The sequence below is a fragment of the Ischnura elegans genome, chromosome 9, assembly GCF_921293095.1.
Source record: "Ischnura elegans chromosome 9, ioIscEleg1.1, whole genome shotgun sequence".
NCBI lineage: Eukaryota > Metazoa > Arthropoda > Insecta > Odonata > Coenagrionidae > Ischnura > Ischnura elegans.
The window spans coordinates 107,181,261-107,325,439 of NC_060254.1; the positions used below are offsets into that span (position 1 = coordinate 107,181,261).

Sequence of the window (144,179 nt, forward strand, 5' to 3'; positions counted from 1 at the left end):
GGTTCCCTCCTACATGCACGCCACAGCTTTTCGAACTATCGCATTGAACTCTAGTATTTAATAAATCATATGTCAGTTATATTCATACGCAATGAGATGAGAGAATAATGCCAAAATGAAGTTCATTTGCCTTCCCTTAGAATGGATTGCGATGCCTGGAGTAATTCCTAAATCCTGTTTTGCCCGGGGCTTGCTCTTGCACATCGAATCACATCCATGTTTAGAATAGGATAAATATTTTGTATCCATCTAATGAAATACTATGGAAAATAGTGAATCGTTTCAAATCCAGAAGTGAGATCCACACTCGGCGATGCGTTGCTTGCCCTTCAATGCATTCAATGCTTCCGATCGAGTATTTTACTGCGCACACGAGCGTAAGTAATTCGCAATATCCTTCACTTCACTTGCTGCAATCATACAGCCACCGATTCCCGTTTATGAGGGTGGGCCCCTCCCATACAGTCGAAAAAGAGCGGATCACCATCAGATAATCTAAAAATTGGTCTGGCTTCAAGGCAGACCGTAACATGAGGCGATGGCGCATGTCAGGGCATTTCAGGAATACATAATCTGCCAGGCGTTTTCGACCCATCGGCTTCGCCTCTCTCTCATCTACATCTACAATATCCATTTTAATCTACATACTACCCCAATGCAAGCCCCCACAATTGGCCTGAGTTCGGGGGTGTTAGGACACCCCATATCCTTTTACTTAGTTCCGCTTACCATGTATTTAAGTACTTTATTGTATCTATTCGTTCTGAAATTATCTCTCTTAAGTTATCGTTCCTTTCGGACTTGAAAATACAGTGGGGTCCTAATACGATGTTCTCCGTGTCGTAAACAAGGACACCCTTTCATTACCTCTGCATGTGTCGCGGCCATTCCCTCCGCATGACTCATTTACCTACGTAACATTCAGTCAATGGTAATCAATCTCTCCACACTCAAACTTCCCTCATTTCGGGGGGAAGGGGGAGCTAGGTCCCCTCTCCTACTCCATATGCACGCATCAGATATTTATGGTCGACCCAAACAAGTAGCACTTCACCCATATTTATATTGGTAAGAACCCATCAGTTTACGTCAACACCTGTGAATGTGAAGTACTAATCTTGCGTCCAAAAAGGATTTAAGGCCTACTCTTGCGCGAACAGACGTAAAATATGGGAAATCTACAGCGGTATCGTTCAGAAAAAAATATTAGATAGGATGTATTCAATCTTACCATAGTCGCATCGCGTATAGAAAAATAGCTGTACTCAATGTTATTCATGAAGTCAATGTAATGGTTTTCTCTAAAAAAAACTGCTTAAATAAAACTTGTAGAGTTACCTTTGATGTGGGGCCATTTCTCCTCACTCGATGAGAATGAAGCTATTTTCTAAGACCCGTGGACCGTCGAGTACGTTATTCCTCTTCTGCAGCTCTCACGATAGGAAGAAACACGTTATCACACCATTCGCACAATGTACTTCCATACTTAGACACCATCGCGTGCACTTACAACACTGCGCCACGCACTGACGCACCGATTTTAAAAGTAAAATTAATACCAACTGCTTACAGAGCAATGCACTTCTTCACGGTGAACAACGAACAATTGGCGCGCATTGCCTGCAGTAATCGCTACCCTCGTGTTAAAGAATATTGGACGTAGGTAATAAAGCTTCAATTGCCGGAAAAGGCACACCACCCCCAAGCACCAATATTCAACACTTTCCTCACCCAGTCACGGAGCAACTGAGATCACTCCAGTTCCTTAGGGCTGATTCAAAAAATTTATCCACTTCCGAATTGTGTTACGCCGATGGGCTAAAAAAACACGACCTCTTCCGGTTAGGGAAGGACGTGAGTTAACAATATCGCCATCTTTAACAGGACAAAATCTCTTTGTCTTATTTCGAGACTCTTTTTACGTCGACCCACCTACGTTTCAGCATATAACGCCATTTTCAAGGTACATGGTTCTTGGATGGCAGCCTATTTCTGTGTTTCAATGGGATAGTGGTGAGATGGAGGTAGTGTTACGGGGAAGGAGGTTTCTGGATTGGGTAAGGGTGGAGGGTTTTTGTAGATACAATAGGAATGAGGGAAGTGATTCACGATGGCATAAACTCGCGATGGGCGGAGGGTAATGGGTAATGGGTAATGTGAACGATGGAATGGGAATAGGGCATTTTTTTCTTTCCCTGAGGGTGGATGGATTTGAGCATGTCTCACTTGGTCTGAAGGTTCGCTCCAACTATCCATTTCTTTGCCACGGCGGTGGTTTTACTCCATCCGCGGAAGTTGTATTAGACCATTCAATTTTGCCTCTTCCCAAGTTGAGGAAATTGCGAAGGTATCCCTGTTTTACTTCGTAATTTTATTCCATTCTCACTGGTCACTCATCTACCAAACCGAGCAGCTCAATTCCACAGCTCAGAACGTACCGAGGCATAGTGGAGCAGATATATTTCATAGGGTAAGCAGAAGGTTTACGGTTTTTATTAGTACAGCCGATTCACATAGGTGAAAGATGTCCAGCGTTTCCTGATCTACTTCATGGTCATTACAGTATCATTCAGCCCACTAGCTACACGCAACATTTTTATGCATCAATTACATAAATTTTTATAGAACAGAAATAGTTATCTCCCTTTATCCGAGTTTGCTACATGAAAACTCAAAAGAAATGAAAGTAACCAAATATATCGCCAAAATATATAGCTAACACTAGCTGACCCGGAAAACGTTTTTTTTGCCGCATAATTTATTTATTGTGAATAAAAAAATAACGAATTAATTTTAATTGTGTGGGGATGTGGTAGGGTAGTGAGGGGCAAGAGTCCGCATGGGGAAATATTCCTTTTCCGAAGTATTTCTCTTAAAGCCGGGATAATGCCACTTGCAGTCAATCACCTTCATTTACGTGACCTAATGTAGCATAGGGGTGCATTCACTGGAAGACAGCGAACGACAGAACGTAAGTTTTTCTTATTTTTCATTTTTACGCGACTTTTATTTTAATTGTAGGTTCGCGTATTTCTTATCCGTGCTTTACACGTTTATTTAACTAATACGTTTGTCTAGCATTCCTTTATATGCATTATTTGCCTCGAAACTTCATGCAGTTAGCAGGATCGCTGGTCACCATATGGTTGTGATATGGCGTATTAGGTGTAGCAAGTGCCGTTGGGGCAAGTGTCCGCATGAGAACTCTTGCCCCTCGGGCGCCTACTCCTGCCCCATTTTATTCCAATACTTTATGTATAACCTAATAGCTTCTGTAATAATTATCACATGTACTTTGTTGATAAATTCAGTGAGAGAAAATGCGGAACTCAAGGATAAAAACCGATCGGAAAAATTAGGAAATCAAATTTATGATGTAGCTACCTTGAGGAGGAAAAATGAAAAATCTGCACTTTCTATTGCAGTTGGTATGGATATTGATTTATTTATTTATTTATTTCATACACCACCGAAAACAGCACTGTTCGGCCTTTACATCGGGGCTGATAACATTTAACAATCACAAACATCCATGCCCTGGATAAGGGTAACTTACCCAGGCGGGACTCGAACCCGCGACCTTCGGTTTGGCAGGCGAGGACTTTACCCCGCCGCCACCGATGAATTGTCTCCGCGTAAATATTGCTTAATTTCGGAATTTTAGATCCGTTTCATCCATAGATATGCTTAGTACAGACACAAGTCTCTCCTGAGAGCATTAGACCACTTCCAAAATCATTGCATCAGCATAAGGGGCGTACAAACTCAAAGCAAAACTCTGAAATCCTTACGAGTTCCCCCACATCCAGAAACTATGCATGAATATAACTAAAAAAGGGTAAAGGGTTGCTATTCTTAGCGGCAGTTGGTGGACGGCAAACTGGCCATTAACTTCACCGGAAAAGTTTATTACCACTCTGGAGTTAGTGGAAAATTTTTATTCCAATTGGCAAAATATTTTTCCAATAACATATACAATATGCAATAGAATACAATAAATACGCCTCACAATTAGGCTTGAGGAAACAGAGACCTCGTACGAAAAAGAAAAGCTAAGTTGCATTATTTATTTGGAGGAAAAAAGGGATTGATCATTCTTGGAAATCTTTCGGTATACTTTTAACAGTACTTCGTGATTACATAATAATTAGTGTCATGCATAGCAATTCTTATAAATTTTACTTTCTCGTGACTATATTCTCTCTCTATTATATCAATTAAGATAAAAAAGTGAATGTGGCCATATCCACACGCTCGCGATATCGCTGCTCTCTCCGCCGCCGCCGCACAGTGGGCGGAAATCGGAAAAAGCCGGACAAAACTACAAAATGGCTTTTTTTTGAGTTATAAACTTGAAACTTCGCGGGTATACTCATAAATGATTAAAATTTATGAATATGTACTTCATTTGACATAGATCCCTTTTTTTACTGAGATACAGAGGCTCAAACTTGAGCAAATTTCCATAAAAACGCCCGTCTTCAATTTTCTCTGAAAACCTTCCAAAGTAAGTAGATGGTGAAGTTATACGTGGTTTTTTGCGGAATAAAAAACCACATAATCAGTTGGCATGGTGTTTTTGATTTAATTTTCCGTAATCTTAAAGAATATCATCGATAAATTGTTACCGTGCACTTACAAACTGGCGGATACTGTTTTTCGACAAAGTTTTACATTTAGGTAGAGTTTCAAATGTGTTTTCGGCAAAGTCACGCAAAGTGACTTATATGAGAGTATTCTTTAAAGACTTATTGAGGTGTTTATGCAGTTAAGTTTGAAATAAATTTGCGATGCCGGAAATTACATTGATTTTTCGATCGCGAGGCAGGGTTCGTCTCCGCGCGTCGGGAGTTGGATTAGCCGCGACGCGGTAAGGTTATTGAAACTGTATGGGTTTTAATGCTCAACATTCACCGTTTTTATGTTTTGCTTCAAGACACCGATTCTCAAATGGTCTATGGTGAAGACAGTGGAGGATTTTCAGCCGAGGTGAGTGCACGTTTCATTGAGTTCATTTCGTTTTCTTTGGATACCATCGACGACCATGCTTCTATTAAAAGCGTTCAAACCTCGAAAAAGTGAGTCGTTTTCCCGGGACTCATACAAAAAGACCTACCAGAAAGATGCCAGCTGAGACTCTGATGCCTTCTTTACTCTCAGATCCCTGACCCCTAGGATTCTACTGCGACTATGGTCGTTTTATGACACCGCGGAGCACCCACTATCTCACTACGGTCGTTTTATGACACACTATCTCTTCATTTTAAAATGCTATGAACCTATAATTATGTAAAAAATGCTTTAGTAATCTAGGGATACAGGTCATATAGATTGACGAAAACTAACTATGCAGGGGAACCTTAAATCAGAATAATTTATTTTTTATAAAACAGAATAATTTAACTTAACACATTCAGCGCGGACTTAACTTAACACACTCTGCCGGTCGGACCTTTCTCCGCCTCCGTACGTAACTAATATCCACTTCCAAGTCTTCCAATCATGTGCATAGCCTTTATCAAGCTTTCCTCTTTTGACCCGTGGACGCCGTTTGTAAATAGCAGTATTTGAATGGAAGTTATGGCGCGAAAATCTCTCTCTTTTTTCTTTTTATTTTTACGGCCGATTTTGACGACTTTAATGAAAATTGGGCCCGAATTGAATGTATTAACTATGCAGAAAAATTGAAATAAGCTAAATGAAAGAACTTTGAATGAATGTGATGATGGCCTTTCAACAGTCGCAGAGCACGCATTTTCAGAATCAGGTCACGTAATTAATTTTACTGGGTTTAAGATCATTGCCAGGGAAAATAAGCATTTTTAGACACAGAGATCTTTAATACAGAGGTCGTTTAACGATACATCCACTGCACAAACGCTCAACAACAGAGTCCCACCGAATCAAATCCGCTCATCTAGTACTACTAGGGCTGCAGGATGAGCGGATTTGATTTGGTTGGCGATTGTTGAGCGTTTACGTGCAGTGGCGGTATTTTTATGATTAGACGGCTACTTCATCGATCGAATTTGAATTCCCAATGCGCGCGTCCAATGCACACCGAACAAGGAAATGGTCTGCATATCATTGTGGACCTGACGAAATGCAGGCGAAACTGTTTTGCCACCACAAATGTGTCAACGCGTCAAAAACCCGAAGAGAATAAATACGGTCATAAAATAACCGCGGTTAGTAAGCCTCCGCACGTAGGCTGGAGTATGTTCCAGAGTTTTCCACTCTGAATTAGTGCAGATCGTGCCAAACGACTTTTAGCCGTAAGCACAAACCTTACTGAACGTGAGTTTTCCGGAGAAGGGTGAACTGTGACCCAGGAGCCTGTTCCTTCCGTCCAGGACGATTTCGCCGACAGAACGGAGAAAATCGGGAGAAATGAGAGCGAGGAAAGGATGCTTCGGGTTCAATGAGCTCTTAGCAAAAGTCGCGAAAGGCTGTCGTGCACCCATCACGGAATATATCTACCAAGTATACCGGCCGTACATCCCTGAGAGAGTTCATGGAAAGAATAGGGTAGTTTCCTTCATTAAAGAAAACGAAAGGCATTGATTGCGATTCGTTACCCACCATTAGTGTATTCACAATATACAAATTATTTGGTTTCAGAATTCCCAGTTCAGACGAATGTTTATGGTCAGTTTTAGCCTCATTTGAAAAAGGCCAGATTGGCGCCCATGCGAAGCCACTCCGCGTGACGTCACAGGGACCTAGTTTCTATACGAGCACATAGAAGTTTTACATCGTCTGAGATTAGCAATGCATGCATGAGGCACAGAGCTCAGGGAAACATGTCTTAATAATCACCTATTAAAACTGCCTAAGGTCGGAAAGTTTCCCCCATTTGATAGGGTATCAATAATCCTTATTTAAGCCTAGCGCTACCTGCTAGCTGGGTACTTTGCTACCTGCTAGCAGCCTGCATCGTAGCGGCGCTCATAGCCTCGTCGCCTAGCGCCAACTTGGCCTCACACGGAGGCAGCCGGAACCGGAATGACGTCACACGGTATTTTCTCAGCATTTATAGTTAGCCGTCGCGTTTTCGCACGCTTGAAATTTTTCACTTTTCGTTTGATCGCGAAAAATAGATATCGTCATTTAAAAATCTAAAAGCGTGAAATACGTACCCAGGAGTAATAATCTTTCGATTTTAGAAATAAAAAAATAACAGGAAACAACCCCATTGATGGTCGAAGAATATCCCAAATACATAAAATCGTGAATAAAACTCAATCTAATCTGAATTATATTTATAACAGTAATAATTTTCCAAACTAAGTAATCAATTAAAAGACGCATTCAAGAACATTACTGTGGACGGTGAAGGCGGTCAATAAATAAATTTTCGCCAGGTTACGTTCGAAAACTCCGACGAAATGGGTGGAATTTTCTTTCACCCATTGACCTGTAGAGACGTCAGGCACAGCTTTCTTGAGCAATTAAGAAAATACACCTTTAAAATTTGGCAAACTCACTCCGTAAACTTTGAAGAGTATGTACAGATAAATGAAAGGTGTCCTATTACCTTCCGACACACATCTATTGAGGTGGCTTGCAGAGTACTTTATAGACTTAGAAACCAAAGAAATAGTATTCTTAAGGAGAAAATCACTATGCGAGTGCTCATTGTGTTCTATAGGACGTCCCTTCGACTGAGTTTTTCACCTTAAATATGCGTTCAAAAGAGTGATCGTGGGCTGTACTCATTGTCAATATGATTATGCTAAATCAATTGAGGAATATTTTGACTAGATAAACTCCCAAGTGACATAGTCCCTGAGTCAATAACTAATACAGCTGTTTCAGGAGATTCCGGTTAATTCGGTCAACGGAAAAAAAGGGGCAGCGGAATATTTGGTACTTGTCTTACACTTTCTGGAATAGATGCAAATTTTAAACACTAGAATTAGGTTTTGCAGAATTTCCTTACTATTGGACTTATCCTTAGCCTAAAGTTTCTCTTACCGCACCTTATGTACAGTTCTAAAGAATGCTTTTCTCGACAAAAAATCACCTCTGAGGATAGCAGACCAACCAGAAGGATACGAGTTTTAAAAATATGAATAAATTTATTAAAAAATGTTAATGCCAGATTTCAATGTTTCTAACATAAAGAATAGACTGGCTAAGCATCTTAAAGTCAAATTAGACTTGCTTGTTACGTTTCGACGCACGCATATTTGCGGAATGCTTCGGATAAACGAGGATGCAGCCAATTCATTGGAGTAGAGTGTACCCATACCAACCAAGTGAGTTACACTCTATGATGGGAAAATTAAAATAGAAATGTTCGAGTATCTCTTAGGATACGAGAGATATATAAGCATGTCAACCTGCACTAAGTAGGGATGGACGGATCCAGGATTTTTATCGGATCTGGATTCGGATTGAATCCTTGATTTTCGGAGCCGGATCTTTCGGATCGGATATTTTCGGATCCATATGCATTTTCAAATTCCTGTCGCTGAGATTCCCCCGATGATTGTTCAATCTCTTGGGAAGATTCACACTATGTGCCAGTCATATTTCGCTATTTTTATTTTCCACGGCTGAAATTCTCCTACGTAACCTCTGCGAGGGCTCTCAAATAAAGCGGTTCACGGGCAGGACAAGAATCGCATGCGACGGCGCATTCGAAGAAAGAATCGGAATCTTTCCACCCTTATTGCATTGCGTTGCATTCACTGAAGCTATTATTCAAAATTTCGGATCCAGATCCGATGTCTTCCGCGACTTTGGATCCGATGTATCCGATGAAGGGCAATATCCGCAGATATTTGGATCCGAGGTATCCGATCCGACCATCCCTAGTACTAAGCAAAGAAATTATTTGGTAAAACGTATCTCACTTCCGTCTACGGGACGGGGATTTTCTTAAGAGCGTGGTGGGAAAAGCAGTCATCACTTCCTCCTTGAATTGAGAGAGGAGTTGTTATTGGATGTTGTGAAGAATGGCCTCACACCGCTTGCTGTATCACACCATGATAGAAGGGATCACGGTAGGGTGACGGCAAGGCAGTGAGATTTCAGACAACATTCTTTTTTCGCACTATCAGAGATAGAAACAGTTTTCCAATTCAAGGCATTAATCGCGGCACTTGGTAGGACAACTGCTTGGATATTTTTCTTTTTCCAATTTTATTTTTTTCTGTTTCTACATCTTAATGATTTTTTTCCGTATTACAATTTATGAAAATTGTTTAACTTTTACTTATAGAGGAACAATCTTTGTTTGATTCTAGCTTAGCATAGATAGGCATCATTCAATCGCCAACTATTTTCAAGTTTTAGCCTACCTACCATGAACGTGTATTTGTAGTCTTGCTAACGAGTATCTACGAGGATTTGCTTACAGTGCCAGCAAGGCAGAAATATCACTCTCTACGCAGCAAAGTAATGAAGCGGTAAAATCAATTGACTTCCATCTACGGTGATACACGGCCTACATTAAACAATAAATGGAGGCTTGCAATCATCGGGTGGATTTTCCAATGAACTTCCGTCATGGTCCACGCGGGAAAACGAAGCGAGTCGTGAGCTATGCTCATAATTTGGCGAGATAATAACGACACGCGTCTCTACTGGATATTGGACGGAATGGGATCGGCGTTGATGCGTGAAAGTGCAACGAACGAAAGTGGGAAAGCGGCGAAAAGGCCTTTGCGGAGCGGAATCCGGCACGAGACAGTCATGAAAGGTCACTTCGATTGTCGGGTCCAGAGAGGTGCACCATGGGAATCGTGGATTGTGGCCGGAGAGACTTCTCGTTGAGCACGTGCTATCCTAGATGCACAACTAATCGTTTAAAATATACCGCATTGTGGAAAATATAATAATACTTCGAAATAATTTCGTGGGCTGAATGAAAAGGGGATCGGTGACTATAATGTTGGGTCCCCATTGGGGACTCCCCAACAATAAGTCCCCGTTAGGTAAGATTTTACACTTTCCCGGCGAACAATATGTATAAACTCGCTTTGCTCGCCCAGGCTCCCCGAAAAAGGCCTGCGACCTGTTATGCTCACTGTGGGAGGTCCTACACTTTTTGTTTGCCACTTGTTACTTAAGGATCGTTTACTTTTAAAAGTTGGTTAGCTTAGGTATAAGCAATATTTCCACTTTCACGTTAAGCGAGCGCATGGTACGTAGGCTACAATATGAAAATAATTATTTATAGAAAAGACACGTTTTTCTGAGGGGCTAAAAAAGTAAAATAAATTTCTACTAGTCTGACAGTCTCTAAATTATTCAATTCAAATACAAAAAACGTTGAGACCATGTTCCACTGTAACACCCAATTCATACGTAATTTTTGCAAGACAAATAATTGAATAAGAAATGCCTTTAATTGCATTTATCCTCTTTCTTTTTAATGCCTTTATCTTCTTTTCCAATTTAGATTCTCTTGCTTGCATAAACAAAGGTGTTGCTATGATTATTTGTCTCTATGATCGCCACACCGCCATTGGATTTTGTCGCATCTCGTTTCGTTCACCCCAAACATTTTTATGAGTGAATGAATGAGTGAGTGGTCGTGAAGGGGCTTTATAGTATATAGACTCTTCTCGGGATACCGCGCGGGTAAAAAATTAAAAAATCTTACCCGCGCGGTATCCCGAGAAGATTTTATGCAAAAGGCCCCGGTTCAAATCCTGGCAGTGGTTGAGATTAATCAGAGATTGCGTGATGCCTCATTTGGAGCTCTGCGGAAGTCACTTGGGCTAAAACCCATCGCATCGGTTGGAATTATCACTAGATGCCATGGCATTGAGAGAGCAGGGAATAATGGCCAAGCATTCCTTCGCTTCGGCGCAAACAACCTGATGCGTCAGTCGCCACCTCCAAAGCCCACTTGCAGGCAATGAAAATGAACACTACTCATCCTCTACCCCACCTGGCGAAGAAGTCAACTGAATGATTCTTCAGCTCTCTGTTCCCATTGCCATAACGATAATGCAAATAGCATAAGGCCTGCAACAACAAAAAATCTAAGTTTTACAATTTATTACATTAACATGTAAATAAAAGTTGTAAATCGATTTCAGCAATTGCAGAATAATGTGTATTTTGTTTCTAACGAAAAAATAGTTCAAAAAAGGGCACAAGCAAAACACACAATAAACTTATGAGTCACTAAGCTTGGAGCTTCAGTTGATGACATATTTTCTCCCGTTTCACTATTCATAGGTAACGACATCCGGATATTTCATCAGTAACTTCCTCTGCGGATCAAACTGAAACACAGTCTTTCATCAAATTTTCTAAACTCTATGCTTAAAGCACTACGTTTAAACCCTATCCATTAGCGATGGCGATACGAAGAGAAACTATGAACTTTTGTGACGTCCTTGTTTTGGGGAAACTTCTTGAATGGTATAATTTGTCATTTTTGAGGTCCTCTAGTTAAAAATAACTTCATATACGTACCTATACACTTCCGAAAAAATTTCCTAGCCTAAGTAACAACTAATAGAACCTTTTATTAGTGGAAAGACGTAATTCATGTGCCATGACCAAATATTACTTTACCTATTTAACATCAGCAGGGATTTATCACCGCCATTTACCATTGATACATGCTTACCATTAGGGTGTCCCAAGACACAATGGAAATTTTTTTTTCGCGAAATCAAATACGCATACCCTCTGTTTTTTTCTGTTTGGCTAAAAAACTCACATAATAAATATTATTGCGATTGAATTATGATAACACGTGCCGACTTGATCCCAAACATGAGAAACGAAAATTTGTCCTGGGTTAGTATGGAAGGGTTCCAGAAATTAGTGCTTATTTATTAAATAAAACAACAATATGCCCAAATCGTGTTTACTGCAAAATTACTCTTTAAATTTTCTTTTTAAAGTTTGCTTTTTGCAGTCAGGATAAATCTTCCGGTGTTCTTGTACGCAACGTAACAAAAATTGCTTTTGTTCCTCCTCCACAGTGATTACACCGTGAAAGTCTTGGATCAACTTGACCGCTCTTTCAGCTGCATCGTTGACTGCCCTCAGCGTTGAAACCTTTTTTCTGGCTTCTTGTAACGAAGCATTACTTGACCACGTAGCAGGACATTCGTGGAGAAAACTGTCATCAATTTTGAGGCGATCGAACAATGACTTGCTTCTGCCTGAAATGAAGTCGTAAATGTTTTTCTCTGAAATATAACAAGAGAAAGTCAGTTCACAAAATTGTGATCTAAACAGAAAACTAAAGAAACAACTTCTATATTAACTTATTTAACTTACCATACAATGGACCGCAAAGTTCTTCCTTAGATGGGATGTAACGTTTGCCATGAGTTGATAAATTATCTTTGGTTAAATTTTCAACCATTTTGCCTTTAGTTTCTTGATCCACATCATCGTCAAACAGTGACAAGACAGAAATTTTATCAGTCAAGTACCATAAATGCTGGATTATCTTCTGTAAAGCTGCTTTTGAGATGCTTTTATCAATTTTTTCGTAAGCCTTCATTGACTTCAAAAAGCACAAATCTTGGTAAGGTGCTTTTACTGCCAAAATACATTGGAGCCATGGCTTGACATAGGATGTTACTATGAACAGGCCAACGTCTAACAGCGCTGTCTTATCTTTGATCGTAATTTTGAATTGATCACTTAGTAATGATATTTTTAGGGAATAAATTGCTCTCGCCATCCATCGAGCTTGGTGCATGGCACCTGGAGGTCGAATTTTAAATTTTCTCTGTGTATCTCCGCCTAAAAATATCACAGAAAGCTCTATCAACTCTCGATAGTAATCTCTGACTATTTCTTTGGTCAGTTCAGTTCGGTAAAACTCAAGGAGATTGTCAATTTCGGAAACAGTCAGGTGCAATGCGAGCTTTTCTTTATAGCACTGTGCTTTATCTGGATCGGCACCATTCCAGTTATCTCGGAACTTTTTGAAGAGCGGAATGTCGGGATTTGCTGTCACTTGACCGATTTTTACTTCGAACACGCTTTTTAGCACCAATAGGGTTGTTCAAGCCTATCAGAACGGTCTAAAAAAACGAATGTATATCACTTCTGATGTAATTTCATTTTGATTGGGATGAATGACAGATGCGTTGAAAAAGTAATGATGGAATTATTAGCAATCAAAATTCGAAAAATTTCAACGCCGCCAAAAACGGTCGGCCATCTTGAAATAGAGGTGATGACGAAACAAGCCTGTACGGCTGGCCTGTACCCTCGATCGCTCGATGCCAAGGTGAGCACTCTGCATGCCCACTGGACATTTGTCAAGGTTATTCCTTATTTTGAAATGGCCTATGTGGTGCATGAAACTTCCGGATGGATCAAGACGACATGAAATCAATTCTTCAAGTTAGGCAGGCAACGTATGTTGCGTTGACAGGAATTGAAAGTTTTGTATAGCTGCATTTGCCAGGAAACTACGTGCAGTGAACTTTCATTGTTCCTCTAGTGCAAGTGAACACAATTTGTGCCCTTGATGTACCCCTAAGTGAATGATTGCATATAGACGATGAAGTAAAGAGTGAAGTGAGTTGTGAATGTAACACCTTCGACGAAATTATTTATTTCTTCCATGCTAGTTCAATCAACCCTATACATTTCGATCTAAGGTATCTAACTATTCCCAAGGGGATATGTTTCATATTTGAGCTAGTTGTACTTTAGGGATACATCGAACGCATATTAATTTTCAATCGTTTGTTCGCTTCTAAGTTCCGTTTGATTTTATGACCTATTCATTTTGAGCAGTCACCAGTGTTTACATTTCACGAATTTCGTTGCGCTGTTGTTTGTTTTTGTTTTGGTCATATTTTGGTTACGGTAAGAGCACGGGTAAGAGTAATAGCGAAATTCGAAGTTTTTTGATGTTACAATAACCGGTTTAGCAATTTGTTTCAGCCTATTCATTTCATTGTCCTCGCAATGTCAATGTGAAATAACGTAAACTGATTCTAAGTCGTTAGTGATGAGTGGGAAGTGAGGTGTGGAGAATCCTTTCGAACTTCAAGGAATGCAAATTCTTTTAGTGTGTGCAGAGTGATTGGAAAACCGATTATCATGTTTTATTAGTGTTTTATATTTATTGTGAGTCAAGTTTTTCATTGAATCAGTTGATTCGGAATATACTGATTATAAGTATCAAAAAGACAGCTCGTGAAATGTGTACGTTGTAGTGCTATTTATGATATGATGAGCAATAACTATGTACAAGTAAGGGTAATTTAGCTTATTATTACTCTTATTAAAGGATAAATTTGGATTTTCTTTAAACACTGATCTGGCGGCAGACGCTGGAAATCTTTAAAAAAAAGTGGAATAACCCTGCTGAGCTACTCAAACAACACTGCAGTAGGGCATCTACAGGCTTGTGACGTCACACATCAATTCAAGATGGAAGGAGGGCTTTTTGGCGTAACGTAAAATTTGTCACTGTGTAAAGCCTTCTCTAAACATGTACAATGAAGAAAATAGCATAATATTATTGTCATTGCTCCTTCTGAAGCACGATCTTTCGATTTCTTAAATAAAAAAAATATGGTGAACAACCCTATTCATACACGTGATGGCGGCAACCAAAAATAAGCATATCTCTATTAAGTTTTTGTTCAAGAAGCACACAGGCACCATTGATATGACCCGTATTTGAAGCCGTAGTATCACAACAAAGAATTTGCACTTTATCTTCAAGATTCCAGCCTACAATCGCGTTCCAAACAGCCTGCGCCTGTCCGCTTCCCGAAGAGCTTTCCAACCTTGGCACATTAATAAGTTGTTCTTTATTTGCATATGAAATAACTATTGGAAGACGTTCTTCTTTTGATTTTCGAGCATCTAAATCAGGCAACAGTTTGCCATCCCAGTAAACAGTCACAACATCTGGTACCTCGTTTTGAGAACGAACTTTTATGGCTTCCGCACGCTCTTTCCGTTTTTCCGTACGAATTCTTTGAATCGAGGACTTACTTATAGGAAACTCATCAGTATTATATCCAAGTGCCTCAATGGTAGCTTCAAGAATAAACACTGAATCTCTCATGCTTAACTGACACCTATCTAGCGCTGCTACTAATTTTGGAGTAATGAAAATTTTCCGCTTGGTTGTTTTACTGGTTCCGGGTTGTGTGTTCTGGATCAGAGTTGGAAAATCTTCTTTTAAATGCATGTCATTTTCATTAGAATCAGAAGATGAGTCGCTTTGTAACGGTTCTTAAGATGATGTTGAAGGAGTTGAGGTGGAAAAATATGTAGCACGTCGCTTTTCTTCTTCAATAGTTCTGAGGCGCGCCCTTTCCTCTTTATAAGCCAGTTTTTTGTCCACTCCAGCTAAGTGACCAGGCCGGCCTCGCTCTCTCTGTCGCTGTAAGAAGATTCTATCTTCATCTATTTTTATTAATTGAAGCGCATCGGCGTGTGCAATGTCAAACAAATTATCTAAGTTGTTGACAAACTCTTGTCGGCGCTGCTTAAATACGCTTTGGATTTTTTGTGCATTTTTTTGTAACTCCCTCCAAAATTGATATAGGTTCACTAGTTTCTTCACACAATTAGGGAAAGATTTGGTAGGTATACGCGCCTTTTCCCCAAAAGATAATACATTCGCGAATAGAGAGATTTGCACTTTCATTGACAGTTAAAGTCACTTCACGGATATTATAAAATAAAACTGCCAGAACTTGTTCAGTAGAGGGTAGTTTTGAACCTTTTATTTGATGCTTTACGCACCCTATTAAAAATATACCCTTTTTAGAATTACGTAATTCCACTGACATGTTCATTGTTCACTGATTGAAAACAATACTTTTACTTACAAAATATTGTGATCACAAACACATCGACGCGTTAACACGCTTTCACAGCGCACAAGCAAAACCTGCTTCACTAAACAATCACTACGGACAACCAACGTGACTCTAGCGAGTTCCAGCTCGCACTGATAGCGTATCACATGTTCACCTGCCTCCCCTCCAAGTCCCGCGTCACCAGTATTGCCCGATCTAACACTAAGCTATCAGTCTAATTACTTTATTTACACACCTTGTACAATGTACAATTGTACAATGTGGTGCATTTTTCGCTAAATTCGCATTAACCGGTGGGCGCGCCGCCGCACTCCGTGCGACACACTTTGTATTTCATGGTTATCAAAAAAACTGTAGGGTGCGCTACCTGTGAGTCTAGCCATTTGTACTTCGTCTAATTTGTGCACATTGTGGCAGTAATTGTGTGCTTACCATCTCATTGTCAGTTCCATTCGGGCGTTCAAACTTGAGGTGTTTGGTTTTGGTGCGTTTCTTGCGGTGGGACCCTTCGTTGGGCGCGCCGCCCGTGCGGCATACTTTGTATTTCTTGGTTATAAAAAAAAACCAGCCATCATACCAGTCACCAGACCAAGTTCAAACATCATATATTAGTTTCCCATTACTTAAAAAAATTTATATTCTGGTAAAACTGCTGCATCAGTCACCATAGGGTTATCATATGGAAGGTTTTCCGCGGCGCCTTCCTTCGCAAATACAGACATGTTTCAACACAAGTCGGCACGGGTTTCCGAGGTCCTACGTATATAAAATTTTATTTACAATTGTTTTGACGTCGTATAAATAAATTAAGAGGGTATGCGTTCCAAAAAAACGACTTCGATTTTTTTGGGACACCCTACTTACCATCCTTCGAAACCACCATTTCCCACAGTCAATGGTCTCCATTCATTACCAACGACGAAAGTCAGTGCCTCAACTTTTTTTCAAGCGTGAAGTTTCAACTTTGATGAAATTCAACTTTTTTTTAAAGTTTTCTTTGGAATTTAAGAGGTTTCGCCGCCAGAATAACGCAATTTTCGATTCGCGCAACTTTCGCAAAATAATTGTAAGCTTTGCTGAATAAGACTCGTCATGAATCGAAAGAGACGTGGCTGATGTAAGCCTTCTGTTCACATCTTTTATTACACTCGGCCACCGCACCCAAGGACTTGGAAAACAAACAATCTTCCGTACCACTTTCGTGTTCGGATGAGCCGCGGTCATTCATTCTTATGCGTCGCAGGGAAGAAGCGATCCAAAAAAACCATATTCCGGAAAAGGAGGCCATGGACAGGCGCCGCCTCTCCTCCTCTCTCAACGGGGCGAGCAATGAATGCCTGACAAACAAACAGGAGAGCTGTTCCACTGGGTGAAATCGCTTGCTCGGCGCTATCGGATCGTCGGTTAAGGTGGCGCATCACTCCCGCTCGACTCGTCTCTTTCGGTCTCGTTCAACTCGTTCAGAACTGAAAGCTATGGAGACTGAAGTTGCTAGATCACACATGGTGGACCATTTTTAGCATTTTTCTGAGTCTCAACTGTTTGCGGCAGTACGTGTACGTTATTTTTGTACCTTGCTCTTAATTCGTACCTCGTCCTTAATTGGGGCAGGGGCGAAGCTAGGAATTAAGGCTGGGGGGTTTAGGCGCAACTAATACTGGGTTGTCTGGAGGTGTGGAATACCTGCCAGGGTAAGCGGGAGGTGCGAGGAGGAACTCCTTTAGAAAAATTTCAAGATAAATGGTTCAAAATGGTGAGTTTTACGGCTTTCGGAGGGATATTTTATTGATATTTACACTATTCAGTAAGTAAGTAATATTGATCCAATTTAGTAAAATGGATTGAACTTAAAAAATTTCTGAGCTCTGGGGGTGGTTTATCCCCCAAAATCCCCCCCTCGCTGCGCCACTGAATTGGAATACCAAAAAAATGTTGAAAACCGTATCCTCGATGACCAGAATGTTGAAGTATGTTACATTGGAATAAAACTGAGTGATAAGCAGCCAATACGAGCGATGCGCTCCCTTCCAGGAGCAGAAGAATGGTTGAAGTAATTTTAAGGCTTAGAAGATAACTTAAAAGAGAATCTTGCGGCGATGAATCGGTGCAATTAATAGCTACGAATAGTAGCCATTCACGTATAATAAAATTTAGACAGCGACAGCTAAAATTCAGGGTGTTCGGTAGCAGTGGCGCAGCGAGGGGGGAGGTTTTGGGGGTCAACCCCCCCCCCCCCCGAAGCTCAGGGAAATTTTTAAGTTTAATCCATTTTACTTAATTGGATTGATATTACTACTGGAATAGTGTAGAGATTAATAAAATATCCCTAAGAAAGCTGTGAAACTCACAATTTTGACCCATTTATCTTTAAAATTCCGCAATGTATCAATCTCGCACCTACCGCTTATCCTGGTGGGTATTCCATACCCCCACACACCCCGGTATTAGTTGCACCTAAACCCCCCCCCCCCCCCAGCCTCAATTCCTAATTGCGCCCCTGTTCGGTAGTATGTAAAGTACGTGGCATAATATCATAGTTTTCGTTATATCTTGCGTCACGTTAAAACCAAGTTGCATAACAAACGGCATTTGCGCTGGGAATCTACCGTCAGTCTGCAAGAGCATTAAAACATTTACCCTGAATTAAAAACTTTTCAAAGAGCCACCAAGAATGTCCACATTATCATTCCCATTTCTTGATTATTCCATTTCGACAAATTGCTTTACGATATTTTCCGCGTCAGCAGATGCCTTTGTACCTCAAAAATGATATTGCAGAATGACATCATGGCTGCACGTCTATCAGTGACGAAGGCTTTTGTTTTGCTACTTCCACAGTTAAATCTCCGATCGAGTGTTGGAAGACTACAAAGAGAGAACGAGAGCGTTCGAAAGATATTTTTTGCTGTGCCCGCCACGCTCTGTCGGTTGGGAAACTGAAAGCAATCACACCGTGAAGGAAGTTTTATTGCCTTTTCTTATCGATCCCCGTGTGTAATGGACGCATTTGCGCATCGCGGAAGCGATTCTCATTGTCTTCCATAACTTTTCTCTCAGGAGCAAGAAGTATTCTGCAATGCACAGATCAACCAGTAAACGCCAGCCATTTGCAACTCAGTGGCACGCTTTTCGGTCGCAAGTATTCTGCAAAACTGCTCTTTAAAAAGATTTTTTAATGAAAGATTGATCACTATTAGTCTGCCGATGTTATCGGTCTTGAGATGGTAAAATTCCTAAGAACATCATATTTTGGATATACCGATGCATTTCATACATATGCATTTCAGGATGCGTTACTTCCAGTCTATGATTGCTTAAACTCTCATTAGCAGACACGTATAAGGCATTTGAGGCTGTAATTCCCAAGGATAAATTGAGACCAGTCGCAATAAACATTTATAGGTGCTAGGGCTATTGCTTTACGGACACGGTGTATGGCATGGAGGAACTTAATTACAGCACTAAATCACCGATAATTTATTGCACCGATATCGCACGATATGTGTTACAATCTATTACACCACAGCGACTTTGTTACGATCCATGCATAGTAGTACGTGAAACAAAGCATCATTAATTTTCTATTTCGACCATGTGTAGAAAAACACAAATTTCCGTGCTAACTTTTACAAGATATTCCTTGCATTATATCATGGTAAAATCGCATTCTGCCAAATGTTTTGGTAATGTTGGTAAAGTTGTTGTGAGTTGGTAAAAACATGGTAAAAACGCATCCTGAAACGATGCTTATTGAATATGGAATTATTTAGCTTTAATTTTTTTGCGAAGCATTTATTTCTAAAAATGTTATTGCACTAGCTAGGTTTCGTACAATTTTTATTATGCTAATGACTTTTTTCCAACAGCGTCCTTTCACCTAAAGTAAAGTAGAGCTGCTTTAAATTCAAGAAAAATAGTCAATTCAAAATAGTAACATAATTTTTTTGTTCTCGCGGTTTAATTAAAGATTCGTGGACAGAAAATACTTGTACCTGGATGTGACGATAATCTTTGGGTTCTTTTTCCTATTATTGATAACAAATGCATTTAATAATTATAATGAAGGCAAGAGATGACACAATAGTGACAAAAACATAATTCATTAAAATAAAGCGATTAAAATTAATGCAAACGCTGAAGTTCGTGTGAATTTAACATAAATCCTAATAAAGTATATATTTCGGTTTTTCTTTATATTCGCAAATAATATGGAAGGTATTTCCGTAAATTGGCATTTCTCTGACGAAGGAGTCGTTATGCCGTTAAAGTCACGTTCTCAAAAAGAAAAGCTTTCGGATTCCCAAACGGACTAATCATTCACTTTGCCTTAAAAATCGAGGTGTAATGAATGTGAGGAGTTAACTTACCCTTGGAGGATGTCATCCACGCCTCTGCAAAATGGGTAGAACGTCCGTCCGATCATCCCTCCCCCGGGGTTTTGCAAGGCGACACCAAACCTAAAAAATCAAGTAGTAGTGGTTCATCCAGTATATCTGACAATAAGAAAAATTATGTAAATAATGGAAACAACAATCAAAACTTTTATTATCCTGTCACCATTCCAGCCACAAAGCTGAATTTAAATATATATTAGGGTGGTGCGAAAAAACTCAAGTTACAAATTCAGTATCGCTATAGCGCGGAAAAGTTGCGATACGTTAGTACAAGAAAAACAAAAAAAGAATAATTAAAATCTAACGTCATCTTCCGATCCCGCAAAGCACCTGAAAAAATGACTAAAATGAAAAATATTGTTTTTTTTGTGGCAAAAAATAAAATTAACTGTATATTTTTTAACGCTTTGGCAAAAATTTATTACAAACGGCATAAGTTATTATTAATATTTAGATGGCTTTTTAATTGGATGGATTTTTAATGATCTTGCACGATTGGATATAATTGTTTAAAGCCATCTATATATTAATATTAATAATAACCTATGCCGTTTGTAATAAATTTTTGCCAAAGCGTTAAAAAATATACAGTTAATTTTATTTTTTGCCACAAAAAAAACAATATTTTTCATTTTAGTAATTTTTTCAGGTGCTTTGAGGGATCGGAAGATGACGTTAGATTTTAATTATTCTTTTTTTGTTTTTCTTGTACTAACGTATCGCAACTTTTCCACACTATAGCGACACTGAATTTTAAACTTGACTTTTTCGCACCACCCTAATATATATATTGACATTAAAACAGTTACATGCATTAAATAAATTTATTGAAAAAATGTATTAAGAGTTAATCCTATAAAGGAATATCATATTAATTATCACCATTAATAATGAATGATATTATGCTTGAACAAACAGGATCCAAATCAACGAGTAATTACACATGATCGGCACTTGTTAAAGTTATTCGGCAAGGTACTATAAAATCCTAAGTTATCGCCAAATTAAAATGTGAGATATTTTTAGTAAATAAATAAATTAAATTATAATTCAAAGAGAAACAAAGCAAATAGTAGCTAAAAGTCAAATGGAATGTTGCTATGCCCTTATGTCATTTCGGTAATTCGTTGCACATAGTGTTTAGAACTGACTATATTCCTACAGCTCTGCAGCTGATGTCTACATTCTACAACGCTGCAGAAACACACCAGAAATAAAGTAAATGAAGTAGTAGTCAGTCGAAGCGATGGAGTCCCGAAGTGACAGCATGAACAACATCGCGAAACACTTCATAGCTGTATTATGGGCCACTCTATTCGACAATGAATCCTCGGTATTTTTCGTCCAAGTCTATCGTCACGATATTTTTGACCATTTCAGAATGTGCATGCATTAACAATGATTCTAGTTTTAGGATTATTCCATTTCACTCGAATAGAATAAGATTTTAAGCCCTCTGGGGGCACAAGCTGATTTCTCATGAAGGGGAGTCATTGCACCGCTCAACCGGTCCTTTCCTGTCATATAATGTCTCTTGATGAAATATTTGTTTGAAACTTATGTTATTTTGGTAAAATTTTCATGGTACGTACGTGAATTACACCTTATTGAAATTTACTTGTATCACAAACATTTAAATTTTTTGGAAAATTTTTCAACTCGATAGCTATGATCTTGAAATTTACGAAGCATATGGAGAGGATGGCCCTTTGCAACATGTGCCTGTACCTCAGAGTTTTGAGAAAGTATTAAACTCGTTTCCAAACATATGCCGCTCGAACAGGAGTGATACGCGCCATCAAATCATCCTTTCCATTCGCTGAGTTGTTTGAAACTAAAAAGTCCCTTCAACAGGGCACAATCATGATGGATTTCAATTTACGTTTGTGATAACAGCTCATACTCAGTTTGAATACAACCTGAGAATTTCAAAAACCAAAACAAAGACTATGGCATTTTTAAGAAGCTACCCATTACGAATAAAATTGTTTATTGAGGATCAAGTCCTGGAGCAAGTGTCGCACTTCCTGTACTTAGGATATGACGAGGAAAAAGATGTTATAAATAAGGTCAACACTTTCCAGAGAATATGTGGCACAATTAGAAGAACTCTAAAAAAAATAAAACAAGAAAAGAAACACAAATAAAATTTTAAAAAGTGATGGTAGTCCCTACTGAACTCTACGAATCAGAAAATTGGGTACCAAAAAAGAATGAATTAAGGCAGATAGAATTATCGGAAATGAAATTTTTAAGATCAGTAAAAGGCTGCATAAGATTGGATAAAATAAGAAACACTCAAATAAGAGATGAACTGGATGTCCAGGCAGTCACTGACAAACTACAAGACTACAAACATAGATGGAAGGACCATTTACTTCGAATGCCAAATGAAAGAATTCCAAAACAAGTAATGGAATTATCAACCATTTGGCATGAGAAGTATAGGAAGACCAAGGAAAATATGGTAATGTGGAGCCGGAACAGGCTTAGTAGCCTAATCCTGGAAGGAAGAAGAAGAAGACTCAGTTTGAATACAGAATGAAATCAAATATTTTAATTCGGCATGACTGACATCCACTATATTTTTTACCCCGAAAAGTAAGGGCATAGCATACGGAACCTCTTCTGAAACAATTCTACAAGCAGGGCACTAGATAGGATATTCTGCTAGCACTATAAATAAGTGCTGTTGCAAAATCTAACCCCAAACAATCCATTCATCCTTAACGCAACATACCAACACGCTAAAACCTGAATGGAAGTCAAACCGCGGAGTCAAAACTACCCAATACTGGAAAACTCATAAGTTTTATTCCATATTATCAAAGCTTAAAAAACAAGCAATAATGGAGTGTGATAAAGAGAGCGAGAGAGAGAGAGAGATAGAGAGAACGATATCTTTCGCGAGATTCCACTATAGATTTGTTTAAGAAAAAATTTCCTCCGAGATAGTACACTGCGGGTATATTTCCGCTAAACCATTCACCAATTTTTTCCATACGTTAGTCTTTTATGATGACGCCAACCCATAACTTATATTGGCCGGTGGTAACCTATAAGTGTTTTTTGTACAAAAAATTCCAAAATCTTTTTACGTTGTGTCAATAGTTGGGAAACACTTCTCGAGATGTATTTATTTCTCACTCACACGAGTCGATGGTAGAAACATGGAGCGCAACGAAGCCGCAAAAACGCTGCCTTTCGAAAGACTGACTTCCTTTCATTTAGGAACCTTATTCTAGGTCTTTTCACTGATGTTACAATGGCAACAAAAACCATTAGATAACAGCAATATCGATGTGATGTTGCATGTGATTTGCCAAATTATAGATCGACAAAAATGGTGGGGATATAACAAGCACGATATAATTATAAATGTACCTTCCAAAGGTTTCCGATAAATAGAACACGCGACTCCAAAAATATAAAGTGCAAAACAACAAGTCCAATAATGGCTCTGGATCAATTGCTAAATTTAAATGGCGGTCAACAAAATTCATCAGAGTCATGAGCTAGCAATGCCACCGACATACTCCCACCTTCGTTCATCTTTTTCCTCTATCGATTGAAAAACATCATAAATAATAGTCAATCTCGGACAATTTAATAAAGGAAAAGGTAGAGATTTTCATATACTGCCACATTTATCGATGCATTTAATCTCTTCAAGTATATATCTCCTTATTTCACTTTGTCGTAGTGCATGGAAGGCTTCATTAAAACATATATGGCAGCCAAAACCTTTTATGAGTAATAATTTTAGATGGATGAGATGAGTTTGGCAAAGTGCTCAGGAAAAAAATTGTTCACTGGAGACAAAATATGGAAACTCCGCTAGAAAAAAGTTTAAGGGGAAAAATTAATAATAAAGTTTTGCCAGCTACGTAAGTTGACGTAGATTTAATAACTGAAGTATCTCAGATATTAATTGTGTATATTTGGTGAAATTATGCCATACAGTTGCAGTTGAAGTATCTTATGAAACTATTTACTTTTTTACTTCGTAATTATGGAACTGGTATCTATTGCTAATGTGACTCAGTCTCCTCGTCTGAAGAGTTCCAGGTATGCCAATGGATTTATTTAATACTTTCAGTAAGTATTCACAATCTAACAAAAAAAACAGTCAAATGTTTTCATGGATTGAGAAGCTATTTTACTGTCTTAAAATTCTGAAAAACGATTGTTAAATCTATAAAAGTAATACGCAAGGAATGGTGGCATAACACGACCAGTGGTGTGCTGTGGGATTAATCCATCTTGCCAAGGTTAGGGTCTCCTCCACTCAAAGAAAGAGTTTAATCGATAGTTTTCTCAGCCATTGTTTCATCTTCTCCGCGATTTGTCACGGTGTATTTTATATTTGATTGTATTTTTAATGTAAAACTTTGAATTAAATACATCATTAAATACTAGGCAAAGTTACCTTATGAATTCATAAAAGGTATACAGCACCACATTATATCCATCAGTTTCTATAACACACACCATATTAACATATTGTTTAAAAATACCCTAAATTTAGTTAGGTCTTATTGATTTAAATTAATTGCTAAGCCTTTCGAACAGCCAATTGAATTCAGTGTGATATGTGACGCGGTGAGGAGAACCTGTCTGGCGAGCAAGTCGAAACATCGAAATCGTAAATGGAGCCGATAAGTAACCCGGTGCACAGGGCGAGAAGAATTCCTAAATATTTTTCACCGACAAAAACTTAAATGGTATGAAGTCAATAGTAATTTACTAGAATAGCAATAACAGCATTGATTGTATGCATAAAGGGGTCGTATAGTCATAGGATAAGCGGGCGCGAGACAAGAAGACAGATGACAATCAATACGCCAGGAAAACTGTTGCCAGGAGTACGACTGCTCGAGAGGTAGTGAGGCTTCCTCATGAGGAGACGAAAAGTATTGCTGCGGACCTTGACAATTTCCCATTTCATAACTTAACTTTGATGCACAGAAAAGTTAGGATGAGTTCGCACAGTAATTACAAAAGATTGTCTATTTTTTCGCTGAAACAGTAAAAAATATATTAAAAAATAACTCATTACCTATCCCATTTTTTCGTCATATTTTCATAAAATATATTCAACATTCCAAAAAAGAGATATCACGTAAGTGCTGAAATATAAGTCATTTCTTATCGGATGCTAAAATGATGCAAAGTTCAACAGATTCAGGCTTTATGCGGTGGAAGATCGACATGTTTAAATAAAAGATGGGAACACTTTTCCACAATACTTTAATGCCTACGACGCGTCTCGGCTCACAGAGCCATCTGGTACAGTCGTGCACCAACTAGTGAGCGCTCTGTCAGTCAATACGCGTCGTAAGCATTAAAATAACTGTGGAAAAGTGCAATTATCTTATATTTAAGTATACATTTATCTTTATTTCTGAAATAAATTTCTCGCCGTAAAAAAATACAACCGGTAAGTTCGAGATTTTTCAATTGTGCGTGCGCATATTCTGAGCCTAATATTTACGATATGAATGGAGTGGTGCAGACTGTTTCCATGCAAAAATGGAGAGCTAATCGCGGCTGTTGCGCCAAGAGGAGTTATCCGACGAGGCCCGCGTTTGGGTGAAGGCGCATTCCGCGTCGGATGAGCAGAGGGTGAAAGTGATGAGGCTGTGTGACGCGAGAGAGGGAGAAAGCGGCAGCCAATGAAGGCAACCCACCACTCGACAGCATTCGCAGAGACAGTGGGCCGAGGGAGGAACAACGCCAACAGAAGGAAGCATCCATTGCATGACATTGGGACCAGGGGCGCAGCTAGGAATGAAGGCTGGGGGGGGGGTTTCAGGTGCACTTTTGGGTGTGGGGGTATTGCATACCCGCAAGGGTAAGTGGGCGCTGCGGGGAGAGGCTTAGCAGGAACTTAAGTCAGATTTAAAGTACATGAACTTAGGATATCGAAGAACTTCAAAAATTGAGCTATGATGTCATAGTTTAATTATTCTGCGTTAAATGAATATATGCTTGAAGGAAGGCGAAGGATTCGTCATTCGGGTGGAATTTGTGAATCTAATATCAGAAGATAGCATTGTGTTACTTCTAAATTCTTCTTTACATTTATCATCAATTTGAATCAGTAACATCAAAAAGGCGATTAAAAAAAATTGTTATGAACGTAATGACATATACATAATTATTAAGATAGCAGATACACGTTTTAAAGCATTGAAAGGCAAGTCATGACCATTGATGTGATTTACAGTAAACTCAAATGTCAATATTCGGCTCAATGGATTCATCGCTTAGATACAGCTCACACTAAATAAAATATCGTTTACTTCCAATGCTTATTGAATGCTACTTTAATTGAATATTAAATGAAAATTAGGTTACAGTAAATTTCATGCTGGTTACGTTAACGAGCATAATCGTAGGCACTCCATGTGACAAATTATATTGACATACGAGTCAATAATAGTTCACATATTGGTTCACGAAGCAATGGCAAAACAGCAAGTCGAAATCTCTCATTGAATATCTGAAGTTAATTACTTAATAATTTCACACTGAGGAACAATAAATATTCCCTAATTGAATTAAACTTTGAAGATGCTTCAATATAAATACTCCAGATTTTCAAGGATTGGCAATGGAATATTTTGTATTACAACCATCTACAGCTCTAAATCTATAACTTTCTCAATATTTTAGCAAATTGAATTTGATGCTGTTCAAATCCAGTTAAGTTTCCCAAAATAGAAGATAATATTGTTCATCCAAATATAAAAGTCATTTGTGACAAATAAAATATCTAATTCATTAGAACTATCCAATCGTTGCTTGAAACGCATAACATTTGTGAATCTTTAGCGATATGATGACAGGAGTAATTTTTAAATTACAGAACAACCTTTGGTCAAAATACTTAAGCTCAATGAAAGTGGTATTGCATTGGTCACCAGAATTAAAAAACAAAAAAGCAATTAAACTGACATTACCTTAATAATGCCTCATTTCTTTATTAAGTTGCAGCACAATAATTAACACCATCTATATATGTATACTAATAAGAAATCATTTGTTTCGATTGAAAAAGAATACCGAATTTAACCTTGTAAACGAAAAAAATCCAACAACAGACATATTCTTAAATATGCAGGTAATCTGGAAAAAAAATACGAAAGAGTATATGCAATTCTATGACATTTTTTAATTCAATAGAGAGTGAAAAATATTTTCATTTTTCTCTTTTTATTGAAACGATACCACACAGGCTAAGGGTAAAGTGTGCCCCTTTTAGAAACTGAAAAAACCAATCCAGCGACAGACATTTTATGACGTAGGCCTTCTATCGAGCTTCGATTTTTTTCGAGAGGCTAGAATTATTTATTAGTAACTACTAGATTTAATATCGGGATACCAACATCTTGGTGACTTACTATGAAAGGAATTATTGGCTTCGTTAGTATACGCGCGAGGGAATAGGAGAAAGAGAAGTCGGCTATAGTGTCAAATCTCAAATTATAAACATTTTGTCCGTAAATACGAGTATTTTTTTATTCCAAAACGCAAACTGCTCTCCAAACAGGCCGCGTAGGCACTAAGTATATACGTTACTAATCTTTTAAAACAAAAAAACGAATAAATAGGTACATTACTGAATAAAGGACTGCGTAATTGATGCATGGGTACAGACTAATGTGAATTATTTTATGTGAACATAAATAAACGGGTTGGTAATGAAATTTAAACTTCACACAGACTGTTGTTATATCCACTATGCAAAAAGTCACTTCTGTTTGAAAATAAAATAGACGTTCCTTCCTATTTATCTATGCTAGAGCACTCTCAGAGTAATAAGTTTATACCATGTGCGTTGAGTGAAAGTATAAGTGCAAGAAAAATTCACTAACTCTTGGTTTACTTTGTGGTGTTCCATTATAAGTTTGAAATTCATCAAGTAACTAGGTAACGTAAGATAAACAAATCATAATTAGCGCCTGAAGATGATGATTATTCATTGAAACCCGGGTCACGCTCTGATAAAAAATAAGTGGTATAAGTAATTGTGTATATCCAGGAAAAAATGATAATACAAGTTTCTTTTTGAGTATCAACTTCTCACAGGGTCCCAGCAGAGGTATATTGGTTCAAATGCTACGAGACTGCATCTCTTTTATAAATATCAGTTGGAGCATAATCCGACTACCTGGACTACCATACGAGGCTTGCGCAGTGATTTAATAAAGACAAATTTTTGAGGTTGCTCACAACTCTTAGGGTCTCCTCCGAGGGTATATACAAATGATTCAATGCGATGGAAGAATTTCCTTCGTAAGCATCATTTGGAGCGTGCTTTGGGCTCTATTTTCGTCCACGATTGCATTTGCACTGTGGGGATTTCTACGGCCGAGAGGTTCCCTTTGGAGGGGATGTGCCCGAGGGAGAGAAAGGGGGAGGGATTGGGGGGGAGAGAGGGGAGAGCTCACCCTTCCATAGCAGAGAGCGAAGGCTCTCTCAGTGTAAACGTGGGCCTGGGAGACGACACAGCCCAAGAGAGAGAGAGAGTGAGAGAGAGAGAGTTGTTGCTGCTGATTGACGACTGGAGAGTTGAACGCGTGAAAACTTCCGAGACTCCGGATCTGCGCGGGCCGATTGCCTCAAACAGTGGGACTGTGCGCGCGCGCAAGGAAGAGGTGAGTGGTGGTCACAGCACTCTTGGGTTCCATGTAAATGCATCCGAAAATTCACCCCCTCCTGTCGCTCCAGTGAATACGTGTTGAAGATGGACAAATTTCCCGGAAACAAATACGCGTACCTCCTTGGTCATCGTCCCGCTGAAATTACTAGGCATTTAGTTATCAAGCAATCACTTAGTACGGAATAAATTAAACAGCTACATACTAGGGGAAAAGATCTGACAATGAGTACAATTTAAATTGAATTTACGACTCTCATACCCTGGCAATTTTGTGTGCAACTTGCCTTCTGTAAGTGACTTCCGATGCATAGAGAGTGAAGGAAGAAATGTTTCTTGATTAACTACTTCAAGAAGCTGACGGAACCGTACAGCTAACAGCAATCAGTAACTATTCACCTCCAAAACGTTTTATGCGTGTTCGTTTCTTGCAAAAGTAGCATGAATAAAAATTTACTAGACTTTATCCCGATTCACGGAAATGTAACTTGATCTGCACAAACTTTTGGGAATTTTTTATAAGATATGTATGTGGTACGTTGGGGCTCGCAGAAAGTATTGTCATAAATAACTGCGTTAAAATCAAAATGGAAGCTTTTGAAGTTTCCCACTGTTCCTTATGTTATGTAAAAGAAATGAAGAATATGTTTAAGGGCACAACAGCTTTATCACTATCCACTTAGTGAACCTAATTAAACCATAATTAAGAGAAGAATGTAATTCGTATAGCAATCTGTGGTCGAGCGCAGTTACTGGGAGGATACTAAGGAGGATATTTTAGGGGTTCCACCCACACGATGGCATTCCCTCGAACTTTTAACATTTGAGAGTTAATTTACATTGCTTAATAAATAGCTAAATTTTAATTTTATTATTACTAGATAAATAGCTAGACTCCTAGAAGCGATGAATGGCTTGGAAATAACGTTTTCCTCATTCTTCGGTTGAGAAATATCTCTCGCGTGAGTTTTAAAATTGGCAAGTCCTTTCCTGCCTTGAATTCTGCGAGAGATAGCGAGGAGGAAAGTGAGAGGTATAAGGGGAAACGGCACTGCAGTGGGGCGCGCCGCAAAGAACGAGGAAAAACAGTCCGCTCAGGTACATCTCCCGCAGCATGGTCATGAAAAACTACACGCTCAAGGAGGAATTTTAGCTTCGGAATAAGTATAAATCGCACTTCTTAAACGACCGTAATAGGAGGAGTCAGTTTGGGCAATGAGATGGCTAGTTTGATAAAAATAAACTCACACTATCAGTAAGGTAAAATTTCATGAGAAATAGACTCACCAAAAGTTGAGCTAATACTGGCGCAAATTATTTAACTTCAGCTCTAAAGTCCTGAATATGACATTTTTTCCATATCCAATTAATAGGAACAAAGAAAAATTTCGATTGAACTGAAAACACGTTGGCTAGCACTATATTTAAACGTTTCCCTTTAGAGTTAAGTATACGGTGACCAAAGATGAAAAAGTACGCTTCCTAAAACTATATAAATTTTAATTTACACTAATATTTTAGCTCGGCATCCAAGGTACATTCGGAAAACAATTTTACTGAGGGAGGTGGTCATGCTACTCGACAAAATTTTATTACCACTGCCACCACAATCATCTTGAACGTGAAAATCCATAATTTTTGAATTTTATACCTTTATTGAGAGGCTGACAACGTAAAATTCCAGTCATAATCGAAAGAAAATGTTAAAAAATAACATAAGGTCGATAGTCGTTTAAATTTTTGGAAATTCATCGTAACTGTATAATCGTGATAAATATCGTTATTCTACAATTCCAAATTCGTATATTATTTTCCTCGATCGGAGTCAACGTGCTTCACACGAGTGAACATTTCAAGAGCATTGAAACCGATCAAGAGGAAAATAATGAAAGATTGCTGGAAATCATTGTTACTTTCCGCCAATACGTTATTATGAACTGTGCAAAAATCTCTCGATATATTCATCAATGGAGCTTGATGATGAAATGATGTTTATCCATTAATTCCCCGATGTTCGTAAGCGCACAGTCATCACTACAGATCCTGCTCGTCCTTACCTTCACGCATAAGTAAAAAAAGATGTAAGGCAGAGAAGGTTGTGAATTTGGGCTAGAAGAACCAAGTGGACGCGGGTAGAATTTTGCTAATAAGAAAATAATAGGGGCGACATTTAACATAACGATATGAGTGATGCTAAGGCGCTCTTTTGTCTAAATGATTAAAAATACGTTGTTACCATCTGCTCCTAAAAACTTGAATCATGAAATTATTTTCGCGTTATTTTTCAGGATTAATTTAAGCTATACTTTTTAGTTATGAATTGAAAAATTAATTCTTGAGTAAGTCACAATACATTTCAAACTTAGATGGCCATGTAATTCACAAATGGGTTTGCTGTTTCCGGATCTAAATCAATTCAGTTCACACTCTTCGATCACTGTTGGCACTGATAACGCAGGAAGTTACTGATTTTTATGGAGGATTTTACGCCTTTGCTTGCGAATGAGAACGTGACAGTTCCAAAAATCTAAAATTGTAAGGATCATTATCATTTAACCAATCACGGTCACGCATCAGGCCCAGAACGTAAATTAACCAATATTTTACCACACGATAATTTTACCCGAATTCCGTTTTCTTTCATTCTGAAATAAAGCGCATAATAGTCATCCACGTAGTTCAACCAAGATGATTTCTTTTTAAATCCTATAAAGCATCTTAAACCGAGCCTTGTTAGAGCAGTTCCATTCCCTGGACCAAAAAAAGATTCACTCCGGAGATGTGACAAACAAATTAAGCACCTTAATAATTTCTTACATTGGATGTTTCTAGGGGCTTAATCAGGTTTTTTGCTTTGCTATTCTCTTTAGCTAAAACCCGTGACTTCAAAATCCGTGTTTATCTTTAAAGTATTGCCCTCAGGTTAGCAGGAAAACGATGTAAACTTAACTAAGGGGGTAAATATTTCTAGAGAGGCAACTAAAAGAGGAGAAAGACAAGCCTAATTAATGCTCAGGGCGTTCTCAACAAGTAAAAATATTAAATATTTATTTGGACGAGAATGAAGACCAGTGGGTTAGTGACCTTTCTTTCAGCGGAGAGGGGAGGCCCAGCCCATACGATAAGCTTCTCCAAAAGAGTTTCCCAAATCGCGCGCCTTCCCAACTCTTCAACCTTTTATTCCACGTCGAGGCAAGAACCAAAACTTCCTCTTCACCATCAATAGGGTGGTTTCATATTATTTTTTTATTGCCTAAATCGAAAGATTATTACTCCTGGAGTACGCATTTCACGCTCTTAGATTATTGAATGACGATATATATTTCTTGCGATTAAACCAAAAGTGAAAATTTTAAGCGCGCGAAAAAGCGACAGCTAAGTAGGAATGATGGGAAAAGTCCGTGTGACGTATTTCTGGTACCCGCTGACGCCCTATGAGGTGACCTTGAGGCGATGCTTGAGCGCTGATACGACGCAGGTTGCTAGCAGGTAGCAGACTACCCTGCTAGCAGGTAGCGCTTGGCTTAAATATGGATTATTACTACCTTATCAAACGGAGGAAACTTTCCGACCTTAGCCAGTTTTAATAAGTGATTATTAAGAGATGTTTCCCTGAGCTCTGTGACTCATGCATGCATTGGTAATCTCGGACGATGTAGAACTCCTATCTACTCGTGTAGAAACTAGGTCCTTGTGACGTCACGTGGAGTGGAATCGCATGGGCGCCAATTTGGCCTTTTTCAAATGAGGTTAAAATTGACCATTGCCATTCGTCTAAACTGGGATTTCTAAAACCAAATAATTTGTATATTATGAATACACTAATGGTGGGTAACGAATAGCAATTAATAAATTTCGTTTTCTTTGATGAAGGAAACTACCCTATTGCTTAAATAAAAAGCTGTTGCATCTATGCATTTCTCTGAATGCTTCCACTCACATTGCCGCCCGAGAATATAAATAGACCCAACCCCTCTTTGGCGTCTACCGCTCAACTTAGTCATTTTCTCATGAATATTGACACGTGATATTGTTTTCTTGGATTTGAACTCAATTTTGCACACAGAAAGACATATTCAAATGCATCATCACGGTTTTAATGACTTAAACAAAAGCTATTGGTCCTCCTATCCTTTGAGAAATTTTACAATTAGAAATAAGAGGTGATAATATTAGTGAGGAATAGCAGTCTTTTTAAATTAATTTCTTTGCAACAAAACACTCTTTTCTATTTAAAAATAAACTCGAGCATTTCAAAATTAAAGAAATAACTTTATCCAGCAAATATTTTTAAGAACCTAATGCATACAGTGTTAAGATATAAAAAGCAGGACAGCTGAAGAACATTTCACTGTGACATGAGTGCAGTATTAATAATGCATTTAAAATCCTCTAAAATCGACGCCATGGTTGATTCGAACACACAACTGTTATTATTACAGTCTTTATATCAACTCACCAACCTGTCTGTTTGTTTGTCTGTTTGTCTGGTACAAATCTTGTAACTCAAATTTGACTCACTTCCTGTGAAGCAAAAACGCTGAAATTTTGCACACTTCTTCATTTCCAATGACAATACATGAAAATATAACTTTTTCTCTCCAACCCCCCTTTAACCACCCCCCAATCAACCTATAGCCCCCCAAAACATGTTTATTTTTAACATAGGGGGGTGGCATTTTTAACATAGGGGTAGGCATTTAAAAGCATAGGGGTGGCATTTTGAAACATAGGGGGCTTACCATTCACTGAAAATTTAATAAATATAGTGACTTTTTTAATACGTCACTTTTGGTTTTTCGGGGTCACTGAGTTTTTTTGCTTTGTGTCATATATAAACGTTGCTCATCCCCTGTAATCTAAATATAAAGGCTGGTTTAAAAAAAAAAATTTTTATAAGATCTTATTTATTATTTGTGCAATAACTCACTCACCGGCCTGGGTCATGTTGAGCTAGGTTTCTTAAAGTCAGCATGAACGGGACAGAGCGTAGCTGCGCTAAATCGAAACTAGTTTTGTTAAAGTCTTTGTGCTACCGCAAATGGAGACTCATGACAAAGGCGGCAGCCCTTAACGACGAGACTACGGAATAAACCTGCAACCACACCACCAACATCGCAATTTAACGTTCGCATATCCTACGACTCGATAGAAAATATGTGTCAGCTCTGTACTGCCGATAAAGCATCTTAAAGCATGTCACGAGATGGAACGTGAAGGAGTGAATTTATGTGCAATAAAGCCAATAAGTCATGCACCAAACGGTTTCATCACTAACTCCTATGGTGAGTCGGATAAAACATGGCACGCTCCGAGCTACTAAAACATTTAAAGAAGTCAAGTACACCCAAATAACCACATTTGGATATCAATATCATGAATGTTACGTTTGAGAAATGGTAAGAGTTATGGCGATCACTTTAATGCATCATAAATCTTCCGTTAGCCGACAACAGAAGGAATACGAGCGGATTTCGTCCTTGAGAGGCTGTGCTAGGCTAGGAGAAGATGCGCGCCAACAGCCCTTGGGCTGTTTTGCAGCTGAGATTCCCCGATAGCAAAGATTCGAAAAACAGCGCAGAGAAGTGAAAAGGCTATCCAACAATACACCGTTACTGCTTCGCAAGCATCTTAAGAAACACGGATATAAAGGTAATTAACCGACTATCCTCCTGCTTTGAGCAAATTAAATTTCCCTCATCATTGAAGTATTGAATAAATTGTCGTTTTTATGTGGCATTGGTTAAAAGCATTTAAGCATGCACGCCCAAGTCCATTCCCGAAGCAACAGGATACGATTTATGCTGACTACTAGACTTCACTTCGGCCAGAATCCTTTCTCAGCTCTAAAAAGAAAATAAAAAAATAATAAAAGATACAGTGTCCGACGTGTTTTACTAATCTGAATAAAAAAGAATGCCTCTAACTGATATCACAAACGAATTTGAAAATTTAGAATTTGAGTTATTAAGTAATCTTTCACAACTGGGCTCTGTGTACTCCTAAAAATTCTACTTGGAGATAAATAAAGAAATATTGCTATGCATGATCGTGATATGTATGGCATGATTACTCAAGAATTATTTAAAAGTTGAAGAAATTGATCATTTCGGTCGTAAATGTGTAATAATTGGCAATCATTGGATTATTTAGGATTATATTCATCATCATCATCACCACTGTTCGACAATTTTAATCTGGTTTGACGCAGATTTCCACTGAATTCTCCTTAAGAGATCATATTCACCAATTTATTTCCTCTTGGCCCTCTCAGATAATTGTGGTTCGCATACCCACCGGAGGAAGGCGTTGGTGTTTTTAATTCCTTAACTCCCTAAATGTCTACGTGACCAAGAACTAAAAGTTTGAAAACTATGATTATCCTTTGAAATGCAATAATTTTGATACTCTAGAGTTGTCGCAATGATTGCAACCACGAGTGTATCTGGTTATTTAGTGAACATTGCAGATGCTTACAGATGGAATTTTACTCAACAGAGATTTGATAGTAATTAGGTGCAAGGACATTGAGGTACAACCATTGCCACTCCCCCTTCTAATTTCCTCTCAATGAATGAAATCTGATGGAAATAAATATTCTAAAGTAGATATAGTCATCGTTTTAATAAATTTAGTCTTAAAAAAAGTTCAGTGCCAACTTTTTCTTGAATGAACTATGTCAATTGTGTTGATACTAAGAATGCATTTTAAACAAAATGAAAAAATATTTCTGATAACTTCCGATTCGAAATCTTCGAGGACATCGCTGAAAATAACGCGAATGGAATCAAAAAAGTCGGCAACGGAGCCACGTCTAAAGACAGGAAATGCATCGCCGCGGAGACTCCGACGGCCTAACTTGTGCGTGGACGAGAGTTTGTCTTCTGGGTATTACTCCCGTTAAGGCCGTTTTACACGGAGCACGGAATTGCGCAGGTTAGAGCTGCATTTATTTCTAAAATGGCGTGGAATTGCGCGAATGCATTGCATTGCACGCATTCTCGAATGTGATCTAGCAATTCACCGCTTTACACGACGTAATTTTGATTGCGCCTTCACACGTACGTCAGATTGCGCAGTTCCGTGTACCGTGTAAAACGGCCATTAGGGCTTCTGCCCCTTCAGTTGACTTTAGTTTCGCTAGCCTGGCCGAATCCGACGTCGTCGGCTCTTGGTGCCGTGAAGGCGAAGAATGCAGCTTGTCTTGTGTGCCAACCCAAAGTAGAACTGAGGGTATGACGCACATTTTAAAAAATCTAGAAGTTCCCGTGAAAATACCCCATTAAGACGATCAAAGGCTCTGCTCCGCGGTGTCATAAAACGACCGTTTTCGCAATAGTATCATGGGGGTCAGGAATCGGAGAGTAAAGAAGTTATAAGAGTCTTAGCTGGTGTCTTTTTGGTAGGTATTTTTGTATGAGTCCCAGGAAAACGACTCGTTTTTTCGAGGTTTGAATGCTTTTAATAGAAGCATGGTCTTCGATCGTATCCAAAGAAAACGAAATGAACTTCAATGAAACGTGCACTTACCTAGGCTGAAAATCCTCCACTGTCTTCACCATAGGCTATTTGAGAATAGGTGTCTTGAAGCAAAACATAAAAACGGTGAAGGCTGAGCGTTAAAACCCATACAGTTTCAATAACCTTACCGCGTCGCGACTAATCCAACTCCCGATGCGTGGAGACGAACCCTGCCGCGCGATCGAAAAATCAATGTAATTTCCGGCGTCGCAAACTTATTTCAAATATAACTGCATAAACACCTCATTAAATCTTCAAAGAATGTTCTCATATAAGTTACTCCGCGTGACTTTGCCGAAAACCCATTTGAAACTCTACCTAAATGTAAAACTTTGTCGAAAAACAATATCCGCCATTTTGTTACTGCGCGGTAAGAATTTATGGACGGTATTCTTTAAGATTACGGAAAATTAAAGAAAAAAACACCATGCCAACAGATTATGTGGTTTTTTTATTCCGCAAGAATCCACCCATAACTTCACCATCCACTTACTTCGGAAGATTTTCAGAGAAAATTGAAGACGGGCGTTTTTATGGAAATTCGCTCACGTTAGAGCCTCCGCATCTGTTACGGGTGGGACCTATCTCATATGAAGTACATATCCATAAATTTCAATCATTTTTCAGCATACCTGCGAAGTTTCAAGTTTATAACTCCAAAAAAGGCATTTTGTAGTTTTGTCCGGCTTTTTCCGATTTCCGCCCACTGTGCATCAGGTCCTTCTCCATCCTATTCTGAGAGACCTCTCGTCTTCTGATCTTAGGCACAGCGCTTCGCTTCCCGGCGTCCCATCCGTCCATTTGGTTTGCAGCAACCCACCAAGGCTTTCCTGGTGTACCTTCAAAATGGTCTATTTTTATAGCATGTACGGTTCCACTACCCATGTAGACTTTTTCAAACCTGCTTGTCAAATTATATCTCTCCAAAAGATGACCTGGTCACGCAGTATAACCTTTTTAATCACTTGCAACGCTATCTGGCCTACCCATCATCATTATCTCCTCAATGCAATGTTAACCTTCATTACTTTTAAATATACGTACGTCCTTCTAGTGTATTGTTTACAGTACGCTAGAGATATTTTCATTCGGACGTAACTTTCACCTTTACCGGACACGTTTGCTGGAAATAACAGAAAAATGGTAGAGTTCTATCCAAAACTTTGAATTATTCAAATAGTAATGTCACTGAGACTAATATGGCAGTGCGAATGCCGAATCTGAAATACTGAGTTAAAGTTTCATTTTCTCGCTCAATGAGACACGCAATTGCCAGAATACCGATTATAATAACAACTATTTGATTTGTTAGGTTTAACAGAGCTAAATCACTTGGGGTTAATGAATTATTTATAACCTATTAAACGGAGTTTGTAAAATATCGCGCTTTGTACCATAATAACGTAGAGATTTCGCTGGGGGGAAAAAAACATTAATAGTTCCTGTAAGTAGCAAAGAGATGAGGGTTCGCTGCAATTCCCCTGTACACACTCATCCAGGGCATCGGACACCAGAATTTTCCTGAAACAATGGTTGCCGCGGCAAATCACAAGCAGTAAAGGAAACGAGCATCCTCTTCCTGAGGAGGAATAGTGTCAATTGTTACGTCATCCCTCCCCAGCCGAATGACCCGTTCGACAAAGCCTTCGAAAATGAAATAGGCAAAATAACAGTCGGATGGAACAAGATTGCGAAGTAAACCGCGTGCATTCACAATTGCAAGGATTGCACAAGAGTTTCACACTGAAGCATGGGTCAAAACTCTTATCTATGCAGTGAACTAGTTGAGACACTCACGGAATCAAAGCTCCAAAACTTTTGCCTGTCATGGCAGTCACTAAACTTTTCATGAAATATGAAATTACCACCTCTACGAGACATCAAGGTAAATTATTACAACAGCCTTTATTTTAATGAATGATATACGCAAGCAAACTTTCACCGCTCATTTTTTCAAGGAAAACAAACCATCCATTAAACTGCAACCACACGAGGTTCTTTTGCGTCCGATCAATCCACGAGCTTCTTCCAAGTGCTTGCGACGTTTTCTCTATCTGCGCTCGTTGCCAAGATCTCAGTGCCCCTAGCTCATGACTTTTTCCTTTTGAAAATTTAAGAATCTAAAATGAAATCAAGTAGTGGTACAGATGTTAATGGTGAGTTAAGGAGCGACATCACGGTATTAACACCGCGCTGTTTCATTTAGTAAATAACAGCTATTTAAGAGTCGATTGTTTAATGAACCTATAATATTGCGATTCGTTACCCACCATTAGTCATAATATACAAATTATTTGGTTTTATAAATCCCAGTTTAGACGAATGGGAATGGTCAATTTTAACCCCATTTGAAAAGGGCCAGATTGGCGCCCATGCGATGCCACTCCACGTAACGTCTCAGGGACCTAGTTTCTATACGAGTAGATAGGAGTTTTACATCGTTTGAGATTACCATGAGGCACAGGCTCATGAGGTATCATGAGGCGCAAAGCTGAGCTGAGAGTATCATGAGAACCAGACTGACGTCAGACGGGCTTTTCCCAGCATTCATACTTAGCCGTCGCGATTTCACATGCTTGAAATTTTTCACTTTTCATTTAATCGCGAAAGATAGATATCGTCATTTAAAAATCTAAAAGCGCGAAATACTTACGTACTCCAGGAGTAATAATCTTTCGATTTAGACAATAAAAAAATCATAGGAAACCACCCTATTTTTGCATGCATTGAACCTTTCCTCGATAATTACAAAACTCTGCGATTCGTACTCCTTGGATTAATTTTATGGGTAATTTTGGACCTCATATGGTCCATTACTATCTAACCATACCTACTTACACCTTTCCATTTCCAGTTATTATATGTTGACTTTTTCCTTTTTTAACCATTTTGCTGATTTAAAATTGATGGGTGAAACTGCAATGCCTAATACATGAGTATGCTACCTACGGTTTCGAAATAACATGTATTCAAATTTGCGCAACAAATATTTACTTCGAGTTAATATAGTAACTGATGTTCCATATTTTTATTACATTCATCTTTAAGAGATACGTTGACGACGATAGCATCGTACTTTTCAGACAGCCGGTAATATCATCTCCATTGTTGACAGAAAGAAAGAAATCCCGTATTTTGAGCTAAGTTAAAGGTAATCACATGAATGCTACTGACTGTGAACCATATAATTGTTAAACACCATTGACAGTTAGAGTCTTGGAAGGGAGACGTCGAAATATTGGTAGATTCATCTTGAATGTAGTGAAATAAATAGAGTGGCAATCTTCAGTCGATTTAAATAGAATTGCAGACCGTTCCTTGCCTTCATGAAGTATTGTTAATGTGACGAAAAACATCGCAGGGCACAAACGCCTAATTTGCTCCTGGTTATTCTCCCAAATAGTGTTGGCACTGCAATATACGTTTTCTTGATAAGATAGGAATGAAAGGTTTTCTGTTCTATCACGATATCAATTCCCTGCGAGGCCGGTCCCTATTTTTTTTGCTAAATATTTGCGCTACAGCTAGAACCTAAATAAAAGTGTTGTTAACCGATTTAAAAATAATATTTCGAACCAAAAGCAAATACATAAGCTTTGCTGTTAAAGAGTTAACAGACAACACAAAGGGAGTTGAGGGTTTCACAAATCTTTAACTTGCAACGAACCATGTGCCTCTTCCCTGCAAATATGAATATTATCCTTTCCCGTGAAAATATTGTTGGAACTATAGCGTAGAGAATGGATGCGTGGATGAGTTTCACGGTTTATTTCGTGGTCTACGGGGGTGGGAAGTGTGTGAGACTGATGGGAAGTATACAATTCCGAATAGTTTTCATTACTAGCGGTTTGTACCCACTGGTTTGAAATGCGGTCGGAATAAGTGTATTTCAGAATTCTCATCTCGTCGACTGCTTATGAGGGGAGATATCGTCGAAGGAATGAAATATTTCAAATACTCATAATCCCATCACTTTCTAACCGCTTGGAATCAACAGCTTGTAATCATAGCTCAGCAGAATATTTCCAATCAGGGGTCTCGTTCAGCCGATACTACCATCGAGTGATTGATCACACTCCGAGTCCTGTACGATGCAAAAACTCACAACATTTTTACATAGCTTTAATTACCATAGAGCATTCAGCAGAAATTTTACACCGGTTTGTGCTGGGTAAACGAGAAAATTGTCAAGCAAAACCCCGGGGGTGAATTTTTCCTGCCATTATTTTTAGACAATCTATTGATGCTGCATGCAGCTCGCGACGCGTCGTAGAGATTCGAGGATTTGGTCAAAAACAAAATATCACCCATACATTGACTAAACATCATTTTAATGAGGATGGCTACTATATGGATTACTAACTCCGAACACTGGACTATTCTTGAACTATTAATGTCAAAAGTCAATCCCCGAGAATGAGCTAAAACATGATTATGTCCATTTTGGGAAGGATCACTATTATTTTTGACGGCGCTAGCACCTTTAGGCACCAGAAATAAAATTCCTTTAAATACGAGATTCGAAATGGGATCTCGGTTCTGTTAAGCAATCGCTGGACTACTTTAGGTTACTGTAAACACTTTTTAAGAAATTCGCAAGCGGTTTTTTCACTTTTACCGTATACTGGGACAGAGAGCCTTCCCGACATAGTCGACCCGTTCCAAACGATTCCGTAGGCAGTGTATGTATGTATACGAAGAGCGTCATTCCATTCCCATCCATTGCATTCCCAATTAAAAGGCGACCGTTTGGATTCGATCGATATCAAGCGCTAGCCAAAGATGGCCACAGGTGCAGCGTAAAGTCCATTCCTGACCAAAGTCATTCGGCTCACCTTAGCATATTGCACATTTTCTGGAATACGAATGACCCAATCTTCGACTTACAGTCACATCCAAAGCGCCAAAATGACATTTTTGCGATCACGTGCATAGTTAGAGATACGTGAAAATCGCACTTTCAATAACAGTTTATCGCATTTCGTAGCGTCTATTTTTTATTTTCATAATGTGGTAGATTACGATAAATGTAGTAAAACACAGTTATATGACAAAATACAGAATATTTTAAATAATTGTGTTGTAGAACAATAATAAATTAAGGAATAAGACAGAAAGTGGCGGAGGTGTAGCTTGCCCGCGCCCACTTGTAGTTCGCGGCCACGCAGAGTCCCAGCCAACTAGTAGCTGGCCAGTCGCTCCCATGCTTTAAGCGGTGAGTGTCGGCGGAGCATTTAAACTGCTCTCGGCGTAAAACGTACGAATTTTGCCGTCGAAAAGGCAAATTTGCGTAAAAATATCATAAAATTCCAGTCATCGCGTCTCTCTCGCATTTATTTGCTCACCTCGCATCTATATCGCATTTATCGCATTTGCGATTTTCACGCATCTCAACTAATTGTAGATTTACCGCACTAAGGAAGAATGCATTGCGGTGCTGAGGTAAGCAAGTCGGAGTTGAGTACGTCAACTATTGTCAGGACAAGCATTCACACAGCTAATTCGGCAAACTATCGTTGGGACGATCGCTCGAGCAATCGTAATGTGAACGAGGCATTAGCGCTTCGAGGGGAGTCGAACGTATTCATGAACTGCAATCTGCAACAGCCAATTGGACTGAGGATGGAGTGCACATGAATAGACGGCCGCTTAGGATTGCTTCGAAATCATTTGATGATCACCGTTAACATCTGCCAACAGCAGAGGACCGCTTTCATTTATAATTTTTCAAGAGTATAGAATAAATTAAGCCATAGTCAAGTTTTACCCGTACCTAAACTTTGACATTATAAGTTATACATTTTAAATATTATCTCACATGAATGTTTTATATTCAAGGAACAGGAAAATGTTGAAAATGCGTCTTTTGCTTCGCTTGAAAATTTCAAGATGATATCGTAAGTTTTATGTGAGTAAACCGTCAAAAAAATCCGGTTGAGAGGAAGGTATGCGTTGTTCCCTTTAAGTTAAATCACTCCAAAGTATGTTACATACACAAATTAATTACCCATTAGGATTGACGATCGAATTAGCTTCACAGGTAAAAATTTGCGTGTATTGAATGTTTGCTATCATCCTACTGCAGAACTATGAAAGCAAACTGCCGCAACGAGAGGTATAGAACTTTTACTGATCCGTTTCTTAGACGCGTAGATTTCTTTTCCGGAGTTTGCGTCCATCAATTCCATTTTAGGCCAAGATATTTTTCATTCGAGGTGAATTCTTTGATTAGTCACGGTTAGAATTGTCGAAACACGGTATCAAACCGCATAAAAAATGAATATAACACTGCACATTTGAAAGATTCACATTATTTTTCCTGTGGATTCAAAATTGACCAAATCCCTTCACACCAGTTTTAGCAGGTGATATCCGCGTTAATACAGTAGATTCCGTTTGATGGATCCACCAGTAACTTGGGGCAGTCGCTTAATTGGGGCAGGTCTTGAAGAACAGAACCCAAAAGAGGAAAATCCCAGAGTATTCTCCGCTTACTTGGGACAGAAGCCGTTCATGGGTCGGCCATGGATTGGACCATGAGTCGGCGACATACACTCTGTACTAGCGACGAAATTAATTTTTTGTTCATTTCAGAATACTATTTTTTATATTTTCCTCATTTGATTTACACTTATTTTTCACAAATGTTTCTATTCTTGCCCTTTTTTGAAAGCTCTTGTTGTTTTAATATCCGCAATATGATAGGACTTTTCTTTAATAGGACTTAAAGACATTTGGCGTCGCCCGAGGCTGTGAAAAATATTTTTAACTAAATTGCTATAATTCTTAAAAATTATAATAATTTAATTAAACTCGCTGATATATTAATCAAAGTAACAGTTTAATAAACCTACGTTGCATCATAAACATTCTTTAGTCTTCTTTCTACCATTTCAAAGTTTTTTTATGCCCATATACGAGAGAGTCCGCCTAATTGGGACAGCCGCTTAATTGGGGCAAAGTGAACAAGTCCCGATATGTCCCAATAGGGTAGTTTCCTTCATGAAAGAAAACGAAAGGCTTTGATTGCGATTCGTTACCCACCAATAGTGTATTCATAATATACAAATTATTTGGTTTTAGAAATCCCAGTTTAGACGAATGTTAATGATCAATTTTAACCGCATTTGAAAAAGACCAAATTGGCACCCATGCGATGCCACTTCACGTGACGTCACAGGGACCTAGTTTCTATACGTATAGATAGGAGTTATACATCGCCTGAGATTACTAATGCATGCATGAGGCACAGAGCTCAGGGAAACAGGTCTTAATAATCACTTATTAAAACTGGCTAAGATCGGAAAGTTTCCTTCGTTTGATAAGGTATTAATAATCCTTATTTATGCCAAGCGCTACCTCCTAGCAGGGTACTCTGGTACCTGCTAGCAGCCAGCATCACATTGGCGCACAATATCCTCGCCCCAAGGTCACCTCACATCGGTGAAGCGGGAACCAGAATGACGTCGCACGGGGCTTTCCCAGCATTCATACTTAGCCGTCGCGTTTTCGCGCGCTTGAAAATTTTCACTTTTCGTTTAATCGAAAAAAATAGAAATCGTCATTTAAAAACCTATAAGTGTGAAATGCGTACTCCAGGAGTAATCTTTCGACTTCGGCATTAAAAAAATAATAGCAAACCACCCTATTAACCGGAAACTACTGTATTAATAATAACATCGCCATCGACAGATGGGAACTAGAATCTCGCCCAACGGATAGTATATTTTCTCCATCTGCACTGCATGCTTTCCTACAATCAGCCCATGACGAGCATATGCGTCCTCTGCCTGTGGATAGTTTTGGGATCACCGGCCGGACTCAATTCCCGCAACCACTTCCAAGACATTGACCCATTAAGAAGAAAATATTTTTTTAGAGGACGGACAACTCGCTCAGAGAGGGAAGGTGAGGCGAGGTGATCTGCTAGACGAGTGTGGTGAGTGAGCGGTCGCCCTTTGCCTTGTGAAGCGGTGAAAGTTGCTTCCTACTTGGAAGGCTCTCGCCTCCAGCATAGACGCGCGCGCGCGACCACGTTTCACTCGAGGGCTGAAGCGGCCTCTTGTGCCCTTCGCGGTCTGGGTCTGCTATACCACCACGCTGGTATGCTACGACAGGAGCTCAAAAAAGAAATCTCGCTTCTCTCCATCAACGCACAAGCGTCAACACGCTATTGCATCGTTAACATTACGATTGTCCGAGCGATCGTCCCAACGATAGTTGGCCGAACTAGCCGTGTGAATGCATGTCCTGACAATAGTTGACGTAGTTCCGAACGGTGCCACTTTACGATGGTTAGGCGCTGGGAGACCGGAAAAGGAAGCGACAAGCGAATGACGGAAAGCTCGTGAAGCTCTATTTTTTTCATGGATTTGTCCAAGGAAGGAAGAATATGGACGGAAGAAAAATTATTTGGTAAATACACGTTGAACAATGTAATATCTTGTCCCTGCATACCTCAACAGCTTTGCTAACCGTCAATTCCCCGTTCACTTTAGATGTCAGCACTAGAGGGCAGCGCAGGTTTTAACAATCGCAGTGTGAATGCACGATAGTTCCGACAACCGCTGGAATAATCGTATTGTGAATGAGGCATATGTGACGACAGAGGAGGAAAATTATGGAGGCGAAAGAGAAATATTTTCATCCCCTCTTAAGTTTCGAATAATACAATGAAATTTTGGCTTGATTCCTCGTCAGTGATTATTAGAAAATAGTACGCAGAAGCTATTTTCTTTGCCTGCCTAAATAAATCAATGCTGCTGCTTGCGATACATCCATAATCATCAACGTGGTTTTGCATCGCATGTTCACTTATTTATGAGGCTGATTCAAAATATAATCGCGTATACTTAGTAATGGAGAAACAAAATCATTGCCGACAAAATGCAAAAGTTCAAGACACTAAATAAATGTGAAAAGGATAATCGTACGTCTACGGAGCAGGAATCACGAAGAAAATTCTTCCACAATCGCATTAAAAATGTTTTCATCAAGTAATTTGCCAAAAGATCTCAGAATAAAAATGTTTGCTATCGATGGAGAAAGATACAAAGGGCTGACACTACACGTGGGATGAATGAAAAGTCCATTGCTAACATAGTATGGAAAAGCATGTAAACTAATGCATCCTATTTTTTAACGATAATCACTTTAAAGTGAAAGATGGCGCTTTAAAAACTCAGCAAATCAAACTCAAGGGGAATAAAGGAGTATCAGACAAATGTTCTTATCTATTAGCGTTCGAAAATCAACAATACGGTGAAAAAATATGCTTTAAAATCAATGCGCCTTTGTATGCTGTGAAAATAAACAAATAAATGTATAAATAAATACTCTGGCTTTATTTCAATTACAACATAACATGCGTTAACATAAACGCTTTTGATCCCAACAAAAAAGAGACTATATATACAGTATATGCATACGGAGGATAGGGTCAGTTATCTCCAGGACAAAATTCACATTGAAAGTGAAAATCTATCAATGAAATCGTCTCGTGACTGTTTCCCAGTAACAATGCAAACACATCTCACAAAATTTAAACGTGAATTTTGAAATACAGCCGCATCAAGGAAGGATCTAAACTAAATATCAGCGAAAGAGTGAAAGTCCAATGGTAAGACGGACACGGCCGGTCGACCGTCTCACCGGCAACGTAACGGCATTGCACGTGCCAAGCATGTTGAAATCGAATATCTAGACCATGAAAGCGATTTTGGCAGAGTCCGGACAGATTCAGCCTTCCGGACGAAGAATGAAAATATTTACTAAAATACATTTTAATATAATTCCGACTTGCTTACCTCAGCACCGCAATGCATTCTTCCTTAGTGCGGTAAATCTACAATTAGATGAGATGCGTGAAAATCGCAAATGCGATAAATGCGATATAGATGCGAGGTGCGCAAATAAATGCGAGATAGACGCGATGACTGGACTTTTATGATATTTTTACGCAGATCTGCCTTTTCGACGGCAAAATTCGTACGCTTTGCCCCGAGAGCAGTTTAAATGCTCCGCCGACACTCACCGCTTAAAGCATGTGAGCGACTGGCCAGCTACTAGTTGGCTGGGACTCTACGTGGCCGCGAACTACAAGTGGGCGCGGGCAAGCTACACCTCCGCCACTTTCTGTCTTATTCCTTAATTTATCATTGTTCAACAGCATATTTATTGAAAATATTCTGTATTTTGTTATATAACTGTGTTTCACTACATTTTATCGTCATCTACCTCATTATGAAAATAAAAAAATAGACGCTATACAAAATGCGATAAACTGTTATTGAAAGTGCGATAAAATAAAAATGAAAGTGCTATTTTCACGTGTCTCTAACAATTAGTATACAATCTGCGTCCTGCACATTCTTTCCCTTCCCAAGCTACGCATATTGCTCTTCTTCCTTTTCACTTTCTCCATCCGTACTCCTCTCTCTCCGAGTCTTCCTCGAGGTACTTTTCCTGAAATTCATCCCTCCATCATATTTCTTAATTGGACATCATCAATAATGATATAATTTGGAGGACTCCCTACCCATTACATTTTTCAGACGACAGATTTATTATTTTTCATATTAATATTACCCTGTTCTTAATTTAATTTTACCCTCAAATTCAATCTCAAATTTAATAAGTTTTTGAAATTACTTTTGTTGCAGTTCATTTTGATGTCAAAAAATGTGTGTACCTGTGTTTGATTGTTAAGTAACAAAATATGTATCAAAACCGTGTTCTAATGGGGGTGAAATGGTCGCCGCAAAGAGAGGAGTTTTCTGAGCTCTGCTCACCTATCCAACTCAAAAAGCACTTTCGTTTCGTTACATTGCATTTCCTTACATTCACTAATATGGGTTTAGCAACCCCTTCCTGCACCCTTACAACATAATGACATTTTCCATCCGTTCCATAGCGGAAATGGATAAAAGGGGATTTTGGTTGTAACTATCACTCTCGGCTGAGAATTCATTTTTATCTAGTAAAGGCATTTAGACCTTTATATTCAAATCATTGCCTTAGAATCTGGATTTTCAAGTACGATATTCTACCCCTTTTTTATATTTTAACAATTAATCGTTGGTGTATTGACGACGGACTGGATACAAATGAGCTAAAAGAGTAGGGAAACTTATTCAATAAAATTGCCAGTTAAATTATTTAAAAGTGACAGAGTAGGGAAGTTGATTTTAGAATAATACCAAGTGATTCAGACAGAACAAACGACTCTCAGTCAAAACGCTTCTCCTGAATTTTTACAGACAGTTCGAATGTCTTGCCAACAATTTTGACGAATTCAACCATGAATTAGAAAGCTTACTGCTGCATTAAGATTGAAACATCTGGGGGTGTTTTTCACGAGTAATTTACGCGCTTCCTATTATGCACGCATTTATGCGTACTTAGCAGGTTGCGAAAGAAATTAAACGAGGGGCAGTTCCTATGGAATGCATTAACTTATTTACATTTGTACATTTGCTGTCGTCTTTTCTCTCTTCACTTCGTTCACGTTGTAGCACGCCTCAGGTCGTACATCAGAGTTCCGAGTAAAGGGCCTCAGGCCAAAGAGCCTTTGAACTATTCGGCTGTCCAAGGACATACACGATCGTCTTTAAATTTGCAGATCTAATCTACATCTCCTGATTTTCCGAATCTACACCACACGCATTATAAATCATCGGAAAATCAATCAATGCGAAAGAGGATGGCAAGATTGTGAAAAGATGGAGAGGTTATTTTTTGAACGTAAAATATTTATGCGATTCCTGCATATCTTTACAATCATTAGCTATGTAAAACATTAGTATACTATAGGTATATTTTAATTCAGGGATTTAAGTCATTTACTTGGTATTGATAAGGCAATAATACGTCCAGATGGATGGTTTTAATATTCTTAATGAGTAGAAAGTACTGTTTTTAGCAGAAGTAAGAATTGCCTTCATCATTCTGGCAATAAATCACAGCTTAAGAGAATTGTGTGAATTTCATTTGTATCACTATCTCGCATTCCAAGAAGGCACGAATGTTTGCTAAAAGCAAAGAAACCTCAAATCTGTGCCCCTGGTTTTAGCTAAAACCAACAGAGTATTTTTTCATCCTATTCATGCTAGAGTTAAACGGAGACTGGACCATAAATATGCAAACAGCAGACCTTGGGAGAAACTTGGTTTTTCACTACAGGTGCCGGGATGGGAATAATCAAGAGATGAAGTTTGACCCGAATTTCCCTAAATTCACCATGAAAAGCCTTCTTCGCTCGTTAAACATAACGATTTCCGGCTGCGACCAGGAGAGTGTTTAGGATTCATCACTTAACAGCACGGTCAACGGTCAAGTGTGCCACAAAGAGGATTGATGTTTACAATTTTTTTATTAATCAGAAAGTTATGCATGAAGCAGTTACTCTGAGAATCGCGGTGTGAAAGAGCTACGAGTGAGATTTTTATCTCAAGCCATCCACTAGGGAACTTTAATCTTGCTCCTTTGCACAGAGTAGAACATATTGCTTGATGAGCATATAGGAGATAATAAACAAATGACAATTAAAAATAGCTTTCTTGACCCAAAGTTCACCCTTTAGTCGATTTGGTCGTACAAAAAAGAAAAACATTAATTTCCCTTTTGCCACAAAGGTCACTGCCCTCTCGGACGCAAACAAATTCAGAGCTCAAGGAATTTTTTAATGAATTAAGAGTTATAAATGAATATTATCAAGATAAACGGCAATGAAGAAAATGAAATTATTACATTCTTAAATCTTATGACGCTTCTAATGTTTCATTCATATGGATTATAGATTGAAAATATACTCAAGCCCTAAGGATGCATGCAATATTGAATTACGCTTTGGCGGCCAAAGGGCTATTTTTTATTGATTATGCAGTGCATAAAAAAGAAATTAACATAGCAAAGGAGAAATGAGATAGTATAAAAGAAATCGAAAGTAATAGTTTACTACAGACCTAATATAAACAAATGGGTTCAATCTTAGGTTGAGTTATAGTTTTTTCAGTAAAGGCCATCTTTTTTGCATTAATCAAGTCAACATGTATACTTGTTCAATTATCTAATTTAAACCTCTGAACGTGACACTTTCAAGTAAAAATTATTGATATCAATTTTTGTTCCTTTGGGGCTAATTACATACTTTTCAGACTAGGTGGCAGGCATGGTTAGATACGGGGGAGAATGAATAAAAAGCAAGCGAATGGGTTTTGCATATCAATTGCAGCTATGTAAGTCATTGGCAACGTATGGGTCTAACTAGGGACAGGATAACTTTAAAGCTAGTACACACAGCGGCATACACATATGGTACCAGATATTTCTTTCAATCATTCCGGCAAGATATGTCTCTGCCCGTACCATGAGGCACATGCGATCAGAAAATATACACTAAACTACGAGAAATAGAGCATCTTCTATTATTTTGTCCAAAGGGCGCAAATCGGCCAACATATTACTGTATGGATAATCACTCCCACTCTATACCTCAACCCGAAAGTCATTTAAGGTAGATTTAAGTTTAATTTGGTAAACCCCTGCTAATATTCTTCAGTAATCAAAATACATATTAAATACATATTTAAAAAACTACGCCTATGAAAATGCTGAGATAAAATTTTTGATTACGAATAAAAGAAAATAATGACACTGCTACAGACTGATTTATACATCTTGAATATTTAAAGGTGATACTTTTACCTAAAAAAATTAATGAGGGAGATGAAGTTGCCTGTGAGATTTAATGAGCACTAGTTCCACAAATATGAGCCTATTCTATTCCTCTGTTTTCGCTGCGAATGTGGGCCTTGGAATTAAATTTAAGGAACAAGGACTCAAATTGTGAAAAAAAATAAAATACAAAAGATTCAAGTTATTCATGATTACAAGTAAACAGAGAGTGATACACAGCTTTTACACGGTTTGGGTGGGGATGCAATGCAGTGACCAAAAGTAAATGTTTAACAGAGTGACATCATCATCTTTTAACTGCACCTTCTTTCCAGGTCTGATGAATACGATACAATGAGAGAGACATTTTGCCAACCGGATTTGGCATTGGAATTCGTTTTCCACACTAGAATGAAGAGCTTTAACGCTAGAATGCCCGACCAACCCCTACACCCTATTATGCCCCAAGTGGGTCTATTTGGCCCAATATGATCGGGTTTGCACATTTTACTCAAAATATTTAATTCCGTCCCAGTTTATTCATTAATATTGTATATAAAGCATTTGGGAGGGTAGTAGAAAATTTAATTAGACGAAAAATATTTAAAATGTAGTTGTTCAGCAATTTCTATGGTGTTATGGGAAACTAGCTTCCACAGATTTGTGAATACCTATCGCTTTTCCTCTGATGGGTTCGGGAGGTGCAATGAATTTCAATGGTGTCAGGTTAAAAAAAATTACAATAAAGTTTTGACAAAAAATCAGTATATGGCTGATATATATATATGACTGATATATATATATGGCTGATATATATATATGGCTGATATATATATATTTTCTGATATATATATATGTATATATATATATATCAGAAAAAGTAGAATGGCTTCAAATAGATTTTATTGTCTAGGTCAAAATGAGCCATCCGGGCAATGCAGATATAAGTGATGAGAAAAAATAGAAAAATAATAATATCAGGCCTGAATTTTGAACAGAGGAGAACCAAACTAAATAATTAAAAGTAATGAAATATGACTCTAAAATTTAATTTTCTTTCAAAATGATCAACATAAATATTCTCTCTTGGGTCAAATTGACCCATCCGGGCATTCTAGTATTAAGTAATGCCAGGTCCGACTCGAGCAACGTTGACGGAAAGCATGGGTAGACCCGTGAGAAAGCACTCGGATGTTCGGGCGCATTGACTTTCTTTGCTGGAGGCTTCGGAGGCGTAGGCGGTAGCGCCGGAATGAGCAGTGCCTCCGAACGGGGAATCCCGATGGCGTCATTCGGAGGACGCGAGCTACCCCCGGCGAAACCAAGTCTACCGTTCCTTAAGGCCGTTTTACACGGGGCACGTACTTGCACAATCTGACGTGTGTACGAAGGCGCAGTCACAATTGCGTCGTGTAAATCGGTGCATTGCTAGAACACATGCGAGAATGCGTGGACGTGAGATGGCAAAATAGCCCCTGTTCTAATTTCGTTCAGGCATTCGCGCAATTCCACACCATTTTGGAAATTAATGCAGCTCTAAACTGTGCAATTCCGTGCACCATGTAAAACGGCCTTAAAAGATAGACGCCAAGTAGAAGATTTTATTCGGTGGTTTTAAAAATTTCACTGATCCGTCACGGTTAAATTTCGCGCCATCCGAAGGCGGGCAAAGGAGCGCAATGCAATCATTTCGGCGCCAAAGGCCTTCACCTGGCATTGAATCACGGACCCTTCGATCAGCAGCCAAGCGATATACACGTCTACAATTTGCGTACTATTGTGCAAGACATAGTGCGAGTTGAGTTGGAGATCCACGTCCGTTATTCCATAATTCATGTCTGTGCGGGAAATCCCCGTCCGGACGAATGAATTCCTTGATTGGGTCGTCTAGTGCAGAAATGGGTCGAAAGGCTATGATGAGTTCCGGATTTCCCGCTACAGAAGAGGGGTAACAAATGGCCTTAGTGGACGCCTAAGAAGGTCATAAAAAGGGTCAGATAGCTTACGGCCGTCTACGTCTGGAATGGTAGACCATTCTGCGAAAAGAATCAGCCGGAGATTTTTCGATTCGATTCTAATTCACGCACTCAAATCTCTCACAACGCGCAAATAATAATTTTGTATTCTCGTATGGATTGGCGGATTGTATCAAACATCACCTAACACCACCCTGTTGAGCTGGCTTACTGAGTATACGCAGATTTAGGACCGTATTGCGTCAGAATCACCGCTACTGCTACTGGATAATTTCCTCAAGAGAGCATTCCGATACAACTACGAGACAGAATATCCATAGATCTCACTCAACGGGATAAGGCGTAAATAACAATAAATGCTATTTCCTTTATTTCAGTTTCCAAGTACTGAGGGTATTAATGCGGAAGCGACATTGTTGGAGTGCCGAAGGTTTAGAAGAGATAGACTGACTTAGAATTCGTGAGATCTTAATCTTTCTCCGCCTCGGAGAAAACAGGAAAAACTTAAACAACGGTAAGAAAATATTTTACGTTTTCTAATGGAAAATGTCAGGATGGAGATCAAGATCACGAAGGCGGAAATACTCTGAGTAACTTTTTTCCGGAGCAACCCAAGATATTGGAGTAAGTGCGATCATCCATAAGGATATAAAAACAATTGAATCCGTGAATGCCAAAACAACACAAGTTCAATAAGAATAATTTTTATCGGACCGCTTTTTCTGACGCCTTGAATGCTACCAAATCCCTAACCCAACCTTTCCTCGGGAATATGTACGTTACACTACGTTATATACTTAAAAAAAAAGGAAGCAACATCTACAGTAACTTCAAGGAATTACAAAATAACTTGCCAAGTGGAGATGTGGCGTTTTGGGAAATCGTGGCTAAAAGCCTTGCTCTTTATTTTCAACATTAACACATTGAAAAGTAACGGAAGAATACTTTAAATAACTGCGCTATCCAAGTTTAAGTATAAACAGTATAATTATATGTTCTCTGAAATGAGTTAACCATAAACAACGACTTGCATTTAGCCCCAAAGGGTAGGGTCACCACTGCGCACTCAAAAAAAATACATTTTCCGCATATATCATTTGAAAGATGCTTTTTCCAATATTGACGACATCTTAGTTAACTGCGGATACAGGAAGTGTTTCAGCGCTTAAAACTCCCATCAGCAGAAGATGAGTCTATATTTTAAATAAAAAATAGGCAATACTTCGTTATGCATTCTGGACACCTTGAATGCACGCATCGAGGCATTCCAAAGAAATGGTCGCTAACTTATTTACGTATCTTAGGATTTTTTTATGCATCGTTCATAACTCTGAGAAAAATACGAATTAATTTTATTTATTCATTTTCAGAGCTTTAGTGCAACTGCGAAGAGACCAAAGAATATTTATTAAAGATAATAAATATTATTTCGGCCGTAGCAATCTGCTTGTACCTACTAGGGCGCTCACGGGGAAGGCCTGTCATGAGTCAACGGCGATTTTCATCCTCATACTGTATTTTAGCAAAATTATATTCTTAAGTTTTTGTCCACATATTTTCCATTTTTATGGGGATGAGTAAATTCGCTTGAAGCTTGAGCGATAACTACTCATGGCAAACAGGTCGGCTTCTACAGTGAGTGCAATAAGTATTCGGACAGTAATTTTTTCCATCCACTATCACTATTTGGACTCCGTTGCTCTCTTTCTTCGGATTCAACATGAATGTTGTACAATCATTTACCGCTCCGGTAATGATTTACAGAAAGAGGGAGAATTTGATGCTACTTGGATATAAAGTGAGTCCAATAGACTATTGCAAAAATTTCGCTCGCAAAAAGTATTCGGACACAAGGAGCACGTCGATTTACTCGCGTTTATCGGCGCCCTCTGGTGTTACCGGCGCCGTGTTATTGCTGTCCAGTAGGGGTCATCATACAACTTTTTTCGAAAGTCAAAGTTCGACATATTACAAAATGTAGCCCAACGTACCAAATGAACAAAGAAAAAATTTTATTCATGTACGTTGACATCCTACGGTTGCACCAGGGCCATTTATGTTGAGCGTAGGCAACCCGCAACGCGTGCCCTCTTTTTACGCTATTTCGGCGATAAATGTCGTGATTTTAATGCTTTTTCAGCCAATTCTGCACCAGTCATATATGAAATAGTCGAGGTAAGCAACATAGTTCGAATAATCACGTTTTTTATACAATCACCGGTATTAAAATGCAAAGAAACGTAAAAAACCTTGAAATTTTCTTAATTAATTGTGTATATTTTAAGTTGGTGTACTCGTATGGGCATAATCACACTAATATGACCCTACCGTTTATATAGAGCAACATTTTTCCCCTCTCCCATTCTAGAGTACGGATTTCCTCATCTCCCTATGGCCCGCCTATGAACTGATATAAATACACTGCTCTGGGATGTGAAAAGCCCTGATGCCTTCATCTGGCGAATAGGTCTTTCTTGCCTGCAATATCCGTTGGAAGGCTACTCTTCGCACTTCGGCCCTTTCATTATTCACCATTGAGGATGTTTTCTGGATGAGCGAAGAACGCTTTTCTCTGGATGAATTCCTCAAGAACTGTACTTTTTACGGAATTGTCTTATTCTCTTAAGCATTTCCCAGATATGTTCTGCTTCCGTAATCGACCAATTTTTCTTTATTGTGAACCATATAGGAATATAGAGTTTCATCATAGTCTCGGTTATTGAATTCAAATCCACTTTTGGTCGTCTTGTTTCTATGTAAACGCGGATCACCATGTCGGCCGTCATTCCCCATTCATTTTGTGTAATTAAAAAGTAAGTGTACATTCAAGGTTGGAGTAATAAATTCATTCATTCATTCATATAGTAGAGCTTTGATAACACATGCCTCATCTTTCTCAAGTATTTAGTGATCTGAGAAAAAGTGTGGAGAAGGTTTCATGTTGAAGGTAAAATCAAATCTTGATCAGGGCCTTATTTAAACGTACATAATTTTGAAGAAGATAGCGAGTCACCAAAAAATAATAGAGCTGAGGTGATGCGTCCCCTTTAAAGAGGTTTTTCGAAATAAAGTTATTGCTTTTCAAGGGGACCGTTACTTTGGGAGCCTACTACAGCACCTCACTCTATCCCAACCTAAATCTATTTCTCCAGTTACTTGTTCGTTTCGTGATGTACAGTGGGTGCAAAAAAGTATTCGGACAGCTCTTGTTTCTAGCTAAAATTCCCATTTTCTCTGGGTTGCACGTATGTTTCTGGCGTGAAACGATTCTAACCGTGTAATATAGACACTCTTTATTCATGTATACATTGCAGTAACAGCAAAAAATAATAATCATTCGAAAATTTAAACATAACAGATAAATAACTTAAAATATGGGGCACAAAAAGTATTCGGACACCTGAATTTTATATGCTAAATTCAACATGAAACCTTCTCCACCGTGTAATATAGACACTCTTTATTCATGTATACATTCCAGTAACAGCAAAAAATAATAATTATTCGAAAATTTAAACATAACAGATAAATAACTTAAAATATGGGGCACAAAAAGTATTCGGACACCTGAATTTTATATGTTAAATTCAACATGAAACCTTCTCCACACTTTTTCTCAGATCACTAAATACTTGAGAAAGATGAGGCATGTGTTATCAAAGCTCTACTATATGAATAAATGAATGAATTTATTACTCCAACCACGAATGTACACTTACTTTTTAACAACACAAAATGAATGGAGCTTTAGGTAGCTTCAATGGTTAAAATGAAAAACCAGCATGGAAGCTACCATCTTAAAACTTAAATTCAAGGCAGGCCAGAAAACGAAAAGAAAGTAGGTGTATATAATGTTTTGAAATATTATCATTATGAAACATATATGTGACAATAACTTACAATAAACAAGAAAAAATTATAATATATGGACAGAACAAAATAAATTTCTTTTTCCTCCTTTCACAAAAATATAAAAATATGCCTATCATATGAAATTTTCAAGGCGATAGCCTAAGTTTTAAAAAGGTAATTTTTCGGAAAATGATAAAGGTGTAAAAGACGGAATATTGTGATGGAGAGACGTGTGAATGCAGTGGCCACACACACTCCCGTGCGCACCTGTTCATTCACATCGGCCACGACGCTCACCCGTTAAAGGTCGCACACGGAAGACATGAGAATCCGATGAGAGAGTGATGAACTTTCCTTTTCGATTCAAAGCGAGAGTGAAGTTCACTCCAGCCCCCCTCCCTCCCTCCCTCCCTCCTCCTCATCACAACAACAACCACTCCGGTTTTGCCTTTCGCTCCACATATCCACACTCTCCCTCCACGCACAACTTTCTCCCGGCTTTCTTTCACGACCAGTCCGAGTTTTCAAGGTTCGCCTCTTCGCCAGTTTTCCATGTACCGCAATCTGCCTCAGTAGGTGGCGCGTGTTGGTAAATGTAACGACACCAGCCATTTTATTAATTCTATGCGTGCGAAAGGTGTAGTGGGTTGGTGATTTGACTTGGGCCCAACAAGCCCTGTGATACTTGGGGGTAAAGCGTATTCTAATACCTCTGCGACCGTCTTTATCATCTGATTATCTTTATTACTTTATCGCTTCGGTCGGACATAGAAATACAGTTCGTTTCCAAAATGATGCTCTCTGTAACTCTCTTACAAATATCTTTACTAAATTGCTGAAAGTATCTAAGCCCATCAAATAGTGTTCGAGTGTCTAGCGTTTCTTAGCCAAAGCCGTGCAATAGCTGTGCAACGCATAGCAGACATGCTTTTAGTAAATTTCATATTTGGATCGAAAATTGTAAACATCCGCCCGCCGATGCTTACGATTCCTTACAACCGCGAATGCCTGCCAATACGAAATTGACTTCAGTCCGACAATCGTCAACTGCGAAATGCGCAAAACAAATTGTCTAGGGCAGTACTTGAATTTAAGCCACCCTCATCGTGAAAGTGCAGAAAAAGGGGATGCTCCACACATCCCACCCCCATGATTGCCACAAAATCCATAAATCCTGGGATCAGTTTGAGTCAGATCTTTACTCCACTAAATCACAAGTAACTGAATAACTACCTCTAGTTTATGGTTATGCAAGTTAGGTAAAGAAAAATGCTTCCGGTTTCTTAACTCCTTGAAACCAAGTAACTCCCAACAATCAATTTTACTTTTTTTGCTCGCACGAACAACCCAAAGCATTCTAATCATTCCTAGACATGGGGCAGAATTAAAAGCATAACGAATTATTGAAAATAATCTGAAAACCTATCTATTCCCTAAATATTAATGTCTGAACCCAATTGGAATTTATCTTATAATTTTTCTGAATAACACAATTTGCAACTCTTTGTAGTTTTTCGAGACTAAATCTGCCCGTTTTAGAATCTTATTTGATATAAGTTACTTAAATTGCGTGCAGACAAAAATACCCGTTCAAAAATCTTAACTTGATTAAAATTGACGTCATAGTGATGCAATAATATCAAAAAGAGTATCCTTTGAGGTTCATAACGGAATAAACATCCTTTCGATTTTTTCGCGCAGCCATTACGCATTCTCGCATGCTTTGTAGACGGAGTAAACGATTTATTTTTTAAGAATTTAAGGCAATGTATTAGATGGAGTACAATCGACGGAAAAAATCATGATTGGGTAACTTTAAAGTATATCCATCGTTCATAAACACCATTTATAAACACTGTGCGCCCTGTACATTCAACTTGGAACTCATTGCTGAATAACAGGGTCCAACACTTGCGTTGGTCACTTTCATCTTCGCATCCCTCCCGATCGATAACACACACCTTTAGAAGAGAAAAGTCGTTGACCTACATCAAACACGCAGAGGAATAAAAGTTAAAAGCCAACGGATGGCACGGGTCACTGTCAGCACCCGACGGTCAAGACCCGCACAAAATCTCTCCCAATCCAGAAGGAACTGGTTTGGAGCATAAAAGTCGAGACGAGCAGCCGCGGACACCTATATTCGGATCCTCAGCTCCGATTTCACCATTCGTTCCCACTCGAATGCTGCATTTTTTTTCAACCAGCACCGCCTTGCCATCTGCTATTCTTAACTTGATACACAGTTCATGGAAGGAGATCCTTCATTGAATGACATCGCATTCAGTTCGGAGAGTTTGTCCTTACGACCAACCAGATTCGCCTAAAAACTTCCCCTCTCGTGTGGAAAAATTCCAATGGGCTTAGACATTAATATTTAGGGGAAGAGATAGGTTATCGGGCTCATTTCCGGGCTTGATTGAAAAGATATTTATTCAGGATATTTATTCTACTTCGTATGTATTTCGAACGATATTTCGCTAGTCTTGGAGTTAGCTCCTTCATGGCTACTGAACTGTCGACACAGAGACTTTCCTTCCTCATACTAATGCAGAACAGTTTGGTGCTATTAAGTAGGAAAATGTTGCGATTTGTTGAAATACTGTCCAAAGTAACGGATAAACATTAAACAAATACAGAAAAAACCTATTGGACGAAATTCTCAGAGACTCCACGGAAGCCTGAATAGAAAAAAGAAAGTAAAATGATGTCAGGAATTAGCTTTTGGAAATACTAGGCCACACACCTCTTTGTGTCGCTATTTATGGCATAATTATTTCTAATATCAAAATACAGACGCTAAAAAGGACTTCCGGAGGATAAATCACAAAATGAGATATGGATTCGAAATTTTTCATAAATACAATTAATGGTATCTTACGCGGTAACCTTTTTTATTTCTGTAACACTGCTTTCAGACGAGCATCAAATATTAACGCTTACATGAGGTTCATTCCTTGCATTATAAACAAAAACTATTATGTCCCGCATCACAAACAGTTTTCTACGGAAAAGTATATAATTGTGATCAGTTGCGATACACTAGATATTATGCAGCAAAGAGACTCAAATTAAGATCGAATATTCAATGAGGAAAAATTACACAATGTTAAACCAGACCTTAAGACGGATAATCCAAAACTCTAATGAAATACCAGTGTTGTAAACAACAGTGAACCTTGCAAAGTTTATATTTCTTTATTTCCAATACACAAAAAAGTTTTAAGCAATTAAACAGGATGTATAGTGTAACGTAATACTAATTCTCGTAGAAGGTTGTCAATAAAATAATTTACAAATTGGAACATCGTCTCTTCAAGAGGTTTTACAAAATTCACATGAAGCGCACATGCACAGAGTCTAGGAGAAACCAGCTCATCGAACCCCTTTGGTGAGAACAAACACGCATCGACCTGAAGACGACGGTTGGAATACCGGAGAAACTGTCGTCACAAAGAAAATCCACGCGGTGAAACCCAGAAACACGGAGACAAAATCTCCTTAATGCCTTATTTTCTGTCAAAATGCCTTTTATTAAGAGTGGAACATTTCCTGTATTTTCTATTTTTTGCTCTCATGGGTTTTACCTAGAGCATAATAAACGTATTCCATTCTATTATAAAAAATATTATGTGATCAAATATAAATGGAAATTTAGTGCAAGTGCATTTAATTGGAAGGAAGAGTAATAATTCGCAGGAGAATGTCTTCCTTCCCCACGAGAGTGGTCGACGGAAGGACCGCTCTCTCTCTCTTCTCTCTTTTAGGAGCGCAGCCGATATTATTGGCGCGGGATGCGGGGGAGGGGGAGGAGGGGAAGGTATGAGGAAGGAACGCGCGGAGAGAGAGAAGGAACGAACGTGGGAGTGTAAGGGCGAGACCCTGCCCCACATCGGCACAGACGCCGCGGGCGGGCGACCCCGATCCGATCGCCGCTTTTCTCCTTCGTCATCGAAACATGCGTGCGATTGGGTGCGAGATCTCCTCTCCTCGCCTTTCCCCGCCACCCGGAGCTTATCTCAGAGGAAGTAAATGAATGCAAGGGAGCTGAAGACGGCCAAGTTATACTGGGCCACTTACTTTACAGTCTCAATCGGATTTTTCACATCACCCTATACTGGGAGGAGTCGAACCGAAAAGCTAAAAAAATCAGTTCAATTGTTTAGCATGTAGGATCTAGCGATTTGATCGTTGGATCATTCTTTCTCATAGAATGATCCTCCAAAATCGTTAGAACATCAATGGCTTTACCTGGTTTCGCTATTTAGTAGGGCCCTATTCGCTTCTATAGCGTTGAGGTGTTTTTCCCCCTCCCATCCCTTCCCAACCTATCCTTACCCAGAGGCGTCGACGGGCTCCTATCGCGGCGACGCACAGTGGGCTGAAATCGCAAAAAGCTGGACAAAAGTCCAAAATGACGTTTTTTGAGATAGAGACTTCAAACTTGGCTTAAATACGTATAAATGATTACCAACTATAGATTTATGTGCCATTTTACATCAATACGATCCGTTACTGAGATACAGTGGCCCAAACATGACCAACTTTTTAAAAACACGCGCGGTCTCGTTTTTCTTCAGAAACCTTTGAATTTAAGCAGGTGGTGTTGCATTGGCATGATTTTTATGGAATAAAAAACGCAATATTCCTATGAATTGACGTTTTGCCTATACTTTCCATGAATTTTGAAGATTTTGGTTCTCATGTGACTGGTTTTACAACGCAAAATGGCGGACCCGTTTTTCACGTGAAATTTGACATAAAGTAGACATTATCTTTCGTTTACGAAATATATAACTCAGGAAATTCACATTACGGTGTAAAGTAGAGATTTCTAAAGAATACTAAGCAGAAATCTTGGAAAAAAGTCTGCGACGAAGGTAATGAGAGCGATTTTTCGATCGCGAGTCAAGGCTGAGCTACACGCCGCGGGACCCTGAGGCTCGGTAACCGAGGTCGATGTTTCAAGTTTTTTGAAACTTTATTCTTGAAAATCGTCATTTTAAGCACAGAACCTAGTCATTAATGGCCTAAAACACTATATTGATGACATTAGCAAGGATTTTGGATCGACCGAATTGACCATTTAACGCGTTACTCGAGTGGAAATGCTTGGGATTGGATATTTGTCGGAACCATTCCACGTATAAGAAACATGCTTCGGGTATTGAATTTGGGTTAAAAGATTGAGTTGGCATGCTAAAGAGAGAGAAAAACAAAATGTTTTCCCGAAATGCAACTACCGTTACCCTTTTCCATTTCCAACCTCGCCGTGGTGGGTCGCGCGTTTTATGACGACGCAGGTATTTAACAGATTCTTCCTCAAGGGTTTTTCCCTTTTCTCTAAAAAAATATGTTTCAACTTGCAGTATCAGTGCGAAGGAGTGCCGTGTTAGTTCTCCTAATGTCGTGTCGTTCAGTAGTGTGATAGTCAAGTTCGTTTTGCCTATTGATATGTTTCGGGATTTGCTGAGTATCTATCTTTTCACGGAGTTTGACGGCGCAGTGATTTTCCAGCCTGAATTTTGTAAGGTGAGTTTTTTATTCCTTCCATTTCAAAGATGAGTTTGTTTTAGTACATTTTCAATGAATCTTTTAATTACTTATGAATTCTTACTATGTTTGCCTCTCAGTAACCATGACAATTATGATGCGTGTTCTCTAACATATATTTCTAATTTTCAATTCACCTCGCAGGGTTTCGAGTGCTTTTTGACGTACTAATGGATTCTAACTATGTTACTCGTTTTGAGTTTCATAAAGAATTATTAGAAACGAAGGGAATGACATCAGGATAAAAAATACACTTGTTGGATTTTTTGTAGCGGAGATGAAATGTTGAGAGCTACGAGTCTGCTCTTGAAGGTGTCCGTGAATTACTTAAGTTGAGATTCTGGTCTTATTACGAAAAAATGTGGAGACAATATTGCTGGAACAGTAAAAGATTTTATTGCTACATATTCGGATCAACAGCTATGGAGATGAATGATTTGAAGGCAATATAGAACCGACTTGTAGGTGTGACAAAATATTCTTTTGGATTATCAACCTCACATTGCACCATCCGATTTTTGTAATGTGTGCTACACATATAGTACAGGATAATTAAAAAAATTGTTGGTAAGAAAGAATACAACAAAGCTGGAATCCAGTTCAATGATGAAAATGCCTTCTAATTACGGCCAACATTCTTTACATGCCCGAAGATATCTGAAAACACTCCTTATAGAGAGAAAAGTTAGATTTCAGAATGCTTTTAGAGGAAGGATGAGGGTTTATTGTTGATATTCCACTGTCTGTATCAGAGAACACGAATGACGGCAACACCGCAAGGCGTTTCTTCGATTCCCCAGCATTGGCCGCTTATTTGAAGGGATATTGAGTAAATGTAGACTGCAATAGGATATGTACACCATGCACTGTAAAGCAAATGTAACATTCACGCATGTTTGCATATGAAATGGTTAAATACTTCATCTAAATTATATGTTTTCATAGGAAAGTGTAATGTACCATCAGAAGAAAATTAATTCTTCATAATTACAGGTATCAATGTTGACCTAATCAAACATTTTTCCATCATTCTGAGGGCAATATCAAGTGGCATAACTCTAAATTATACAGCTTTCTCGGACTACTGCCAGAGAACTGCGGAGTTATTCACTAAGATGTATCCCTGGTATTATATATACTTACGAGTAAGTACCTATGGTATAACATAACAACCACGGTACATAAGGTGCTTCCGCATAGAAGTAATTTTACAAAAGAGTTGACTCTTCCTACGGGACAATTATCTGAAGAGGCATTAGAAGCCCAGAATAAGGACATGCGTAAATTCTGCCCGAGATTCAACAGAAAGCACTCCAGAGAGGCCACGAATGAAGACCTTTTCAAACGACTGTTATTAACGTCTGATTCACTTCTTTACACCATCCGTTGAAACGTATTTTTGTAGAGAAAATGGAAAAACCCTTGAGGAAGAATCTGTTAAATACCTGCGTCGTCATAAAACGCGCGACCCACCACGGCGAGGTTGGAAATGGAAAAGGGTAACGGTAGTTGCATTTCGGGAAAACATTTTGTTTTTCTCTCTCTTTAGCATGCCAACTCAATCTTTTAACCCAAATTCAATACCCGAAGCATGTTTCTTATGCGTGGAATGGTTCCGACAAATATCCAATCCCAAGCATTTCCACTCGAGTAACGCGTTAAATGGTCAATTCGGTCGATCCAAAATCCTTGCTAATGTCATCAATATAGTGTTTTAGAAGACAAAAATCCGGATGCTCTTCCACTAGAAATCCTCCAAGCCATTAAAAACAGAAACAAAGCCAGGAAACTGTGGCAAGCAATCAGAACAAAGGAAAACCACGACCACTTCAAGATACAGCGAAACAAAGTCAATCGCCTCTTGAAAAACCACCGCCAAAACCGTTGGGATAAAAAAGTCGCCTCCCTTTCCACGGAGGACAACTCAATCTGGAAGATGGCCAGAGCCTTAAAAAACCCCCTCAACCAGACTCCACCTCTTAAATCCGGAGACACAACTGCCTCAACAGACTACGAAAAAGCAAATCTCTTCTCGGACATGCTCGAGGCGCGATTCACAAACACCCTAGAATCCGAGCTTGAAGAAGAAGCAGAAGCACATTGGATGAGCCTAAGCTACTGTCCAAACGACCAGCCAGCTCTCACCTGCGACCACGAGATCATCGAAGTAGTCAAAGGACTCAAAAGGAAATCTGCGCCTGGCCCTGATGCTATATCGAATAAGCTACTAAAAAACCTTCCAGCCTCTGCCTTTTCCTTTCTTGCCACATTCTACAACTTCCTTTTTCACATCTCCTATTTCCCAACAGCATGGAAGCGCGCTAAAGTTATCATGCTGCCTAAACCTCAAAAACCTGCAACGAATCCTTCCTCCTACAGACCCATTTCTCTCCTCTGCACTCTTTCCAAACTGTTTGAAACTCTAATCCACAACCGCCTCAAACACCACCTATCCCTAGAACATAGCATCAGGCCAGAGCAAACAGGCTTCCAACCAAAAACATCCACAACACACCAGATCCTGCGACTAACTGAGAAAATTGCAAATGGTTTCAACGCCCGACTCATCACTCAGGCAGTCTTTCTTGATCTAGAAGCTGCGTTCGACCGGGTTTGGACCTTGGGCCTCATCTTAAAAATCTCATCCTTCCCCATCCCAATGTACCTGCAAAAAATTATCAAATCCTTCACCACAGACAGAACCTTCTACGTTAAATTCAAAACAGCCTCTTCTATTACCCTTCCTATTACCTCCGGCGTCCCGCAAGGCGCCATCCTATCCCCCACCCTATTCAACATGTATGTTAATGACCTTCCCTTAATTCCCGGCAACGAGGCTTTTCTTTACGCAGACGACACCACCTTCATAGCTCAAGGTTCAAACCCGCGAACAACATCTGACTTGCTTCAAAGACAAATAGACGAATACGAAGACTGGGCAGACTCGTGGAAGCTGACGGCTAATCCTACCAAATGTATTCACATGACCTTTAGCAGGCGCCCAAAAGCGGGCACTGGAAATCCCATATATTACGGGACCAAAGAAATCAGACGGCAAGAAACATCTAAATTCCTAGGTGTAACCCTCGACAGAAAGCTGATCTGGAACCACCACATCAACAACACCATCGGAAAAACCAAAGCCGCTGCAGCAGCGCTTGGGCCACTGCTCCAGAAAAGGTCGAAATTATCGCTAAAAACTAAATGCCTTCTGTACAAAACCATGCTAAAACCACTCCTATCTTATGCTTCCCCAGTCTGGCTAATGGCTTCAAAAACCCACCTATCAAGACTACAAAAAACAGAAAATGTACTACTACGGAAGATCGTGGGTGCCCCATGGTACATACGAAACAAAGATCTGAGGAAAGACCTCAAAATAACTCCGCTATTAACTGAATTGAAAGCAAACCTTCCCATATTCAAAAGGTCTCTCATACGCACAGGAAACGAAAAAATAATTGATCTCTGGGAATATACCCCAGATCTTCACTTTAGTCATCGCACGCCTCTCTCTGCCCTAATCCCTGACCACATCCCCTCCCCATGAACAAAAATAAGTAGAAACACTGAAATATCAATGAAAATATAAACAGTAGACGTGAACCCTGAAGAAACCCACTGGAGACAGCCAAAAGGCTGGGGCTAGTGACTCATAAATAAACAGAAATTCCGGCGAGGCGAGGCGAATATAGTGTTTTAGGTCATTAATGACTAGGTTCTGTGCTTAAAATGACGATTTTCAAGAATAAAGTTTCAAAAAACTTGAAACATCGACCTCGGTTACCGAGCCTCAGGGTCCCGCGGCGTGTAGCTCAGTCTTGACTCGCGATCGAAAAATCGCTCTCATTACCTTCGTCGCAGACTTTTTTCCAAGATTTCTGCTTAGTATTCTTTAGAAATCTCTACTTTACACCGTAATGTGAATTTCCTGAGTTATATATTTCGTAAACGAAAGATAATGTCTACTTTATGTCAAATTTCACGTGAAAAACGGGTCCGCCATTTTGCGTTGTAAAACCAGTCACATGAGAACCAAAATCTTCAAAATTCATGGAAAGTATAGGCAAAACGTCAATTCATAGGAATATTGCGTTTTTTATTCCATAAAAATCATGCCAATGCAACACCACCTGCTTAAATTCAAAGGTTTCTGAAGAAAAACGAGACCGCGCGTGTTTTTAAAAAGTTGGTCATGTTTGGGCCACTGTATCTCAGTAACGGATCGTATTGATGTAAAATGGCACATAAATCTATAGTTGGTAATCATTTATACGTATTTAAGCCAAGTTTGAAGTCTCTATCTCAAAAAACGTCATTTTGGACTTTTGTCCAGCTTTTTTCGATTTCAGCCCACTGTGCGACGTCTCTTTCCTTTTTCCTTCCTCTCCAGCCCCCCCCGGGTGATCGGGCGTATAAGCCACTGGCTTGGTTCCCGGCCCCGGTGCGTTGTAACAACGAAGGCCTCTCCTGAGCCCTCATCCGCTGTTTAACATGTAGGGGTTGCTCAGGCACGCCCATTAAATTTCTTATGTTAAAAAAACACCATTCCTGAGTGTAAAACGAAGCATTATAGATATACTCAAAAGGTATTAAAATATTTCTTAAGGTTCTTCAATATTCCAAGTCACTCCTTTTATATAGATGCGCATTCCTCAGTGGGTACCAATGGAAATGATGAAATAGGAAAGGCGATGGATGCGTTCAGAAATCCCCACAAAAATAAACGGCTTCATTTAAGGCTACGACGAAGTGAACTAGGCAGTTACATCACTACAAACACGACCCAAATTGTTATGTCTTTTTTGTCTTAATGGTAAACGGTTGGTTAACGAGCCCCTTGCGGGAAACATAATAAAGATACACTCTTGTATGTTCCACAGAAGTTTTCATAACCGACCCAGGTTTCGACAATACGCTATGTTCTGAAAATGACATAGTGTTCTGCCGAAACCTGGGTCCATTATTAAAAATTCTGTGGAACATACAAAAGTGTATCTTTATTATGTTTCCTGTCACCAAGTTCCACCAAGTATCGCCATTCAGCCTTAAGTTGAGCCCCTTGCGCCAGACTCCTGTCGAGGTGGCTTACCTCCTGTATCATGTAGAAGTCGATGTAGACGAGATGTGCAGTGGAGACGGTAGCGCTCCTTGGAAATGGAAATTTTCGGCGGATCTGCAAAGTGGAAAAGCACGACCGGGCAAGTGGCGTAACAGCGAGAGGTACAGCGAACTAACAATAAGGGAAAGTGAAGACGGTGTTGCGCGAACGCCATTTCACCCGAAAACAAGCGAGCGTGCACGAATGGCGGCGAGTGCCACGAGACGACTATTGTGGTCATCATCGGAAGAAAAGAAGTCATCGATTCAGTGGACAATAGGAGTGAAGGTTCTTACAACAGGTGAGGAGGGAGAATGGATGAATTCGGTACGGAATGCGGATATGCAGCGCTGCTCAATTCGCTCGAGCCAACCCAAAGAAATCCACTCTCCACCTTCCAATTTCACCCGCTCATTCCTCGCTCAATCCATTTCCCTTTTCACGAAATGACGCGCTTCTCCTTCAAGCTTGTGGCCTGTTTTTTTATCGAATCCCTCAAAAACCTACTTTTTCTGGGTGGAAGTGAAGGTGTGTGCAGTTTGATGCATCGATGACATAATAATTCCCTATCCTGAAATCAAAACATTACTATTTTCAGTTAAGCAATATTAATGAACCGCCAAGATCGAAGATGCTTACAGATTCCATTATCATAATCAGGAATGAATTGTGTTATTTCTTTCCCGAAATCTTTCAACTGCCTATTCAATGCACAGGAGCGCATTTCATGCCCCCTTTCGAAGGAAGTTATGTATAGAGCAGAACCCAAGGTGGAGAATTTACATTGCAACATAACCATATTCATTAGTCTCATTCATGACTTTTCTCTATAGAGGACGCATTACTTCGATCAAAGATTTTATCTAATTTTTAGAATATCTTTTTGCTCCGGTAGAGATCCAATTCTAACATCAGTTGGGAGAAATTGCAGCTAGTTTCAGAAAACTTCAAAACCATAATTTTTAGATGCATTAAATGGGTAATGAGTTTTGCGATTCCGTTGAGAAAAATACAATCCAGAATCCCTGTGATAGAGATCGCAAATGGCTGCACTAACTCCGCAGCTTTCTCTTCAATATCTCACATATCCAACATCCTGGTATACGAAAAGCATTACAATAAACAAAATTACGATATCTTAACGCGGAGGGAGCCTGTTTGAGCAGAGCATGGGAATAATAGAAGCAATTTACCTTTATCACTGATCTTAGGACGATTATCATTTCATACCTGCATCCATCTTGAACTTTCTTTTCCAAACAATCGAGTTTCTTTTCCAAGTTATAAATAATTGCACTCGGTAGTAAAAGTGAGTCCTAATTGATCGGCACAGAGTTGCAAATGCCCTTATTCCAACGCACTTTCACTTGCTCATCTCCACACTGATACATAAAAAGGTTATTATATCAATGCCCTCACGTAAGGTTTTTCTGAGGTTATCGATAGTGTGTCGACAGAAAAATTCTGATAGTTCTTGAGCAAGATCAAATTTGTCGGAGCGAATGACCACAAACACACTGGCAATACGTGAGCAAAGGAGGTTGAAGGTAGCGAGCAGCCTTGCTCTCAATCACAGATTCGCTATTCCAACTATAATTCAATCCGCATTCGGAAATGTTTTTCTCTGCTTGCAACGCGTATTTTTTAGGGTCATAAATATGCACAAAGCAATCATTAATACTCGAACAAATCAAATACTAATGTCATCTCTGAATACTTGCTAGCAAGCAATTAGAGGGTTGGAACAAAGAAAACGATGGCAGCCAATCTCTCTAGCATAGAAAACAATCAATTGGGTCGAGGTGAATGAGAATCCATCGTGATCGAAAAGGCATTCCCCGAGAAAAGACAAAGCATCCATTGAGAATGCATCGAGGATTTTGGGGCAGAGTAATAGTGTCGCGTGTTCACTGGCGCTACGACATATATGTGGGTCAGTGTGGGCGGATCGAGCAGTCACGAAGAATAGCAATAATTAATGCATATCAAAGCATTGCGCATTCCGAAATATTTCGTCCGATCAATGAAGTCAAGTTGTATCGTCATAACTTTTGTCAATGTGAAAATTATCGGTTTATTAAAAATGTTGATGACCGGAGAGAAAATTTGAATGCTACATTTTGAGGCTCTGATTAAAAAAATCCGTCATAAGGTAAATATTAAAGAAAAGTAGTGGATAATAACTAGCGGATACAAACTGGAAGCATTTTTAACCCTAGTAACTACTAAATATCATGTCATAACAGCAATGGGAAAATGGAGACGATATTGTGATGAGAATTCCAATAACGGCTAAATAATAAAAACAATCCCGTAAAAACAATAAGAATAGTTGAGAGATAAGTAAATTTATGTATTCTGGCTGATAATCATCCTAAAGATTAAATAAAAGCTTTATATTCAAAGGTAGCCATTATAAAATTTCCCCAGCAGAGTTTTCATCTGACGGATTATTGAGAGTCTCTGCAGTAGTGATGGGTCGATCATGAACGATTCGATCAAAAAGATTGAATCACTAGGTGAATCAAATGACTCATGATTCATTTCGTTAAACAAGTCGATCATCAATCACTCCAACTTCCGGTTTCATATCAATCATCCCGGTTTCCGGTTTGTTTCAAGATTTTGAACGATCGATACTTGATCTATTTTCGTCAGGGCAGAAATAGTTATGTCATGTAGAACTGAATACTTGTGTAACCTTTTTCTTAAATGTTTTCCAGCAGTTATCAGTATTAATAACACCAATACACGTAAAAGGAAAATATTAAGATGACTCCTGTAGGATAACGTTAAGAAGTAGAAGTTAAAGCTGGTTACATTTTATTGTGCCGTTCATAAAATTATCCTGCAGATCAGATTCATGCATAGTGTGTGGTGTATTTTGTGTTGTATTTTGAGATATGTAGTTAGAAATTATTTTATTAGTGTTAAGAAACTGGCAGTTTTGCCTTCCCAAATATTTTCATGACACTACTTCCTTCAGTTTTGCAATCTAATTTACTCATCTAGGAATTCACAATCAAAATAGTATATGAAATGATAATATGGATAGCAATCAGCGTTACCAATGCTCTTCGCAGATGAGGCAGTATTTATTCGATTATTCAAAGTGATTTATTACATCCATTGATTGAGTCTTTTCGATCATGATTCCTTTTGAGTCTTTTCGATCATGATTCCTTTTGAGTCTTTTCAATCATGACTCCTTTGAGTCTTTTCGATCTTGATTCCTTTGAGTCTTTTCGATCTTGATTCATTTGAGTCTTTTCGATCTTGATTCCTTTGAGTCTTTTCGATCTTGATTCATTTGAGTCTTTTCGATCATAATGATTGAATCAATTGATTGAAACCCTCTTGTGTCCCGAGTCAAAATGATTGAATCACTAAAATGATCGACTTTGCCCATCACTACTCTGCAGTCCTTCGAATGCAGACTGTTGGCCGTGTGGGCAGAGGGTGCTGGCTTCCATATGAAGTAGGTTGTCCACCACTCTCTCAATCAGGTCTCCATTCTCAACTCATTCTTCTGCTTTAACAGACTGACCTCTCTGCCAGAAAATAAAACTTAGATAATATCATTCTACGCCCTCAAGCCAAAATCCCCAATAAAACATCAATATGCCGTAAGTAGTCTGTATGCATCTCGGATGGCAAGGAAAGGTGTCCGTGGCATCATTTGTCAATTTGTGACACCCTATTCCGTAAGCGTGAAATTTTTTCGAGACAGGAGAATGGAGTAATGTTGACGTCATTAGCTAGACACATTCTAATTCGAAGAATAAGAGAGGTCACGCAAATGAAAATTTCACCTTTTTGCCATTCATCATCACTGGTCGACAATCCTAGGATTGGTTTGACGCAGCTCTCCACTCAGTTCTCATATCAGCTAATATTTTCACACCTACGTATTTCTTCTCTTTCACATCCTTCTTTACTTGTTCCATATATTTTGTTCGAGGTCTTCCTTTTCCGTTCTTGCCTTCCACTTTTCCCTCGACGATTGTCTTCATCAGGCCATCATGTCTCAATATGTGGCCTATGAGGTTGTTCCGTCTTCTTGTCAAGGTTTTCATGAGGCTTCTCTTCTCTCCTACTCTTCTTAGGACTTCCTCGTTACTAACTCGGTCGATCCATTTGATTTTCATCATTCTTCTGTAACACCACATTTCGAAGGCCTCTATCCTTGCTTTCTCCGCTGCGGTCATTGTCCATGCCTCACTTCCGTATAGAAGCATACTCCAAATGTAGGTGCTTATGGATTGTTTCTTTACTTCAGTATCAGATATCAGATATTTATCAGATATTTAAGTTTCCCGCTGTAAGCAGGTCTCTCTTTTGGTGGAATGCTCTCTTCGTCTGGGAATTCTGCTGATAATTTCTTTCTTACTTCTACCGTCACTAGTTAGTAGTTATCTTGCTTCCCAAATAACCGAATTGACAACTCCTTAAACCCCCGACCTCACATAGCAGAAAGGCATTTGCAATGTACTAGGGGATATGGTAGGCATGGCGACCAAAAGACACAGATCGCAAGGGAAGAGATGGGAGATGGGCAACAATGAGGCGATTTTCAAACTACGGGACCAAAAAATTTATTCATACTGACGCGCACGTCCATTCCTACGTGATTTATATCAGGAACCACCGACAAAAATAAAGCCTAACCCAGACAGACGCCTTCGTCAAGTGGAGCGAATCGTGGGCTCGACCTGAATCGAAGGCTATGCGAGGGAGACATTGAGGCAGGCCTTCAAGGTCGATTGTGCTAATGACGAAGAGAGCGTCTCAGCAGCTAGCTGGTCCTCCGTCGGATCCGCAAACTTCCGCACCTTCATTTTCCATCCACGCGAACCCGTCAACAACACAACCACTGAGGGGGAAGTATACACATTTTCAAAAGTGTGGTGGCATCCCAAAAAAAGTGGGCTTTACGCATTCAACACTTGTGTCATCTTCTAGAAATATTTGTGCAAGTTTCGATGTATCTCGAATATAAAATTGTTGGAATGGAAAGTTGAGGTAAAGTATATAAAGAAAATCTTGAGCAATTCACATTTCCTGTAAATTTCAAGATGAAGATGAAAGAAATTTCAAACGAGAAACAGGTCATCAATCATCAATATTACAGTCGTCCTCAGTATGTTTTCACAAAGAACGCGAGGTCGCAACTCCTTAATTTAGTTTGCGAGCTAAGGTAACAAGAAAATCTTTTGCGATTCATCCGCTGCTACCATAAAAGCTTGCAAAACCAGTATAATTTTGAAATAATGGTTCAATTAAACATTCGTTTATTGAAAAATTATATTTTTCCACTCATATTTATTTGTAAGCAACTTTAAAAATGGTGAAAAATTTAGAGCATTTCACTTTTATGATTTGCGACTTGATTTTGGACTTGAGGAGATCGCGTTCGGAGACGAATGTTTTCATCAGTGAATAACCATGCGGTCCGACTTTTTTTATAATCTACAATATTAGCTTACCATAGCTAATCACTCTTTCTTCTTACAGCCTCCAAAATGCCTAGAAATCATACAAAAGTAAACATTGTGATTCCAAGCACCTCAAAGGTGAAGATGCGTCCCAGAGGACTAATCATCGAAATTAACAAAAATACGAATAGCCGAAATTTATTCCAATTAATTTTAATAACCAAAAGTATGCGAAATTTCATTTTTTAAATGAATTTTAGATTCACCTGGACCTCGATATTCTATTCCCTCTGAAAATACAAATATTTTTAACATGTGCGGGACGATGAAATATGAGACGCACAAAATGGCAATTTCTTTCTTCAGTGCTTCTTCACTCCATTTAGTATCACTTATAATTAGTGCCAACAACACCACTTTGCTATTGAGCATATTCCTTCCATAATATTACTGCGAGAATGCAATTGAGCATCGGAAAGTTTAATGTTCTACGAAGGGGAAAATTAATATTTTCTGAGATAGGTATTTAACATAAAAGTAACTGCTTTATTGCGCATTTATCGAGCCCATTTTCATCCCCGATGCATGACGAATATTGAGGATGATGCAAAGACTACTGTCAAAGAGTCGAAGCAGCGGTCACTCACACACGCAATCGCAGTGAAGCAATTCATCACCAAGGACACCACTCTCCCGCGCATTAGCACCAAAAAATACATTCCGCAAAGACAATGGAATGCACACGAGCGAGCCTTTAGGCTTCGAAAACAAATGACGTGAGAGCCAGCCCACTTTCACCCACAAGCCAACACGTCGCGTCACATCACCTTGCCGCGACAGCCCGAATAAATAATCGTGAATACATGAAAGCCCTAGAACGAACACTAGTGAGTTATAATTTCAAGGATGCCCGAACCGTTTCAACGATTATACTGCACAAATTTCCCCATTTACTCTTGCCGAGGCAGACATCAATTAAACATGTCGCTCCATACTCCTCATGTTATGTAGCTGTCTATATGCGGTTTTTAACGTTGATAAAAATTATACGTTGGAAAGATATTCATCCAAATTTTAGTGACGTCATTAGAAACAATTTTACCAATGCCAAAACAAGATTGATTTTTAATAGAAATTTGACGGTAAATTTTAGCTTGAAAACTGACGTCGCACATGTCGATAATATGCACGTAAGAAAAATATTTTTAACACCAGCTTTCAAGTAGGGTAGTAAATTAAAATATATTGATTTTTCACTGTCCACAATTGAAATTTTATGACTGCACGTGTTACTATGGACTAGACCAGATGATGAAGCGAAATATTAATCATGTGTGGAGTAGACAATAAGCATTAACGGAAAAATTGTAAAGATTTTTATAATATTCAATTTGGCATACTTTTCAATATATCTTGATAAATACATTTGAATACACTTTCGAGACATGATAATTTCATCCACTCTGACCGTGCGAGAAAGGGAGTATCAAAAGCGTGAAATAAACCAAGTTATCTGGCAAGTAAGGATCATACTAAGAAGAAAGAGCCTCCTAGAGGTTCAATGGAGGAAATATTGAAACCCTTTCCGATTAATAATTACTCGGATTTAAATGAAGGAGCTGAAAATTTGAATTTAGGGGGCCATTTTGTATTTTGCATTTTGGACTTAATGCATTTTTGTGCTGTACGTACCCACCCGACATTATGGTCGACTTGTAATAATTTGTTTCATAATAAGAATAAAACTTGCACAAAGAAGGAAGCATACAGTTTTTGAACAGGCGATGATACCACGTGCTCTCCTTTTTTGAAATCGAAAGTATTTTCAGGCACGAGCTTTCAGTCCTTGGGATACCCTGCAGGTTAACCAATGGCCAGGCCCACCCGTTGGGTTCTGATCTGTAGGGGAGATCATCGTTTGGATTAAGAACCCGACGAATACTTCACAGCCACGCCTCCGCCTTTCCATTGAGAAAAAACTAAACGGTGTTCGAAGGACTCGCAGCAATCAATCAATATGGGTCAGAAGCGTATCCAGCACTCATCTCGCCATCGCTAAACGCTGCCAATCTTTCTCCCTCGAAGGTTTGAGAATTGGTTTTCTGGTTCTCAATTTGTTTCTGCCATCAAGGAAAATCTTATTTTCTGCACGAAAAAAGGTTGACTCTTCCAGACAGTTTTCTATCAATATGGATTATTTTACCGAAAATGGACTTCCATTTAGTATAATAATTAAATAATAGTCTCAATTCGAATGGTGGAAAATATCAGCCAGCACGATGCAAACGATTTTTCGATATATATTTTCCTTCTGTGAAAAGTATTCATCGACTTCCGCTTGGATCCATGCAACTACTTAAGGAATTTCAAAATCTAGTACCATACTAGCATAGATTGAAGTCACCAAAGCTATTTTTAACTTTAAAGAGAGGAAGAGCAAAACCCCAATGGTCAAAGAAACATTCCTATGAGCATATTTATTTTACTATGGAAAAGAAACTGCGTTCGAACGAAATACATTTCAAATAAGAATACTGCAAAATCTATGCCAAATAATAAAACAAATTACACATTCTACAGGAAACCTTTGCAGAATACCAACGTAAAATATAGAATTTTTTACGTAATTATCCAGAGGCAGTAATTAAAAATGCTCATTTTTTAATTATATGAGAGATTATACTTATTGCTTCAAATAAAAGTGAGAGAGAAATACTATACGATATCACGGAAATGAAATATTCATAATTGTCCAATCAAATATTTAGTGATTGAGGTGTTAGTTACAACACTTATAACTTGAGAACGGCTGCACCGATTTTAATGATATTACGTTCTTTGGATTCGTATCAGCCCCGGATAACATATAGGATTTAAAAAAAGGATAATTTCACAAAAAATTCATCTCTTTCTTAGTGATATGATTTTAGGAGTTAGTAACGCAACAACAATGGATAAGTCGGTCAAAACTACAAATCAAATTATTTGTTTTGTTTTTACCAATTTAATAACTGAACTTCGTAGCAATATAACATTTTAATTACTAAATATATTCAAAATATTGAAATTATATTTTTTAAATTTAGTTCTTTCTAATTGTAAGCCTAGCTAGAGTTAACTCTTCACTGCCGTGTTTGCAAACAAATCTCCAAGCAATTGTTGACAAACGGTAACGTCCGTGTTCCTGTCGAGTAATCAAGCAGTTTTATTTCACTTCGTCGGAATGTATGCAAATTTGTTTCATCGGAAGGTGAGCCGCTCTCGATTTATAAACGGTGTAACTAAACTAAGTTCATTGATTGTTAGGCGGTACGAAGTTCGCCGGGTCAGCTAGAAAACTATAAAAATAAACCAAAGCTCACAGGATGCAACACGATTAAATTACATTGAGAAGGTAAAACAAAATCAGAATTATATTGTTCACGTGCCCTCACAACCCCCTCCAGAAGAAAAATGATACGGAGTTGCATCTTCACCTTAGTGATCAAACATCAAAGTTGTAGATGTAGATCAATTAAAAATTCGCTACGAGTTTTCTAAAGAGGACGTCCACAAATGAGTTACAAAGGACCGATTAATTATTTAGTATATAAATGAGGAGAACAACGTTAGTTTATAAAGGCTAGCAGAAAGGAGAACAAAATAGAATCGATGCATAAATAATATAAAAAGGAGAATCATGGGCAACAAATTCATAGGAATCTGCCTTTTTTGCTATGAAACGAAGAAAACCGTACTATTACATCAAAAATTTCCGGAAGGCATTAAATAAATGGGACGGAATGCACGCCACTTTAGGAGAAAGCACTGAACAACAATGGTAACATGTCAATGCAGGTTAGAAAATGCAATGACAATAGCATTTATGATCTCATATTTCACGTAATTGTTTAACCAGTTCTTTAAAACAGTAGTGAATGCATAGCCGTAAGTATGTGCATGTGAAATGAATTACAACCCAGGATCAACTTCTTCCTTTTCAAATTAAAAAAATTGGAAAGAAAAATGTTTCAAATATAATAATAATTAGAAGAAGCATTTCAAAGAGCACAATCCTCGCATATCCACAAGCGTATTCTAATTCTTGTTTATCCACGCTCTCTTCTAATTCACAAAACTTCAATTTGAAATTAAGGAATATTTCCATTAAGATCCAAAAAATCACTGAAATGTCTCCATAGTAACGAACGATTGAGTGCTCCTAGCATATTGCATATAATAACGCAAGTGAAATAATAATGCAAGATATGAAGTAAATTCTGCAGATATATACGCTCCAAGTCATGATGTTTTAATAAGACCGCTACAAGTCACCTATACAAAGTTAAAAAAAACAACGGTAGGCTATGAAAAACCATAATGCCTCCTTCACACATTAATGTCCCACTAAAGATATTTACGTTCAATTAAATCCCAACCAAGCTATAGATCTCGTGAGCGCGCAAAACCACCGAAAGGTCGACAGCGAAACGTCCTATTTTTATTGTTTCGCAACGCTTTATATGAAGAATTAGACCCTCCACTCTGAGCTTGAGAGGGCCTAGACAAATGTGGACCCATTCGAGCAAGTGGAAAGGGAGATAGATCAACCTTGGAGTAATTGGAATTTCGGCGCGTTCCCTGACCATAATCACGTCCGCGCTCCGAAAAAATCTCCGACAGCTGAGAAAAATAGCATGGGTTCACGATGAATATCATAGGCGCGATTTCACCATCACTTGAGGATATTGTCCTGAGGTGCTAAGAACTTATGTCATTCGCAACACCAGTCTTCTATCTGGCCGCACTCAAATTCACACAATAGCGCGGAGTACCTGAAGAAAAAACGTAGGATGAATGGATTACATTTGAAGGACAGGATTGGGCCGGGAGCCAAAGCAAACTGATATCTTGAGAATGCGAACTACAGACATAATTGTGACCAAAAGTGAACGTTTTCAGATTCGTTAGCTGAATATTTTGCCAGGCAAGAGAACTTGGACTTGGAAACGAGTTGGTGCTAACTTTATCTTTTCCCATAGTTAGGGTTTAAATTCCCATTTAGAAAAATGTTTTCTTTACCAAATGATACTTCTAAGAGCTGATATCTAATTCATAATATTTTATCCCAAAATTCAGCATAAATGATCTGAAAAGCAATGCATAACTCACGAGTTACATTTACTCAACTTTTTTCTACAGGAAACAAGTTAAGGAAAAAATTAAAAGAATCCATTACATATTTTCCAAAACATTAAATGATGCCAATGATTTACATTGCAAAAGCATTGTATCCATTGGTTACCACAAGGTCCTGAAGATGAATCCCAGCTATCACATAAAACTACTCTTCCAAAAAAATTCCATCTGTATATTGATTGCATTACGTTCCAAATATTAATGTCCCAACAAGAGTCTCTAATAATTTGGACTCTGAGAAGAAAAGTATGCCGGCATTTATATACCTACATACATTGTTTATATTTACGAATCTCATCAATTGGATAAATATTCTCAGATAGTAAAACATCTATATTTCTCAAGTGATATACAATATACGGTATTTTCGAATGGCACGATTATCATAACTTTAATGGCCCATAGACCCTAATACGTAGGTTTAAAGCTACTATTTCAGTAGCACATAAGGGCTATTAGAAGGACCGATGTCATTCATTGAACACAGATTGCGAGAAGGAGCGGAAAAAAATTTTCTAAAGGCAATTTGAGGTCTAATTATTTCCCTCTTGCAATAAATGCAGTCACATATAACTTAAAAGAGAATTGCTTTTCCCTGAATCCCATGCAATCATAAATAAGCCCAATATTGATTATTTCATGATCCTATGAAAAAAGAACCATTCATATGATTCAGTGATTTGACCGGCGTGGATCACTAATACCTGGTTAATTATCTCTCGAATATTCCAACCATAATGAGATGATTGGAAAGCCCTTGTCCCAGTGGCCAGCGGGAGCCACCGCCTTCCATAGCACCACCCAAGAAAAAATGAGTCCTTGAGTGTTAGAAGACTGCTCTCCAACTACGCATCTCTCTCTGGAAACTAAGCCGAGGACAGAAAAGGCTCTGAATACAAAATGTGCCTCCTCGGGAATGATAAAAAAATGTGTGAAAAAATTTACCTCTAAGATGTCTGTCAATAATTTCAATACATCTCCATTCTCTATAACCGATACGGGAGAAATCGCCAGCCAAAATGGAGTATTTTCAACTTATTCATTCGCAAAGGCCTCTCATACTAGGGACTGATCACACATAGGCTTTTACTATGACGACAACTTGGAAAATTTTCCTAAATCATTTCATTTGATAGATGTTGGAAGGGTAACAGACTTGTCAGCTATATATCTAATACAAAATGACCCGCAATAGCACATTGGGATTACAGATAGGGAAACTTAAGGTTTCACGGACAGTAACTGTGGTACGTTATGCGAATCGATCCCCCTCGAAGTATTTTAAGTTTTTCTTTAAAAATTTCCTGGCATACCTGTGGCCAAATAAAATGGAATGAAAATAATTTTGACTAAAAGGTATAAGTTTTTCGGGTTTTCATCCAGTCAAATTCGATGACCAACAACTCCGGAATTTCTTGCGAGAATTTATTACCTGATCCGGAGACCTGAAGACTTAATAGTCCTTCGTATCCATGAATTCTTGTTGTTTTTCTGAAATGACATTCTCCAGGCAGGCGTGAATTTGAATCTCTGATCTAATTGCGGTAGCGTTCTCAAAGATGAAAAATCCGACGAGGCTAGGACGAGACGAGACGAGGACGAGATGAATATAACCGGCTTGTCACCGATTTTTGCATGAAAAATTCGTCAGTAATCCTTGAGGGGAGAAATACCTGGGTTTGTTACCGCCGCGCGCATGTCACATCGTAGAAGCAATTAGGCCAAACATGTGTACACTACGCCCACAGTGAAATGATCTATGAAACAGAGTACAGAATAATGCTATTCACACGTTGACTCATAGATAAGTCATGTGGCTATAGGCCATTGATTACTGACCACAAACCGACGAGCGGAAAATCGCTGCATGCCATATGGTAATTTTTATATATTGTCTGATAATAACTGCTAAATTTATTTTTATTCTAAAATAGGAGTGAGATTTTTATATGCATAATAGACAATTGCTCTTTCTTCCTCAACAATAATTTACATTTCACCGTTGTTCTATCATATTCAAGTTCAAGTTCAACAGTGGTTTTTTCCACGAGACGACATAACATGCATAAAATATACAAACTCAACAGAGTAAAGAAAATAACATTAATATAACATCTAGTAGAGCTGCTTAGGAAATGAGATAGCATAGTAAATACTGCAGGCTGTCGTGTCATACAGCCACAGCGGAAAGGAGGACCCAGGGCGGGGATACAACTCCGAGGGCTTCCCTTTTCACCGTTGCACCTCGGGAAGGGAAAGGACACCAGCCGTTGACAGCTAAAAAAAATGAAGTGCTCTAACGCAGTTGGGACTAGCGTTTAATTAAGTTCTTTATGGTTTGGGGGAAAAACGAATATTCATATCTATCCGTTTGGCAAAACATCTCTCTTAATTTATCGCTTCTATCGGACCTGGAAATAAAGTGTGGCTCTAATATTATGTTCTCTGTGTCGCTCTTAAAGATATCCATTATCAATTGTTCAAGCAATCTAAGCCTAGCGCGCAGCCTCCGAGTCGCCAGCGGTTCCCAGCCTAATTCGCTTAAAATCTGGTTAGCACTGTCTGTACGCCCTTAGCAGTTTTTGACGAAACGCGCAGCCTTCCTTTGTATCTTATTCAGTTCGCGGATTAAGTCTTTCTGCACCGGATCCCATACACTCGCTGCATATTCAAGGTGCGGTCGGACGAGAGCGAAATAGCACCTTTCTTTTACTTTCTCATCCGAAAATCTTCTTACAATACGCTTGACAAATCCAAATTCCTTCAAGGCTATGCCGCAAATAATCCTTATATGTGTTCCCCACGAGAGGTTCGAGGTTATTGTAACTCCCAGGTACTTCACTTCGTCTGTTGCCTTTATGTTAATACCATCCACTGCATAAACATGGTTAGATTTGGACGAATTCCGCAAGAAATGTACCGCCATGCATTTGCTCAAATTAAGTTCGAGTCCCCACTCCTGGCTCCACAGATGAACGTTGTTCAAATCCCATGATAGAATTTCATAATGAGAGTGATCACTAATTTCGCGATAGATGACACCGTCGTCAGCAAATACACGTATTTTACTGCTAATTCGGGAGCAGGGGGTCTATTCTCTAACTGGAAGCTCTTATTCTTGTAGCTTCGAACTAGCTACCAGAATTGACTACTCCACCGAAATTACCGGCATTTACAACAATATTTTGCTATATTCTCCTTTTTATTTCCACTTAAATATTAAAAAATCAAGCATGGGTTTTGATTAAGTAGGCTCATCATCTACATCTACATCTACATAATACCCCGTGAGCAGCCTAAAAGGCGTGTGGCAGGGGGTGTTAGGACACCAGCCGTTTACAACTATTGAAAAAAAAAAAGAATTGCTCTAACGAGGTTGGGACTAGCGTTTATTGAAGTCCTTTATGGTTCGGGGGAAAAACGAATTCCCATATCTATCCGTTCGGCAAAACATCTCTCTTAATTTATCGCTTCTATCGGACCTGGAGATATAGTGTGGCTCTAATAATTTGTTCTCTGTGCCTCTCTTAAAGATATCCATTCTCAATTGTTCAAGCAATCTAAGCCTAGCGCGCAGCCTCCGAGTCTCCAACGGCTCCCAGCCTAATTCGCTTAACATCTGGGTAACACTGTCTGTACGCCCGTAGCAGTTTTTGACGAAACGCGCAGCCTTCCTTTGTATTTTATTCAGTTCGCGGATTAAGTCTTTCTGCACCGGATCCCATACACTCGCTGCATATTCAAGGTGCGGTCGGACGAGAGCGAAATAGCACCTTTCTTTTACTTTCTCATCCGAAAATCTTCTTACAATACGCTTGACAAATCCAAATTCCTTCAAGGCTATGCCGCAAATAATCCTTATATGTGTTCCCCACGAGAGGTTCGAGGTTATTGTAACTCCCAGGTACTTCACTTCGTCTGTTGCCTTTATGTTAATACCATCCACTGCATAAACATGGTTAGATTTGGACGAATTCCGCAAGAAATGTACCGCCATGCATTTGCTCAAATTAAGTTCGAGTCCCCACTCCTGGCTCCACAGATGAACGTTGTTCAAATCCCATGATAGAATTTCATAATGAGAGTGATCACTAATTTCGCGATAGATGACACCGTCGTCAGCAAATACACGTATTTTACTGCTAATTCGGGAGCAGGGGGTCTATTCTCTAACTGGAAGCTCTTATTCTTGTAGCTTCGAACTAGCTACCAGAATTGACTACTCCACCGAAATTACCGGCATTTACAACAATATTTTGCTATATTCTCCTTTTTATTTCCACTTAAATATTAAAAAATCAAGCATGGGTTTTGATTAAGTAGGCTCATCATCTACATCTACATCTACATAATACCCCGTGAGCAGCCTAAAAGGCGTGTGGCAGGGGGTGTTAGGACACCAGCCGTTTACAACTATTGAAAAAAAAAAAGAATTGCTCTAACGAGGTTGGGACTAGCGTTTATTGAAGTCCTTTATGGTTCGGGGGAAAAACGAATTCCCATATCTATCCGTTCGGCAAAACATCTCTCTTAATTTATCGCTTCTATCGGACCTGGAGATATAGTGTGGCTCTAATAATTTGTTCTCTGTGCCTCTCTTAAAGATATCCATTCTCAATTGTTCAAGCAATCTAAGCCTAGCGCGCAGCCTCCGAGTCTCCAACGGCTCCCAGCCTAATTCGCTTAACATCTGGGTAACACTGTCTGTACGCCCGTAGCAGTTTTTGACGAAACGCGCAGCCTTCCTTTGTATTTTATTCAGTTCGCGGATTAAGTCTTTCTGCACCGGATCCCATACACTCGCTGCATATTCAAGGTGCGGTCGGACGAGAGCGAAATAGCACCTTTCTTTTACTTTCTCATCCGAAAATCTTCCCACAATACGCTTGACGAATCTTAATTTCTTCAGGGCTATGCCGCAAATATTCTTTATATGTGTTCCCCACGTGAGGTTCGAGGTTATCGTAACTCCCAGGTACTTCACTTCGTCTGTTGCCTTTATGTTAATGCCATCCACTGCATAAACATGGTTAGAGTTGGACGAATTCCGCAAGAAATGTACCGCCATGCATTTGCTCAGATTAAGTTCGAGTCCCCACTCTTGACTCCACAAATGAACGTTGTTTAAGTCAGATGATAGAATTTCATAGTCAGAGTGATCACTAATTTCGCGGTAGATGACAGCGTCGTCAGCAAATAAACGTATTTTACTACTAATGCGGGAGCAGAGATCATTGATGTATATAATGAACAACAGGGGGCCGATTACGCTTCCTTGTGGAACACCTGATGTAACTTTCACAACATCAGAGCTAATTCCGTCAAGAACTACTTTTTGTTAACGATCTCTGAGAAAGTCGCGTATCCAGTTTACAACTGTTTCGTTCAATCCGCATGACTGTAATTTGTATAAAAGTTTGTTGTGAGGTACAGTGTCGAAGGCTTTCTTAAAATCTATAAATAGTGCATGACGAGCTGAATGAAAAGACAGATTCAATAATAAACACCAACTATAGAAGCTATTCGGTTAATGAAATAACTTTTTTCGTGAGCTTCAACCCATATATTTATATTTTTTAATGGAAATGGATGAAAAATTTCTTGCTTCTTTATTATTAAATAAATAATGGTAAGTGCTACTACGTTCAACTACTTGTGATGACAACAGTGTAAATAAACACTCAATAAATTTCACCCTTCACGCATTTACAGCTACTTACTTAACTACAATCATTACACATGTCACAAACTGTTTCGTTACCATGGCTTTCCCTGCCTCGAAATCGGTCCTACAAGCTTGCATGCGATGTTTTTCTGGAATGAAAGCAACATTGAAGGGTGAAATTGAAGAGGCCAGTTCACCAATTCATTCTTTTCACACCTTTCTATCGATGACAAGAAGAAGGAGGCATGCATTTTCTCATTTCGACAGTTTTCGCCCGTCATAAGAGCGTGAGGGTGACAGCAGCGAGGTGACGCACGCGCGGTCAATGCAGCGTGAGTTGCGGCAAATCTCTGCGATGAGACCACGATAGGATTAGCCGGAACATAATTCCCTTCCTCATCAATCAAGCCCCACCGGACGACTCTCCAGTCGCTCTCTCCCACATAGCAAAAAATATCTTCTAGATATCTACAAAATATCTTCAATGTCTTGGATATTTTAAATATCTACTAGAAGTCTAGAAAATGCCTTCAATGCCGTGGATATTATAAAAATCTTCTGGATGTCTAGCATATGTATTTTTGAGCGGAGACTCTTTTTGTATATGTCCAGTGAAATCATAATTGATAGGTAACTATGAACAGTCTCAGCTCAGTTACCATCAGTAAACAAATCCAATTCAATGGATTAAAGGTATGTCAAAATTCTAGTCTATACTAATTATAATAATCAATTTACTACTATCTTTTTACTATCGTAAAAAATATTGCCAATACCTTTTACGTATCACAGTTATGCACCGATTCATATAAATATCATTCATTCATGGCCCTGATGATGTTTTAATACGTTGGCAAAAACTTGCATTAAAAATTCTTCAAGACCTATATTGCAATTAGACACTGAATCAAAATTCATTGATAATGCTGCATACTCCTTTGAGAAATCTAAAAGGAAATTGTGAGCTGCTTTTGAAACTTCAAATTTGGAATCGGAGGAGGAAGCCCCCATTAGAAAGAAGCGGATGCCAGAGACTTTCCATATTCCCAATATTCAGGAAGAATCCCCAGAAGGCACCCTACCATATCACCTCATGCTCCACCTGTCTGCTGTCAGTTGAAAATAAAATCTTGTTGTACCGAAAAATATTATATTTTCGTCATTTATACTGAATTTTCCCAATGGATATAATTTGAATATGAATGTATAGAAATATCTTATCAAAGATATCTTGTAGATATAAGAAAAGCGGACATTCAGATATCTACAAAACATCTAGAAGATGTCTAGAAGATATTACAAGATATTTTCTAGACATTTGCTCAAGACGTTCTAGATATTTTGTGGACATCTATAAGACATTGGGCTGATGTGTGGGCTGTCTCACCTGTGACACATTTGGAACGTGGTTCCTTAAACGCGAATTCAGCATTTGGGAAAGAGAAAGGCCCGTCCCAGAGTCCGTTTCCTTATCGATTAAAAAAAAGTCATCCAGAGTGCCACATCCAACGCGGTGCGCATACAAAGGGAAGTAAAAATAAAAAAACGGTGAAGTGAAAAAGGGCGGAGGGACGTGAATTCTTGCGACTGCGAAATGAGTGTGCGAGATAATCAGAGGAGGGGGCGCAGCAACCCACTCCGTTGGTCACGCTCGAGCGAATAGGAGCGACATTCACGGGAGGATTGGCCAATGGGTGGCGAGCACTCGAGAAATACCACCGCTCTTCACACCATGCCCACGAAATGTTCATCCGAAGAGTAAGCGAAAATCACTCAATCAGTGTTTAAACCCTGAGGTTAGTTTTTTAAGGAGAGGGTAGAGTTAAACTCAAACTTGAATTCCTTGAAATCCAATACACCAAACGATGAAGTTTGCCATGAAAAAATATTTGACTTATCCGGGATTCGAACCGGATCTCCCGATTGCCGTTCAGGCGTGTTAACCAGTTCCACCACCAAGCCATTTTCTCAGAGCGAACTCCCGGCTCAGTAAAATATTTTTTCATTGCGAACTTCATTCTTTGGTGTATTTAACTTTGCACCCGTGCGCGTGACTGCGTACAAAGTCACTTTTTCCTGCAGTGCTTCCTTGAAATTCACTCACACAGCGCAACTCGAAGGTGGGTTTGTTAAGCTGTGGGTAAAACTTAGCCTAGACTAACTAACACGAAGATTGATTATGTTTTGGAGGAGAGGTTAGAAGTTAGACTTTAATTATTCTCGCTGTATCGAATCTGTGCTTCAACTAGAAGGCTGCTTTTTAATTCCAGGGTAAAACTCATCCTGTTCTATCTAACCCAAAGGTTGGTTTTCAATGTAGAGATAAAGGGTAAAGCTCACAGATTCGAATTGTTTTAAACCGCTCGCTGCTTCAAATCGAAGATTGGTTTGTTAGGTGAGCGTAGAGCTCACCTGAGAATAAACGGCAGGCTGCAGACATTCAGGGCAGAGGGTTTAGGCCCTTCCTCTCGACCATCACATCACACTTCGAGGGCTCTATTTACGGGTGTCCTACGGTATAGAACCCGCGAACTTCTGAGAGCAGCTCTACTCAATAGGCCACCACATTACAGCAGCAACGATCTAATAAAGAATGATTTTGAGAATATTAGTGATAATGACTAATTTGCATTCACAACATTTCAGGTCTTGGAACAAAGTGAATAAAATTCAGAGGAAAAATTTTCAGTTCAATTAAGAATCGATAAAATCTGATTCCACTTTTACAAAAATTTACCTTTTTCGGAAGGATAATTTATTTCAGCTCATGGATGCATATGCGTATTTGCCGTTTTCTTTAACCGCTTCGGTTTTCATTCTCACCGTGAAATAAAATACGTATTAAATGATTTAAATACGGCTCAGGAGTGAAACCGCAAACGAAGGAATAATTTCTTTGCATTTTTTATTGTGTTATATTTCCGTGGTCGTGCTAAAAATTACGATCAAATTGCTAAAACTTACGCGGTCCACATTCTTCAATGCAATAAAGTTTTCTCGGTTTTCGCACCGGGTCAGGCCCTCCATATCACCTTCAAACGTTTCGATGAGCAACTCGCCCATCATCACCAGGGATTCAGGAAACTAATGAAACCCGAGAAAACTTTAGTGCAATTGTTCGCCGGGGAAAAAAACAAAAATTACATGTTCTTCAATACTTATGGCTTTTGGGGGTAACCCGTGTTAATATTGTAACGGTCAACGGGTCCTCTCCTACGCCGAAGACCTCATCAGGGCTAATGACGATTTATCTTAGATGAGGCCTCCGGTATAGGAAAGAAAACGTTTGTCTTTTATTAAAAATATTAACGCGAGTTACCCCAAAAGCCATTAGTATCCATGACGATAAAAATTCGCGCAGACTACTTACTCAGGTGTAGAGGGATCGGTGAACATGTTGCTTTTCATTTTCTGGGTCTGAGTGCGTGTTGAGAAACGGCTGATTTCTGATATTTTGGCCTGTGATTTAGAAGCACGCGCACGGCTGAGGAAACAAGAGAGGGGGAGGCACACTTTTCTGGCAGGAGCAACGCGTGTCCCACGGAACAATGAATGGCACCCCATCTGGGCTGAAGTTGAGATTGAAAGCACGGGAGGATGCCATTAAAAGGCATGGGACGAGCACAATATTCCATGCACTCCTGCACATTCATTTGGACAGCTAGGCAGTGCGCTGGGTAAACCTATAATCTCCAAATTATGGCTGAATTGAAGGTGATCAGCCTTTGAAAATAAGGGCGTAAAATTGTAGATGTTTAATAGCACCACGAGCAGGCACGTAGCCAAAAAAGTAGGAATTAAAATGTGTGCTCGGTGTAATAAGTGCATATCGAAGTAGAGTAAATGGATGGTACGCTAAAATTACGCAAAATATACACTGCACCCATGAAAATGATTCTAACGCTTTAAATGCATTGCCTGATACACGTCCGTGAAAATCAAGCGAACCAAATTGAAGACAAATGGCTATTTCTACTGACAACGGAGCCCCTTCTACCTATCTCGATGAATTTTCCGGAAATGAATATAAATTCGCCTGTTGATCGCAAACCTTGTACACTTCAAAGAACCTTATGGGAATAATAAGAGAGAAAGATGACACATAAATATCATTAGGTATAAATGTATCATGAGCATGAGTGAGGCATAGTTCTTAATTACAACGTAACTTAGGTTTACTGGCAAAAGGTAAAAGTACACTAGGATAGCCTCATTGTTCAGGCCTGCAATAGGGTGGTTTCCTATTATTTTTTTATTGCCTAAATCAAAATAGTATTACTCCTGGAGCACGCATTTTGCGCTTTTAGATTTTCGAATGACGATATCTATTTCTCGCGATTAAACGAAAAGAGAAAATTTTCAAGCGCGCGAAAACGCGACGGCTAAGTATGAATGCTGGAAAAACCCCGTGTGACGTATTTCTGGTTCCCGCTGCCCAGCTGTGAGGTGACCTTGAGGCGAGGCTCGAGCGCTGATACAACGCAGGCTGCTGGCAGGTAGAAGAGTACCTTGCTAGCAGGTAGCGGCGCTTGGCTTAAATATGGATTATTACTACCTTATAAAACGAAGGAAACTTTCCGACCTTAGCCAGTTTTAATAGGTGATTATTGAGACATGTTTCACTGAGGTCCGTGCCTCATGCATGCATTGGTAATCTCAGACGATGTAAAACTCGTATAGAAACTAGGTCCCTGTGACTTCACGTGGAGTGGCATCGCATGGGCGCCAATCTGGCCTTTTTCAAATGCGGTTAAAATTGACCATTGCCATTCGTCTAAACTGGGATTTCTAAAACCAAATAATTAGTATATTAAGAATACACTAATGGTGGGAACGAATCGCAATCAATGCCTTTCGTTTTCTTTGATGAATGAAACTACCCTAATGGCTCTCGATCTCCATAAATAGCATCTGAGTGCCAAAAACGTAATGCGATTGGCGAGTAACGGCCAATGGTCCATGCTTCCTGTGGGTCCCTCTGAGATGAGGCAATGGAATGAGGCATGGTCAATCGACCGAAACATATGGCCACACTGCCAGCTCCCCATGTCAGACGGCTTTAGCAAACCTCCCAGTTGAGAATTAATTACCACGATATACTTTCAATGCAGATAAGTACACACTCTCCTTCATATCAATGACCACGGGTCAATTGAAATATGGGCTACGTTGATAAAGTTCTCCGCGCAAAACAACATTAATAATTATTACCACTTTGCTCCAAGAAGCACTTTAAGGCTAAAAGAAATTCAGTGGATAAAAAGAGCAGTGGAAGATTTATCTGATAAAAATAAGTTTAAACACATATTGCACTTAGGAAGATTATGTAAGCTCGGAGAATGTTTTTCCGATGTCTCACACAGACATTTTAAGATCGCCTAAGAAACTAGTTACATAATGGCAATGCCTTCTTTATCTAACCAATTTCACGTACCGCCTCAAGGAAATGCCCGCAGAGATACACTTTTTCCAAGGGATAAAGTCTCAAGCGAATACTGCAATGTAGCTAACATAGAATGTAACTACATGTAAATAAAAAGGATGAATGAAAAATTAAGGACCGAATTTTTTGTCCTAGTGAATATTTGGATGAGGTGGTTCAAATAAAACACTGTTTCAGACAGTAAAAGTTCATGCGGGAGATATCCCCGTCCTCCTCATTCATATACGCACATGGACATGCACTGAACGTTCACCTGCAAAAAAAGACGGAAGAGACAAAGAATTCGGACGAACGGAAAACCACGTGATGATCCACATATGCCAGAAAAGCCTGACCACGCACGTCCCACGCATTTTGGCTCCGTGTCATTTAAATGCTTCCAAGTTTTCAATATCTACGGAATTAACTCTAGGTATCGTAAAATTATATCAAATTGAATACTACTGGAAGTATTACCGCTAATACTATGATCGAGGGCGGATCCAGGATATTTTTGGGGGGAGGGGGGTCACAAGGGCCTGATAGGCTAACGGTCTTCTCATATTTGACATTAAAAACAACAAACAACAATTACAGTACGAAATATTAATTTTATTTTTATATAACAGTTATTAGTAGGATATTAAAAGGTTGTGGATCGTTTCACACAAAACACAGCGAACGTAATGATAACCGTATTTAAAATCTTGTCTATTTTTTAAATGTCCTGGGGGGGCACGTATCCCCGTGCCCCCCCTATATCCGCCTATGACTATTATTATCTTACCATCTACTTGATGGAACATCTAAATGTTGAATTGAAGGTATTTCAACAAATTAATTCAGCAAATTCAATAATGCATATTTTTGAGTAATCAGTATTCGCACAGACGATTCCATACTATTGAATGTCAAGCAATAATTTAATAATAACAATCAAAAAATATACATGTTAGGCATACAAACAAGATAATAATTATAAATAAAACCATGTCATAAAAATAGGCTAGACTTAGATGCCAACATTTCGAGGAGAAGAAATCATGACATTTTGCAAAACCTGAAAACAGCATAAATTGCAAATATTACCACATTAGTCTAAATTCGCTGTCTCAATAATAATTGCTGGAAAATATCTGCTGATTAAAAAAGCCGCATCCGAATGCAAATCAGAAGCATCAAAACCTTTTGTAATTAATATATTTTTATGCTTTCATTGCCTTAAAAAACTCCTAACATAAGATTCTAAAGATAAAAGAAAATATCAACTTTAGAAATACCTGATTTTGCGGAAACTGCGTGTAATCAGCGAATTTTCCCAACTAAAATACATATTTATAAGGCTTGATCAGTATAAACACCGCTAACTAAATAATGCTCAAAATCCAACCGAGTCTCTAACAAATAAAACCAACTCGGAGTCCTTCTCCGCTGCGAACTCATTTGGTTTAGGAGGCAGGGGTAACATTTTTCCGAAGACTTTCTCGTCCACTGATGACGCCTCGTTCCCATCCTCACCTATATTCACCCTCAAAATTCCCTCAAAGAGTTTAAAATGAGTTTTCTTCTTCTCGATTCCGAACCCTTTGTCGAAGGGCATGAAAGCTATTCTATGTTACTAAACAATCTCGATGCAGGAAGTCATTCTTTGAACAATCATTCAATGCTCACTTGAATCGAACTTTATGTCCTTCACAGAGAATTTAATATTGCCAAAATTTATACAGAGAAATTCGCGACTCGAACGTGAAACTGACTCTAACCGCATGCAGGAGTAGTGTGCAGAATAGAAAACATATTATTGATTCCCTGGCTGAGCCAAAGCAGCCAGATCATGGTTCGAGCCCCTTGAATGCAGCAAAAAGGTAATTGTGGCAGCAGTGGCTCATTCAAAGGGAATATTAATATTTCCGATATCTGAGAGAAAAAGTTATCCGCAGAGGATAACTAATTTTTGATTAGAAATAGAGCATTACTTGCCGAATACACTTCCATGTATTCTAGGATCTCAACTCAAGCCTTTTACGAAAAAAATATTGAAGGAGAAAATTCATCACCAACAGGAACACCTACAATTAATCATGAAGGAATTCACCTAGAATTTCATTCAAGAAATTCAATTCATTACACCTGGAATAAATTATAAATAGATTTCATCATAGCGTAGTTTCCTTCATCAAAGAAACCGAGAGGCTTTGATTGCGATTCCATACCCACCATTAGTGTATTCATAATATATAAATTATTTGGTTTTAGAAATACCGGTTTAGACGAATGGCAATGGTCAATTTTATCCTCATTTGATAAAGGCCAGATTGGCGCCCATGCGATGCCACTCAAAGGGACCTATTTTCTATACGAGAGGATAGGAGTTTTACATCGTCTGAGATTACCAATGCCTGCATGAGGCACAGAGCTCAGGGAAACATGTATTAATAATCACCTATTAAAACTGGCTAAGGTCGGAAAGTTTTCTTCGTTTGGTAGGGTATTAATAAACCTTATTTAAGCCAAGCGCTACCAGCTAGCAAGGTACTCTGCTACCTGCTAGCATTCTGCGTAGTGTCAGCGCTCAGAGCCTCGCCCCAAGGTCACCTCACTTGCGGCAGCGGGAACCAGACCGACGTCACACGGAGTTTTCCCGGCATCCATACTTAGCCGTCTCGTTTTCGCGCGCTTGAAAATTTTCACTTTTCATTAAATCGCGAAAAATATATATCGTCATTTAAAAATCTAAAAGCGTGAAATACGTACTCCAGGTGTAATAATCTTTCGATTTAGGCAATAAAAAAATAATAGGAAACCAGGCAGAAATCGGGAAATCTCTGAAAATTCTCTGCCACTACCGGGATTTGAAGCCGAGCCCGCCGGGTGGGAAGCCAGCACTCTAGCCACCACACCAACCCGATCCCCTTAAGTAATTTCATCACAGCCTTACATTCCATACATACTTCCTCAATCGACATCACTTTACATTTGTTATTAATAACTCCAAGATAGGATCAAACGTGTTGAACAATAACTCGCACATCAGCCTCGGCCTGCTTCCAAATGAACCTAGATAAAAATAGAGTGTTCAGCCATTAGAAAGTAATATCTCGCCAGGAGGCCGAACCAGAATATTGGACAAGGAAATAGTCCCACTCACTCCTCCACCAAGCCCAGAGACAGATTTATTTCGGTCTGTACACATCGAATACCGCAGAATAGGGTAGTTTCCTTCATCAAAGAAATCGAAGGGCATTGATTGCGATTCATTACCACAATTAGTGTATTCATAATATGCACATTATTTTGTTTTAGAAATCCCACTTTAGACGAATGGCAATGGTCAATTTTAACCGCATTTGAAAAAGGCCAGATAGGCGCCCATGCGATGCCACTCCACGTGACGTCAAAGAGAACTAGTTTCTATACGAGTAGATAGGAGTTTTACACCGTCTGAGATTACCAATGCATTCATAAGTCACAAAGCTCAGGGAAACATGTCTTAATAATCACCTATTAAAAATGCCATTATGGTCAGAAAGTTTCCTCCGTTTGAAAGGATATTAATAATCCTTATTTAAGGCAAGCGCTACCTGCTAGCAGGGTACTCTGCTACCTGCTATCAGATGTGTCTTAGCGGCGTACACATCCTCGCCCCAAGGTCACCTCACTTTGCGACAGCGGAAACCAGAATGACGTCACACGAGATTTTCCCCGCATTCATACTTAAGGTACGTTTTCATGAACGCGTTTCAGGCGAACCGACGCGAAAGCGAAATTTTCAGCCAATCAGAAGCCCGGATTTCTTCGTGTGATATCGCGTACGTTCGCCTAGCTTCGCGTCTCCCGAGATGAAATATGTTCAACTTTCGACGCGTGGGACGCGTAGAATCTTAAACATAGCCGACCAGCGAGGTTTCGTTGATGAAGTTATCATTTCGGAAATCCGGGTAATTTGGTAGAAATGATTTTGTTTTTGTTATTTGTGATGGCGATAAAGTTTTAATTTTATTTACGTTCATTTTTCTGTTTATTATTGCTTTGCATTGCAATGTTATCCGTAAGCCGGTGCATCAAAGACAATGATTGAACAGCGTATTATCATGGATATTAAAGCTGTTAGGAGATGTTTGTGTATTTCGACACATAAAAACCTTAATTGGAGGTATTCCTGAGGCATAATCATTCGCGATCATGTTGAATGACGTGATTAAAGTCGTCATACTAGACGCAATCCATGCTAAGGATATCACCCAGCACGTTAAAATCACCTCTAGACAGTGGCGGCTGGTGGTAATTTATCTAGGGTGTGCATTAGAGCAGATATAGGATGATTTAATTATATTATGTTAATGCTAATCCATGAGCATCATATTTCGTCGTAATAGAATACATCGCAAGCAAAACATATAACTGGCATATTCTAACCTTAAAATTGCATGAACAGAAATAATATTAGCATGAATGAAAATAATTATTCTAAACACGCCTTTACAAGTGACGGTAGGCGAAATTCATTCTCCTTTCCTTACACCCTATGAGGAAGTAGTGTAAAAAACGGCCATACAGATGACTCTGTAGACGGACTAGGATCCTGGGCGCAGGTAGTGTACGTGGCGGCTACACCCGCTACACCACTACACTACCTGCGAGTCACTCACCAAAAACATGCGCCTGCGCACTCGCATCGTTTTGAGTCTGCTCCCTTCACCCATTTGAACTGCATATGCCCCCCCGCATACTTCGTCCCGCCAGAGCACCCTCAAGCGATCGCATAGACCGAAAATGCGCCCGGTCAATGCCTTTGGCCCGGCGCGATGCCACTGGATCGCACACTTGTAGAGCGGTGAATTCGAAAAGGAGATAGCTGTAGCGTTCATTTTTCTAGCATATGCAGACAGGATTTTTATCCTTCTCGTTGCAAAGGAATAGTTTTCTTTTATAATGCATTCATCTTTGGGTGTGCACTTGCTAACATGCGTATACGCACGCGCCGCCACTGCCTCTAGATCGATGTAAAAAGCGTACAAACAAAGTTTTCTTGCGCATATGCACTAGATATGGATATGGAGTAACTACTTAGTGCAATTGTGTGCATCAAGTATTACTCTTAAGCTTACAAAGGGAAAGTTTAATCACATCTTATTCACATTTCAACGCAAAGGTTGATTATGAACATTAATAAAATATTACTGTGTTTGTGTAGGCATATGTTGTGACAACCAATTTAGTCCAGTGGTTAACGCTCAGCGCTACCGTGCGGAGGGCCCGCGTACGATGCTGTTTGCAGGTGTATTATTTTTTACTTTTTTATGTATATTTTTGGCATAAACTTACGTTAAACTATCAATTTTGTGATTTTAAATCATAAGAGTGTTTTCTGGATTGAAAATATTTCACATGTGCACGCTACGTATGTTTTATTATCTTTTGATTTTGATATTTTTTATCGAACTGCTGTGGCCATTTCGGTATCAATTACCAAACCTGTTTGATATAATTTATCAAATTGGTTTGGTAGTTGTTACTAAATTTTTCAATGAGCCATATGACGACCGAAAATTTTGATAAAAATCATCAGAATTCGATAGTTCTAACTAAACCATTTCTGGGGACATTCTTAAGTAATTAAAAAATGACTCGCGGTCGTTAAGCCTCATCTCTTGGAGGAGATGATGGTAGTCTCCCTGCCTTCTGCGTTCCTCAAATATTGGGCGAAACCACCACCTTTTTCTTGCATATCGCCGTCTTCTTAGTCAAACAAGGCCCAATAAGGCATTAAACCTCCATTCCATTTGTACAGGATTCAATGGCAGTACTGCATCCATTTCTTCCCTTCAAATATTTTCGCAGAAATACACTACAACTCATATATCTGAAAGTTAGTTTGCAACCACGGTCGTGTCGTTTCTTTTTTTATAATTTCTTCTTTGCCGTAGATGTCGCGCAAGCACATCCTACGCGCAGGTTCGCTTTCGCTTGCATGTGAACGGTTCACGCGAATACGTGACGCGTATCGTCGCGCGCGTGCGCCTCTGACGCGTCTATGAAAACGTACCTTTAGCTGTCGCGTTTTCGCGCGCTTGAAAATTTTCACTTTTCATTTAATCGCGAAAAATAGATATCGTCATTTAAAAATCTAAAAGCGTGAAATACGTAATCCAGGAATAATCTTTCGATTCAGGCAATAAAAAAATAAAAGGAAACCACCCTATTTGAGCGTTTTACAAATTATGAGTCCGTGGACCTACACCTACATTCAAAGAAACGTCAAAAAGCTTACAGAACTATTCCGTAAAATTAGTCAACAATGCGTTCAAACCCAGGTGTAAAAATTAACTCAAATTTTGGTCTACTGCCAATTTAAGGCTTTGTTAATACTCCATATTATTATCTTTTACATCCCATGAAATTGCATTCTCTTATGTTGAAGAAATTCATTGTAAACATAATTGCATATTAATTAGAATGAGAATTTTCATTACGGGATAGTCATTTTTGTTTCAGTTAATGGTTTAAGTTAACTATTTTAGCTATATGGAAATAATTGAGCCATTTTGCAGTGGAGATATTTTTCGTAAGTATTCAAGTTTCACTTTGTTTCATCATAATCTACACCATTCAGAATAAATTCCGTCGAACTATCCCAAAGCTAGCCTACATTCACTGAGCAATTACTTGCTGACCGCTAGATTTGACCTCGACCTTCTTCGCAAAGAACCTCGCTAAAACTGAAATCAGATTATTCAGCAATTGAAACGTATTATCTAACAAGAAGGCCGCATGCATGAGAGGTTGATATGGATACATTTTTCTTAGTACATCGCCGAAGATCACGGCATCCAAACCAATCGTATTGCACTGGAGTTTGAGTGGGTTATTCGACTGGACATCACCAGTTGCTCGCGTGGACTTTCAGAGAGAGTGATTGCCCTCTCAGTAGAAGGAAATTCTGGCACAAAAAATCACGTGCCACGATTCGTAATGTAATTAATGAATACATTTTTTCTACCATTTATGAGCCAACGCTCTCCCATTATTCCGTAGTTGATGATAATAATAACAGTGGAATATGGAACAGGTTTATGTAGCTCCAATTGTCATCTCAGCTACCGGTGTCATTCCAAAACATACACAAAACAGTTTTTAAAAACTCAACCTTAACCCAAATACATACTTCAAATTGCAAAAGGCTGTAATAATTTCAACCTGTCATATCACGTGAAAATTTCTCAACCCAATTCAACAGTAAAGAGTTACCTTGGTGAGAACCCGTGCTCATTGTACTAAAACAGCTCAGTGAAAACTGAAGAAAATTTGAAGGAAAAAAGTAATAATAATAATAAATGATGAGAGGAATGAAGTGAGAAGTTATTCAAAAGGCATCTAGCGACCATCAGACGCGATCATTCTCTCTCATTAAGAGGAGATACTCAATGCTCCCGCCATACCGTTCTCTTTTCATGAAGATTTACTTCTTTAACACTAGGAATACCGAACTTGACACCCCCCCTAGAACTACCGAATGGAGTCATTTTGACTCCTACCTTATTATTGTTTATTTTTGCTGTTTATGTCTGTTTTTATTGATAGATTGCATTAGTTTATCATTTTTGTTAATAATTGCAATATTTCAGACGTCGTTTTAACAAAAAAATATATTTTTTTAAAATGCGAAATTTGACAGTGTTGCTTTGAAATTCTTTTTTCTTACATGTTATGTTGTTTTAATAGAATTATAATGGAGGAATTGGATAAAACAGCAAACGTAGACTTTTCAACACATTTTATCATATTGTTTGAATGATCAAAAATATTACTTAGGCTACATGGTATTTGGGAAGATAATTAACTAAAGCAAAAAAATGTAGTTGATACGCCACGCATTTGTCTAAGGTGCTTTAGAGTTCAAGCATTGTCGTTCATTTTCATTGCCCACACAAAGACTTTTGGCAGGTCTTGCAATTCCCAACTGATAGATTATTTTTGCACTTTGGTTTTGCCTGGAAATAATTTTTTCGCAGAAACCCGTCAGAAGAATCTGCGGCATTGGACACGCAACGATTTTATCTACATCTAACATGAGGATCAGCCAACTCTGTAACGAGCTTTTTCTAAAACGTCTTGCGCGAAATGTTTTAGGTAGTCTCAGTGTACACTATCCATGAACACCTGCTAAGTTGGGAGTATTTTCCAACGAGTAGATAGGCTATCACTGAGTAGACGTTCTTGTGGTATATTTGTGATTTCATCTCTTTTGGTTCTTCTATTCTCTTTTATTTACCTTTCCCATAATGCTAGTACCCTGGATTTTTTTGCTGTTCAGCGAGTTTGACTGAGGTAAAGTAATTATATACAGTAAAATTTCGCCCTTTTTCAGAAATGGTTGCATTGGTTTCAGTAGTACTGCTAAACGGCAATCTGCATGAAGTGAATTACCTTTTCCAACATAAGGGAAGGCATTTGCAAGATATTTGCTCTCCTTGTCAACAGGTAGCCAATATTCATGGCCGTATTTGTCCGGATTAGAAGGAATGTACAGAGTGAAATATACCTAATTACACTGGGAAAAAGTTGTTCATCAACTCTAATGTACGGACCAGGTTTGTAACAAGCAATGTAATTCTCTATGAATCTATCGTACACTATTGAAAAGAGGGCAAACTTGACAGTTTTGAGCCGCTGGAATCAATTAGATTTCTTATCAACTCTTAGACATTGCAAAATGTTAACAAACCTAGTCGTTCGTTGTAGAAAATGGTATTCCCCAGTCGTTTGACCAAATACTCTCAATAGAGTAATCATTTGTACCTGGTATTCCTCGGGCATAAAATATGGCTATACATGCAACTAGCTCCACATCGGAAAGTGTAAAATCTTCGTAATTTTGCCTGCGTGGTTCCACAATTGTACATCGCTTTATGTGAGTCAGTATAAACGAATCAATAAATAATCGTATATAATACCTTTTTTTGTAACTACCTATGAAAAGGAAAGTAAATGTGAATTACTGCTTATATTTCGCACGCGTTTTGTCTGAATCTTCAGACTCACTAGAAACGTTTTGAGGAATAAAATCCTCGACTTCGTCACAGCCGAAATGACCTTTTGTTTCGCGTTCCGATTCACCTTCCGGTATAGAAAGCAACATAGATAGGACTTCTTCACGCTTTCGCCTACTTCTTCTAGCCATACTCCCAGTCAGGAAGAATGAAATCCTTGCTTCATAGGAGTTTTGCAGTCCACTCGAGAGTTCACTGGATTCACTAATGCAAAGGACAGCGCACGGTTTTCCTGTGCGGCACCCGGCAGCCAGCGCTGTCAGAGCCGAACGTGCTAGAACAATAACTTTATTTCATTCTACTGATTTATTTTCCTGGTTCATCAGTATATCAATTTTTCTGGGGAATCGGTATATCAGAGGTACTGTTTCATATTTGAAAATCAACTTCCACGCAGTCAAGGCTGAAATAAAAGTGCTGCAGCGCAATGCACAGTATTAGCGGGCGGCGGCAAAGGTGGGCTGCGAGAAGGAAGGGGTAACGGAGGAGGGACAGATACAACGGATTCTTAACACATGGATTTAAAAATGCTATGAATTGCATATTCACCACTTTATCGCAAGGTAAAAGATTATCAGGACATTCACATAGTTTGTAGATCCAAACACAGACCCGTAAAATAAGAAATGCTTTCAAAGTCTCGCAAATATGAGCCAAAAGGAAAATAATTGTATATTTAAGCCTTTGATTGATTTATATTAATTATTATTGACATAAGAAGAGATAAAAACTTGTATAAATATTACTATTTGGTGAAAAGACAAGCAAAATACATTAGGGAGTCAAAATGACTCCCTTTGGTAGTTAAAGGTAAATTTTGAAAAACGTGCACTATTTTATTTTCTAGAATTATTTTAATCGCACAGCCTTATTTTGTGTCGAAAATGAATAAAAGTCACGGAATTTCAGGCCGGAATTCGGAAAATTTTAGACAGGGCAGAGAAATAAAAATGGCGAGGAGTCAAAATGACTCCATCGGTAGTTCTAGTGTTAAAACATAGGCCATGTCATTAAAATTTTCACAGAATATACAGTAGACCGTTTTCAGTATTCAATTGCTTTTCAAATTTAAAATTTTCATCCGAGAATTTTTTTTCAGATGTAAAATTTCTGTACTTGATATGCAGGAATAAAATTTATCTCTGGCCGGCTCAATTCCCTACAAATATGCCGAGCTGGCAGTTTAAGTTTTAAACAACGATACGTCGAGAAAAAAGACAAAATACAGTCGATCAAGCGGAAGAGAAGCGTCCTCTTAAAAGATAAAATGTATGTCTATGCGTATTTTTTTTTAACTAGCATTTCAAATACTGATTAGTAAGGGTTTGTGCACTTGTTGATTTCACTTTGGCAACATATTCGTCGTTTTCATTAAAATTTAATATATAATACCCAAGCTGATAATAATTGCAAAAAAATAGGTGATATTTATTTATTTCAATACAAAAAACGGCACAAAGACCTTTACATTGGCTGTTCCTTAAATAAATAGTACCTAAAAGATAACAAAAAAAGCACAATAAATAAAAACTAGCAGAAAACAAAAAATTTAAGCATAAGAAGGGGCACTATTGATTAGACAATGGTGAATTACTCAGATGGCATTTTAAGGTGGCTTTGTAACTAGTGGCAGAGGAAAATAAGTCCAGGGAAGGGATTTTTGAAGCCATCGGGTTAAAGAAGGAGGGGATTCGGTAGAACAGAGAGCGTTGAGAGACGGAATCGCGGAATGTGCAGCAGAGAGTTGTTTCGTAAGGGGCGAGGAGGAATACGAAAACGGAAAAGAGGGAGAATTTCGTTTGTCCTAAAGAACCGCTAAAGATTCTATGCAGAAACATGAGGTCAGATGAGACACGGTGGCTTGTTATAATATACAGGGTGTCCCATTTATCTTGACCACCTGAAATAATTTTTGTCCATATGCAAATTCAAAAATATGTCAAGCAAATGTTAATCAGCCGTCAGGGGGACATTAATCAGCATGATTGGCTCCCTTGTAGCTTTGCTATTTACAAAGATATGAACAGGAGGAGTTTTAGGAGCGGAAATGAATTGCCGAATGAAAAATATGGGGTGCCATTTAAAAAAGACATACCGCCGTTCATATCTTTGTAAATAACAAAGCTACAAGGAAGGCAACCATGTTGATTAATGCCCCCCTGACGGCTAATGAACATTTGCTTGACACATTGTGAATTTGCATCTGCACAAAAAGTTACTTCGGGCGGTCAAGATAAATGGGACACCTTGTATATGATATATCTCCTAATCACGATCACTGATAAAAATAGATTAGGTTTTAGGCTAGATATGATGAAATGCCTGATCAGAACCACCTAGTCTAGTTACATCAGAAGTTTCTATGCGGACTGATCTATTGAACAATCACTCGCTTGGTTTGGCCTCAGCTCCCTTCGCGAAGGACCTCGATACAAATGATTCAATGAGTGCGACTCGAACGCAATATCGCGAGAGAAGGCCAAAGGCATTGGAGAGCGGAATGGATGCGGAAAAACACTTCGTCGAAGACACCCCCGCCAAAGATCCCAGGCCAATCGGAAGCTGCAGGGCCTCGGGGGGAGGAAAGGGGTCCTTGGGCCCCCCACCCCCTATTGCCACTCGAACCACTCGTTCCCCACCCCACCCCCTTCGCACCTCACCCTTGACCGTGTTTCCGATGCCCTCGCCAACTCACAAGGTCCAAAGACAAAAAACTCACACACACACTCACGGTCCCTCTCGCCCTGCGGGTGGAGGCGAACGGGTTGAGATGCGAAAGACGGGAGAAAGTGAAGCAGTCGAGAGTGAGTGGGAAGAGAGAGAGAGAGAGAGAGAGGGAGAGAGAGAGATGGACGGAGGAGTCGTCAGTGAAAGTTGTCGTGACGCAATGGGCCGACCTTTCTCCCGCAGCACGCTCTTCACACTGTCATGAGGATTTCAAGGGAAACTCAAAGAGTGATCAAATTTTCATGGGAATTGAGGAAGAAAATACTTTCAATATGCCTAGTCCGCTGGTCAATCATGGCAATAACCGCTAGTCAATCATGGCAATTACAAGGATGAAAATTGCCGTGAAGAAAGTCGTTTGACAGCCGGGAGTCGATCGCGGATATCCCAAGTACCAGTCATGTATGCAGGGGCGGATCCAGGATTTCTTTCTGGGGGGGCACAAGCAAGACCATATTCAGGATTTTGTTCTGGGGGGGGGGGGCACACCGATATCTCGTAATACAAAACGAACGCAATAATAATGGGGCCGTATTAAAAATCTTGCATATTTTTAAGGATCTGAGGGGGGCACGTGACCCCGTGCCCTGCCCCCCTTAGATCCGCATATGCATGTATGCTAAGGCTCGTTCCACACAACTGCTGCACCGTTTTCAGATGGTATAAGTGAATCATCGGTGCGTACGGAAAACGTTCGTTACCTCATTGACACCGTGTATCACCGAACATCCCAACGACACGAATCGGTTTCTAAATGGCGCGAATTCGTGTCCGGGGCACACAATGATGGTAGCATGGCGTTCGCACATGCTCAGTTCAGTTTCGTTGGCTGTCTGAGCTATTCCTACTTCTGTTCATGAGCGAAAAAAAATCAGATCGATTCATCGCTGGAAATTCTTCATACATATGTAAATGAACAATAGAAGAGTCGTTAAAAACATTTCCTGAGACTTGACGCGCATTACAGGCCAATATAAAAAAACTGGAACATAACAAATACATTATCATATATTAAACTAAATAACGAGAATATTGTTGTCTTGTAACAGGATGATTACAATAAACACGAAAATAAAATTGTAAAGTAAGTTTTTAATCTGTTCGTGACCAATACAAACCTGATATGGACCGCGTGAGGGAGAAGAGGTTAAATAGTTTTGGAAACGAATGGAAATGCCGTACATAGTAGGTATGTGAAACGAGGCAAACAGTGACACCATCACACCATGAGGGAAAACTGCGAAGAGTTCACACACATTTAACGGGCCTTTGGCCGCTATTCAGCCACAGGCGTTTTCCACTGCATATATCACGTGACTTTATATGAAGTTACTTGTTTTTTGCATAGCTTTGGAATCAGGCGATAGGTCACACGAAGCTCTTCCAAACGGCAACATTTTAATTTTTACGTTTTTCTTCTCTTTGATATGACTTACATTTACTGAACAGGGGCCTCCATTTGAATTATATCAAAACCTTCGAAAAGATTCAATTAAACTATTGACCTTTTAAATGCATGTAGTACAATATATTCTCAATCGTTATGAAATTAGCTCAAAATCCTGTACACATACTATAAAGATAGTCATAATAAAGCAACGTAATGTAACGCAAGCCAATTTACTAACTAGATGAAACCCGAATATGTAACTGCCAATAGAAATAATTTATTCATGCATGAAACCAAACTCGCATGATCTCTTTAACATTTTCTCAGTAAGAAATTTACTATGAGGGGAAATTTTCCCTCGGCTCCCGATGGAATTTATTTCTGTGGGTGCTCATCAAAAAGTGAGCATCGGGAAAAGCGGAATAAGTTTGTCAATAATATCTGCTGAAGTTCGATCTCGATCGATTTGTGTACAACATATCGCCTCGATGATATGAGTTAGTCAATTTTTTGTGTATCACGCCTTGGATAACAGTGAATTAAATTAATTCCAATACTTATAAATTTGATAGCTACTTTCAAAAGAATTGCAACTATTTAGGCAACTTTGTCTCAGGAGAAATAACAAAAAGGTAGAATAATCATGAAGACGACTGAGGTCAATAAATACTCAGTTCGGCCAGCCATCCTGACACGTTCAAATCATGGACAGAAATTAACGTTAAGCAGTTCTTCATGCAAGGCTAAGAAAGGTATAAAGCGACACAGCTTCAGAGGCGATAGCGTAAATCCCAACACCGTGGCCACGGCATTGGAAATTCCGCAGACAGTCCAGGCGCCGAACAGCGAGCCTCGTAATTCTGAAAACAGGTGACTCATCTTCTTCCGAAATCTGAGGAGCAATAGTCTCATGGATTCCGTTATCCTGAATAGGCATAGCTATTGAATGTGGTAATTCTTCAAGTTCAGAAAAGTAGTATTTTATGAAGAGAGCTATGAGTCAGGTCTGTGCATTCAAGTTACTTGAGTACTTGTGACACGGAGCGCTGCGGAAGAAATGCATTACTACCGCTCAACCAGTCTTTTTAGTGAAATATTAACCGTAAAAACTTGAAATGCCATCATCATGAAATTTTATGTACACGGAGTAAACCATTGCCAATGCTTGATTTTATTTCAAACATGGAAATATCACTGCAGTCCTTTCAATATGCAAAATTTTTGTAAATGTTGGCCAAGGTTACTCTATCTTTCTTGAATATTTTAAGATGACAATGTACGCTCATAGTTCGAGTACTTCATCGCGAGGAGAGGCGAAACACGAAGACACCGATGCATCCGTATTCATTGCTAGAAATAGATGACGCATGAATTATTTACTTTAATTTTTCACCGCTTGACGTATATATTTTTATGTTGAGTAAAACCACCATCTGCCAAGCCATCTTCTGAACCATTATGCCACAGGTCATCAGTTGACTATTGGCAATCGATTACCACCACTCTATCATCGGCAATCAATTCCTCACTAATAACTGAATGGCTACTGTCAGTGCATGAAAACTGATGACTGACCGATCACACTGATATGCATCGACTACCAACCACCGAAATTAAGAAATCTAAGCCTGATATCGACATCACAGCCTTTTATAGTTTCGTCGATTTTGATTTCGACTCATCAAACAAGCCGACGAATTATGCCAAATAATTCCATTTACGCGGCTGAACGGCTAAACGCGGGATCTAGTGAGACTATTTCTAACCAAGGAACTGCACTTTGAAGAGCGATAAGGGAAATACATGTAGGTTCCCTTCGATGGAATACGTGAAACGTTATTTTTCAGAGCTTTAGGAGCAATTTGAGAATCACGGAAAATCTAAAATGCGTAGTATCAAGCCAAAATGCTTATCTAGGTATATCCAACGACAGAAACACGAGGCGCAAGATAGAAAAATGAACGTGGCAAACATTCGCGGTCGATTCGGTGGCGTAGTCCCATCAAAAGAGTAAATTCTTTCAGCTTGCTTTACATCATAGTCTTCCAAAGCAGTCATGAACTATAGACCGTACTGTATGGTATCGAATTCTGAACGCTATGTAAAAATAGCTGCGTGATATAGAACGGACGAATGGGTTTGGTGTGTACATTTAATGACAGCTTCAGAAACCATTCGTGAATGGAAGAAAATGTTCAACGTGCACCGACGTGCCACCGTTGCTGTGACCCCATGATCACTAATAAAGTAAAAGAGGAATAATAGCAGTGCCCAATCAGTATAAATTAATATAGGATAGCATTAAATAATGATAGAATAAAAGAAATAGTCGAAAAAAATTGCAAACAATACTTTAATGGAAGGAAAATCAAAGTCCAGGTTCCAAATTTGTTAAATGATTAAATTAATTCATAATATTCATTCTACACTAAATCATGATTTTTAAAATTATTAATAAATTCAAACGGTAACAGTATTTTCATTATCTATTGTGGAACCGAGGGATTACTTTTCTGGATCACCGTGGATGGGTCATACCCCTGACACAAATGTCTCACGCCTCTCCTTCGGCACCATTTCATCATGACAAGTAATAGCACATAAGCGTGGAAAACAGTGGAATTGATCTCTTTGCCGCTTCGTCAGAATTCCGCCAGATCGCAGCTGACTCATAAATTCTCCCGAACGGCCGTGCACTGCTTCTCTGAGCCCTTGGATGATGGAACTGCAGGGATCGGCTCTCGCGTCCTTGTCGGGGTTATGCATTAACCGCACTTGGCTACACTTTTATCGAATCCGCCTTTGAGAGTCGGCTGGAGGGACCTTCCTGCCAAACAGCCCTTCTATCCATCCGCACACCTCATTCCAGCTCTCGGTGGGGGAAAGAGGTGGGGGGTGCGGGGAAAACCGTGGGCGGGTGGTGAGGGGGGACCACAGTGGAGTCCCCTCGCGGCCATGGACACTGGAGACCCGCCGAGTATATAAGGAGAATGGGGCGGTCCTCGACGTCAGTCAGTTGTTTCCCGAGCAACGTGGTTTAATAAGGAGACTGTGCTTCCCCATTCGCGCTTTCGTGTCTACATCGGACGCAAGATTGTTTTCAAGTGGTGAGTGCTTCCCTCCCCCCAACCCATCCACTGCTTTCGGATTCACAGCCGGTGTTTGAAGCACCGGATTCTTGTTCGTGACAGTTATTGAAGGACAACCAGCAACTGAATTATTTACGCCAAAGTGATAGTTAAATTCTCAGTTGAGGTGACAATCGTGTTTTCTACAGGACATAACCAATGTCCTCTGTAAGTGTTGGGCCACAAAAGCCGACACTTGGACGGGATTAATTGAAAGGATTAACATATTCCACTGAACCCATTGTGACAACAATGAATTCTTCAGGGCATATCGACTTAAGAGCTTCACTAACCACAGCATATGATTTTTAAATGTTGCTTCGTCACAAGTTAAGCAACTACCTCTCGCATTGAGACTGTAAATGGGATACTAGTTTTGAATAGCTCTCTCCACAGGTAACAAAAATATTGCGAATCAAAATCGCTTTCCAGGCTCGAGTGTCCCACAAGATTCCCTGAGCCGCCTTTTGGAAATGCTGCAATGGGTTTGAGTTTGGCCATCCAGTGAAGGAATCATTGCGATGGGGAGTAGGATAGATTAGCGACTCCCAATCGTGCTCGGGTTGCATTACCACGTAAGAAATTATCCACCTACCGTCCGAAAGCTATTGTAGCTCTACCATTTCTTCTGATAAGATGTTGAGTTTACTTATTTTAAATTACTTCTTCAAAAATAGTATTTTCACGTGAAGCATGAATCGGCCTTCATAATCAATAAAAATGTTGTGAATGAATCCGTGTTTCACAGTTGAAGGTAAGGATGCGAGTATGATGAGGCAAGGGATTGGGCTGCGTGATTACTATTGGGGCCACTATTCTTAGGGTTTATATTAATGTCATAATTAAAAAAAAAAACTTAATTTAACCCTAGTTTAAGGGATCATTCGTATCTCTTGAGCAATAATTATTTTTAGAAAATTTACAGCAGTAATACCTCTTTACCCCCTTAAGGAATTGTGTACATCAACTTAAAAACAGGTGTTAAAATTCGAATACACCTGATGGACACCTTTTACCAATTGAAAAGTACTTCAAGACAGAAAAAACACAAGACCGTAAGACTAAAGCACATATTTCCCGTTTTGTTTGAGCGATTCCTTCAATGCATGAACATTCTCCACCTAAGGGTGTTGTTAACGGTAAAATTCACATTTGAGACACTATTATTATTTATTTGGGTTTTAGTTCGAACTTTTTCCGCAGTATCATTCCGAAACGAATCGCAATATCACTTTAAAATCTCTTAAACTCTGATCAAAGCACAATTTTAACAAACAAATTGAAAATGATTGGTTAAATAGTATTTTTAAACTGAAGAAAAATCGAACGATTTAATAGTCTTTCCAAAAAGCTAAGTTATATTTTGGAGACACTTATATTCAGAAAACGCGTGAAGACTGGTTAAAAAATTCGTAGATGAGAAATTAGGCTCCCTAAGCATTACTATGCAAGGGGCGATCGTTGTCCTTTCTATCATCGCTTGGGACTGTCCTTGGAAACTTGGCGAAACATCAACTGCCGGAACCTAGTTTTTCATCCAGCTCACAATCTCTTATCGCTTTAGCGGCACTCCACGTAAAAACCACGCAATTCCAATTGCTCAATCCGTATGCCTACAAGGCATTCCATTCAACCTTGTTCTTGACAGTTAAAAACGATCGAGTCCATTCACACCTTCGCCAATGCTAACGACACTCCAGAAAATATCTATGAAGATAAACCAGAAATTAACAAGTGGAACGGTCACTTATTTAGCTATCATATTACATACCCGAGTTCAAAGTGACTAATACCGTAAATAATGCAAATATTGAATAGCATATGGTGTTTCATCCAAGCAAATTAGACTTTTAGTTACCAACTTGCGATAGTTGTGGAGCAGCCAATGGATTCCACAAGTAACGACTCATTTATCAACAACAATCCCTTAAGGAGTTAAAGAAAGAGTAGTTCACATATATTTAAAGGGTACGTAATTGGCGCGAAAAATACGGAATTGCATGAAGCCCATCTTCACCGATGAAAGTTTCTCCCACACAGATGCAAGATTTTAATGCTTAATTGCTGGAGTGCCTCGTTTCGTAGTGAATAAATTTCGGGCACACATTTCAAACGCCCTTTGATGGAAACTTAAATAGATTCCGATCATACTTAATGGAAAAGATTAAATACTGACATTATAATTAATTAATTAACTATATATTACTCTACACTGGTTCTTGGAAATTGACACCTGCGTGCCATTTTTATTGAGTCAGTGTAAGGACAAAAGGTGCATCACTACACAGTTTACGATTACAATATGACCCATCAATATTGGCCGGTGGAGCACATTATAACGCTGCATATCAAAATCGACGTCAGCGATCACCTTTTCGTCACACATAAACGAGCGGTGGGATCGTTAGCGCATACATTCGAACGTGTCTCCCGCGTCGCCGCCGTCTGCATGGACTCGTATCCCAAGGCTACGCGCCGCCCGAGAAAGTCCTCCGCTATCGGGAGGAGGTTCGTCTCCACGTGGAGAGCAGGGGTTGGGGGTGGTAGCGGTTCTCGCCCTCCAACACACACGCGGGGGTCACTGCATGGACATTAGCCCCACCACCGCCAAGTCGAATCGTCCGTTGAGTCCCCAAAAACCTCGAAAATTATGGGCCACGTTCCAGTCTCGGGTACTCCAACCACCTCGGATTCAGACTGCTCCTTTCCTCTTTTGTGAAGAATTATTTGCGTACTATTACTTTGAAATTTTCAGCGAAAAACTATCGTAGACCTTGTTGATATTTGCATATATCCCAGATACAAACATATAACACCTGAGATATTTATTCAAAGGTGAAACTATCAACTTCAAGACGCAGGTATGTGTTGATAACGTTCTACTTTATGTAAATACCCTAAAAATTAATTTTCTGGCGTAAGTTGGAAGCGAGTAATCCGTAGCAAAAGTATACGAGTTGGAAAGGTACGCTATACGTACCCTCCTTAAGCAAACTTCTCTCCTTCCCCTTCATGGAACTTAATAATAAAAAATCAAGTGAAGCGATATCCATTCCAACGGTATGCCATTATTTTTTTGAAATTTTATCATTTTTAATAACAATTGTCACAAATGGCCAATTAATCCGGTGGTAACAAAAATATACAATTCCAAAAAATATTTTTAAGATAAAAATAAAAAAATAAAAATATATCTTTTTGATAAAAATAGAGTGTAAAGAAGACAAAATGTAACAATGTCCCTCTTTAAACATTTCTTAAAACTATTCACAGTTTTTGGCCTCCAATAGTTTTGCTAGTATATCTCTGGAGTAGTTCATTCAAGGACGAAACTTTTAAAATCCGTTCTTTGTGACCGGAACTTCAAATTAAACTGGTGTTCATTTTTCCCCACAAGATTTGGTTTCACTATGTATTTGGCATCACCATTTCATCATCCCGTGCATTCCAGAATTGGGAAATGCCAGCGGGCTGCATCGTTCTTTCGCGGCGCGTCGTCTCTCCTGAGTTGCCATCGAAAGGGTTTGCCGAAAGTCCAATTCCAATGTCCACGACACCAAACCTCATCCCAAACAACGGTTAAACTTCGTGCGGCGGAAATCATTGAGTTCGAATCAGAAAATAAAAAAATACACGCTAAATTTCTCTGAAATATTTTTTCAACAAACAGATGAGTCAATTGAAACGCTAGAATCAGATTGTATTCAAGTTAAATTTTTTCACATTTTAAATATTTCACATCATTAAATTATTTCCATTACATACTTCTAAATTTAAACGTTCTAACCACATTTCAAGATGAAATCGTCCATTCTAGCTAGTCTAAAACAAAATTAACAGCATGAAAGAGAAAAACACGGCTAAAACATGTTACCTGGAAAAATATGAAACTTTATTCTCAAATCCTGGTAGAAGATCCAACGATGTATATCATATGGTATATTACGAATTCGATATTCTCAACGAATTCTACAGCGAATACAAAAGCGCGCCAATAATCATAACACTCGCCCAGTGGAAAATACTATTATTTTTGTAAAATATATTAATACTGTCAGCCTAGACTTTATTTCTTTCTGCGCCGTACTTATGTCATAAGACCGTTCTGATCACAAAAAATTAGCGTTTAGAATGGGCATAGATAAAATCAATAATCATGAAATATTGATTGATAAAATTCATCCGCTATTGGATACAACCCTACCGTGCATTTATTTTAGCGGAAACCCGCCCGAATTGAGCTTATTAGGACGGACGAGACAATATAAAAGTAGGTACCGCTCTTAGAAAATAGCAGCAACAAAACTGGAATTACCCAATCAGTGTCCAACATGGTATTGCGCACTCCATGAGTCAAATGCTCACCATTCAAAAGTCATGACGCGAAGCTTATAAATCCCGAATCACAAATTCAGCTTTAGATCGGTCCCGCCTTTCATAACTCGGCCTACTTGATCAGCGGACCAAATCGAAGAAAGAAGAAGGCGAAATAATAATTATACCCTTCAGAGAATGGAGATCACAAAGATGTTGGAAATTAAGGCAGTGGCAGTGCTCCAACCATGCCTTTCAAAATGACGTCCAAGTTTTAATCGTAACACAATCGTAACACCAAGCTTTAACAATTTCTTCCGTGAAAATTCATATAAATAGCACCATCAACCCCTTCGCTGACAATTCCTTTGATGCCATTCCCCCAGAAAATGTCATACTTTTCAAATTTATTTTTTATTGTAAAAAAAGGCACGCTAAAAATGCTATTTTTTATCAATTGTTTCAACTGATTTTGAACAGATAGGAGTTCTAGTGTTGATATTGGGAATTAAAGACCTCGGCATAAAATTTTTTTCCGAGAAATTGATTGATAATTGAATCATTGCTTGATATATAAATTTAGTTCCTATTGATAATCTACGTGCACCAGTGATCAGCGTGCCATGGCGAAGAATAGGGTATATACTTGTTGATTCAATTGCTTCACTGTACCGTTTATCTCCGGAATTTCATCATTGAAAGCTTGAACTACCAAGAAACCCAAAATAAATTTTTGTCATGGTTATAGCTCCCATATGCGTAACCAAGGCAACAAACCGTGGACAGAAAACACCATGAAACGAGAATAACTTAAACAAACTAAAGAATTACAGCTTCAGGAAAACACTGATCTGTTCATAAAAATCCAAAAATATCTTATTTCCTCACTCGCTAATCCTGCAGTCATAGTTCTGGGTCGCGAGAAGAATAATTACAATTTTTACAATAACCTGATTGATAAAATATTCCTAGCACTAAAGCGATAGTGATTATTAGACATATGACAGAAAAGCATATTCCTCCCTAAGACCGAATGATAGACAGCTGGAGGGTATGCTATATTTCTCAACGGCTTTAGTTGTGGTCCAGGCATGCCGAAAAAACGTCCACGAATATTTCCGCGTCCTTGGACTTATTGTAAAAAGATAAACATAAGAATCTTGGCACCCTCCCCTTCAGCAACCGGATCCCAAACACGAGACGCACCACACCCATAATCCTTGAAGAGGCACTTCCCAGACATCGCAAGAGGGTTACATCAAGCACAGCCTAAAACCTCAGCCTGATTAAGCAGATCCATCCGTTCGCGGCTCAGCGACGAAAAGCATATCCTTTTCTCGCATGTCACTAAGAATAGCTCCGTCATTCACGATGACAATCAGCGAGGCTTAAAACCTTAATTGGGGCACACAAATTATCGAGAGTATTATTATTTCTCATAGTTTTAAATGATTTTTTTGCAGCGACTTTAGCCAACCGCAGAGACATTCTTTTAACTGGAGCGATTTCCTCGAAATTACGGCAAAAATATGCCAATCGATCAAAAGTATTATGATGCCGACGTTGTATTTTCATCGTGATTCATATGGTATGAGGGATTCCAAAACAGCTTTTTTCAGTCACAACAGCATTCGCCAATATTACAGCTACATTCAATATTTTTCCAATTCCTTGACCAGTAACGCCGTAACAGTCTACATAAAATTTATGACTTTCAACTATGTACTCAGCGATTCGGTCATAAGGTTAGTGTGGATAATTTAGGGCAGAGAGTGACCCACAGAGTAATGCACGAGAGAGTGAACTGCAAGGACTCAGGGCATTTCTTTCCTTAGGCAGGGGAGGATTTATTTCCCAAGGTTACCTCGCACTTTGAGAATATTACTTGATAAGTTCGAAGTATTCACTCAGGTTTTGAACCCGAGACCCTAAGGTCAACCAAATAGAAGACCAGGTGTCTCCCCTTACAAAAATAATCACAAGTAACTAGAGCATTAAAGGTTCACAAAATTTTAAGTTGGTGCCGCTATGGAGATGAAATCCCAATTTGTTGGCTCAAAACCGCTTAAAATGGCGTAACTCGAATCGGGGTCGTAATTAGTCGATAAAACCACAAATTTCTCTCGAAGAAAAACAGAAGCTAGGAAAGTTTTTTTCTATAGATAATAAAGGCATAAAAGTCATTCCAAATCCTCTGAAATCGATTCCATGCTCTATGAGAGGTTTTGACTGTGATTGAAGGTGCATGTCATTAATTATTCTAGATCATTATAGGTTACGCCGAGTTAATATGTGAGTGACTCTGAGTTGTTACGATTGAGTGGTCATGGTTTATTTCCGTTGGAAGTGCACCGACAAGTATTACGACTCTGTGTCAACAGCCGCCGCTTCGAAGGCTAAGGCTTGTCTACCTTGTTGACATCACCAGTGGATGGTCACATCACACTTCAACTTTCACCCGCGAAGGGAAGTCTCCCAGAGATTCCAATGCCCACGGCACATTTTCACGTCCACGCGCTATCTCTTTCCAAAGCCTCGGGCCAGGGAAAACGGACACGCATCTTTCGAGTGAGATCCGCAATTTGGGCGTCATGGATTTGCTAGACTCTCAATAGGCAACGCGCAGAAAAATAACAGGTTCTGGTCCAATTTCCTTTCCGTATTCGGGCAAAAACATTCTGACGGCTAAAGCGAGAAGGTTTTTTTTCACATGAAAATTTCTTAGTCGCTAGGCGACACGGTCAATTCAGTAGCTCTTCATTTCGATATTTTCTTCTCACAACTTGTCAGACGTTCTGCTTACGTTAACTTCAAACCTTATAACGAAGAGTTGTTCAAGATCGATCTCTTCACGATTTTGAAGATGAATTATTTCAATATAGATAAATGAAAACATTTATTTTCATAATTATTAAACTAAATGACATAATTGTTGCCATTATCTTTTGAAACTTATATATCTGAAAAACTTTATAGCATGTTAAAGTGCAACACCCTACGGAACGCGTTGTAAAGCGAGCTAGATTGGTTCGGGGCACGCACGATGCAGATTTAAAATTCAAGGGATGAGCTTTATTCACCAATAACATCGCAGCACAGTTAATAGCCCCAATTATGATGCATATTACTGAATAATTCCAACTATGTAAGACCAATGCCGCTCCTGGGGCGTCAATCATGTTGACATAATGGGGGGATGGTGGTAAACTTTTGTTTAAACAGTGAAACAATGGTAGTTTACAGAGATAGGCCTTATTCTTATTAGTAATTCATTCCTTTTCTTACTACACTCTTCCTCTTCAAAATACAGAGGTAGCCGGTGCAATCATTACCCCAAATTGATCACGAGCAATGGGGGTGCAAAAGCGCACCCCCTTGAAGACCCTCCATGGTTCACACGCTATGTGCTTCCCAGGCACACATCACATCGCGAAAATCGTGGTAACATCTGATTAATAGGAATATATTGCATTTACACGCCACTACCTCATTTAATTTTAGGGCAATGATAGTACCGGCTACTTCTGTAAATTGAATGGGAACAGCTTCATCGCCACAGCTGCCAACACAGGCACGACACTGAATGCACCCCTCCACTGACAATTTTTCTGCTGGCACCCATGGCCTGAAATCTGCTATTCTAGCGTAACGCCTGACGGAAGCTTAAAATCTAAAAATCTTAAAATCTAAGAATCTTAAAATTGCTAGCAAGAAAAATTTCAGATGGGTAATCCCATGACTCAATCTTAAAATTAGAAAAAAGTAATCTAAAGATATTACATGATTCATACAACGGGGTAAAACATATTCTTCGTCTAAAGTTAATGTCACTGTCCTATGCAGCCCAGAAAATATAACTGAAGAATTCAAAAATACTGTATCGTAAATTTTTATGCCAAAAGACGCATTCCTCCGTAATTTACGGCATTAAACTAGTTTCCTAAATCACTTCATGTGACAAAAATCAGCATATTAAGAACAATTGATTTCTGATAATTAAGATGAATTTGCAATACTCCCACCGTTATATACTTCTTGTTTTTAGGCCACCAATGGAGTAAATTAAAATAGCGTAATGTGACAGTGAGCTCAATATTCAGCGCTGTCCGTTCAGGAGGGCATAAAGGAAATGAGGATATGAAGTGTTTAATGATAGAATAAATGAGGAATGATGGTGAGTGTTAAGAGCAGAATTATATTACATTAAAAATATTTTCATAAGTAGGTACCTCAATCATTCCTTAAATGCTCAGCGCATGTGCCTTGATTTTATTCATAAACCAGTAAGTTCCTTATGGATCGACGAAGGCATCATTGCATAGGCATAATATACGGGTAAAATTGAATCCTTCACTAATTGCCGCTGAAAGTAAAGACTCCAACGCTGAATCCAAAAATAGCCCTTAGATTTGGTAACTAGTATAATGAGGTTGAAAAGATCTAGCATCGTAACAAGGAAGGACACTGAATCAAAATGACTGCACACATCGCTGAAGCCCTTGATACCTAATGATAGCCTCGCGACCTTGCTGCTGGAGAAAGGTACCTCCTGTAAGAACTAAAGTTACGAAGGTCACATTTCAGACGGCGGGTTGGTAGCTTCGAAAATGCCGCGGGATAACATTCCAATCCGTCACTGCCGCTCGTGGCCAAGAACTGTTTCCCTGTATCCAGTTCCGCGTGTACAGGCCGCTACTCCGCATAAATACACAGGTTGCTAGGTGTAAACACAACGCTTTCCTCTGCGTTGGTTAGTAGAATCTGCAGTGAAGTGCAAAGTCAGCGAAGTGAGAAAATTATTTAAGAAGAACGTATTTTTATCGATATTTTTTTATTATTAATTGTTTCCGTAAGTATGGTAACTCATTCTACGTAAGTTTAAAAAATCTGATGAAGAAATAAATTTAAAGTATTGAGTGTAGAGGCTCATCTCTGAATTTTGGATCTCACTTTTTTCTCAAAATACAATGCATTCTTCTCAATAGGAATGATTTACTCTCAATCTTCAATGGATAATATTATAAATTTTTCAGGATTACTGAATTTCCTCGAGGAATATCAAAAAATAAATTTAAAAGGATACATTGCTCCCTTTATGCCTGTCATACTTTGGCATTGTTTGCGACGAATCTATCGTTTAAAATAACATATCACCTCGAAATTTACAGAGTTTATATAGAAGAGCGTTGTCAACATTTTCCTGTATCTCAAATGCAAAAAAACATCCATCTACGAAAATACAGAAGATAAATTGCCAAATGTGAGATACAGGAAAATGTCATTAAGAGTGTAAATTAATAACATACACTGACAAATTCGGGACGGTGGCATAAGTTTAAATATGTCCGGAAAAGAGATCGGCCGAGGGGGAGTGATGCGCCCTCTTAAGGTAATCCTTGAAGAAAACAATTGATTCGTACTCTGCATTTTTTCGTAATGAAATTCTTCAGGAGCCTTTCCGCCGCACCATTGAATCCCCGCCAATCCGAATGCATTTGGCAAGCAGGTACGTACGCCTTTGCGTGGATTGAGAGTGAGCGAGTCAGTTGCCCTTCATTGCCAATTCCCCTCGCTGAAAACGACGGAAGGAAACATGAAATGGAAAGCGAATTCCAACAGCTCCCGAGGTGGCCAACACGGAGAAAACAAATGAGTGAAAGTGTGCTCAGTGTCGACGCGTATATAGCCGCCCGCCCCGAAGAACTCCAAGGGTGAAAGTCAATAACGGCCGGACATGACGACGATAGAAGAGGCGTTCAAAAATTAGCCTCTCCGCCCCAATTATAGGAGAAAACGACCTCATGCCCGACAGGTCAATAAAATCCGACCTCTCTTTCTCCCTTGGGAACGTAAATAAGACCAATAGTTTAACTTTTCTCGGGTTTCGCGAGGGTAGGATATTCGAAGAGTAAAATCATACATAAATAAGATCCATTCGACTCATCGACGCAGAAACATACAGAGATGCCAACAATCAGTTTCACAAGAAAATCATAAGGAAAGGAAATGCCAAAATTGGTCTATAGATGCTTGTTAGCTTGCAAGGCTATTTCAATGACCTTAACCTCGGCCGCGGAAGCATATCGCTCAATGCCATTCGGAAATAATTCAGGAAAAACGCAAATGCCGCAAGAAAAGAAGAAATGAATGCTAAGAAGCAACTAGGAAGATCAAGGGGTTGAGGAGGAGAGGTGACTTCAAGAGGAGGTAGGAATGAAGGAGAGGGTTTTGGAGCTTAGCGAGTGCTTTGCGGGGGAGAATGAACGAGGGAGGAGAGGGGAGAAAAATAGAGCGCGTAAATGGAGTGAAAGACCTCTCTGCGACAAAAATACAATCTGGGACAGCGGGAAAGAGGATACACAAAATTATCTATGTACATTTAGCTTTAAGTGGTGGAATGTCTCTAATTGTAAAAGTAATATTATTACATATAATAAGCTGGTATAAATTTAATTGATTATAAAAAGTGGATTCTTGATTTATTTCACTGATAAAACATAGCACAAATTTGTTTCCGTTCGCTTATTAAATCAAGTTGTTACAACACAAACAGGCATCGTCATGCAAATATAATAACCACAATTAATCAAAGCTGTTGTAATACCTTCGTTTAAAACGATGCATGAATTCCAAAATCTAAGCCAAATGTGAAAGATAAAATGATTTTCCCTTGAAATGCATTTTTTTTTTGTCATTGAAGAAACCCAAATCATCTTGCAATCATCGGTGTCTTTAAATTCCAGATTTTGTCCGAGCACTTCATCGTAGAATGAGGGTTACGTTCCATTGTTATTACTACCCACTGCTTCCAAATTTTTGACTATTGAATTTTGTGCATTAAAATTGAATAATTTCAATGATTACGCACAATATTTGAATAAATCTCAGAAAACAGTAATAGATACGACTACGGTGGTGATATATAGACTTCAGGTACCAATACAAAATAAAATTGACGGAGTTAACATTCCAATTGCATCAAATATGTCTCCATGCTTCTGGGTTCATCGACCTGAAGACGCCGGTTGGAATACCGGAGAAACTGTCGTCGCAAAGAAAATCCACACGGTGAAACCAAGAAGCATGGAGACATCATCTAGACAACGCCGCGGAAATCTACGCATAAAATTGCATCAACTATTCCAAACTCGATTGAAAACGGAAAATCGTCATAATTAATGCCAATTTTACACGACTTTATTTAGTCTTTTTTTAGTCGTTATTCATCTTTTCGTGATTTCTCAGCCAATGCAGTCTTTGTATTAGATCGTTTCATTCATGTACCTATGTCCGTCTCATTTTCAGATTGTCCTCACTTCGGAGCGAATCCTTCTCATCACAAAGCATCGCAATGGCCCGTACCTGCTTGGCCCTGCTGTCCGCCTGCCTGCTGCTCGCCGCGGCGGGCGCCTTCCCGCTCATCGTGGGCCCCCACCACGACCCCTTCTTCCCATCGGCCGCCGCCTCGCCCTCCCTCACCTTCGCCCACCCGCCCCCAGTGGGCTTCGCCCCGCCCCCGCCCCCCCTTGGCCTCCGCTCCTTCGCCCCCTCCTCCATGTCTCTAGCTCACCGCGAGGTGGTGGCCAACGCAGAGGAGGAAGCCAAGCTGCCGCCCAACCTCAGGTGAGAACTCGCCTCCCACAAGGGATTTTAAACCCCTTGCGCTGTAATGACGAGTCTGGCTCGTCATGAACTAGCGATGCCAAACCGTGCAATGACGAGTGTGTCTCGTCATCGGATTTACATAATTTTAGCACTATTTAGAGGAACAATACAATTATTTTGAAAGGTAAACAATGTTAAAACATTCATAGTATACACAAATAATTCACATTTCATGAAACATTATGCATTGGGATTATTAAAATGATTTTATTCGAGTAGCGATAGCTGTGTTCTCCATTTTTAATAATCACATTTTATTTCACGGTTCTACGTTGATTAAAAATTGCAAAATGTAATTTCATTCATTATCTACCATTGGAAAAAGAACCACGGAAAAAATAAATAGAGAATAGAAGCACGATATTCAGAAAATTAATCGACGTGAAAGGGGTTAATTTAGGGGTGATGAGGGAGACACCCCCTGCCAGGTCGGGTAGAAGTCTCTCATCCGGTCTGCATTAAAAACGTGATCTTTCCATTTTCATTTTTTGTTGAACATGACGACTCTTGTGGCTCGCATTTGTATAGCTACTATTTTTTCCATTGGAAATCTCTACGTTTTGAAGTCACTACTATATTTCTTTTGCTGAACTTTACTGCTTATATAAAAGCTGCCGTATTTTAAAAGTTAATATTTAAACAATTAATATTTGTCTATATTTGTGTCGTTGGAAGAAAATCGATCACCCCCCATGCCCATTCACGCACTTTGAATACTTAATTTCGGTTACATACGCGCTACATCTTGCGTTTATGAAACGATTTTCCGCCTAATATTTTTCTATGAGGGTCTCCATTGACCTATGGATACTGGAATCTACTTCACTAAGTGCTCCCTGAGGTTAATTTATCGCTAAATTGTTTTAGAATCCGGCCTTATCAATATAGCGACGGTTAAATGGTTTAATTGATATAATATGTGCTAAAGGAACTTGGTGAGGACGCATCGCTGGGATGCGTTATTCCAATAGCCCTTTTGTCATTCCATTCCAATAGAAGAAGTTGATACGCGAAATGAATCAAATGACATTTTCATAAATATTAATATATGTGCCTCATCGATTGTCGGCCACAAGATAATTGGATTTAAGCACTATATCTAATGGAAATTTCATTTCAAATCGGCATTTCATGAATTTTATCTAACCACACTAACAATTTTCACTGACGCCACAATATATATGCCATTTTGTCATCAAAACGGATATTATGCCAGCTATATGAAACAGATTTTACCAAAATTCAAGTATACAAAATGTAGCCTGCTGTACAAAAAGAAATGAGATGTGATTGCTTTAACAATTAAGTGACATGCTGCGGTGGCACCGAGGCTATATTAGAATATTATTTAATCATGAAAATAATAATATTTCCTTTCCATTGGAAAATGGGTTCCAGTTTTAAATTTTAGTCTTTAACTTTGAGAAAAATTGTTTCATGATCTTAATGTTCATTATGCTTTAGAATAATCTTGCAAACGAAACAAAAGCTATTCACTGGACTACTGACAGGAAACTTGACAGCCAAAAAATTCTTTCCGAGTAGTGTTGGAGAGTGGTAAAAGATTATTCAGTGAGATCATTTGATTTGATTAATGGCTAATTTTAAAGAACATGGCTGAAAAAAATATCGTTTATCTCTCAAGAGATACTTTTCCATCTATCAACCGAATGACTGGGAGCATCTACTGATTGATTCCTTAACATTGTTTTATTATATTGCTGCCTTCAGGAACCCCTTCTACAAGAACCCTAGGATCGGAGCCGCGCTGGCCAAGGAATCCTGGTTCATCAACGGAGAGATGGAAGTGAGGCAGAGGGAGGCAGACAAGATTCCACGGGGAAAGATCTTCTCCATCCTCAAGAACGCCGGATTCGTGTAATGAGGCAATAGTGACACCAGAGTGAACAAGACTTTCATTCCCTCCACACAAGCGACCAACACTACCCTGGTCTGCACACACTGAGAGGGGCTTCCATTTCAGTCAGTGTCTCCGCGCTTAGCTTGTTCGAAAGCAGCATGTTCCCTAAATTCCTCCTTGAAAGATTCATTTTCTATTTGCTGGCACGCGAGCTTGAAAGTGTCCGCTTCTTAGACAGAATCTAAATGTTAAGAGGGCGAATGGCCTTTCTGTGGCTTTCAAACTTATTACATCATCTAGCAATTTTTTCTCAATCATCTCGAATTTGAACATTACACCTCGGTATTTTCAAGGATCTAAAGTATTTCTATTGTTGACAAATATTTACTCTCAACAGAACAAAAATATGAGTGCAATGACCGAAGTAGTAGCGACAGGAAATTTATTTTTCTCACTCGCAACCCACATATATTGCCTACTCTTTCCGCTATCTGCGATATTTAAACCTCAAAGGGGTAGGAACTTTCGAACAAACTATGAAGGGGTCTTATCTAGCAGACTGTGATGCGAAGGCACCAAGGAAGTCGGGAAAGAAGACTTTCTCACCATGATTACCACTTCCTAGGGCTATTTGATGATCAGGGTTCACTACCCTCAAGTATTATTCGTGGCCTAGACTCAATAACTAACTGGTGATGACCTCAACCCATTAAAAGATTACCAGCGAGTTTTTTACAGGGTGTCTTGAATGGCTCAAATGAAATATCCCCTGCCGCAGCTACTTTTTCATTTCTTCGGTGAGGCTTCGATGAGTCTTCTTCATAACACAATGGCGGGGTTTTTTTGCTCGAAGTTTTGTCAACGAATAAAATATGGCGCCAAATTATTTTATTGACGATTGATGCACGCACTCAATATGGCTGTGGTTGTCACATGAGAGACCGTAGGCTTCGTTCCGACACAGGTTCTAGTTCTTAAAGTTAAACAAAATAGGATTAACATCACGCGGAGTAAGTGTAAGAGAGGTGAAAGGGAAAACTGCATGTGACGACAGTTTATGCGTGTTAGAGGTTGAGAGGACTCTCCTTTAACCAAAATTTGTTGGAGTGAAGTACTACACACAAAATATAATTGAATTCCTCTCGTCAATTTATCCCAGATCTCTGAGCCTAAAGCTAACGGGTTGATTACAGGTACACCTTAAATGTGAAGTATTAACTCATTTTTGAGAGATAACTTCAACATGAGATTTTAAAGATACTTGAAGGCGTATATCAGTTTGGCTACTGGAGGATATTTTTGTCCCTGCATCGTTCTTTAGTGGATTTCAGACACTAACTGCGAAAAGGTACCCCCTTCAGAAATGGCCGTGATGAACTATGGGTTTAGGAAATCACCTTTGAAGAGATTACTCCCTTCTCAACTATTTCTCTTCGAAGAAAATTATCATCCCGGAATTGGGATAAAATTATTTATTTATGCACATAATCATCCATCATCTTCTTTTTCTGAATGGGCTCTAATGGGCTGATTTCGTTGTTTTGCTCGTGTAAAAGTGATTTTTTTATGTTATGAAAAAGTGCTTTCTGAGAGAAGTGTTATATTTTCATTTCATGTACATAAGACAAATGTTAACTTTTTAACAAAATACATTATATTGTTGCGGGAGAAGTGTGACTGATTTATTTCATTACAACTTCCTTGACTCCATCAAACAGCAGACCGCAGTGAGCCGAGTTGATCTAAGCGTAAAAAAGGCATGAAAAAGACACCGCAAAGTGAACAGATATGGAAAGGATAAATATTTCCACTTTAGGAAGCGAGGCCAGGAGCTCAGGTGCAAACACCCGCATTAGTCGGTGATTGAAGAATTTTGGTCTTACAACATTTAAAGGTTGAGAAGCCAAATCAAAATATTCATAATGCTAGTTACATCAACAGTGTCTATAAATTTTAATAATTAATATAAATGATAAATATAATTCCTACTTAATAAATTATTACGATCATTTAGCGAGATCCAAATAATAAAATGATTGATTACAATATTCTAGCATTTAATAATAGCGAATTTCATGTTCAAGCCGAACCAATGAAAGAAAAACTTGTGCTTCTTTCGATGGAAAGTGCCCACACGTAACTTAATAACAATATTTTCAATTAAAATACCCCATCACCTGGGTGAGCGAATAAGTGATGCATTACACGTAAGTATCCATTCAGTGGTTTTTATCAGTGGCGGATCCAGGATAGGGACAAGGGGGGGGGCTAAGTAGGGGGTAACCTCCAAGATGTATTGCGGGTCCGAACAAACTTACCATTCTATCTAGTGTAAAATGGATATTCTATAGCCCCCTTAAACCTCCCCCCCCCCCCCCCCGCCATAGATCCGCCACTGGTTTTTATCTTGATAAATGTGTTATTACCTGTGGCCTACATGAATTCCTTAATTAACTTTGAGTATCAAAAAAGGCTATTCGGGCTTAATTAACTTTGAGTATGTTTAACTTTTAAAGCTTCAGGACTAAGCAGTATCTTTCCGAAGAATTAGGTAAGACAATCAACCAGAGAAAAATACAAACAGACCTCTTCAGTCAGAGAAGGAACTGAACCTCAAAATTTCATATTTATAAAATTAAAATATGAGATCAAGAGGAAAAAAATAATATGGACTATGCATTATATTTTCATTTGAAAAAGCAATTTCCGTTATTGGTATGGAAAATACAAAGGTGCCAAAAAGTAATCAATGAAAAGTTCATAAATATGTACCGCTCATTTTTAATTAGAATATCGCTTGTATGTTCTCAAAGTAATTCAATTTTACCTGGACGCCGTAACATGGCAATACTGTTGTACGTGGTTATCTGTCTTTAAAATAAAATTAAATAATAAAAAAACTATCACTAGAGTAAGGTAGAGGATTTTTTCAATTTTTTAAAGGGCGGAATCCTGTAGCGTCGCTGTAAAACGTTTTCATCATACAATTATTTATATTTGGTCGTGGAAAAATATCAAAGTGAGGCCCTATAGGACCATATACGTTACGCATTTTCATTGAATGTCACCTGTCATTCGTCTGTATCTTTGGATCGCTACCACACAATGGTTTTATTGAAGGCGCGGGTGGTGACACCAAGTAGAATTTAAGGCGGAAATTTAAACTCATAAAGCGGAGAAGAAGATTAAAATAGGAAGAAACGAAAGACTGAGGACTGCAATATGTAATTCATCCCCTTCACTATCAGATGATCGGTCTAAGAGACAAGGCGTCGACACACTAACGTTTATTCGACGGTCGGAGCGCCATACATTACGACACTTTGCAACCGCCACTGGGATTTGAACCCGGGCTCACCGTAAGATAATCCACCTCACCTACACCACGACGACTTTGTGCGTCAATGGTAAACCCAAGTGGGCGTTTGTGCTTCAGAGGCAGCGACCCAATGAACTCTTCCGCCAAATTTTCCAAAATGGGCAAGCGATCGAGGAATGTGGGCTCCGTTGGGTGGTCAGTAAGGCGCTCGAAGATACGCCAAGCGTCAGGCGAGAAAAACCACCACAGGTCGACTGCTTTCGAAGCGGGTGGAGACGTCACGAGAATTCCCCGCCATAAGAGATGCTCACTCTCACAATGAAAATGACCACATTCGGAGAACTGTTGAATCTTCAAATGAATCGAACGATGAGTCATTCATTGCTCGAGGCAGCAACGATGACACGATGGAAATGAACCGTTCCCGATGAAGTGAGCAGATACTCGCGCGCCACGGGTGGTTACATATTGAACTTTCAAACAATGGCGGTGTTTTATTTAATTTTCGACTCCATCCGACTTTGGAAGTACATAATCGTAGTCCTATCAAATTAGGTAGGCCATTGCGGTGAACGAAAACGAGACTGATCTGCCCATGTCGTTGACCGCTGCTATTATCTAAAAGTGGTCTCTGCCATTATTATATCAACCATGCACCATGTGGCAGCAATTTAAATATATGTAAATGAGCTTTTCTTCGCAAATTTCAGTTTCACAGCCTGCTGTTCAGGATGAAGTAGATACATTATAAACTATCACTGCAAAAATTAGGGTACGTCATCAGGATTTCGATATTTACTGGTTTATTACTTCGGACCCATGTAACAGAGGATAAGTTACATGGGTTCCGAAGATTTTTTCAATCATTTTAGTCCTGAATCCGAAGCAGCTTTCTCATCAAAAAGCTAGCGTAAGAGAAACACAAATTTTTGAGCATGTAAAACTCAAAGCAAAAACTTTACTTAACAAAAATAGCGCGTTTAAATAAAAATGGACAACTGCCAATAAGTTATAGTAGTTACTGTAAAGACAATTTACTCAAAAATGAAGTGAATTTATAAAAATTTCAATATCGTAAAAAGTCCTGGGTGCATAAGTAATTTCTCTTTCCGTTTCAAATAATATTTATTCACAATACTGATGCATATGTTAGCTCTAAGGTTACCGCGACGTCGATAGGAGATAATTGCCATGTTAGAAACAGACTTTTAATCATTTTTCCTTCATGCACTCCCACGATTGGGATGACTATTTGAGGTCAGAAGTCTGAGGTCATTCTTAATACTTACAGCACAAAAACTGAAACAGGTATGGAAATGTTGGTTTCCTCACTGAATATCAAATTCAGCACCTGAATATTTTTACAATATTCCAGCAGAGAATGGAGGAGAAAAGACAGTGAACCAGCGCACAGTGGTCTGAAATCGGAAAGAGCCGGACAAAAGTTCAAAATGGTTTTTTGAGATAGAGACTTAAACCTTAGCATAAATACTAATAAATAATGCCTAATTATGGATTTGTATGCCATTTTACATATAACTGATCCGTTGCTGAGATACAGCAGCTCAAACATGACCAATTTTTAAAAAACGCGCGCGATCTCGTTTTTCTCCGAAAATCTTTGAACTTTAAGCAGGTGGCGTTGCAGTTGTATGATTTTCATGGAATAAAAAAACACAATATTCCCTTGACCAGATGCATTGCCTATATTTTCCATGATTTCTGAAAGTTTTGGTTCACATTTGCATTGTTTTACAACTCAGAATGCCGTACACATTTTTCGCGTGAAATTTTAAATAAAGTAGACATTATGTTCCGTTTACGTAATATGGTAATCGGGAAATTTACATAACAGTGTGTAGTAGACATTTATGAAGACCACTGCGAAGAAATCATGGAAAAAAGTTTGCGACCAAGGAAATAAGAGCGATTTTTCGATCGCGCGTCAAGCCAGAGCTACGCGACGCGGGACCCTGAGGCTCGGTAACTGCGGTCGATTTATCAAGTTTTTTTTCTGAATTAATTCTAAAAAATCGTCATAAGAATGGCACATAGTTAGCATTGAATTAAAACGCTATTAACAGGATAATGGATCGATCGACTTGACCGTTTAACGCATTACTCTAGTGAAGATAGTAAGGATTAGATTTTTGTCCGAACCATTCTACGTTTAAGAAGTATGCTTCGGATATTGAAGTATTGTTAAGAGATAGTTAATTACACATTTCTTCTCTTTCACATCCTTTATGACGTTGTCCCATGTAACTCATTCGTAGCCGTCCTTTGCCCTTTTTCCCTTCCTCCTGTCCTTCTACGATTGTTTTCATCAGGCCGTTGTGCCTCCAAATGTGGTCAACTAAGTTGTCCCACTTCTTCTGCTTACGGTTTTTAGGAGGTTTCTCTTTTCTCCCACTCTTCGTAGCACTTCCTCGTTACCTACACGGTCGATCCATTTTATCTTCATCATTGTTCGGTAGCACCACATTTCGAATGTTTCCACTCATGACTTATCTGCTTCTGTCAAAGTCCAAGCTTCGTTCCATGGAGAAAAATGCTTCATATGTAGGATCTGATAAATTTTTTCCTCACTTCTAGACTATTATTTTCAGCTATAAGCAGAACTTTTTTTAACAAAAAAGAAATTTTTTAAATAAATAAATAAGTAATTCTTCTTTTTGTGGAAAGCCCTATTCGCCCGAGTTATTCTACTATTTCTTTATTGCTTCGTCCACCGTTGGCAATTCGGCTTCCTAAGTAACGAAAACCTTTCATCTCTTCCAGCTTTTGTTTTCCTAGTCTAATGTTTGTCCCGTCCTCCTCTCTTTTGATGCATGCATGATAATATCTTAGCCTTCTTTTTATTTTCAGCTGATACTGGACATTGTCCTTTCCATATTCGCCTTTTTTAAATCATTCTCTGTCTCGTCTATGACTGCTTTGTCGTCAGCAAATCGCAGAATACTAAATCTTTCTCCATGGATATTCACACCCAAAGTCTTCTCTTGATTTCCTTCACGACTTTTGCCGGAAACAGTTTACGATCGGACGTGTGGTCATCATGGGAACCAGAAATCTCCCTAGCTCACTCCTCTTGTCCCCTACATCCTCGACCGATTTCCTTAATTCTCACAACAAAATGCCTTTTCAATAAGAGCCTCCTTATTAGCCAATGAATCAAATGAGAGTAGTACCTACCATGAGGAAGGAGACGAGGCAGCTGCTCACTTTCTCCCGCGGCACCCAGAAGGCGTGAGCGATGCTTGATATGAAACGCTAATGGATGAAAATAATCGCAGGCCTGCGACATCGTCTCTTTGGAACGAAATACGACCACTGAATAGATAATCGTAGATATTGGTTGATCGTCACTAAGCTTAAACCGATGGAATGTAGGTCGCTATCCACCTCGCACGGGATCTGTTTAAGTCGGGCTGAAGCCAGTCCCGGACTTCTCAAGGTGCCTGGTGATGCTTTTACAACTATAGCCTTTTAATTTTATGTATCTAAAATTGTTAAATCATTGAAATGTTAGGATTTAGGGCTGGACGTTCCACACCCATTGCGGCAGTCTGCGTCAGAAACCAAAATTGCAGGATTAAACGAAACAGTGGTGAACTGGATGCGCGACTTTCTGAATTATCGTAAACAAAATGAAGCTCTAGACGGAATCAGCTCTGATTTAGTTAAAGTGACATCAGGTGTTCCATTAGGAAGCGTAATTGGCCCCCATTTGTTCATCATATACATTAATGACCTCTGCTCCCGAATTAGCAGTAAAATACGTTTATTTGCTGACGACGCTGTCATCTATCGCGAAATTAGTGATCACTCTGACTATGAAATTCTATCATCGGATTTAAACAACGTTCATCTGTGGAGCCAGGAGTGGGGAACTTAACTCGAACTTAATCTGAACAAATGCATGTTGGTACATTATTGCGGAGTTCGTCCAACTATAACCATGTTTATGCTGTGGGTGGTATTAACATAAAGGTAATAGACGAAGTGAAGTACCTGGGAGTTACAATAACCTCGAACCTCTCGTGGGGAACACATATAAGGAATATTTGCGGCATAGCCCTGAAGAAATTTGGATTTGTCAAGCGTATAAGAGCGTTTCTACGCGTCACTGACTGACCGTTACACCCAGTTTTTGTTCATACATTTCCCCTTTGACTCAATACAAATCAATGTAGGAACTTTCTGGAGGATTCCTCCAAAAATAAGTTAGTGAAAGCATACACTGGCTTTGGTACAACACTGTGACCCCTGTAGAACCGGAGATTTTAAACTTCAAAGTCGTCGTCACTGACTGACAAAAATGAAACTCCGTTTTTTGACATCGTCACGTTTCTTATGATTGCTCTGAAATTATTCATGATAAAGAAAATCCACGAAATACGTAAATTAGTTCTAGGTGTTGTCCAAACGTATGCAAAATCGTGACTTTGTGTAAGTAATGGTTTCCTCTCTTTGGTCATAAAAATGGAGTGTCACTGACTGACGGGAATTGTCACTGACTGACACATGTGATTTGACGCTTGTTAACTTTTCTTTTCCATGGAATGAGCATTGCAAAATATATATATTGAACCCAGAAATTCATATAAAAGAAACATAAGAGTGGTATAGCCAGGAGGTATGCCCCAGGGGTACGTCCAGGGGGTCCGGACCCCCCCCCCCCCTCCCGAAATATAAAAAACACAATTATTTTCCTTGAGAAAAAGTGTTAACATTAGTTTAAAAACCCCTACCTTGTACCCTGTTTTTAAAAAATTTCCCCCTGTATCGGACCCCCCCCCCCCCCCGAACGAAATTCTTGGCTACCTCATTGAAACGTAAGCACATAGTATGTATTATATCCAGTACTTTTGCTTCCATTTCTTTAGTCTCGCTTAAAATAGTGAGTACGCCTAGCACTGTGAACTATTATCTAAGGAGACATCTTAATTATATTTATAGCAACTAATTCCTCATGGTGAACAAAGAGTGTATGTTGTATGGGTTAAATGCCGTGCCACTGTTATTCCAGCATTTCATTGGAGGGAGAAATGCCGTGTACAGGGATCTCTGCACATTTTATTTTCTTGCTGTTTTAATTGCACACTTGCACTGCATTTATCACAGGAGAACCCGACCTAAAAGCTTCCCAGGTCATGTTTCAGCCTTTGCCCTCAACTACATCAACACCACCCTTGCCATGATCTGTTACGATTTCATTGCCGCTCTCTATTCTTCCTTTTTAATTCCTCGCATTCCCCGCTATGCTTTTTCCTCTCACGATGCTCGCGGTGTCTTTCAGCTCCCGTCTTTGCCATCTGAATCAATCCTGACAGATGGTACAATTTAGGATTTCAGATCTTAACAATCATTCCACTCCTATGTCCCGCTTTCACAACAAACGTACCGAAGCGACGCGACGACAATGAAGGTGACGGTGACAAGCGGCATGCCGAAGGCAACAATTGGCAAAAAAATGAAATACTCCGCTGTGTAAACAAATAATTTACTGAGAACAATAAAAATTATATGGTATTATTACTCGAGGAACATATTATGCCAAAATTTAGTGCACCAGTCGGGGCCAATGAAGCGCACGCACCTAAATTTGAAACCTGAGCACTACCAAAGCTTAAAATGTCAGTCAGTGACGGCGCTCAAGAGCAAAAACGGTGAATACTAGAGAATTTTTTTATTCTGATCTTTCATCCTTGTGATGGACTTGATTAGGATACGAAACGATTTATCTCCCGCATTCTTCGTTTTCGGTCAGCGGAAATAAAGGTATGTCAATCGTCACTGACTGACACCAAAACGACGCACTGTTGCATTACATTCCTCTGCAGGAACATGTGACTTTCAAGTATTGATGAAATGGATTGGTAAGTAATAGTCATGATTGGGGAGGATGGTTAACTGGAAATTTTCATGGAAAAATCGTATCCTCGTTGCGAAATCTTCAGTAATAGAATGGCTCTGTAAACGGAATCATTTGCTCATATGAAACAAGAGCTCAATTCCGCGGCGTTTTCGTAAAAAATGGTTGGAGTATGGGGATAAACAAGAACAGATTATTAAAATTTGAAATATTTACACCATTTCAGGACTTTCAACGGTCCATTTATCTCAAATTGAATTTTTGAACCCTGGTATGACAGTTACGTAGAAACGCTCATAAGCGTAAGAAGATTTTCGGATGAGAAAGTAAAAGAAAGGTGATTTTTCGCACTCGTCCGACCGCATCTTGAATATGCAGCGAGAGTATGGGATCCGGTGCAGAAATGTTTAATCCGCGAACTGAATAAAATACAAAGGAAGGCTGCGCGTTTCGTCAAAAACTGCTACGGGCGTACAGACAGTGTTACCCAGATGTTAAGCGAATTAGGGTGGGAGCCGTTGGAGTCTCGGAGACTGCGCGCTAGGCTTAGACTGCTTGAACAATTGAGAATGGATATTTGTAAGAGCGACACAGTGAACATAACATTAAAGCCACATTATATTTCCAGATCCGACAGAAGCGATAAATTAAGAGAGATGTTTTGCCGAACGGATAGATATGGGAACTCGTTTTTACCCCGAACCATAGAGGAATTCAGTAAACGCTAATCGTAATTTCGCATTTTCTTTTTATGTGCAAATGGCTGGTGTCCTAACACCCCCTGCCACACGCCTTTTAGGATGCTGGTGGAGTAGTGTGTAGATGCAGATGAAAATTTCAAGAAACTATTTCGGCAGAATTGTTTTACTAGTATGTAATAGTTTCCCTCCGTTTTCCCTCCATTACTCTTCTACCTTTAAAAACATAAGAGACATTTTTTCCGCCTCTTTCCTTTAACTAAGACTTGTTTATTGGTGTCGGGCATACAATGTTTATCAGCTTAAGGTTAAACTACTCTGTAGCGATAAATAATAAGATGTGTATAATTTTTTAAGTTGCACTAACTATTAACTTGGTTTGGTATATTAGCTACGAACACACTATCACTTTGGATATTATTATGCTAAGAATTTACAGCAGGAAAACTACGTTTAGGTACAAAAGTAAGTTTATAGCCATGAGAATGTACAATAAATGAAGTACCACCGTAGCTCTATCGTTTCGAGGCCAATTTCAATATAGCATTGAAGTGTAGGTAAGAGCGGGGTAATAGCGAACACACTTAAGCATTTTTAGTTTATATCTTTCAATGGAAAACTTCAATGACCAAAGCAATCATATTATTTTGAAGGAAATTCGAATTCCCCCCGATTTTTTTCTTTATATTTCTGAAACTCAACTTACTTTGGGAGTTATATCCATTTTACCCGTAATCTTCAACGTTTACATTGAGAAAGTAATGAAATCAAAGAAAAGGCATTTGGGGTGAATATCCATGGAGAAAAAATTAGCATGCTAAGATTTGCCGATGACATAACTATTATAGCAGAAACAGAGAAGGATTTGAAAAATATTCTGGTTAATATGGGTAGGGTAATGGGTAAATATCAACTGAGAATAAGCACGAAGAAAACCAAGATATTAGAATGCAGCAGAAGAGAAGTCAAGACTAACGTTAAAATAGGGAAGCAAAAACTGATAGAGGTGGATGAGAGCATTCCACCAAAAGAGAGACCTGCTTACAGCGGGAAACTTAAATATGGAAGTAAAGAAACAATTTATAAGAACCTACATTTGGAGTATGCTCCTATACGGGAGTGAGGCATGAACAATGACCGCAGCGGAGAAAGCAAGGATAGAGGCCTTCGAAATGTGGTGCTACAGAAGAATGATGAAGATCAAATTGAGTTAGTAATAAGGAAGTCCTAAGAGGAGTAGGAGAGAAGAGAAGCCTCATGAAAACCTTAACAAGAAGACGGAACAACCATATAGGCCACATCTTGAGACATGATGGCCTGATGAAGACAATCGTCGAGGGACAAGTGGAAGGCAAGAACGGAAAAGGAAGACCTCGAACAAAATATATGGAACAAGTAAAGAGAGATGTGAAAGAGAAGAAATACGTAGGTGTGAAAAGGTTATCTGATAGGAAAACTGAGTGGAGAGCTGCGTCAAACCAATCCTAGGATTTTTGACCAGTGATGATGATCCATTTTACAAAACACTTACACTGCTCGGTATCGTCCCGAATGCAGGGGCAATACCGTACACCAATTACACAGCGGTATTGCCCCATGATGAACGATATTGCAAATATTGTGAGGAAAAAACAAAGATGGAAAATGTAATTTAAAGATTTATTCTATCATGGAAATGAATAAAGATGGCGTATTAGCTTACATTGAAATTAAAATAATATCTAACCCTCCGATCTTAGTTGATATAAAAGACAGCTAATGTAAAACAAAAATTAAAAAAAAAATCCTTTCCTATTTACGATTAAATGTTTTATTGTAGCAACAAATATGATAATCCATAACTAGTGCAGACAAGCTAACGACAAGACGGATGAAGGTCGTTCGGATTATTGGTGTCTTCCGACCACCGTGTGTTCGGACTACAGTCATTAATAACATGTTTCGCTTACCTCAGTTCGAGTTAGTATTTAAAATTATAAGAAAAGTTGGCAAAACGGAAAAACTTCCGTTTCATACACGTCCGTAAAGGCAGAAGCTCCCACATTGTATTTATCGGTTTCGCTTTCCTTGCGTTATGCAGCAGTACTTCCCAGTAATCACTACACACTCCAGTGGATCTAAAATTATGATGCACGGTATTGCCCCGTCGTACAGTGTTACCCCCGTCTCCCATACTTATGGTAGGTTGTTAAAATATATAATTTAAGCGAATTTGTTGGAGAACAATTTGCGTCATAAGCCATCACTTTAAATACCCAACATTTTGAGATGCCTAGTCTATTGTAATTTCGATTAATTCATTTTTAAGTCACAATTTCAACCGCAGTACATGAACGGCGAAATGATTTTGAAGCAGCAAATGAAGCCTTGCTGATTCACTATTTCCAGGGAATTTCCAGGGTTTATGCAATGCCATGAAACAAAACGGGGCTTGGTCGGATTTCCCCCCGGAAATTTTAAAGTTACGCTGAAATCGTAAGCAGAGTAACGTGGAATCAATTCACACTCGCACGCATTGGGGAACCAAGGTAATGACTACGAATTCATCAAGAAGTAACTGCATTCAGGAAATACGGGAGGTGCGTTTGAGATCCCCTCAGACTTTAATATGACTCGATGTGATATCGAAGCGCAGCATCGATTTTTAAATTCCCAAAATATTATTCTGGAGCAATCGAACTATCGAGCAAGTCTACCGAACGGTACTTAACGCTAGCATGCCCGACCAATCCTTACACCCTATTATGCCCGAGTGGGTCAATTTGACCCAATATTATCAGGTTTGCACATTTTACTCAAAATATTTAATTCCGTCCCAGTTTATTTATTAATATTGTTTATAAAGCATTTGGGAGGGCAGTAGAAAATTTAATTGGACGAAAAATATTTAAATTTTAGTTGTTCAACAATCTCTTTGGTGTTATGGAAACTAGCTTCCACAAATTTGTGAATACTTATCACTTTCCTTCTGATGGGTTTGAGAGGTACAAAGAATTTCAATGGCATCAGGTTAAAAAAATTAAAAAGACATATTGACAAAAAATCAGTATAAAACACACCGTTACATTGAATACGATGGAAAATTAGAAAGGGTTTAAATGGATTTGATAGTCTGGGTCTAAATGAGCCACCCGGGCATGGCAGCTATAAGTGATGAGAAAAAATAGAAAATAAAAATAATATGAGGCCTAACTTTTGCACTGTGGTAAACCAAAATAAATAATTAAAAGCCATGAAATATGAGTCTAAAATTTTTCATCCTTTCAAAATAATCGACATAAATAATCTCTTTTGGGTCAAATTGACCCAACCGGACATTCTAGTGTTAAACCATCCCAAGAACATCCTCGAACAATATCCGAAATGAAATCATTAGCAGTAAAGCCCCGATTGCATTGCATTTCGAACTTTTGGGGGTGGGAAAACATTCGCTTGTATTCACAGCAACCCTGCTTTGCATTTGTTTCACGCCACGAGTGAAGTGAAAAGGGAAATGAAGGCATTGAGTGGCTTTTTGCGGTGAAAGTCCCAATCTCATTCCATCGCATCACACGAGAGCGCCATTTCCGGGATTTTCTTAAAATTTTCGCAGAATTCGAGAGGTTACATCTCAACTGCTCGATTCGAAACATTTGATTCTAGCGCTCTCAAAACATTCTTAGATAACACTAATTCCATAGATATCTTCTCTCTCCTTATTTATCTAACCTTTAGAGCTTTAGCCTTAAAATGAATTTCCATTAATTACTTCAGTTGTGTAAGTATCGTAAATATGGAAAATGAAAAATATATAAAACAAATATATATATATATGTACTTTATTAATAAAAATTAGTAATATCAATTTATAAATAATAGTATGTATAATAAATACATACATATATATAAATATATATGTATATAATAGTATTTAGTAAAATCAATAAATATATGCAAAGCTTAGCCCTGGTGATAGTTTTCAATAAAATGAAACGTTGGCTAACAACTTTTTTCCATTGTATACATTTGACCTATACTCCAAGAATTATTTTACCTTAAATATGGAAAGGATGAGAGGAATAGATTCCCCCCCCCCCCCCCCCCAAAGGCTCAGAGAACTAAAGCAATATTTAAAACTACTAATTTTTCCCCTGTTGTGATGATTTCCGTGGAATTGCGAGTGAAACTCAAATTTTAAGGGTCAAAATGATTCGAAATGAATTTCCATGCATGTCATTTTTTAAATTTCCTCGGGCCTGTTGTCGTTTGGGGGGGAAGTCCTCCCCCATATCCCCCCAAAGCATATTCCTACTGTCGGCGTCAAAATGATGTGCCGCCGTACTTTGCAAATTTATATCTGGACTCCAGTGCATGCCATAGTAATGAATAATGCGTCTTTTTAAAGGAAATTTTATTATTAATGCTGATTTATTTTTTGTTTTATAAAAATTCAAAAATCAGCACAAGAGCTCAGAAATTTTTTAAAGTTAAATCAATTTTACTTAGTTGCATTAATATTACTTATAGAAGTTTGTAAGGATTTATAAAATATCCCTGAGAAAGCCGTAAAACTCACTATTTATCCTATTTTTTCTGGGGAGGGTCCCCGCAACTCCCGCTTACCCTGGCGGGTATGCCATACCCCCAGACACCCCAGTATTACTTGCGCCTAAAACCCCTCCTAGCTTTATTTCCTAGCTGCGCCCCTGACGGGTATTATGTCGAAAAAGTATCCCAACAAAGGTTGCGTCGCACAGTGGGTGGAAATCGAAAAAGCTGACCAAAACCCAATTTTTTACAGTTTTGTATTGATACGAAAGCTTTATAGTAACGTTCTAAAATGCCCGAATACCCAAATAAGTTAACTCATTTTTATTTATTTATGTTCGTTACTAGTATATTACCCTTCAAAAAGTGACAAAAAATCACGAAGGTCCAAACCTACATTTTTTGCAAAATACCTCAACGTCTGTTGCCCTGGTGTGCGTACAAAACGTAAACATTGTTCTCCTGGCGAATATATAACGGTAGTTTATATCTATTGACTACAATTAAGCCTTAATTCTTGGAAAATATCCCTTTCCGAATGACATTATACATTAATTGAAAATAAATGTTTTTCGCTTAAATTTTACTAAATCAGAAATACACTTACTTATCTCCGCGGAGATATTTTCATACACAGTTAGAGCGATGTTTATTCTATGTAACGGAATTAAATCCTGCGCATACTTGCAACTTTCAGATTTTTTCATGCTAACGCAAATTGATGTCGGGAGCTTCTCGCACCAAAGTGACCCGCAATGCACGGGATAGGCACTTGGGAACTTTGAAGGATGTAATGTTTTCACGGCGAATAGACTGGAGGAAGAGTTCTCGGGTTTCCAGCCGGGTCCAAGGGTTTTTTCGGCACCGACGTTTCGAGGGCGAAGTCTGCCATCGTCTTCAGGGTGATTCACCCGGAAGACGATGGCAGACTTAGCGTACGAAACGTCGGGGCTGAAAAAACCCTTGGACCCAGCTGGAAACTCGAGAACTCTTCCTTCACTCGGTAACTTTGCGTGATATGCCAAGTAATCCGTTTGAGAGACTGGATTTTCCCTAAATCTTGAGTGCATTGCATTCAACTACATATCATTTGCGGTACCTTTACGGTATGTACCCTCTTCAGACGATTTTACCATCGGGTCTTTTCGCGGAAACCACGTTTGGACGGCAATAAACCTAATGGTTCGCGCGCCCTTGTCCTCGGCAGCTACCCTTTCATGCACCCAGATTTGTCTTTTACTTTGAATATGTTCCAATCATTCCATTCAACAAATGGGGTTTTCCCACAAGATGCCGTCTTAGGCATTGGCTCGTTCACTTCCAGCCGAGTGCTCATTATCAGTCTCCCTTCAGTATTCCTTGTCGAAGTTAGTGCCGAAGGACAGTCACTGTGTAGTTACCCAGTTATGAGTACAAAGAAAATGACTCCCCAAGATTTATATATTATGGTCTTGGCAAATAGAGGCGGTCAATGATGAAGCAGAAGAAATCATTCGAGTTAGAATTGTTACACAAAAAAACTTTTTTGGAAGACGGAAATTAAAAACTTTGCTTGTAACCTTTATTAAAAAAAAATGTTTTTCGCCAATGTCTTCTAAATTGGGAGCTCTCCAGAGTAAATAGTATATTTATGAATTTGAATAAAATTTGATTAAAAAAGTCATTAGCACTTCCTGCCGCTCTATTAAAATACCTTTGAGTTGGTAAAATTATAAGTCGACAATCCTAAGAGAGTGCAATCCTTTTATTGGAATTTGGTACAACCTAGTCACCCGCTTCTCAGTGATTTTTAGAATTTTATCGGCTGGAATTCTAGTTAATGATACGATTTTCTCAGCTTACTGTCTTAGAACACCTAAAATGTACGAAAAACTTTATCCATGGCATTACATGCCACCAACTATTCACAAATATTTCATAAATGGAGAAAGAATAGTGAAGCATGCCATTCTCTCTCTTGGGAAGATGCATTTGAAGCCCGGCACAAAGACATAGGAAGATCTCTTGAAAAAACATACCAGAAAAGAGTCTAGGATTGCCAAAAACCATGACATTTTCCATAGGCTTCTGTTAACATCAGATCCTTTTATTTCTGTTCTACAGGGGTTCACTGAAAAGTAAAACATTACCAGAGGACGTAAAAAATATTTCTGATAAGAGAAGAGGGCAAAGAAATGGAATGTAGAAGCGCTGAAGGGGACTATGAGGAGAGAATATCAGGAAATAGTGAACAATAGTATTCGGGAGATTGGAAGTACACAGACTGTAGAGGAAGGGTGGTATAATATTAAAACGGGAATAGTCAAAGCGGCCGATAAGTTGACTTATACATTGACAGTAGAAGGCAAAAGAGGACAAGCCATGTCAAAAATTAAGGCTTTAGATGGAAGGATCCCAATCGAGCGAGACGAGGTTTAGAATGGATGGAGGGAATATATGGAAGATCTGTATGACTGCAGGAATAGGCCAGAAAGATTTAATTTAGCGGAGGAAAAGGCAGTAGAGGAAGAAAAGCTTGGGGATTCTAGATGCAGAAATCGACAGTGCCATTCATGAAGGCTAGGAAAGGAATGGGCGTGGACAATATCCCGAATGAGCTTCTCAAGAATCTAGGTAGGGGTGGTAAGCGAAGGTTTTTTGAACTAGTGAGCAGGATCTATGAGGAGGGATATTGGCTGCAGGATTTCTTGAGGACGATTTTAATTCCACTACCAAAAAAGGAGAAAGTTGTAGAATGCAGAGATTATAGGACAATTAGCCTAATATCACACACTGCGAAAGTAGTGCTTAGGATATTGAACAGACAAATGGAGGCGAGGGGAAAAAAATGATTTGGGCGAAGATCAATTTGGTTTTAGAAAAGGGATGTTAACTTATGATGCAGTAGCGATAATGAGATCCCTGGTTGAGAGGAACCTAGAATATGACCAGGACGTGTATGCCTGTTATGTGGATTTTGAAAAAGCATTTGATTAAGTGGACTGAGTAAAGCTATTGTAGATTCTCAAGAAAATAGGTGTATATTGGAGGTAAAGGTGACTGATTTGTAATCTGCACATGGCCCAGACTCCGCAAGTGAGGGTAGCAGACGGATAATCTGGGTGGGCAAGTATTGGACGAGGTGTGACGCAAGGCTCTCCTCTATCGCTTTTTTAACGTGTACGCTGAGGAGATGGTAAAAGAGGCTTGGGATGAGTTGGAAGCTGGAGTAAAAGTGGGAGGAATGATGCTCAAATCAGTGAGGTTCACGGATATTCAGGTGTTGTTTAGCCTGTCATAGAGGGGGCTACAGGTTCTAGTGTATGTGTTAGACTACAGCTGCAAGGAACATGGCATGAGGATTGATCGCAAAGAGACAAAGGTTAGGTGGTTTTGTGAAGCATCATGGGCCAGGAATATGAGAGTCAAGGTAAAAATAGGTGGGGAAAACCTTGAGCAGGTTGACCATTTCAAGTATTTAGGCAGCACATTTGAGGAAAATGGCTACAGTAGAGAGAACATCAGGAAGAGAATTGCATTAGTAAAGGTGGCAATCATGAAAAGGAAGAAGCTTATGAGAGGATAGTTTTGTAAGAGTTTAAAGAAAAGATTAGTACATAATGAGTTTTGGATTATAGCTCTCTACTGAGTGGAAACATAGACACTGAGGAAAGAAGTTGAGAGAAGATTGGAGGCATTTGAGATGTGGGTATGGAGAAGAATGGAGAAGTTGAAGTGGACGGGGAGGAGGAGGAACGATATAGTGCTGGACATGGTGGGTGAGGAGAGGCAGCTTTTAGAAGAGATACAAAGGAGACAGAAGTTATGGATGGAGCGAGTACTTAGCGGGGAGGGGATGTTAAAAATGGTGTTAGAGGGTAGAATGTTAGGGAAACGAGGGAGGGGAAGGAAAAGAATAGGACTTTTAGATAGATTGAAAGGGAGTAAGATTTATTTTGAACGTCTTGTTTCGACAAAAAAACAATGCACCCAAAAGCCTGCAATTCATAGACTAAAATAATAGAAATAACTCAATCATGGCTTTCCATCCAATCATCCAGTGAGAATGAGCCAAACACTTTGATCTAGAAAGAGACATCACCACAAAACACATCATTTCAAAGATTCGCATGCCAAGAGGTTTCTTTGACAGTGGACTTCCCTCACCAATAAACAGTTGTGGACATAAAATGGTGTTCTGAGAGAGTGCATATTAGTTTATGCTTCGGTAAGGTGAGCAATTCAGATAAGGGCGAAACATGAGGAGGAGGCTGTGACTTGGAGGATTTGATGCAAGGAGAAGAATACAAGAGATGTATGGATGAAGAACTTCCAAATACATACAAAAAACTACAAATTCTGACATGTAAGGGGACTGAGAGCATAAGATTATTTCCAAACTTTTCCAGTAAAAATTTAGGCTTTGGACTGTACAGTCACTGAAGGGTCATTCTCCCACAAACATACAAAATTATGTCCATGGACTGCCATAAAAAAAACCAAAGCTGTTAAAGCAAAACTAAACAGGTTAATTATTTTATGTACCCTTTTACTACTTTTAGTGACAAATTAGCAAAGAAAAAAATTACATGCATTCCCAAAATTTAATGCCCATAGACTATGATTCGTCATATTCATGGACAGTTCCACATAGATTTCAGTCATAGTCATCAAGGCAACTGACGAAGTGAAGTACCTGGGAGTTCGATAACCTCGAACCACACGTGGGGAACACATATAAAGAATATTTGCGGCATAGCCCTGAAGAAATTAGGATTCGTCAAGGGTATTGTGGGAAGATTTTCGGATGAGAAAGTAAAAGAAAGGTGCTATTTCACACTCGTCCGACCGCACCTTGAATATGCAGCGAGCGTATGGGATCCGGTGCAGAAAGACTTAATCCGCGAACTGAATAAAATACAAAGGAAGGCTGCGCGGCTCGTCAAAAACTGCTACGGGCGTACAGACAGTGTTACGCAGATGTTAAGCGAATTAGGCTGGGAGCCGTTGGAGACTCGGAGGCTTCGCGCTAGGCTTAGATTGCTTGAACAATTGAGAATGGATATCTTTAAGAGTGACACAGAGAACATAGTATTAGAGCCACACTATATTTCCCGGTCCGATAAAAGCGATAAATTAAGAGAGATGTTTTGCCGAACAGATAGATATGCGAATTCGTTTTTCCCCCGCACCATAAAGGACTTTAATAAACGCTAGTCCCAACTTTGTTAGAGCACTTGATTTTTTTTTAGCTGTAAACAGCTGGTGTCCTAACACCCCCTGCCACATGCCTTTTCGACGGCTTGCGGGGTATTATGTAGATGTAGATTTTTGAAGAGGTGTTTATTGTATCAACAACCTTTACTAAATAATGTAGTATAAAATCTATCATTAAACAAGTGACAACAACATAAACATTCCAAAATAGCCTTTTTGGGTTGCTATTAGTTCATTGTATTTACGTATTATAAAATAAAAAATATTTGTCCTATCCAAAAAAGTAATGTCTGTGGACATACAGGAAAAAGGGGAAATTATTCATTGGAGTAGGTGGAATTCCACTCAAGCCCTGAACAACCACTGTGTAGAGAAGGAGATCGTGAGCTTTATTGGGTACCTACCCTGAGTTTATACTTCGTTTATTGAATGTTTTAATACTGGAAGAAAGAGTTTTGTTCAGTTTGTTGAAAGGGCCAAGATCATCGGCCATGTCCATGGACAAGTAAAAAGAAGTAACTCTGCACCTTTTACTAATTACAATTGAGATGCCTTTTTCAGCTATACAATTCAAGTTCAACATATAAGAAACAGTATCCAAAAGAAAAACAGGTATGTTTTGTCTGTTAACTCTGCAGTCCACCGACATGACAGATGGTAACGGACATGATGATACACTATGACTAGTTACAGAATGTCCAATGAAAAATAAAATGAACTTTTTCTAGTGAGTAAACATGAAACTCCTTTTCTGCATTGTCCATGGACATATACATACATACATCATATGCGTAGACAACACAAAAGTAAATATAAAAAAACAGTGTAAGTATTGCTAACGATCTATGCCACTTTCGTCATTATGTTGTAGGAATGACAAACTTTAATTATGCTATGGGAGACTATCTGGTAACCAGATTTGGTTCTTATATAAACAAAAATTAGAAAATGTACGTTTTAGGGAAAAAGACCCTGTAAAATAGTACATAAGTGTATCCGTGCTTTGCTGTTATTATAGCTTGAACAGCCCTGCCCTTGCTGCTTCGATGAGGTCACTGCATATGATGGAGATACAGGGATGGGCATTTTTTGACTCCCATACCCAATGAGGCTACTGTAAATTCTATAGTCTGGCATGAAAAATTGAAAAGCAGCACAATGAGACCAAACTCTGCTGGATAAAAGGCAACCACCAAATTTTGAGTAGATTTTCCTGGGTTATAAAGTCGTCTTGTATGCTGCAATAAACTGTAACCTTACACAAGGGGAATTGGAATCTGCCAAGAGAATAGAGCAGAACTACTTCAAAGAATGAGTTCACATTGCAATACAATACTAAAGGGGAAAAGAATGTAATTTTTTGATTAAAAATGAAGGAATTCTTGAAAGTTACCCAAGGGAAGCACACTCAACTCAAAAACAAACAAATAGGAACATGAATTAGGAAAGGATGACTTGGGAACCAGCATCTTCAGATCAGAATTTGATGTTGCAGGAAAAGGCATTCAAAAGAATAATGATCCAGGAATAAATAATATTCCAGTGGAGCTAATCAAAAGTGCTGCAGGAGAGAAGACTCAGCTGTACGAAATAATCTGCAAAATGTTCTTAATTGGAGATACACCGAGTAAACTTGAGAAGAACATCATCACTACTATTGCCATACAGAAGATAGCTCAGAAGTTAAAAGGATTTGGGACCTTAAGCCTGATGACGCATGCATTTAAGGTAATGAAAAGAATCATCTGCGGGAGAAGAAAATGGAAAGCAGGAGTTTATGGATGAAGACCAATTCAGATGAAGGACAAATGAGAAGCAATATTGGCTATCAGGCTGCACATAGACAAGAGAATGGCAAAGAACAAACCAACGTTCATAGTTTGGCTTTATATATGTACCTAGATTGCATTGGAATTCAACACTCAGAATTCTTGAAGAAATTAGGAGTGCTCAGCGATGACTTGTTGAATATTATAATTGTTCAGTACGTAAGAAAACTAAATAGTTGAGATAAAATCTGAGCCCAGCAGTGAAGAAGCAAGAATAAGGAAAGGAGTGAGATAATGGTGAGCTCTGTCCCCTGTAATTTTTCATGCTTACATTGACAAAATGATGAAATTAATAAAAAATAAAGATATCAAGGAAAAGACTTCAGGAAGCATTATCCAGGGAGAGCGAATAAGTATGTATGTTGTGATCTGCAGACAACATAGCAGTCATTGTCAAGAAAGAGCAGGATTTGAAGAATACTCTAAAAAATTTCATGAGGGAAATTGCCAGATGTGAGCTGAAAATAAGTAAAAAGAAAAATAAGATATGTACTAGTATGCAGCAAAGGATCACGGCCAACATTACACAAGGAAAACATAGGATTGAAGAAGTGAGAGATATCTCCTAGCAAGGAGGCGGAGTTACCAATAATGGACAATACAAGATATAAATAGCCAGCAGAAGAGTGTACACAAAGCAGGCATCCTTGATGAAGAAGAATCTCCTTACAGCAGAGAATACAAACATAGAAGTAAGGAAACATTTCATTAGGTACAATGCAGGGAGCATATTTCTTCAGGTAGCAAGAGATGGACATTGACAGCAGCAGAAAAGTTAAGAGAGGAAGCATTTGAAATGTGGTGCTAAAGAAGAATGATGAATATATGTATTAATAATCATGATGCCGAATTATCAGAAAATGGAAGTAGTCAAAGGCCATTCCCAAATTCCAGGAGTTGGGAATGGAATTGGTTCTGATTTTTCAGTGGAATCCTCAGGAAGAGATAGTGGTGTTACTGCTGACAGAGGACCGTTTCGGAATAGCCAAGTGAGTCAAAATTTTCAGGAGGACTTCCAACTTCAAAATCCATCTTATCAACAGTCCAATTCTGACCAAAGCTGTAAGACATCAGTTCCAATGCTCATCTAAAAATATCCCAAAAGGAAACATTAATTTAATTTAAATTAAACATGATGCCACACATAGGGAGATCTGGGGGGGGATGCGTGCCCCCCCAAGACCCTTAAAAATATGCAAGATTTTTAATACGATCCCATTATCATTGCATTCGTTTTGTATTATGAGATTTCCTTGTGCCCCCCCCAACACAAAATCCTGGATATGGCCTTGCTTATGCCCCCCCCCCCCCAGAAAGTAATCCTGGATCCGCCTCTGTTGCCACATTGCAAGAGTTTGATCCTGTTACATTTCTGTACTTCTTATTCATTTTGATAAATTTGTTTCGGCAAAAAAAATAAATAATGGTAATGTAAAAGATTGGAAATTGAGAACATAGCAGTGGAAGAAGAATAATAAATCAAGATTTCTTCAGATATGTAATGACAGAGTAACGAGGAAGTCCTTGGGAGGCATTTAGGAGTGTGAGGCAAAATAGAGGGCTGAAAACCCTTAGAAAAGAAGAAGGGAAAACTGAAATAGCCACATAATCAGGCATGTAATTACCTGGTAAAGACAATTGTGGCAGGAAGTGGAAGTATGGCATGGATGAGAAAGTAAGAGAAAGGTGCTATTTTGCTCTCGTCCGACCGCACCTTGAATATGCAGCGAGCGTATGGGAATCGGTGCAGAAAGACTTAATCCATGAACTGAATAAAATACAAAGGAAGGCTGCACGTTTCGTCAAAATATGCTACGGGTGTACAGACAGTGTTACACAGATGTTAAGCGAATTAGGCTGGGAGCCATTGGAGACTCAGAGGCTGCGCAATAGGCTTATATTGCATGAACAATTGAGAATGGATATCTTTAAGAGTGACACAGAGAACATAATATTAGAGCCATACTATAATTCCAGGTCCGATAGAAGCGATAAATTAAGAGAGATGTTTTGCCGAACGGATAGATGTGGGAATTCGTTTTTCCCCCAAACCATAAAGAACTTAATTAAACGCTAGTCCCAACGTTGTTAGAGCACTTCATTTTTTTTTTAGCTGCAAACGGCTGGTGTCCTAACACCCCCTGCCACATGCCTTTTAGGTGGTTTGCGGGGTATTATGTAGATGTAGAATACTCAAATTTGATGTTTGCATTAAGATCATGGGAATACTTTGCCTTCTTTGATTGACATATATTGAAGGAAGAAACATTCACATTTCGAATATAACTGCCATTGATGTACGGCGGCATCTATTTTTTTTATTACTGACCAAATTAAGATACAAGATAAAAGGTATCCATTCCGATGGTATACTAGTATCTTGTTTTGCCTTGTCTCATACACAGAACTATTTTTTTGTCGGTAATGGGGTAGCGGCAGATGCAGGGCTTACCTTATCTACTGGTCTCACTCCTTCGTGGTTGCCTATGCTTCCGTTTGTTTCCCTCCGTGCCAAGTTTCTGGTGGTTCATACGGTTCATACTCATTATTTGGTTGTTCATTTAAGAGCATTCATTACAATATTATCATCCATGTACACTATCATTATCCAAAATATAATAATACCTAAGTAACATTGTTGCAGCAGCTTGAGCCATGACCGTTGGAGGTGGGTACGTTAATTGTAAGTTGGTGTTAGCGACAGCACCTCATTCATTTACATAATTAGAACAATTTTGATGTTTTCTAATGTCCGCTATGTTTTCATATACAATAACTTCATCCATTTATTCGTAGGTACCGGAAAATTTGTCGTTTAGGACTGCCTAAGCTTGTATTATAAGGTGAATTCCAGTCAATGCAACTTTTGCTCGCTGATTGGAGATTTCTAGGAACATCTATGGTGCCAAAATAGTGTTATTTTCAATGTGACAACCCGTTAAGCTACTGCTAATAATCACAGCACCAGTGGTTGCAGTGCACAGAGTTTGACAGGGTTGAAAAATATCGGCCAAGAGTTGTAATTATCAGTGTTCCATCATAATTGAATTGTAAATAGTGCTATAACACTATCAATGACTGTCTGACAGTAATGTAAAAATTGGCTCTGGCATATTCACCTCCATGGTTCACTGTAGATATGACAACTCACGATCATGCTATCAAGATAAAAGCTTCGTGTGAAGTTTGTTTTTCTTGTATATCAACAAATAGCAGTAAGAAAAGTCACCTGTGCCACATGCGTGGGCTAATTTAAGGCTCTAAATCACAGAATAAATATTAGTTTTCATCATAACGAGCTCTGTGATTTTAAGTTGCACGTGATGATTTCAAGTGCAGTGGTGTTGACTTCCAGTTTTTGATAATTATATTAGCCTATTTCTCGCTATATTTTTATGGTGTGTGCTAGTATACTGTTTGTGGATTTACTTATACTATAGAAATACATCATGAAATGAAGGTTTCTTTTAACAATTAGTGTACGTCTCGTGTTTCTTAAACTGTCTATTAGTTTTTCATAGATAACTGCCTAAAAGGTATTTCCACGGTACTCTGGTACTGTATTCACGCGCCACCAGCTGGCTTGTGTCTCTTTGTACACCATCTATAGCGGACGTTGCATGCGTTTACATCTAACGAATATACCGATCATCAGTGGATGATACATGGGCATACCTAGCAGGGGGCAGGAAGGGGCAGTTAGAATCAATAATAAATTTATTTAGAAACGAAATTTTTGAAAAAAAAATTCTTTCATTCCTAAAAATTGATGGTAGTATAAAACGCATAATTAAAATTAAAATATTTTTTTCGAGCAAATAATTTGAAAAACCAATAAAGTGCGAATGTCTTGATTGAAGCTTTCGTGGCTCATGGTGATTAAACGAGAGAGACATATGGGTGTATGCTACGTGTCGTCATGGAGATTGCCCCGACGTTTCGTAACCGACTGCTAGTCACTTCTTGGTTTTTTCTGCTTTTTTACTTCAGGTGGGAGGGGTGGGTGGAGGGTGTGAGGAGGGGGGACTGGAGGGGGAAGATGACGAAACGTTATCCGCGTCCAGTCATCCGCAGCATTTCTTCATCTTCCCCCTCCAGCCCCCACTCTTAACACCCTCCACCCACCCCTCCCACCCGAAATATAAAAAAAGGAGCAAAAACACATCCCAGCATCATTCCCTTGAAGAAGTGACCAGCAGTCGGTCGGGAAACGTCGGGGCCATCTCCATGACGACACTTGTATTTCACTCTTTTTTAATCAATAAAGAGCGGTTATAATTTTATTGGATTTAAATTAAATTTAAATTGAACTAAAATTTTGGTTTCGTAACATTTCTGTGTTACAACTTGAACGACCACGGCTTGCCTCC

At 39.0% G+C, this 144,179-nt stretch overlaps 1 protein-coding gene across 2 annotated transcripts; it reads left to right on the forward strand.

The window, feature by feature from the left end:
• The first annotated feature begins 28,692 nt into the window (after nt 1–28,692).
• On the forward strand, nt 28,693–120,033 carry LOC124165769. 2 transcript variants are annotated; one of them, XM_046543262.1, is made up of 3 exons: nt 28,693–28,848; nt 116,142–116,459; nt 118,233–120,033. In XM_046543262.1, exons 2-3 carry the CDS (start codon nt 116,188–116,190, stop codon nt 118,381–118,383), a joined length of 423 nt encoding a protein of 140 aa, XP_046399218.1. In that variant the 5' UTR covers nt 28,693–28,848; nt 116,142–116,187; the 3' UTR covers nt 118,384–120,033. The 2 variants fall into 2 exon arrangements, with proteins under 2 accessions (XP_046399218.1, XP_046399217.1); XM_046543261.1 differs by lacking the exon at nt 28,693–28,848 and adding an exon at nt 104,407–104,501.
• The last annotated feature ends 24,146 nt before the right edge of the window (nt 120,034–144,179 follow it).

Excerpts from the sequence above, each read along its gene's own strand:
- LOC124165769 (XM_046543262.1), top strand. The coding sequence starts at position 116,188 with ATGGCCCGTACCTGCTTGGCCCTGCTGTCCGCCTGCCTGCTGCTCGCC. Across the intron at positions 116,460-118,232 it reads AAGCTGCCGCCCAACCTCAG|GAACCCCTTCTACAAGAACC; the intron begins GTGAGAACTCGC and ends TGCTGCCTTCAG.